The sequence below is a fragment of the Hyperoodon ampullatus genome (genome assembly GCF_949752795.1).
Source record: "Hyperoodon ampullatus genome assembly, chromosome: 18".
In the NCBI taxonomy this organism is placed as follows: domain Eukaryota; kingdom Metazoa; phylum Chordata; class Mammalia; order Artiodactyla; family Ziphiidae; genus Hyperoodon; species Hyperoodon ampullatus.
Genome location: NC_136931.1, coordinates 8,026,692 through 8,170,870, shown reverse-complemented (window position 1 = coordinate 8,170,870; position 144,179 = coordinate 8,026,692). Strand labels below are relative to the sequence as shown.

The window sequence follows — 144,179 nt, the reverse complement described above, 5'->3', positions numbered from 1 at the left end:
AAAGGCCCGAGATTCCACAAGGTAAGCTGCTTCTTGCTAGTCAAGGCTTACGGCAATTCCACTTGGCAATCTCATCACCATCTCCAGACTGATTCTAGGATCCGCAGACTACCCATCTCAATTCCTGAGTCAGCTGCAAGAGAAGTGGTCGACCAAAATATTTACAGGAGGGCTCTTTCTGAGATGTCTGGTGAGCTGTTAGGAAGCATCAGTCAACGGGGAGGGAGATGAGAACCCTCCCTCTTTCCAAGCAGATAACAAAGTCTTCTCTCTTGTATGCAGTTGGCATAACAGCATAAAAGGAAGACAAGGAAGCCAACTTTGTTTCTGGCTGGACCCCTTATTGTGTCCATGGAAGGACTATGATATTTTGGAACTAGGTAACCTGATGAGTATAAATCAGGCACTCAAATACAGACTCAGAGCCATCCTGGGAAGTTCCAGACCGCTATGAAATGAGATTTACCACTCTGGACCCTTATCTGTCAATAGGCTTCTTTGCCTCAGAGACTATCTCTGCAAGCTTGCCAAGCTCAAGGAGTCATTGTGAGGGCAACTGAGAAAAGGAATATCAAAGTGCTTGGAAAACTATGCCCAGCTAATGAAAAATGAGAGGTGAGAAATTATTAAGTGTTAATAGAAGGGCCACAGACTTCTCCATCACCCAGTACCCATTATCCTTAGTTTTTAAAGGTCTGGAGAGAATATTTCACTGCTTACATCCTCACACAGGTTTAATTAAAAAATAAAACTTACAGCAAAATTAGCCTAACATATCCTATATGACAATCAGTCGACTCTGAGAGTAAGAACAAGGTAGATATCATTTAGGGTGCAACAATGGGGAAACACCATATATAGTTGTGCTGTTTTGTTTCCATATTTATAATTGTCTAGATGGAAATATACATGCAGAGCATGATGAGGAAACATTTTTCAGTCAATTACCTTAGACAAAGCTCACAGTCTTTATTCATTCATTTAAAAAAACGTTTTTTAATTACTGGAAACTGTTAAAACACAGGATAAGAATTTCCCAAAATGGACAAAAGATATGGATAAATACAAGGAAAACCAAACAAAATCAAACCACAATGGATGGGTGAGATCCAGTTTCTCCACATCCTCACCAGCATTTGGTGTTGTCACTATTTTTTATTTCAGTCATTCCAATAGGTGTGTAATGCTATCTCATTGTGGCTTTAATTTGCACTTCCCTAATGGCTGATGATGTTGAATATCTTTTTATGTGCGTAGTTGCTATCTGTATATCCTTTTTAGTGGAATGTCTTTTGCCCTTTTTCTCACTGGATCATTTGGGGATTTTTACTGCTCAGTTTTGAGAGTTGTTTAATTATTTTAGATATTAGTCCTTCATCAGATACATGCTGGGCAAATATTTGCTCCCAGTCTGTAGCTTGTCTTTCATTCTCTTAACAGTGTCTTCAAAGAGCCAAGTTTTTCACTTGGATGAAATCTAATGTATCAATTTTTCCTTTTACGGATTGTCTCTCCCTAGAGTATAAAGGTATTCTATTATGTTTTTTTCTTAAAGTTTGTTAGTTTTACATTAAAGTCTGTGATCCATTTTGAGTGCATCTGTATATAAGTTGTGAGACTTAAGTCAAGGATTTTTTTGGTTTGGTTTGGTTTGGTTTGTTTCCTTTGTTTATAGATGTTCAATTTCTCCAGCACAGTTTATTAAAAAATCTATCCTTCCTCCACTGACTGCTTCTGCACCTTTGTCAAAAAGCAGTTGGAAGGGGGCTTCCCTGGTGGCGCAGTGGTTGAGAGTCCGCCTGCCGATGCAGGGGACACGGGTTTGTGCCCCGGTCTGGGAAGATCCCACATGCCGCGGAGCGGCTGGGCCCGTGAGCCATAGCCGTTGAGCCTGCGCGTCCGGAGCCTGTGCTCCGCAATGGGAGAGGCCACAACAGTGAGAGGCCCACATACCGCAAAAAAAAAAAAAAAAAAAAAAAAAAAAAAATCAGTTGGAGGTATTTGTGTGGGATTATTTCAAGGTTCTCTATTCTGTTGCATTGATCTGTGTTTATCCCTCCACCAACACCACACAATCTTGATTACTGTAGCTACCTAATGTATTTGAAATTGAGTATAGTGACTCCTCCAACTTTATTCTTTTTCAAAATTGCTTTAGCTATTATATTTTATTTGCTTTTCAATACAAATATTAGAATAATCTTCTGTATATCTACAAAAAAATCTTGCTGGGATTTTGGCAGGAATTGTGTTAATCCTATACATCAATTTGGAGAGAACTGACATCTCCCCATTTATTTTGATATTCATTTTCTTCAATTGGCAGTTTATGGTTTTCAGCATACAGGTCCTATGCAAGTTTTGCTAGATTGACACCTGAAAATTTCATTTCTAGAAGCTGTTTTCATAGATTCCTTGGCATTTTCTACACATTCAATCATGTTATCTCCAAATAGGGACAGTTTTATTTCTTCATTTCCAATCTGTTTGCCTTTTATTTCCTTTTCTTGCTTTATTGCCTGGCTAACAGGCCCAGCACTGTGTTAAAGAAGAGTAGTGAGAGAGGACATCCTTTCCTTACACCCAATTTTAGGAGAAAAGCATTCGTCTTTCAACATTAAGAACATTATCTGTAGCTTTTTTGTAGATGATCTTTATAACGTTATAGGAGTTCCCCTTTATTCCTAGTTTGCTGAGTGGTTTTTCTAAAAATCATGAATGGGTACTGAATTCTGTCAAATTCTTTTTTTGCATCAACTGATTAATCATGTGATTATTTTTTTCTTCTTTAGCCTGTTAATACAGTGGATTACACTGACGGATTTTTGAACCAACTTTGCATCCCTGGAATAAACTCCAGTTGGTAATGGTATATAATTCTTTTTAATTGCTAATTCTATTAGCTAATATCTTGTTAAGGGTTTTGCATATAAATTCATGAAAGATATTGGTCCATAGTTTTCTTTCCTTCTTTTTTTTTTTTTTTTTTTGCACTGCCTTTATTTGGCTTTGGTATCAGGGTAATGCTAACTTCATAAAATGAATTGGGAAGATTTCCCCTTCTATTTCCTGAAAGAGACTGTGTATAAACCATATTAATTAGTCTTCAAACATTTGGCAGATTTATTTGGTGAATCTCCAGTGGAGATTTCTTTTTGGGAATTTTCAAATTATAACTTCAATGTCTTAAATAGGTACGGGGTATTCAAATTATTTATTTCAAACTGGGTGAGATTTTTTGATGGGTGATTTTAAGGAAGTGGTCCATTTCATCTAAGTTGTCAACTGTATGTATGCAAAGTTGTTAATACTGTTCCCTAACTTTTTTATCTCTGCAAAGTATGTAGCTTCATTCTTGATACTGCTAATTTGTGTTTTCTCCCATTTTTATCTTTGTCCATCTTGCTAGATGTTTGTCAATTTTATTCATCTTTTCAAAGAACCAACTCTGATTTTTCTCTATTGTTTTCCTGTCCAAAAATTTTTTTTTCTGCTCTTATTTTTATGATTTACACTCTTCTGCCTCCTTTGGGTTTATTTTGTTCTTCTTTTTCTAGGTTCTTGATATGAGAGCTCACATTATTAATTTAAGATGCTTTGTCTTTTCTAATGTAATAATTTAGTGCTATAAATTTCCCTCTCATCACTGCTTCAGTTGTGTCCCAGTTTTGATACGTTGTATTTTCATTTTCATTCAGTTCACTGTATTTATTTACTTATCTTAAGATCCCCTCCGTGACTCGTGCATTATTTAGAAAAGTGTTGTTTATTTTCCAGGTGTTTGGAGATTTTACTATTATCTTTCTGTTACTGATTTCTAGATTGACTCCACTGCCATTGGAGAACATACTCTGCTTGATTTTAGTTCTTTTAAATTTGTTGAGGTTTGTCTTATGGCCCAGGATGTGCTCTATGTTGGTATATGCTCTATGGGCACATGAAAGGAATACATATTCTGCTGATGTTGGTTAGAGTGTTCTATAAATGTCAACTAGATTCTGTTGGTTGGTGAAGTCAAGTTCTTTATCCCTGGTGAGCTTTCTGTGATTCTTCTATCAATTGTTGAGAAAGGGGTGTTGAAGTCTTCAACTATCATTGAAGATATGTCTACTTACTCTTTTAATTCTGTCACTTTCTGCTTTACATAGTTTGCAGGTCTGTTGTTTGATGCATACCTTTTTAGATTTGCTATAACTTCTTTGTGGATTGACCATTTTATTGTTATATAATTTTCCTTTCTATATCTGGTAATTTTCTTTGCTGTGAAGTCTACTTAATCTGAGATTAATATAACCACTCTTGCTTTCTTTGAATTAATGTTTACATGATATATCTTTTTCCATCCTTTTATTTCCTACATACCTATGTTATACTTGAAGTCAGTTACACATAGCATATAGTTAGGTCATGATTTTAATCCACTCTCATCATCTCTGCCTTTTACTGGTTTCTTTTAACTGTTTATATTTAATGGAATTATTCATATGCTATCATGGGGTGGCAGTCCAGGGTCTCCACATGAACCTCACTGAAACTGCAGGGGGCAGTTATCCAGACGGATGAAAAGTACCAACTACCTACTCAGCCTTCTCTGACAATACCCTAGTGGTGACTGGGGGGATTACAGCAAGGTGAGAGTGGAAGTCTTCACTCTCCACTTGGCCTTTACTAGTGTTTGGCTGGAATAGAGTGGTTATTTTCTAAGTGTTTCTATCTTGTTGGCTGGCGCTTTCCTGGTCCTTTGGCTCCGGAGTAGGCTTGTCTCAGTGTTTTTAAAAATTTCTGTGCCTATTGGCATTTCTGGGTGACTGGCTTCTTCAGTTTCTAGTCTAGAACAGATGAGGCAAAAAAGAAACCCAGGTAACTTACAATTATGTCATTCCTTGGGTCACAAGGTCCCTAGGCAATCTGACTGATTTACTCCATCTGTCAAAGTCTTCTTGTGTTTGTACATATAATTTCCAGGATTTTCAGTTATATTCCATGGGAAGAAAAGGGAAACGTACATCTATTCCATCTTTCCAAAAGTAGAAATCACTGGTCATTTTTTTTTTTTTTTTTTTTATTTATTTATTTTTTTTTTTGCTGTACGCGGGCCTCTCACCGTTGTGGCCTCTCCCGTTGTGGAGCACAGGCTCCGATGCGCAGGCTCAGCGGCCATGGCTCACGGGCCCAGCCGCTCCGCGGCATGTGGGATCTTCCCAGACCGGGGCACGAACCCGTGTCCCCTGCATCGGCAGGCGGACTCTCAACCACTGCGCCACCAGGGAAGCCCCACTGGTCATTTTTTGAAGAATTCTGACAATCTCTCCATTAACTGGTATGTAATCATTGGTATATCAGAATTTAGTTCTACAATGATATCATTTGTTTTCTGGTTGTTCCATTTGTTTTCCATTCCACTGTTTGCTCTTTTTTCTTTTAGATTATTTGAACAATTTTTAGTAATTCATCTATTATGCTATTTTACTATATCTGTTTGTATACTTTTTTATTGGTTGCTCTAGGGATTACACACCTCACTTCAGAGTCTACTTAGAATCAATACTTGAACACTTCAAGTAGAATGTAAGAATACATCCCTTTAGCCTCCCCACTTTATGTTGTGGTTATTGTACACATTACATTTACGTACTTTGATCAATGTTTTGTTTTCAACCATTAAACATATTGTGAAGACTCAAGAGAGGAAAAACAGTCTATTACAGAGATCAGAAAGTTTTTTCAGTAAAGGTCCAGATAGTAAATATTTTAGGCTTTTCAGGCCATACAACGTGGGGGTAATGATTGGGAATGGCCATGTGGAAGCTTCTGGAAGTGTTCTATTTACTGGCCTGGTTGGGGGTTACACGGGAGTTCACTTTGTGGTAACTCACTGACTGTATGTTTTCTTTTATGCATCTGGCCTTTGTTAGCAACTCACCAACTAACTTTTGTTTTGTGCACCTAACTGTCTTGTGTGTTATACTCACCAATGAAAGTAATTCTGAAACTAAGTAGATCAGAGAGCTTGAAAAATATATACATGAATATATCAGAGACCTTGGGACTGAATTATCAGGAAAAAGAAGGACTGAATTATCAGGAATAAAGAGCATGGCTTCCTTATTGCTCCCTTCAGTCCTTTCTTCTTTGAACAAAATTAATAGACCAGGAAATAAAACAGTGCTCCCTCAACCCCAGGACACTGCGAATATCTACTGAGTGCAATGCACAGAGATGGGAACTGCTTGCTGGAGCTAGAAGTTTAAAAATGGGAATTGTGAAAGAATGAGATGAGAGGTAGATGGATTACATTAGACGAACATTCCAATTGAAGAACTGGAGAAGGGGAATAAGAAAACAAAGGGAAAGATGTTCTTCAGGGGGAAAGTCAATAATACAAATTCAGGATTTTTTCGTAGGGAGTGCATGAAGGAAAAGGAGGTTGAAGAGAAGGTAGTCAAGAAAGAAGAGAGGAAAGAAATGGGAAGGAAGGAAGGAGGAAAAGACTAGAAAAAGAGAAAGATGAGAAGGAGGGAGAGAAGGGAGAAAACGAACAGAGAGAATAAGGAAGGACCTACAATAGAAAGAAATGACACCAGAAAGAAATGTGGTTAAATGATCCATATTGGGCACCTGACACAAACCAAGCGTTTTCACACCTCACCTCAACTCTGTAAGGTAGATACTGTCTTTCCTATTTTATAAACGAGGAAAGAGAAGCCCTGAGAACTTATTTTACTCACACAGACACACCTAGAAACATCAACCCTACCTGCATGTAAATCCAAATTCTGTGCCCTAGGAAACCATTTAATTCCAACAATGATTCCCTTATGGGAAGTAAATGCTTACGTTACACTTCAGTCCTGGAAACATTACCCTAGAGGATGCCTTTGTCCTAATAAGAAGTAGAAAATGGTTGATCTTCTGAAACCCTAAATCTGCAGTTCTGTAACTCTATGGTACTGGGTCAGTTGTGAGTAAGACTGACATCACTGACATGTTGTGATCCTGCCTCAGTATTAAGAGACATGTTCAAAGAATCTAGTGTACCCTTTTTAAAGCAAAACCAGTAGAGCACCAGAAGTTCTGTTTAAGTTGACAAACGATGCCTTATCTTATGAGAAAATGGGCACAAAATATATTCCATGGCTCAGTATTAGTATTTTCCAACTAGCAGGAATGCCAGTTTCTATACGGAGTGGTACAGAAAACCCCAAGAGAAAACTCTAGCTCATGAAGTTACCTGGATTTCTTCAGACTAAGCAGAGAACAGAAACCAATTATCAAAGAGATGGACCCCAGAAGAAAATCATCTCACTTTGTGAAGAATAGTAGACTTTATCTTCACATGTACCACAAGTCTGGGGGTCACTTCAGAGTACTTGCAAAAAGTATTATTCATTAATTCTTTCTCTTTATTTCAAAGTTACTTAGCGGTTACTGTGGGTCAAAGGAAGTGGTGAGGGGATGGATGGGAGAAGAGAAAAGGGAAAGAAGGGTTCCCGTGTACCGAGGATGGGGCAGGGAGCAGGACAGACGCTGCTGCCAAGATACTTTATACGGCACAGCTCCGGATATTCATTATAGTCCCCCCAAAAGTATAAAAGCTAAACCAAGCTACCTCCAAGGAATAATTAGAAGTGAAAATTGATACAGAGAAAATGGCTCATATTCTCCTCATTGATTTCCTGTGCACAGCGAGTCAATCTTGACTGTTGGTTGAAAGTCAGTTTGGGTGCTTCTTATTACTTTTTCTGCAGTTGGATACTCCTGTCGGTGCCTTTCACGCTGGAGTCTTTCTTTGCTCTAATCACAGCTGTCAGCTATTGAATGAGTTTGACACCCTGACTCCAGGAACGAGGGGATTCACACCCCATGCATATGCAGTCAGTTCCTTCATTAGAGCTGACTGACATCAGAGATAACACCACCCCATGCATATGCAGTCAGTTCCTTCATTAGAGCTGACTGACATCAGAGATAACACGGTGCACTGCCGCTAATTTTTAGAAGCAAAACAAATGGCTGCACAATCAAGTAGGAATCTCCTGGATCTGATACACCCAGAGAGCCCAAGAATCTGTATTTATACAATTCAGCCAGTATTGCTGTAAAGGCCTACACTTCACTTCACCTGTCACTGAAAAGCGGTACAAGCAATCAGTGCAGAGCTAGATCACACACAGAATCTTAGTTGTCTATTCCTAATCATCTCGGTTGGAGTTCCAAGTGTTGAGTGACAACGGGCATGAGCTAGATATTGTGACTTGGCTTTTTGAGAAGCATAAGTTTCTGAAAGAAAAAAGGGGGGGAATGACAGTGACCAGGATCACCTCCTCCACCAAAAAAAAAAAAAAAGAAAGAAAATTGCAGCAGAACTAGAGCTTCTGAGAGTGTTTCTGCACGTAACATCATAAAATGATAAGACTCCAAGATGAAATGGACCATCTAGTCCCAAACCACCAAGTTTGAAATTCTTCTAGAGCAACCCTGACAAGGACCTATTCAGATTCTAGCTGACCTTCCTAGCAATAAGCATGCCTTGTTTGGTGTGAGGCCGCTTACTGGAAATAGAAGCACAAACTGAATCAGTATTATAGGCAGTCGCTATAGCATCGCCCCTAAGGAGATGCATCCCCCGCTCACCACTTGCATTTAGTACTTAGAGCTTAGTCATCAAAGCCCTCTTCAAACCCCAGGACTTCAGGACGACCCCAACCACAAAATTCTCCTACTGTCCCTCACACGCAGTTGGTTTCTTCTTCCCAGGCTACAAAGATATATCCAATGCCCTTCAACAGATCAAGGGACTTCTAACCATCCCTAATTCATCTTTAACTTGTCTCCTCCATCAGTTCCTTAAACGCCCGGTGGACCGCTCTTCTACGGCGATTTGTAGAACCTCCAGCACTACCGCCTGCAATTTTTCAGCAACTCAGAAGGGTGGGCAAATAACTTTATATAAAAAAAATAAATAAAGCTCCTGATGGATTAAACACAATCGCTAGGAAGCAGCAACCCTCCAACTGAGAGAAGAGCAGCTTGGGGGTGCTACAACACATGAGAACCTAAGACGTAAGATGGCGCTTCACCTACGGTTTGGGAGGTGGGGACATGTAAACTGATGGATATATATATGATTGTACTATTCCATACTGCGATATAGTTCTTCTTTAATTAAAAAAACAACTGCCCCTGGTGGGCGGGGGGAACAAGCCCCTGCACAAGGCAGCACCACAGAAAATACTCCGAGGGTCACTGGGCAGCTGAGGCTATACCCAATATCCCCCCGGAGTCACACGGACCCACCCCGGTTTATCTGCTCCACAGCACGTATCACACTTGGACAGTATTGCTTCGTTTGTCGCGTTTCGTCTGTCTCCCCCGCTAGAATGTACCACAGGCCCAGAGGACGGGACGTGGTAGGTGGTCAATAAATCGCTCTTGAACGTGGAAGTGGCGGTTACACGAACGCGTACCTCAAGGAATGAATGAGTGAAAGGACGAACGAATGACCCGGAGCCTGGCCTAAGCCCCTCAGCTCTCCTCATGCCCAGCGGCTCGCGCGCCGGGCGCGCCTCAGGTGAGCGCTCGGAGCCACGGTTCCCCCGCCTCCGCCTACGGCGGCCGGGAGGCGTCAAGCCAGTTCGGGGCGGGAGAGCCTGCCCGGAGGGGCCCGACCCGCGCGCACGCAGGCGCGGGCACCCTCGCTTCCGGGAGGTCACTTCCTCCCCCGTCTCGCAGCAACGGCTCGCAGCGTTGCTGACATCCCGGGCAGCGGTGGCACCGTACTGAGCTCAGAGTCTCGCCGCCCGCGCGATGGTAAATCTTGGGGCTCTGTCCGCGACCCGCCGCTCCAAGGGCGGCGACCGGCAGGGGACCTTCGCTGTCCCGCTCCTGGGGCCGGGCCTGGGGGCCCGGGGCCGGGGCGAAGGCTGGGGGCTCCAGAAACTTCTTGGAGGAGTGACACGGAGACCCTGGAGGGACCAGAGGGCGACCGTGGAGGGAGGGAAGATGTCTAGATAGGGGAAGCTATCTTGGGGCATAGATATCGGGGGGGGGGGGGGTGTGACTTCTGAGGGGTGATACTTGTGGAGGGAGGATATGGAGAAAGAGAAGAGAGATACGGAGGGGATGAAAGATCCTGAGGGGAATGAGAAATCTCCTTGACAGCGAGGCAAGTTTGAAAAGGGGAGCGGCGCGAGGGAGAGGAGAAAAATCACCCTGAGAGGGAAGAAAGAGGGGACAAGGAGCACAAGGAAATGGAGAGAGGGGAGAAGGAGTTATTGAGAGAGAAGAAAGGAAAATGAAGAGACCGCAGGAATGGGAGGGGGAGGAGAAGAAAAGGAAAATGGAGACAGGAAGGTCTGAAAAAGAACAAAGTGAAAGCAAAGAGTTTCTTTTTAAGACAGGAATGAAAAGCGAATTGGCGCTGGGAATTAAGAGACTGTATTAGGGGGACTCAAAAATCACCAAAGGAGAAAACACCTGGGAAAAGAGAGGGAAAGGCCGGGAAGATCAGCGAGAGGCGTTTGGGAGAGAAGTAAAACAGGAAAAGATAAAACGAGGGCAGCGGTTGTAAGGACCTGTGGACGTTGTCTTATAGATGGCAAAAAGCTGTAGTAAGTCATTGATCCCTGTACAGCTATTACGCTTTAAGATAAGTGTTTCCCAACGTGAGATGCAGACGTTAGTTGCTACTTTAAGATGGCTCAGAAAACCAAAAACCACAGAGTGAATCACATCAAAGAAAGTTATTCCTCTTTTTTTTTTTTTTTTTCAGCCTTTAGACTATATCCAGGAGAGAGTTTCTGGCACTGTTAGGTCGTTAATACCACTATCCTTTGGTAGTTTTGATTTTTCACCTGAAGGGCAGACCTCAGGCTCAGAGCTTTCATTGGGGTAAAATTTAATAATATGTTCTCTCTTTGTTTTGTTTGTTTTTATGGTTATTTCTGCCTATGACAAATGATACCAGATTTACATTTGTGGTAGTGATGTATAATTTCCTTTTAAAATGCATTTATTTAAGCTTTTAGCAGTGAAATAATTTTAAGAATGTGCTGGGTAAATAATATAGATGGTATTCATAATGGCAAAAATTATAAATCTAGTACATGAATGCCTGAAATTTAGAAAACACCTGCTATAGTGGTGGAAAGAGGAAATAAGTGCTCCCACCCACATTAGGGGCAAAAGAAAACTGTCTTTTGACTAAAGCAACATAACGTTCACCTGTACAATGCTGGAAAGAAAAATATATCATAAATCCTCATCAAGAGACTCTGCAGAATACTGTTTGAATTCAGAATATCCAGTGATTACTCAGTTGTGGAAAATATGCAGGCTGGAAAAAATTATTCTTGATTTTAGCATTTGTAGAAGGCAAGAAACTGGTACAATATATATAGTCTATGCATGTGATTCAGAGTCCTGGAATACACTGTTTTTACAGAATATTTTGAATTTAACCATCTGAACTCCCAATTAGGTGGCATTTAGGACTGAGAATATGATTTCTCATTAAGTGATGCTTTTAGACAGAAGGAGGCAGTGATATAGCTCTATAAATATTTTTTAAATCTATAATGTAGAAAAGGGATTTTTCACTTGAATACAGGAAGATCAATGAATGAAAGATGACCAGGAGCAGATTTCTGTTCAACAACATAGGATACTTTTCCAGTAAATAGAGACAGATAAAAATGGAGTGAGCTCTTGTGAGGCAAGAAGCTTTCTGTCTCAATAAGAGTTCAAGCCAAGATATTTGTCAGGGTTGTACGCAGAGGGTCTTACATAGGCTTGCATATGGGACCTGACAATTTCAAAGCTCTCTTCCAAAAATCTGGGACCTGACAATTTCAAAGCTCTCTTCCAAAAATCTGAGCTTCTAAATCTTAGTTTAAGGAGATTGGAGAATAGGGGTCTTTCAGAACATTACTCTAATTAGGACTGGGGTCACCACAGAGACTCTCTGGTTAATTTTCTTCCTGATCTCTTCCAGGCAGAGGTGGAGGAAACCCTCAAGAGGATCCAGAGCCATAAAGGGGTTATAGGAACGATGGTTGTAAATGCAGAAGGTAAACACCTCACAGGCTGCCTTCTTGACGGGCAGAAGCCGACCAAGAGCCTGTTTGTTGTGTGAAGCCTTAGGCAAACATCTTGGAATTTTAAATCAAAAGTATATCTTGTATATTTTAGCTAGAGCATTTACTCATCATACATCTGTTGAGTATCTATTAATTACATGCCAAGAACTCTGCTAAGAGGTAGGGAGATAAATATTAATAAGACATGCCTAAAAACGTCTGTATATTCCTAAGAAATGCTGCACATTGTCTAATTTTTAAAGCTTTGGTAACTCTCTTCTAACATTTCAGGAGTATCAATAAAACTATTATATTGAAGATAGAAAGAATACCATTGTTGGCAGTTTGCTTTCGTTTTAACATTCTAAAGCGTACAGAGTTTCAATCTTCATTTTTAAAAGAAATTGTTCCTTTACCGTAGTTAATGAAATCTTTGAGAATTAATTTTAATGTAATTTATAGTACAGTCTTTGTGGTTATAGTTTAAGAAGGGCCAATACGTTTCCACCTATGAAATCTGTAGACTTATACCAGAGACTTGCCTATTAACAATCCCCAAAGCCTTTTCTCTGGCACACTGTTCCATACTCAGCTATGGTGGCAGCCTCTTAAAGGCTTCTGCTGGCTTCATTGCTGATTCAGGCATTTGCAAGGGCAAGAGGTGCCACTAACCCCAGAGCACTAGTTGAAATAAGAGTAGCTACTTCACATAATCCATGGTACAACCATGGATTTGGTACATTGCCAACTCAGTGCTTGGCAACAGACTCTCATAGTTAATCATTATTCTGGAGCAAATCCATCAATAAATATTTAGTGAGCAACTACCCACTGAAAGTCTGTTTAAACTCTAAACTTCAATCCCTTATCATTAAAAATGCAAAATAACCTACTTTACTGGTGACTGTGACAATTAAGTGAAATAATAATTGCCAAGTGCCTGGCACAATACTTAGCAGAATTGTAATTAAATAGTTCTGTGAATGTGGGAAGTTTTAATTTATTTGTACAGATAAAACAGTTGATGTGTTTTACAAAATAATAAAACAAAATTTTAATAAACTCAGTGTCAAATGAATATAATAAATTCACCCAGCTTGAGTGATCAGGAGGGAGAGGATTTAACATCAGCCTACAGGAAAGTCAAGAGCTATGCCTCATATTTCCAGGAAGCGGTCCAGCCCAAGTCCATGGTTCTGGTTGAACTGATTTTAGTTTCAGGCATTTGCATAAACTCTGCCATACCCCCTGAGATGGGTTATTTGCGTGACTTCACAGAGATGCTTTATTTGTTTTCTTTGGCTGCCATAACAAAGCACCACACACTTAGTGGCTTAAAAAAGATTAGACATTTCTTTTCTCTTAGTTCTGGAAGGCTAGAAATTGAAATCAAAGTGTCAGTGGGTCCAGGCTCTCTTCAGAGGCTCCACAGGAGGATCCTTCCTTGCCTCTGCCCAGCTTCTGGTGATTTCCAGCGATCCTTGCTGTTGACTGGTCTGTAGGTGCATCACTCCAGTCTCTGCCTCCATCATCGTGTACGTTCTCCTCTCTGTGCTCTGTTTTCTCTTCTTATAAGGACCCGTCGTTGGATTAGGTCCCACACTGATCCAGTATGACCTCATTTTAACTAATTACATCTTCAAAGACTCTATTTCCAAATAATGTCACATTCTGAGGTTTAGGGTGGGCTTGAATTTTGGAGGGGACACTATTCAACCTAGTCCAGATGCATTCACCTGTGACACCCTGGACAATGTATCTAATGTGTTACTTTGGAAGACTTAGTCTAAAGTACATAATCCTGGCAATATGCATCCAATGTCTGAAAAATATCCATACCTTATGATCTGTAATTCCACTCCTAGAAATTTGTTTAAGAAGTGATGAAGAAAAGATTCAGGTGCCAAGGATATTACGGAGGCACCATATATAATAGCAGTAAATAAACAGACAAGTACATAAATCCCAAAAGTAGGCAAATTTTAAAATTTATTATATAATATTTACTCAGTGAACCATTACTCTATTTAAAATGTTGAAGAATACTTAGAGTCATGAAAAACTACTCACAATATTAGATGAAAAAAAGCAGGAGACGAAGCAGTAGCCAGCATCTTCTAATCCTAAACACGGCCAGGCAGACATACACACTGAAATACGGAAGGAAAGGCAGGGCTATGTTACGGTGATTATCTCTGAGTGGTAGAATTAAAAATGACTTTTATTTTCCTGAGGTCTCTCAATTAACACTTTTCTCATCCAAAGGCAACAAAATACTAGTTTTAATGCCCATAAACTTCTAATTAACCTCTACTAGGATAAGGTTGTGTTAGGCTTCAGGGCACTTTTCTGAAAGCCAAATTAACCTTCTTCCCAAAAATATAAATGAGGGGCTTATTTTTATGGTCAGATTACTAACAACCAGAGGATATGACAAGGATGTTTACTAACAGCATATGGTATAAGTTGTGTGACCAGAATGAAATGAAATACTCCATCTCAAAAGCCTACTCAATTTTAGATGAAAGTGCCATCTATTACAGTGCAGCTTTGCAGCTTTCAGAAGTCCCATGAAATTTAACACTGAAAATATTTAACTAAGCTAGTGTTCATGTGTTCTTGTTCTGTACCAATGGTTTTAGTCCACTAATTCTAGGCAAATCATTTAAAAAAATTTTAGGTTTTAATTGTGGCTAGGTAGGCCTTCTACCACGTTTATCCATTTAGATCTCATCCTCTGCCATGTTAAATAGTGTCCTTTGGTTTCACTATTATTGAAACATAGACTTCTTATTCATGACAATAAAGTGGACTTATCAATTTAGCCCAATGCTGAGGAGTATAGGTTTTTGTTAGATTCTTTGTTAACATTGGTTTCCCATTTACAAAATAATTCATTGTTTACAGTATTGCAGTACTGATCACAGAACTAGATACTGGTGAACATGTGTATTTGTTTCCCAGACAGTCATATCTGTCATATATTCTTATGTATATAAGCCTGATTTCTGCAGACTCTTAATTTTAAATATTCTTGACATTTCTAACAATCCGTCATTTGAGTTTCATCAGGTTTTATCAGCCATCCAGCCAATTCCTTTTATTTTTGAAATATAATCTATCAACCAAATGTACAGTTGAAGAATACCAGCTTACTGGGATCATGAAGAGTCACACTGTAAAGTAGTGTCATAAGTTCAGGAAGATAGAATATATACTCTTTGTTCTAGAAGTTACATTTTAGGCATTTATCCTACACATATATACAAATGTGAAATGGCATGCACACAGACATGTTCTGTAGCCTTGTTTATAAAAGTCAAAAATTGGGAACAGCCCAAATGCCTGTCAGGAAGATATATTAGTTACATGTATTACAAAGCATCCATTCAACAGTCACATTACACAGACATTAACATGAATGACCTAGCCTTATGCGGACTGAATGGAACAACTTCCCGAGTGTATTAAATGAAAAAAGTTAAGGTACAGAATAGAAAATGATACAGTTAAAGAATACAAACACAAACAAACTGGAATAGACTTAGAATATCTCTGCAAGGACACCCAAGAAACTGAGAACAGGGGTTACCTCTCAGAAGGGGAAGTGGGTGAATTTTATACCATGTGCTAAAATTACTTCCTAATAAATTATTTTTTAATTACCTCACATAGTCTCAAGCAAGAACTCAATAAATATTTGTTGATTGATTTTTTTCCAAGGGTCTACAGTGGATATGAAAAACTCCAAGAGTTTCCACGGTGTGCACTTATTATTCAGAAAGGCTAGCCCTTTTATTTATTGACTTGGATCATGAATAGACTGACTAAGTAGGCCTGAGTATCTGATTCATAATCCTGTCATCTACAGTTTAAATAATTTATTCTGGTTGTATTTCTTTTTTGACACTGAGCAATGCAGATTTGTAGGTAGTCGGTCTTCATGATGCAAAATAAAACTGTTTGGTCAAAAAGTGCCCTTGAAAGGTTGAGTGCTTGCTATACTTCAGTTTCCTGCTTGTTAAAGACACATGCCTTGTGATGGTTCATCAGTTGTGAAAGACAGAACTGACTTCTGGAGAAAAAGTGGCCAAGAAACAATAATACAGAAATTAACAAGTTTTCTGTAAAACCCTACTTAAATAGGTTTTCCTGTAAATATTGTCATTGCCTTCTTTGGCAAGACCCACTCTGGAGAGAATGGTTTTCTTAAAAAGAAATCAGTCTGTTCCAAAGTCAGAGTTGAGGCTCTCAAAGAGTTTCATGAAAAACAGGTAAAGTCCCAAGTTAGAAGCGCTCATCTTGTTTACCAGTTTCTGGAGCTACATTCTCTGAGGGAAAACCCAAGAGAGCCACGTCAGCCTTTTTTATTGATTGGCCTTAATTCAGGTTCCTGAGGAACTTGACAGTGATCCCAAATTCACCTTCATATGTCTCCCTAAACGCAAGGCACATCTGCAAATCAAATCCCTGGAATTCCCTGGTTGATCTGGTAGTTTTCAAAATAATATGAAGGTCGGTTCTGATTAGACATAGTATATGTAAAATACCTAGCACAGCACCTGTTCCATAATAAGCGCTGAGTGACCTGAATGGAGCTGGATTGATATGAACTGAATTGAATTATACTTGCATATTCGTCTGGCTAGATTTTTCCAGTTAAATTAATAGCTTCTGTTTTAAACTCATATAATGAAACAATAGAGCACACAAGTAGCCAAATTTAATCATGCTTAAACCAAGAGTGAGTGCAAACCAGGGAATGCCCAGCCGAACTGCAGAGTCTTTGTTGCTGTATTTTCTAGCATAAAAATTAAGGTTTGCAAAATACCGTATGAGGAAGTTACAAAGAAATTTTGAAAATCCCTTTTGATATACCCTCTAGCATGTGCAGTGATATCCCCTTTCTATTTCTGCCCTCTGGAGAAACTAGCACCATGTCACAGACCAAGCATTTCACAGTGGACTCACCGTAGACAGGATGCTTAGGGGAATGCATCATATAGTAATAGTAATATGTTAACTTAGTACTGAAATAATCAATTAACAACTTCCGGAAGATTTGTGTAAAAAATGTTCATCACCATTAGCTACAAAAACAAAAACACACTACCTAACAATCCAACAGTAGGGGGTTGATTATATTATGATATATCCAAAAAAATACAAAAGTCTGCAGCCATTAAAAATAATGTTGATGGCATCGTCAACAAGGACAGCTTGTATGCTATAATTTAAATGAAGAAAAAAGCAACAGTCCAATATGTAATTATAGTTTGATGCAACTAAATTTTAAAATCCACATAATGGCAAAACGACTGGAAGGAAATAAAATTGTTACCTTTGAGTGATACGAGCCATCACTTTTTCTTCCTTTTTACAATTACAGTATTTTCCAGTATTTCTACGATGCACATATTACTTTTATAATCAAAACAAAAAATGTTTAACCCCAAATTAAATCTCGTACCAGGCATTCCCATCCGAACGACCTTGGACAACTCGACAACAGTTCAATATGCGGGTCTCCTTCATCAGCTGACCCTGAAAGCCAAGAGCACAGTCCGTGACATTGATCCTCAGAACGACCTAACTTTTCTTAGGATCAGATCAAAGAAACATGAAATCATGGTAGCTCCAGGTAATGTGGCATTTCTTTTCATTATTTAAGGCATCTTTCTACTTCACTGGATAAAAGCTTTGTCTCAAATAACGGGGAGTGTGGATTTTAACATGCAATAGGACACATACTGCTCTTCAATTACAAAATGAAGAAGTTTGAATGTGAAAATTCCGTGAAATTAGTGAAGACGTTGGATTTTGCCCGTTTGTTTTTGTTGTTAGTAATCAAAACATTTAGGAGGTGTAGGTTTCTTGTTATGTGAACGTAGCACACAGACTTTCTGAAGAGTGGGAGAAATGTCTCCTGTCCAGGGGATAACGTAGAGGGCAGATCAAAGGTCTGTAGGGTCTTAAACCTTCCCTGGAGGAGAGCACATTCACTGGAGCTATCAAAAGGCAGCAGCCACAGAAATACTTCTTTCCTTGAAGGAGGTACATTCACAGTTTTAGTGGATGTCAGTGTAAAACAGGACTCATGTTCCTAAATCTAGTCTAGAACAAACTTCGCTGTAGTACAACTGTAAAATCAGAGTTACCCCCAAACTAAATAAAGCTTTCCCTACACCTGTGTTCTCACCCAAGCTGCACATTAGAATCACTTGGAAAGCTTTAAAAAAATTACTGACACCCGGGACTCCACCCCAGACCAATAAAGACAGAACCTCTGGGGCTTGGCCCCAGGTAATGGTATTTTCTGAAAGCTCAACAGGTGATTCTGATGTGCAGCCAGGCTGGGAGCCCACTGGTCTACACAAGGTCCAAGTGATGTGTTGAAGAGAAAAGCAGATTAGCTGAAGTATTCATTTATTAAATTTAATTTTTAGGGTGGATTAACTTTGTCCATATTATCTCCACAGATAAGGAATATCTTCTGATTGTCATTCAGAATCCATGTGAATAGACCTGCAATGGCCACGTTCTGTCCTGGGACTCCAGGCTGAAAACACTTCAGTCTTTAAAGATTCCTAAAATTATAATCCAATCTAAATGATCTTTTGGACATTCCTTTCTATTTTTACATTCAAACTGTTCTACATGTCTCATTTAGTCCATTTCGAATGTATTGTAAATTTGTGATTTAGCTACATAATAAATAAATTCTGGTAGGTATGCCTCATTTTTTTACGATACACAAAACCAAAGAATTCTAGTGAGAAGACAGCCTTCCTTGAGACAGTTCTTTTCGTCTAGAAGTCCTGGCCACCAAGAACTAGAATAGAAGTGTGATTCTGCCCATTTCACTGACATGCCAGGGAGTTTCAGTGGAGCAGAGTGGGGCTAGGAGGGAAGCAGGGCGTCCCAGCCCTCAGGGACCTACAGGTGCTTTCCCAGCTTAAACGAGGGTGGTAAGAAGTCAAGAGTGCAGTTCTCAGTTGGGTCAGCACTGCCCCCTGAGAAACTCCTCAGGCCTGTCCTTCCATCACACCAGTCTGAGGGGACCAGGAGCGGGTCCTGAGGAAGGATGCACATGTCAAAAGCTGCCTAGAGAACTCCGGAGGGTTTATTTATTTTACTAGATATTTCAAACATTCTGAAAATAATGAAAATGATAGAACAAATATAATGTATTTCCACGACCCATATAGAATAGATGTTAATCTTTTGCCATGTTTGCCTTATAACCTCTTTTTTTTTTCTAATTAAGCATTTTATTTTGAGATAACTGAGGATTCACGTGAAACTGTAAGAAATAACATAGATCCTGTGTACCCTCTACCCAGTTTCCCCCATGGCAACATCTTTCAAAACTATAGTACAGGGCTTCCCTGGTGGCGCAGTGGTTGAGAGTCCGCCTGCCGATGCAGGTTCGTGCCCCGGACTGGGAAGATCCCACATGCCGCGGAGCGGCTGGGCCCGTGAGCCATGGCCACTGAGCCTGTGCTCCGGAGCCTGTGCTCCGCAAGGGGAGAGGCCACAACAGTGAGAGGCCCGCCTACCGCAAAAAAAAAAAAAAAAAAAAAAACAAACAAACAAAAAAACTATAGTACAATATCACAACCAGGAGATGGACACTGATTCAGCCTAGACACAGAGCCTTTCCATGACCCCCCGAGCTCCTCGTGGGACCCTTTTGTAGCAACCCCCCAAGCCCTGGCACCCACTCATCTGTCCTCCACTTCTGTAATTTTGTCATATCAAAATGGTTGTTATATAAATGGGATCATACAGTACGTAGCCTTTTGAGATTGACTTTTTTTACTCAGCATAATGCTGTTGAGATTCATCCAAAAAATCAACCTTATGGATACAGCTGCAGCCCCTCTCCTCCTTTGTGCCTTGGTCCTTCTCCGGAGGATCCTTGTCAGGATGCACAAGTCACCCTGCATGGGGGCCCACAGACGCTTCCTCCTAAGTTCCCACAACTCCACAACAAGCCAAGAGTGAGGAAAGGTGCAGGACAAGTTTCGTTCTCCCACTGTCATGGCACCAGCTTGCATCCTGGGAGGCTACAATAGCGCAACCCAAGCAGATGGGGGTCCGAGCAGAAAAGAAGAGCCAAGGCAAATCCCTCAAGTAAAAGGGGTTTACTCTCCACGTGGTGATGGTAGAGGAGACGGGCCAAGGCTGAAAGAGACCATGGTGGCTGAAGCCAAACAGTCAAGCCTATCCACACAACAGACGTCTGCACCCCACTGCAAATCTCAGTGCCCCTGGAAAGTGGGACCCACATGAATATACTCTGAAAATGCTCTCCAGGTATTTGCAGTGCAGCCTCAGGCTGAGATCCACTGCGGTTACTCAACAGTGGGTCTTACTGGGGTGGTGAGGAGAGTAGCCCAAGACACACATAAATACAAGTTCCATCCGGGAACAGCCCTGGGGTTCCCCCATATCATCAAGCCAGCTGAGCCCTAGATTTACAAGGAGGATGCTGTCTCTATCTCCAGAGAGAACAGAACAAATGAGGAAATGAGCTTAAATTACAGCAGAAGTGAGTTCTTCTAAAAGAGTGAGATGAATAAACATCAAAGAGATTGCAGGATGGAGAACCTATACTATAGCACGTATTAGACTTTCGAGCATTTCCCCCACACTTTTTGTTTTAAAAAACTTCAAAGTTGCAGAAGAGGAGAGAATGAACACCCACATAAGCTTCACCCACATTCACCAACTCAATATTTTACAACATTTGCTTCATGTCTCTCCCTCCTTCCCTATATATATATATATATATTATATATATATATATAAATATATATATAAATATATATATATATATATATATATAAATATATATATATATAAAACACCCATAACCCCAATTTCCTACTTAGGGAATTTATTATTGATACAATAATATCATCTAATATAGTCATGTTCGAATTTCCTCAATGGTCCCAATAATGTCCTTTATAGCTTTTTTTTTTAACCCAGGAGTCTACCAAGGGTAACATATTGCATTTGGTTGTCACGTCTCGAGCTGTTCAGCTGTTTTTAGAACCCCTGTGTTCTATTCTCCCCCTCTAGGTGGTATCGAATTTGTATTTGTTCTCCCTGGAGTCCCCAGGGCCATCTGCTCCGCTGCCTCCTTGAGCCCCTCCTGATTGGACCCAGATGCAGCCTGTAATTATAGAGGAAATTCAGCCCAAGAGCAGGTCTTGGTCACAGGTGAGTGCTTCCCCTTCCTCTGTCATGACTCAGAGACCAGACGTACCACCATGGACCCAACCTCATCCTTCAGCCAGTGAGGTCTGGGTACCAGAATACCCACTCGCCCAGGCACAGCTTCTATGTGTGCTGACAATTTCCAACATAAACAACATCTTGTTAGAATCCAAGCAGCAAGGAAATGCACTACTGAGGGAGAGGATCACCGATATCATCTATCTGACTCCTTGGTTTTACAGGTGAGGATTTCACCTGAGCCTGGCGTCCAGTGTTTTTCGGGAATCAAGTATGTCAGTTTGTACTGAACTGGTCAAGCCTCTGGAATTGGTGCTCATGCTCTTGTGAGACCCGCCGCCCATACCCTCCAGAAAAAAACTGTTTTGAGGAGGTAGAGATTAGCTCATTGTTTTAAAAGGTACCAGAGGTAACATTTGATTCCAATCCCTAAATCTGTCTTCTCCCCATTGTTCCCCAGCCTACCCAGAGCTCATCAGCAGACACATGGCTGAGTGGTAAAGCCACTTCCTCCTGGCCCAGCCAGAAATTTCAAGCCCCATTTGAGATGTAGCAGTGGGAAACCTCTGGCAGGTGCAGATGCCACTGCCTTAAGTGCCAGGGCTCTGTGTGGGCTCTTTTGTGCAAGGAGACCCTTCCATCCCACTTGGCAGGGAACTCTGCTGGGGTCCTGCCTGCACTTTTGCATCCAGAGGAAACAGTAACCCTTTGCCCCTTTGCTAGAGGCCGAGACTGTGGTATAGAACTTGCCAAAGCCAATTACAATGGAGGAGGATAATCTTGGGGAATCTGTATCACCCCCTCTCTGCCCTCCAGCACAGAGGCATTCACATTCCCCTTGGATTCCTAACAGCACAGTAAATTAACTCTTATTAAAAAAAAAAAAAAACTAAGAGATGCCTGGATCTATAGACTAAAGATCCACAGTCATACAAAACCACTGATAAAGTTTTCATTTCCTATGAGAAGTACAAGCCTGGACTCACTGGTGCCTCCCCTTAGTCCAAATTGCTATAAATTTTACCTGAACAATAGGAGAGCTATTTGCAGACTCTCTGGAGGAACATTTCCCTACCATCAATATCAATGAGAATGAACCTGGAAAGACCAGCTTAATAAAATAACTGAAATGCATTTACACATCATTAGCATTACGAGCTCCCAAATCTTCATCACTGAACAGCAGGACCATCTGAGAAGGGGATGAGCAGCAGCCTGCCCAAAGCTCCAGCAGGTGCCTGCCTCTCAAAGCCACTTTCACTGGTTGCATTCTGGCTTTTGAGGTAGATCGCCTCTTCCAAAGCAAAAATCACCATAGACTAAGATTTGGATTCTCCCCCCACACCCTCTCTTGGTCTTTGAAAAATTACAATTATCCCCAATATGTCTTTGACATGGGGGAAATACCCTTACTCTTCTGAATTTAGAAAATACGTAATATATGCCCTTGAATAGGAAAAGAGAGCCAGAGATAGTCATTCAGTCAAGCAATATTTAGTCTTACGTTCCCCATTTGAAGAAAAAGTAGATCATGTTTGGGGCCATAACAGAGCTTTCAGAGTGGTGAAAACATCTCCAATGAGGAGTCTTAACAAAAAACAAAGTGGTATTTCAAATCCTAGGAAATCCTAGGTCTAGACTCCCCCCTTAATATGAAACCATCTCTAGTAATGGAAGCTCAGGCATCCCCAGGGAAGTTCAGGGTATTTTTAGGATCTGGAATATTTCAGGTCAGTAACACTTTTCTGTATAAATCATCAGAAATGATTTTCAAATTCTGTTTCTTTGGTCAACTTTACACCATGAGATGTAAAGACGGTGCAGTTGAAAGATCACGAGACCTACAGTCTGATTCTACTTATTTGTTAGCAGGATCCCCAACTTCTCTGAACCTCAGTTTACTCACCTACAAACGTGAAGAACGCCCGCCCACAGTGGCCTTGCCTCCTGAGCTATACTGTACAGCATAGGTGCCAATTATTATGATTAACTATAGCAATAGCGGCCAAATAAACCAAGTTTACCAGAATATAAGTCACTGAACACATCTCACTGTGGCCTCTTCTACTATTTAACCATACGTAAAAAATGGATTTAAAGAGTTATAATCCTGCTGGGTTCACACTTTTGTCTAATTCCTTTAGTTATCATTTAATAAGCATTGCCACGGGGCAGCAGGGAGGGATAAATTGGGAGACTGGGATTGACATATACACACGACTATATATAAAATAGATAACTAATAAGGACCTAATGTATATGGGGCTTCCCTGGTGGCGCAGTGGTTGAGAGTCTGCCTGCCGATGCAGGGGACACGGGTTCGTGCCCCGGTCCGGGAGGATCCCACATGCCACGGAGCAGCTGGGCCCGTGAGCCATGGCCGCTGAGCCTGCGCGTCCGGAGCCTATGCTCCACAACGGGAGAGGCCACAACAGTGAGAGGCCTGCGTACCGCAAAAAAAAAAAAAAAAAAAAAAAAAAAAAAAGGACCTACTGTATAGCACAGGGAACCCTTCTCAGTACTCTGTAATGACCTATATGGGAAAAGAATCTTAAAAAGAGTGGGTATATGTATAACTGATTCACTTTGCTGTACAGCAGAAATTAATGCAACATTGTAAATCAACTCGACTCTAGAATTGTTTTTTAAATAGAGTGAAGGAACAGAGACCCATTAAAAAAAAAGCATCGCCACGTTCCTATCAGGGTTTATACTGATTTTTCTCAATATCTGCACGCAACTCCATCAAGCTTGTCGGTGGTGACCTGACCAGACGAGGCCAATGAGAGATGCTTCCTTGGTATTTAGATTTGAAAGAGAGTCAGAGAGGAAGTTCCCATGTGGCTGGACCTGTGCACAAAGACAGGGGCGTTGGGGAGGCCATATTTTTCCCAGAGGGGTAGCAGAGAGAACCTCTTGGAAGGAAGGAACGTAGCAGTTGTGCATCATAACCAGAGTGAGAGTACAGTGTTCACGCCATGGGTTCCCGGCAACCTCCGAGGTCCTCAACTGTATTTTTACCCTTGGGTTTATGAAACGCCTCTAACGCCTTCAACACAGTGTTCCTCTTTGCGTACACTACCAGAGTGAGTTTTATCTGTTGCCTGAAACCAAAAAGTCCTTAGCTAACATTTTGGGGCTATATTTGGGTCGCCCCCGGCTGCTTTAATCAGACATGGTCAAAGAGCCCAGTAACCCCCCAAAAATGTGTATTAATCAGAGGCCCTGAACAGATGTTTTGTGGTCTCTCACTCCCCTGCTTCAAAACATGCCCCATGGCTTTAGCAATACAGGGGGAGAGGCCACTGCTGGACACTCCAGGAAGCAGAGCTCTGGGTGGGAGTGTGGCACTGAGATGCCCCTCTAACTGGGCAGCAGGCACTCTAGTTCATTCCCACCTGGAAAGTGGCCTCTGCCTCTGTCATTGGCTGGAAAGAGAACAGGCCACCTGGACTCTAGGCAGATACATTCCCAAAGCACCTCTCTGGGTGGCCTGGAGTATCTGAAGTGGCAGAGAGTCATAAGAGAGACAAAAGGAATAAAGAAGTAAGGTACAGATTCACCTGACAACCTACCATCCCCTTGCTCCCAGAAGGCAGTGTGGTGCTGAAAGAAGGATGCTGCTTTGTAGCCAGACTGTCTGGTAGCCAGCCCTGCCATCAGTAATTAATAATAATAGTAATAATACAACTATTATTTATGTTATCACTTTTAGAAGAAGAGAAAGAAAAAGAAGAGGAAGAAAAGAAATGAAAAGAACATCAGCAGCTGCTGACATTTGTCGATTATTTACCACGTGACAGGCACTTTGGATTTTCACAACAGCCGCAATTTACAGACAGGAACACCATGCCTTAGAGGATTTTCACAGCTTGCCTAAGTTCGAGCAAGTGTTAAGTGTCAGAGGAGGCACCAAAACCCCAGTACTTGACTCGGGCACACATGTTGCCTACGTTGCTGACTCGGCAGATACGTGACAAGGAAATTAACATCTCTGAACCTTAGAATCCTTAGCATAACTTCTACATGGCGGGTTGTTGGGAGACAAGAAGAAATTATATAAAGCCCCTGACACTTAGTAGATGTTCAACAAAGGGGAGTTGATACTACCATCGTCACCATCATCAGTACTACCTAGAGAACCAGTAAGTGCTGGGAGATGACCATCACAGCAATTATGTTATTGTTATAAATATGATCCGTGTCACAGTGTTGACATTTAACAATATTCCCTAGGGTTCATCAGAGCAACTGCTCCTAATTCTTTCACCAAACCCCTCAAATCCCCAACAATCAACCATCCATCTGGTCCATAGGATGTCAGACTACCATTCCATTCATGCAATGTCATCATATCAGGAATTGCTCATAGGACCAATCTCCCCATCAAGAATGCAACTACTGTTTTGTATGTTCCTCAAGTCTATGTTTTATCCCCCTCCCACTGTGTCTAAACAGAAACCTGGTTTGTAATATGCTTAATCCCCCTCCCATTCCGTCCACATTTGTAACCTGTCTGAACCATTCCTTCCTTCCCCCTCCCCACCCTGCCTACACATATAACCAGCTTTTCTATTTAGTCTGGATTGATGGATCAATTCAATCCATCAGACTGATTTTCTGGTCTGTAGTAACTGGCTGCATTGACTCAACAATCCAGTCAAGAGAAGTTATGCATTTGGCAGTCTGTTGGGCTTAAAGACACAAACTACCTTATTCTTACCCCTACCCAAGTGCCTGGCAGAAAATCTGGCACAGGGTGGGTACTCAGTCTGTGGGGTAGTCAACATCTCTATTCCCACTCAGGCCCTATTTTAGAAACACTGTTCCCTGGATCATGGGACTGGTTCCCTGGATCATGGGACTGGTCCAGCAAGTAAATGAGCGCCTTTTTTTTTTCTTTCTTTTTTTGCGCTACGCGGGCCTCCCACCGTTGTGGCCTCTCCCATTGCGGAGCACAGGCTCCGGAGGCACAGGCTCAGAGGCCATGGCTCACGGGCCCAGCCGCTCCATGGCATGTGGGATCCTCCTGGACCGGGGCACGAACCCGTGCCCCCTGCATCGGCAGGCGGACTCCCAACCACTGCACCACCAGGGAAGCCCCAATGAGCGCCTTTTAAGTGGACATAGTTAGCTACATCCTCCAAGAACACTCAAGACGGGATTCTGACCAATTAGAAGCTTTAAAACTTCTCAATTCAGATTGCAGGATGAATTAAAGCAGTTCATTGACTGTCATGGGCCTCCTTCTGCATCTGTTCCTGCACAACTTTCTGCTTCCTGAACAGCTCCAAGGAAATACCTGTCCCCGCCGACACCCGTCAATGCCAGGAGAGCAGAAGGCCCAGCTTCTGAGAATAGGTCCCAGTATTCGCAGCTGCACCCTTTGTGGAGCATGGATGGGAGGCCTGTGTCAGCAGGTCCCGGACCTTTGGGGACTGGGCTGGCGCTAGCCTCATCAGATTACAATGCCCCAAATGGTGCTGTCAGCCAGATCCTTTATCCAACGTGAACTTTAAGTTGTTCACAAACTCTGAACCTTTTGGTTGGGTATTTGATCATATCTCAGGGACGCAGGGGGAAAGTGAATGTCTAGTGTCTCCAAGAAAGAAAGAAAAAAAAAAAAAAAAGCACAACACCGTCAGCAACGTCAGGAGAGGAAAGAGGATGTTACCTGAACATCTTTACCTGCTGTTGCCAAGCCCAGCAATTGCTGGGAGATGCAAGCAGAGACGAATAACCATTTATGAAATTTCAAATTAATAAAAATACTGGCTCCATCTGAGAACTGAAAGAAGGTGTGCTTCTTAATCAGGGAACCATTAACCAGGTCGTGTTTGTTCTGCAAGCATGTAACCAGTAATGACTCCGCCCAGGAGCAGACATAGGTGACATCATCCCTGCCCCCAAGGAGCTCCTAGCGTAGAACGGAGACAGGTGTGCAAAGAGTACATTTTCAACACAGTGAGATAATGGCGACCAAAGAAGTATGGGTGAGGGCTGGTGCCAATGTCATGTAGGACTGATAAAGGCTTGGTGTTTAAGAAAAGCGGCCTTCAAGCAAACACACCTGAGCTGGATATTAAAGGCCGAATAGGGGGTTACAGAGTTAAGGGGAAGGAAAGAGCAATCTGGACGTAACGACGTGTAAAGTGAGGCCTAATCTAGGCCAGTGGTCTTTTTTTTTTTTTTTTTTTTTTCGATATGCGGGCCTCTCACTGCTGTGGCCTCTCCCGTTGCGGAGCACAGGCTCCGGACGCGCAGGCTCAGCGGCCGTGGCTCACGGGCCCAGCCGCTCCGCGGCATGTGGGATCCTCCCGGACCGGGGCACGAACCCGTGTCCCCTGCATCGGCAGGCGGACTCTCAACCACTGCGCCACCAGGGGGCCCCTAGGCTAGTGGTCTTTAAACCTTACTTTAGGAATAGACCTTTGTTCACGCGCAGCGGCAAGTAAAGCTGCTCGCTCTCCACGAGGCAGGGTGGGCCTTTCTTCCGCTGCTCGCGCTCCGCGAGGCAGGGTGGGCCCTTCCTCCGTTCTGTCCTCCCCTGCTCTTTGCCCCCGACATTTACACACAACGGTCATTCAGGGGCCCCACCCCAGATCTGCTGAACCAGCACCTGCATTTAGGAAGATTCCCAGGGACCCTCGTTCCCATTCAAGTTGGAGAAATGCTCCTCCAGGACGAGGAAGTCTACGTTTCCCCCAACAAGTGCCCCCCGGAGAGGGGTTAGGGCTAGGAGTTTAGGAACACTGTCGGTCTACCCTTTTTCTCTTCCTGAAATCTTCCTCCACGGCCAAGCCCAGGCCACCCAAAGCCACACTTCAGAGGAAGAGCTAGGGAGAGAAGTCAGAGGATGTCATACGGCCGTCAACTTAGGCCCCAGTCCCGACTAAAAACAAAACGAGGAAGGAGACAACCTGGAAAATCCAGCCAAAGCTGAATCTCCAGCCAGGTTTCACATCCCAAGCCTTGGGGCATCCCTGGGGGCACCTCAGCCACCAATGAGTCAGGCCAGCCAGTTTCCACGTGGCATCTCCATGACCTTCACCTGCGCTGGCTCCCAACCTCCTTGGCGCTCCTACCAGAGCTCTGGGCTCCAAACATCACAGATAACCTCCAGGTACCACCCCCTGACCCGCCACCACCGTCTCCTCCTGTGTCAGACACAACTGCCACCCGTGAGGAAGGAAACGCCTCACCCCCCTTTCTGCTTGGGCTCCTTGTGAAGCCCAGCTATCAGTTTTTACATACAGGGACTTTTCCTGAGTCCAGACCCCAATCTATAATCAGATGATTCTTCCATTCAGAGAAGTGAGGACTACAAAGCCCCCGTGCAAACAGGTTTCTGATGGTGCCAGCCTACAATTGGCCTGACATGCCTGGATCCCAGCGTGGGCTCCAGCAGGCTCCTGCGCTATTTTTTCAACACCACATACAGTCATGGAGCCCAGGCCGTGTCCAGGTTCTTTATGATGTTACCCCATTGACCTCAAAATAACCTCACCTGGTAGACTTTATTCATCCCCATTTTCCTGATAAGAAAAATGAGGTTCCCCATGAGGGCGGTATCTTGCCCAGAGTCACACTGCTTGACCCAAAGCCCCTTGAAGTCTGAAACTAAGCCTTATTTATCATTGCCCCCCAAACTCGTGCATTGTTGAGTCTGCATTTAGTCTACACTCTGTGTAGAAAGCTTGGATGCAGAATAAATGAATCGTGTGTGTGGTATAATCCACATCACCGGTTTGGCGGGGGGCAAATAGGGGCGCACACTTTAAAGAAATAAGGGCAGCTTTACCACTGGAGCCTCCACCTCCCAGGTCCATAGGACATCTGAGGTCTCTCTCAGACCTATTCCTTCCCAGAACTTCCCAGAATATTGGTTCCCGATTTGGGGTTGCCATTACTATTTCTACTGCCGTCAGCACTGAAAAACAGGCTGTTCTGCTCTCCAGATTAGGATCCTCAGCTCCAACACAGCCATAAACACTATATTTATGTGTTTGAAAACACACACATGTGGAAAGATTTTGAAAAACACACACCAGGATATTAACAACAGTGATTTCTGAGTGAGTGGGATTATGCCTGATTTTATTTTCTCCTTTTTACCCTTCTTTATTTTTATTTTTCACCTTTCTACAATTTAAACTTTTATTGAAGTGTGATACGCAAACAAAAAGCACATAAAACGTAAGTATGTAGCTCGATGAATCTTCACAAACTAAACACACCCGTGTAACCAGCATCCAAATCAAGAAACTAAACACGTCTGCCTCCCAAGAGGTATCCTTTGAGCGTCCCTCTGGTCTCTAATGCCCACCCCAAGGGTCACTAAGAGCCTGGTTTTTGTCACCAGAGATGATTACTTTTTTCTCTTTGTGTACTTTGGATAAGTGGAGTTTTTTGTGTCTAGCTTCTTTCAACTGTCAGTACACTGGGGACAGTCATCCATATTGTGAGTGGGGGGTAGGCGTCGCTCATTCTCATCTCCATTTCTCGCTTTCTTAAGCATAGAAAATGTGACATGCATTTTTTCCTTGGGGGCAGGAGGGAGTCTATATAGAAGGAAGTATGGAGCCAGGTCTCTCCTTGCAGAAAGCAGGTCCATGAAAACAGGGCTGATTTCATTCAGAGAGATGGCAGAAAGAAATGAGAAAGATTGATGCTGCCAGCCACTGGCTCCCAGACGCCCACAGGTCCCCCATCCTGGTGCAGTGGAAAGAACACACACCTTGAAAGCTTAGGTTCAAATCCTGATTTGGCCACTCACCTCTCCAGGGAATGATGTTTGACACTAAGCCTCAGTGAAATGGGGATCTCAGTAAAATTGTGTCCTGGAGCAGACATGCTGGGTTTCACCCACATCCCCTGCGTTCATTCTACCATTTCTGTGTGCTCTTCTGCCGGCCTCCGGTGGTGGGGTTTGCACCCACCTGCCCTTGGGTGGAGCCACTTTGTGAGCACATGGAGAGAAGCATCAGAGCCTGGCGTTTGCAAACCCTGACCCTCGGGGCCCTCAGCCAGTGCGTGCTGGGGGCAGGGTGTGGAATCCAGCTCCTCGGCACCCAGGAGAGGCACAAAGTACCGTCCAGAGGCCCCGGCAGGAGCCGACTGCAGCTCCCCTCCACAGGTCTTGGTCTGAAGTTGCACCTTTGCTGGGCTCCTTCCTCCCCCCTTCCCTAACGCCCCATGTCCCTTGCTGGTTTCCCCAGGGAGCTCTTCCTGAACTAGTCACATGCACAGGAATCCTCGGGCAGGGCCCACTTCTAAGGACCCCACCCTAAGACAAGGGTCGTGGATAATTGTGGTAAAATCTACCCAGCACCCGGCAGGTACTTGAACCTGTTAAATCTCTTTCCCATGTCCAAGACAGGACAGCCCTCCTGTGTGGCCACACGCCTCGAATCATAAAATCCCCAGGGTTAGAAGGAACCGTAAACGTCCGGGCCTCCTGGAGTCCTGAATCACCTCGAATCACTCCCATCTCTCCCTGAAGAGTATTACAGTAGCTTCTGAATGAAATAAGCAGGGACAGCAGAGCCATCCCGGCCATCTCTCCGGCTTTATTGCGCTACAATCAGCACGGCCATCTCGTGTGGAGACGAAGCTGTGGAGGGCGGATGTTAAAGCCACGGGCCGCGCTCAGCTTCCCCAGATCAGAGGCCAGATTCCCCACCAGCTGCTCCGAGACAAATCTGCACCCCTCGACCCCTGGCTGGCGGCGAGGAGGGCTCTGTCCTGGGGTGATGGGGTCCCCCCTGCGTGTTAGCACCCACCCTTCCTGAGAAGAGGGTCTTCCTGCAACATAAGCTAAAAGAGCAAAAAGCTATTAAAGAGATGGAGGTGGGGAGGAACATAGCATGCATGGAATTGTCCTCTCTTCTGAAAAGAAAATTCATTGTTTTCGAATAATCCGTGGCATTGATCTGTATTGTAAGAGCAGGCTTTGACCTCTTCCCCTCAGCAGAAAGGGATCATGGGGGCCTCATATCAACAAGGAGGACCTGGTTAAGATTAATAGTTGCCATTTATGTGCCAGGCACTACTTTCAATGTTTAGCAGTCTTTGAAGGAGGTCTGTCCATCTTTGATTTACAGGTGAGGAAATGAAGACTCCGAGAAGGTAAATGGCTGATCCCGACCCATGCGGCTGGTGGTGATGAGCTGAGACCCACGCCCAGCTCCCTCTGCCTCTAAGCGGGATTCTCAAGCAGAGCTATTGCCAGGGATTTGGGTTCAAAATGTGGTTTAGTTTCCTAGAGCTGCCGTAACAAAGTATCATAAACTGGGTGGCGAAGACAACAGAAAGTATTCTCTCCCAGCTCTGGAGGCTAAAATCCTTCCTGGCCTCTTCCCAGCTTCCGCTGGTGGCCGGCAATCTTTGGAGGACTTCAGTTTGCAGCTGCATCACTCCAGTCTCTGCCTCTGGCATCACGTGGCCTTCTTCCCTGTGTGTGTCTCTGTCCCTGTTTGTCTTCTCATTTCCTTAAAAGGGCACCAGTCATACTAGAGGAGAGGCCCACACTACGCCAGTATGACCTCGTCCTAACTAATTACATCTGCAATGACCCTATTAACCAGTAAGGTCCATTCTTAGGTACTGTGGAGAGTTAGTACTTCAGTGTATCTTTTGGGGGGGGCACAATTCAATCTATAACAGAGGACAAGCACCCAGAAACTCAGTTTCGAAACAAGATTCAGAGAGAATGAGGAGAGACCTGGCCTCCTCCCCAACAGAGGGACCCCCAGATGGACAATTAATGCCTTTGGTCTTGAGTCTCTCTCTCCATCTTTGTCCACCTGCTACGAAGGGGATGGGCCCAGAGGAAGAAGCCAGCTCACCACTGCACTGTAGTAGGAATAAGAAAGAACCTGGGGGGAGGGAGGGTCAATCTTTTAAATGTGGCACCCTCCAAACTGCAGTATTCTGGGGAAAAACCTCTACAAACCTGTTCTGGTTAAGACTTTACTCTTATAAAACACATCTCATTAAACTGAGACAGGGTTCTCAGTTGCAAGCATGGAAACAAACTCGAGATGATTTTAGCTGAAAGGGAATCTATTTTAAAGAGAGGGTCTGGCTCACACAGTAGTTGGGAAGAATGCAGGACCTGGCTGTAACAACAGCCAGAAACAAGAGAATCTGAGAGCCAGAACCACAGTCAGAGTCAGAACCAGCACAGTGAGGACGCTGGTACCACTGACCACTGACCATGGCCTCACTGCCATGGACCCATTGCCATAGCTGCCCAGAGGCCTTGGATATTACTGCTGAGGCCACCACAACTACCAGCAAAGATTCTCCACTGTCCCTGATTTTGGGGGCCACTAGCTCCAGATTTAAAATCATTGGTTGCCACAATGAGGTATCACCTCACACCAGTCAGAATGGCCATCATCAAAAAATCTACAAACAATAAATGCTGGAGAGGGTGTGGAGAAAAGGGAACCCTCCTACACTGTTGGTGGGAATGTAAATTGATACAGCCACTATGTAGAACAGTATGGAGGTTCCTTAAAAAACTAAAAATAGAACAACCATATGACTCAGCAATCCCACTACTGGATATATATCCTGAGAAAACCATAATTCAGAAAAATACATGTACTGCAACGTTCATTGCAGCACTATTTACAATAGCCAGGACAGCAACCAAAACGTCCGTTGATAGATGAAAGGATAAAGAAGATGTGGCACATATATCCAATGGAATATTACTCAGCCATAAAAAGGAATGAAATAGAGTTATCTGTAATGAAGTGGATGGACCTAGAGTCTGTCATACAGAGTGAAGTAAGTCAGAAAGAGAAAAGCAAATACCAAATGCTAACACACATATATGGAATCTAAAAAAACGGTACTGATGAACCTAGTGGCAGGGAAGGAATAAAGACGCAGACGTAGAGAACAGACTTGAGGACACAGGCGGGGAAGGGGAAGCTGGGACACAGTGAGAGAGTAGCACTGACACAGATGCACTACCAAATGTAAAATAGATAGCTAGTGGGAAGCAGCTGCATAACACAGGGAGATCAGCTCAATGCTTTGTGACCACCTAGAGGGGTGGGATAGGGAGGGTGGGAGGGAGATGCAACAGGGAGGGGATATGGGGATATATGTATGCATATAGCTGATTCACTTTGCTGTACAGCAGAAACTAACACAACACTGTAAAGCAATTATACTCCAATAAAGATGTTAAAAACAAATAAATAAAATAAAATCATTGGTTGAGCCTCACACATCAGGGATCTAGCTGCAAGGGAGTCTGGGAAATCATGTACTTAGCTTTTTTTAGCTTCAATAGAGAGAGGTGGCCTCCTACAATAAGCCATACACTAAGAAATTTCTCAAATGTGGGAAAGAGGTTCGAATGTTGGGCAAATAGTGAAAAATAGCTCTCAGGGAAGATTAAACCTGCTTATCCAAGAGCAAAGGTAAGATGGGGATGGCAGAAAGTAATTAGGGATTGCCACGGGTTACAGATGCGGGAGTAAGAAGAGGGCACACATGGGTGCAGGGTTTCTTTTCTGAAGTGAAGAAAATGCTCTGAAATTAGTGATGATAGTCGTACAACCAAACAGTATGCTTTAAGAGGGTGACTTTTACGTTATGTGAACTATATCTTAATGAAAAAAAGAAGTCTTAGAGAGGGATCCAGGCTCCTCATATTTGCAGGAGAAAGAGGACTCCGGGTCACAGCAATGTAATAGGCTGGACATGGGGGCACGTATATACAGGGCAGAGGAGCATCTCCTCAACTTTCCCATGAAGAGAACACAATTGATAGACGCGCGTTGGTCTGGGGGAATGGAGCAGAGTGAGCCAAACAGGTCAGTGGTCCCAAACATCCCATTTTCAATGGGAAAATATTCCACTTCGCTGCTAATTGGGTCACAATGAATATACACATTCCTGCTATTCCTGCTCAGAAAGTCCACTGGTGATGGTCTTCTACTTGAGATGAAAACTTTAAAAAAATAAACCCATTGGGGGGAAGGCGATAGAGAACGAGGATATGGATTATATCATACCTGCCCTAGACCCTGCACCAGGCACCGCCTACTGAATCCCATCCCCAGTTTTGTGAAGGGAAATTATTATCTCCCTTTTGCACATGAGAAAAATGAGCCACAGGGAAACCAGATGACTGGCCTCTAGGTTGTCTGACTTCAGAGCCCTGCTACCTTCACCACCACAGCTTCCTTGAGTGTATTTAGACAGGATGTAACATTCCATGAGAATAACTGAGGTTGGGGGGTGGGGAAAGCAAGAGGAGAAAGAACAGAGGAGTAGCTACAGGAGGTAATAAATGACGTTTAAGAACAGGGATGTTTAAATTTTTAACTTTTTGGGATGTGCCTCTGCAAAGCCTTAGCCAAGTCTGTGGTAGAAGCACAGGTCTTAACTAAATGAGGACTAAATGAGGAACTTTATTGGCAAGGGCTGGTTGATTAAAGAAAATGTTTCTCATTTGGATAAGATTTAGAGATGGAACTTTCTAACAGAAGCCAGAAGTCTGATCTAAAATTGAACTTGAGGTTGTAAAACCACCTTGGAATTCACAGGCATTGCAACTGATCATAACTCAATCTTAGGGGGCAGGGAGCCCCCCTTTATTGTGAGGATCCCACATTTCTTATGCCCAACATTAGACTTGGAGCCCCTTCTGGGCAAGATCAAGATCTGGCTCACTTTAGAACAAATAATCCTAAAATGTATATGGAACCATAAAAGACCCAGAATTGCCAAAGCAATCCTGAGAAAAAAGAACAAAGCAGGAGGCATAACTCTCCCAGACTTCAGACAATACTACAAAGCTACAGTAATCAAAACAGCATGGTATCGGCACAAAAACAGACATATGGATCAATGGAACAGAACAGAAAGCCCAGAAATAAACCCACACACCTATGGTCAATTAATCTTCCACAAAGGAGGCAAAAATATAAAATGAGAAAAAGACAGTCTCTTCAGCAAATGGTGTTGGGAAAGCTGGACAGCTGCATGTAAATCAGTGAAGTTAGAGCACACCCTCACACCATACACAAAAATAAACTCAAAATGGCTTAAAGACTTAAATATAAGACATGACACCATAAAACTCCTAGGAGAGAATATAGGCAAAACATCCTCTGACATCGATTGTACCAATGTTTTCTTAGGTCAATCTCCCTAGGTAATAGAAATAAAATAAAAAATAAACAAACAGGACCTAATGGAGCTAACAAGCTTTTGTACAGCAAAGGAAACCATAAACAAAATGAAATGAAAACCTACAGACTGCGAGAAAATATTTGCAAATTATGCAACCAACAAGGGCTTAATTTCCAAAATATACAAAAGGCTCATACAACAAAAAACCAAACAACCCAATCAAAAAATGGGTAGAAGACCTAAATAGATATTTCTCCAAAGAAGACATACAGATGGCCAACAGGCACTTGAAACAGTGCTGAACATCACTAATTATTAGAGAACTGCAAATCAAAACTACAACGAGGTACCACCTCACACCAGCCAGAATGGCTATTATTTTAAAATCTACAAATAACAAATACTGGAGAGGGTGTGGAGAAAAGGGAACCCTCCTACATTGTTGGTGGGAATGTAAATTGATGCAGCCACAATGGAAAACAATATGAAGGTTCCACAAAAAAACTAAAAATAGAGTTGCCATATATGATCCAGCAATCCCACTCCTGGGCATATATCCAGACAAAACTAGAATTCAAAAAGATACATGTACCCCTATGTTCATAGCAGTGCTATTTACAATAGCCAAGATATGAAAGCAACCTAAATGTCCATCAACAGAGGAATGGATAAAGAAGATGTGGTACATATATACAATGGAGTATTACTCAGCCATAAAAAAGAATGAAATAATGCCATTTGCAGCAACATGGATGGACCTAGAGATTATCATACTAAGTGAAGTTAAGGCAGAAAGAGAAAGATAAATACCATATGATATCAGTTATGTGTGGAATCTAAAATATGACACAGAAGAACTTATTTACAAAACAGAAACAGACTCACAGACATAGAGAACAGACTTGTGGTTGTCAAGGGGGAGGGGGAATGGGGGAGGGATGGATTGGGAGTTTGGGATTAGCAGATGCAAACTATTCTATAGAGAATGGATAAACAATAAGGTCTTACTGTATAGCACAGGGAACTATATTCAGTAACCTGCGATAAACTGTAATGGAAAAGAATATGAAACAGAATTTATATATATGTATGTATGTGTATATATATATATATATATATATATATATATATATATGGATAACTGAATCACTTTGCTGAACAGCAGAATTTAATACAACATTGTAAATCAACTACATTTTAATAAAATAATTTTTTTAACAAAAGACCTGGTTCACCTTTGTGGTACCATTGACTAGCAAATGGCAGGGACTCAGTAAATGTTCGCTCAATGAATAAATTCAGGAATAAGTCCTCATATCACTAGATCACTAAATAAGTCAGAAATTGTATTTGCCTAAATAAGTCAGAAATTCCTACAAGTAAGAACCTAATTGCAGTACTAAAATGGATAAGAAGTCTGAAGGTGAGCAGTTGAAGTCTATGTCACAATGTTACAAATGTGCTTCTACCGTTCTGTTCTTTCATCTTTATCACCCATCTTCATGGTGTCAGGATGGCTGCTGTACCTCCAGATATCATACCCACATCTAGAGGAAGAAGAGGGAAGAGACCAGTGGTTTTCTCTGAGCCAGGTTCTAGTTGAGAAGGGAAGCCTTTCCCAGGAACTTCTGCCTAGATTTCACTCATCAGAACTGTCTACAAGGGGTGCTGGGAATTTAAGTAGAGCAGAAGAGAGTTAAATAAATAGATGATTAAAGCAAGATACAGTAACTGAGGGAGGGAGGATCTCCCTCGTCATTCTTTGCAACCAAACTGGGGATCTATTTGGAATTCAAGCATTGCTCATATCATTCTGAGAGTGATGACTGCTGTCAGAGAGCATGGTAGAGGGAGGCCTGCCAATGAGAAAACCAAGGCTTGGGGAGATTAAGCTGTCGGAAGTTACACAGCTGGAGCTCAAAACCAACCCGAGGGGACTTCGAAGCTCAGGGTCCTTCTGTTCCCTCCCTGGGCCAGGCCGGTGGGATGCTCCAGGCCCAGGGAGAGGGTGGCCTGGAACGGAGGTGTGAGTGGCCCCTCATCCTCTTGTCCTCCAGGACTGGTCCTGGAGATGTGTGTGGGAGCTTTCTCAGAGGCCTCGCTGGCAAAGCACACCGTCTGCCGGCAAAGTCTTAACATCAAACAAATTAAAGGCCTCTCAGCTCCGCAGCCCTGTTCCTACCTCACAGCCAGGGATGGAGGGATGATGCTGGGGCCATGGGGACTCTGACTCACCACCGGGAGCTGACAGCACTGAATGCTGCAGCATATTAGATGGGGAAGGAGGGGTGAGGGTGGGGAGCAGCCCCGTGCTCTCGGGGAGCAGGGGTGTGGACTGGGCTGGACCCTGACTTGTGGGGGACCCACACGGCCTTCCCCTCACCCTGGGACATCCCTGCCATGGTGGCTCGGGTCATACACCAGGCCCGTCTACCAGCCTTGCCCAAAGTTCATGAAACCGCATTAGGAGAAACGACAAAGTGCTCAGAGGGTAGGGGATGGTCTCTCCTGTGACTAATTTACCGGGATCCAGACTCAGCAGGAGAGAGGGGGCAGACGGAGAACCCAAAAGCGTCCCGGAGCAGCGCTGTCCAACCTTGCCTTGGCCATGACCAGACACATCACACCCTGGTAGATCCAAATACAGAATGGAACAAATCTGCACAAAGCAATCCTTACCTTTACTACCTGCAATACCCTGTCTGTGCTGTACTTTATTCTATCCTGTTTTCTTTTCCTTTTTAGTTTTTTGCAAATGCTGGTTGTCACCCACAAAAATGACGTCACGAATCCATGAGGGAGAAGCCTGCAATTAGAATTTCGGTGACTTACTACGTGGGCACTGTGCAATTGAACTGGGTTTGAACTGGCTGGCCTCAGAATCCAGCCAAGTGACTTAGCGTCTGACCTCCGGCCACTTTTCTTAATCACTCATACCATGTTCCCAGTTGCTGGCCTCCATTCTGGACCAGGGCATGGCCTCCTGACTGGTCTCCCTAAAATGCACCCTGGAACCCCCTCCTTGCACATTCCGTGCACAGCCTGTGGTGTATTTGTAAGCATGAGCATGCCAGCCCTTGCTCAATGCCTTCACGCTTTCCCTTTGATCTCTGGACGAAGACAAAGCTTCTGCCTTGGCTGACAAGCCAGTGACGTCTGAGTAGTTTGACCCACCTGTCCCACCCCTCCCCACCTAGAGCACAGCCCGCACCTCAAACCCCCTCCCCCTCCAACCCCTTCTCGCAGCTCCAGACACACCCATTCTCCTGAGTGTCCTGTCAGCATCCTCACCATGCTCCCTCTCGCCACAGGGACTTTGCACGTCCTTTTTCCTCACCTCTTTACCTGCTTCACTCCTATCATCTGTCCTTCAGTTCTCAATTCAAAGTCACTTCCTCTGAGAAGCCTTCCCTGACTTCCTGAGCAAAGTCAAACCCCCCAGATGACCCCTCTGGACTGCACTCCTCACCTGTCACGGTTGCAGTTCTACATTATTTAGAGAGTTACTGAGTTGATCCATTAGACTCCCAGACCAGGACTTCTCAGTCCCCCTGGGCATTAGAATCAACTAGAGACATTTCTAAGACTGCAGAAGACTGACTCCCTGCAACTGGACTATCACCCCTACACCCCCACCCCTTCCAATTCAGTTACTGGGGGGGGGAGTGGCTTCCCAGCAGGGAGGAGAACCACTAGGCTGGTCTCTCAGCCTCATGATGGCAGGAGTGAGGTCAGCTTTCCACCCCACCATGTGCCCTAGTGCCTAGCTCTGCTTTAGAGTGTGTGGAAGGGAGGGAGGGAAGGGAGATGGAGAAAGAGGAGGGAAGAGGGGAAAGAAGGAAGGAGGAAGCGGGAGGTGAAGGAGGGAAGGAAGTAAGCGAAGGGAGGACAAGCAGCCTCCTTAAGGAGGATGCAACTTCCAACACAAAGAAGCTATGGCTTTGCTTGTCTCAGTTCCAGCCCCTGGAAGATGCTGAGGGCCTTGAGGAACCGAGCAGGCTGGCAGCGTGAGAACCTTCGCTCTCCTCGGGGTCCCAGCTTACTGGGGTGCGTCTGCTGGCCCTGCAGCCTCCCCCAAAGCAGAGGAGGTGCCCTCACAGCCGGGGTGGGGTAGGGAATAGTTCTGAACGGCTGTAGGACAGGACAGGATTTCACCTCCATTCCCGCTCCGACCTCACACAAAGGGGCACAGCTGCACTGACTCTCGTCCAAGCTCCTTCCTGTCTGTGTGACAGTACCCCAAGCCCGTGGGGCTGTAAGGGCAGGAGGACCTCCGGTTAGGGACAGAGCCTGTCCCTCAGCTAGGGGGTCCTGGGAATAGAGCACCCAACAAAAGGACAGCCCTTGGCCTCCCACAGCTTGCAGCACAGCAGGGAAGAAATATGTCGAATACGTAAATTGTAACAACCAATGAACTAAAGCATCACGGCTGTGCAAAATGCTGCCGGTGGGGGAGCGGGGAGGGTGGCGATGGGGAGGAATAAGGAGCAATGGCCTTGGAGCCACTCAGACCTGGGTCTGGGATGCACCTTCCACCTGTGGAATCTTGGGACAGGTGGCCCCACTTCTCAGCCTCAGTTTTCCTAACTGTAAAATGGAGACAATAAGATGCCCTCATCAGGCTGTTTGTGGGGGCAGAAATGCGAAAATCTGTCTAAAGTGCTTAGCACTCTGTCTGTCCTGGAGTGAGCACCCGTCAGAGATGGGTGTTATCTCTGTTCCCAAGCGCAGATGTCAAAATTAAGGCTCAGAGGACAGGAGAAGTCGGGCGCTGGGGAGACCTGGTCAGCTGTGTGTTTGAGGAACATTATTCTTTTGCTGGCTCCTCTCCACTCCAGCTTCGAAAGCTCATCACCTTCTGCTCTTCCTGACACTTTTTCCCCAGGTAGTCTTATCCTGTCCCATGATTAGAATTCTCCCTATAAGCTGATGACTCCCACATTTATATCACCACCCCTGGCCTCTGCCCTCAATGCTAGACTCATCCATCTTAGTCCACTACTTAGTCCACTCGACTGTCTAGTGGGCATCTCAAAATAAACACGGCCAAGGAAACCTCTTGATCGGCACCCTCACCCCCAAGTCTGCTCTCCTCCCATCTCAGAAAGAGGCCGCAATTCCTCCCTGACCCTCACAGCCCACAGCCCATCCATCAGCAAGTCCTATTGTTCCTGCCTCTAAAATAAATCCCCAATCCACTTACTTCTTTTCACTACCACCAGCATTATCAAGGGCTCCATGACGGCTCACTCCTGGGGTCAGCAGGATAATGGCCCCCAAAGATGCCCACGTCCTAGTCCCTGGGATCTGTGGATGTGTGACCTGACACAGCAAAAGGGACTCTGCAGATGTGATTAAGTTAAGGATCTTGGGATGGTGAGAGGATCTGGGGTCATTCAGGTGGGCCTGATGTAATCAGGAGGGTCAGAGGCAGAGAAGGAGATGTGACAGGAACAGAGGTCAGAGAGAGAGAGAGAGAGATTGCAAAGTGGCACGGTGCCAGTTTTCAAGGTGCAGAAGGAGCCACAAGCCAACAAAGGCAGGTGCCTCTAGAAGCTAGAAAAGAAAGGCAAGGACCAGATTCTCCCGTAAAGGCTCCAGAGGAGCCAGCCCTGCCCACACCTTGATTTAACCCAGGGAGACTCATTTCAGACTTCTGACCTACAGACAGTAGGACAATAAATTTGTGCTGTTTCAAGACACCAAGTTTGGGTTAAGTTTGTTACAGCAGCAAGAAGAACCTAATCCACCTCTGCACTGCCCTCACCTAACTGGTCCCTCTCTTCCTTCTGTTCCCTCCAGTCCATTCTTGCCTCGGCAGACAACATGGGCTTTTGAAAAACATATATCAGATCACAACATCTGGTACATAATACCTTCTGATGACTTCCATTGTATTATTTATATATATATATATATACACACATACATACATATTTATTTATTTACTTGTTTGTTTATTTAAAATTTTTGGCTGCATTGGGTCTTCGTTGCTGCGCGGCAAGCAGGGATTACTCTTAGTTGCGGTGCACGGGCTTCTCATTGTGGTGGTTCCTCTTGTTGCGGAGCATGGGCTCTAGGCGTGCAGGCTTCAGTAGTTGTGGCACACGGGCTCAGTAGTTGTGGTGTGCAGGCTCAGTAGTTGTGGCTCGTGGGCTTAGTTGCTCCGTGGCATGTGGGATCTTCCCGGACCAGGGATCACACCCGTGTCCCGTGCATTGGCAGGTGGATTCTTCACCACCGCGCCACCAGGGAAGTCTGCTTCCATTGTATTTAGAATAGAATTTCATCTCTTTATTGTGGCCGAAGAAGTCCTTCGATTCCTGGCCCCTGCCAGTCTCTCTGACCCCCTCCTCCCTCCCAGGACCCCCACAGCCCCCCACTTTTCCTCCAGGCTCTAGTCGCCCAGGACACCTTTCTGCTCCATGAGTGACTCTAGCTTGTTGCCACCTCAGGGCATGTGCTCTGCTGTTTCTCTTCCAAGGACACTTCCATCACTTGTTATCAAGAGTCTAGCCTGAGGTCTCCTCTGACGACACCCTCCTGTTGAAGAAGCCCTTCTTGCTTTAACAAACGTTGGCCATGTTCTCCCATTTTACTTCCTTCCTGGCATTTATCAGTAGCTAAAATGATCTTGTTCATTTATTTATTTTTTTGCCTACAACTGTGCGCTTGCAGGGGAGGAGGGTTTTTTGGTCTCTCCTCTACATCCCCCAAATTATCAGCTCCATGGGAGCTATTTGTTTGTCTAATTGTTTCTTGCTGCTCTGGCACTGTAATGATTCCTGGGGTTAGCAGTACTCAAAACTTGTCTGTTTTAATGTCTGAGTGAATGAGTGAATGAATGAATGAATGAATGGACAGTGCAGCAGCTGGTACAGAGTCAGTGCTCAATAAAGGTTGTTTATTTAATATTATCCTCATCGTGACGATCACCATGAGAAAGCTTGTTGTTAAGAACAGAGCCCTGCACACGTGCGGCATCCTCATTACTTCATTAGCTCCCCTCTAGGGGGATAACCAGCTGGGATGGCTTTGGGGCTCAGCAACCCCCCCCCCCCAAGAGTCAAACTGGAAGACACAGGGGCCCGTGATGGGTGCAGGAAGTCTGGGCTGGCAGAGACCCAGTCTGGTGGCCAGAAGGGAGGGCATAAACTTCCTTGGGGGAGATATTTGTGTTATTACAAGTGCTAAACTCAGAGAGGCAACAAATGCCCGCTCTCAGCGCACAGACACACACACACACCACCTCAGCCCCAACAGGGCCCTGCCAGGCAGATCCAGCAAACGAGGAAGCTCTGGAGAATGGATTTGCAGGCGCCTCCCTGGGCACCATCTGGAGCGGCCCTCACATCATTAATACCCCCTGCAGCTGAGCACATGCTTTTTATTGGGATGAGTATAAATAAACAGCAACAGGAGCCTTGAAAGAAATGACCCCCAAAGGAAACCTGATCCTCAGGCAATTAGAACACTTCTGTTCAGCTAATTGCCGGCTGAAACACTGATCTGGGTGCCAGTTCTCAAAAGGCGCCAGCACTGGCCACCCCAGGCTGATGGCAGTCTCCCATACGGCCTGGTGCTGGGAGATGGCGCTCCAGCAGGTGTCCCGGAGGGTGTGGAGAGGAAATTTTACCCCTCCAGGGACAGTTAGCAAAGCCTGGAGACATTTTTTGTTATTCCAACTGGCATTTAGTGGGTAGAGGCCAAGGATGCTGCTAAACATTCTGCAATGCACAGAACGGCCTCCACACCAGAGAACTGTCAGCTCAGAAGGTCAAGAGCGCTGAGGCTAAGAAACTCTCGTCCAGGGCGGGGAGAGGCCTACAAGGGCAGAAGCTTCTAATGAGTTCCAAACACCCACTGCAGGCCAAACACTTTGTCAAACACAGATTGCAGTCACTGAATCCTCAAAACATTATTGTGAGGTTTAATCGCCATCCTCATTTTACAGTTAGGGAAACTGAAACTTAAAGTGGTTTTTAAAAGGAGGCAGCTTGCCCAAGGTCACCACGCCGGTCAACACAGAGCCGGATCTCAAAGCTGAACTGATGCCACAAAGCCTGAGCTTTCCCCTCCAAGCTGGACCATCACTCACCGTTATAAAGCCCCACCCTATGCTGGTCACTCTGACATAAGCATCTTCTGGACCCTATGGGACATGTGAAACGGTGGGAAAAGTGGGGCCTTTGGCTTCCTGTGGACCTGAATTCAATGTTCTGCTCTGCCATTTTTACCTGCCACACAACAGGTTATAGGCATGCTAATGAAACTCTCTAGGCCTCAGCTTCCTCATCTGTAAAATGGGCTGATAATGTGACCCATCAGAGTGTTTTCATGATATTTCACTTTGAACAGTGCCCAGAGCATCGAGGACCTCAACAAACAGTAGCTATAAGTGTGATTATTACTAATGAGTTTGAAATTCAGAGCCACAGAGGTGCTGACTTTCATTAGGGAAGTGGGGCCATGTGGGGCGAGTAGGAGGAACTGCAGGTGGAGGGTGAGAAGGGGAGAAGGTTTGGGGGGTAGTGGGGAGTCGTTTCTACGGCTGCCAGAACGCTTGCCTCTAACTCCCCTCTGCACTCCTTCCTTTGGGGAAAGCCTTGTATTTTGTTTACTGGTGAAAGTAACAAAAAGTAATGATTCTCTGTCTCACCAAATACCCAAATCTATAAAGTTCCAAACAGGACAAACCCTGTCTAGAGAAGCAGGCTGATGTGAGGATGGGGGAACTTCCCTACAGCTTGCTAGGCCACCTGGCTTCGAACCTCTCCCACCCTGGCCTTCTCTCCAATGGAAGGGAAGAGAACTAACACTTTACAACCTGTTCTGTGCAAGTGCTTTTGACGCAGCTCTTCCAATTTTCCCAGAAGTGCCTATGAAGTCCTGGCATTCCCATTTCACAGTTGGGGAAACTGAGGCCCAGGGAGGTTTATTAATTTTCCCAAACTGCATAGCTGGGAAATGGAGATCTGAGCCCTGACTCTAATGCTGGTGTCTTTAAACACTTCACCTCAAGCCCTGGGCGCTTATGCAAGATGGCGGCAAGACTGATGAGTCCACTAGGACCTTCTCTCTAGCTCCTATCCCACTGGTATATGTTGGCCAGAGTGAGCATATTCCCCAAGCCCCAGACCAGGCCCCTGGTCTGAAGAGATTAGTGTACTCAAAGGGCAGAGGGGACTGAGAATCAAGACCCTCTAGAACAGCACCAAGAGAACTTTTTTGCAACGATGCAAATGTTCTATATCTATGTATCCAATATGGTCACCACAAGCCACAGGTGATGGTACATCTGAAATGTGGCTAGCGTAACTGCGGAACTCAATTTTTCATTTTATTTTATTTTAAATAATTGAATGTTAAAATTTAAATAGTCACAAATGGCCAGTGGCTCCCATATTGGACAGTGCAGAGAAAATGTAGGACTCTCAGTCTCTGAGCTTTGTGCCAACCATGTGCTTCTGAGAGCTCCCTTCCACAGGAGTTTTAGGTTTAAGATCCATTAGCCCTCAACTGCTCTGGGCACCTGGATGAGAAAGCCTCTTGGATGAGCTGACCTCATAAAGGATTGTCTCATTCATGTTTCCAGTCTACAGACACGTGCTGAGACCCTACTGTTTGTCAAGCCCGAACTGGGTATGGGTACCATCCCAACCCAGGAGGAGCTCTAGGGCTACTAGGAATAGTTAAAGAATAACAATAATCATGACATAATGATAATGATGATGATGAGGGTAGTGATGATGACGATGGTGATGATGATAATGGTGATGATTGTGATGGCGATGATTGTGATGGCGATGATTGTGATGATGGTGATGGTGAATGATGATGCTAGTGATGACAAAGGCAATATATATGTGGTAAGAATATAGACTTGGAGTCACTCTCTGGATTCAAATCCACATTCCACCATTTACTAGCTATGAGACCATGGGCAAGTTATTTGGTCTCTTTAACCCTCAGATCTCTTTTGAAAAATTAGGTTAATAAAAGCATGTCTCCCTAAGGTGGTTGAGAGCATTAAATAAAATATATAATGTGCATAGCATAGCCTGACACATAGGGAGGACCAATTAAATGTTAGCTATTATTATTATTATTATGTATTATTATTATTATACACTACCACTGATTCAGGGCACACTCTTTCCCAAATTGTTTTACACAATCTCAATTAGTCTTCACATTGACTCTACTCTCCTTCCCATTTGACAGATAAGAAAACTGAGGCTCAGATAAATTTAAAGGATTTGCCCAGGTTCTTAGAGCAAGTGGCAGTGCTGTGATTTGAGCCCCAGTCTACATACCTTCAAAACTTTTAAAGTTGCTTAATTGCCCAGGATGCTACAAATCAGAAACGTCAGGGGCTCTCAACATGGCACTTGCAGAAAGAGAGAAAGAGCTGTGTGACACGGATAAGTCCCTTCACTTCTCAGATCCTCAGGTGCCTTGGCCATGAAACACTGTACAGATGTTGCAGAATCACATGGGTGAGTAAATAAGACAGCCCGTGTAAAAAGCATTTCATGGAGCTTTCGCACATGGAACACTCATTACCAGCTCACTTTATCAACTAGCATTAAATCACTGAGCGTAAGCCTGGCACACAGGCTATGAATGCTGCCCCCTGACCTTTTCTCCATGCCCCCAGCCCCTTTAACGACACAGCACTAATCTCCAAACTGTTTTATCTCAGTGGGACAAAGGCAAGTGTTATTTCCCCACATGGCTTTTGACTGCCTGTCAAGGCACAGTGCGGAGGGAAGCAGCTCCAGGAAGCGGTTCTCTGCAGGGCTGCGCCTCTGCTGCAGACCCTCCCCGGGGCTGGGGGCGACCCGCCGCCCCTGATTATCACCCTGGGGAATCGAAGTGCAGAGGTTCTGTGAGAAACCCTGAAATTACTAACAATCAGCTGGGGTCAGAACCACCGGGGTAAGGGAGAGGGTATTTATAAGCCGGGCGTCAGTGACTGAGCCCTCGGGAACCCGAGAGGCACCCCGCAGGGAAACCAAAGAGGAAAAACACCAACACGCTCCGAGCTTGGGCCCCGGTCAAAAGCCACAGAGGGTGCATCCAAGTCCCCTTCTAAATTTAGAACATTCAGCCAAACCAGTTCTCCGGCTCACCCAGCATCTCTCCCCTTGGCTGGACCGGGACGTTCTTCCAAGAGCCAACCACACAGATGGGAGACCAGATCCCAACCCACTTTTGTCTCCGGTTTTGTTCCCATCGCACTGACAGCCAGGACCCCTGGGGCCTTTCTCACACCTGAGACAGCGAGTTCAGATGTTCTTGCTGGCTGCGGACGCCAACCAGCTGCAGATCCTCAGACAAGCATCTCAAGCTTCCTATGTCTCAGATGTTCATCTGTAGCATGAGTGAACCTAACCCAGTGGCATACAGTGGGCACCCAACCCGTGTGGCTGGACCGAGATGGAAACTGGAACCTGAAAGCCCCTGTTCTGAGTCTCTCTTTCCTTCTCTTTGACAAAGTTCAATACATTTACTTAAATATTACCTGTGTGTGTTCCAGGCTCTATTTTTAGGCCAGGGATAAAAACAGGGGTCATGGTAATTGTAATCAAAATATATTTCTCTATCCTTGACCCTCATCTACCATTGAGTGGCATCTAGCCCATCTTTAAAGGCCTCCTGTTATTCTAGTACCACTACCTCCACTGATAACTGCAATAATAATAATAATAACAACAATAACCATAGCAACTAGCAGCTACTGAGGACTTACTGTGTACAGACATTGGGTAATTTTATATAATTTAATTCAATTATTTATAGCACATATATCTATCTATCTCAGAAACAAGGTTCATTTGACCCAACAATTAAAATTATACAATAGCAATACCAGGGACTTCCCCAGCGGTCCAGTGGTTAGGACTCCACACTTTCACTGCCAAGGGCCCGGGTTCGATCCCCGGTCGGGGGACTAAGATCCCACAGCCATGAGACGTGGCAAAGAAAAATAAAAATAAATTTAAAAACCAGCAACATCAGTAACAATGCTCTTCTTATTCTCTCATGTAATCCTCACGTTGGCCCTATGACACGCGACCTCACCTCCCTGATTGAGTCCACAGGGGCGTCGTACATAAACTCAAGAACATGCTCCTCTTGGGTACCCCATGGAATCTGTCTGCCATGTATCCCTCCTGGCCAGCTCGGGCTCCACCTCTCTATGGGAGGGTCACTGTTGTCCCCAAAGCACCATCGCCCTGCACTATGCCCTCTAGCATGACGTCATGCCGTGCTCCAACAGCCACCCCCAACTGGGAAAGTACCTGTCCCCATTTGTGCTACATCCTGTTTCCCTGGTTACGAAACCCCGCAGCCGTGGGCGCTCAATGCCTCACCACATTTTGATGGGTAGCAGGTCTCTGATTTTGTGCTCAGGCTTTATGGTAGCTGCCTTGCCCTTGGGAGTTCAGCAGGGAATTGTGTCCCTCACACAGCCCTGTTCTTGGTCTGGAGTCCATCTTCCCTCAGAATGTTTCTTTCCAGAGGCCTTGGGCAAATAACCCCACGAGGCCACTCCGCCATCCTCTAGACTGGCCCGGATATCACCGCCTCCCAGGTGAACAAAAGAGTTTGTGCTGCCCAGCTGGAACTTCCACTCAGAAGATGGAGCTGCTGAACGGCCATGTCTTTCGGTTATCTTCTTAGTCCCGGGCTGGTTTCACAGTGACTCATCCGTGGTCTCCCTCTGCTGTTGTAAGAAACCCTGTGCATTGTTGAGACAACTGGTTAGCAGTACGAGTGCTTCTCTGCTCATGGTAAGTGCTCTGTGATGCAGGCTAAATCCCCTTCCTGCGTCCATGCACTCATCTCCTCAGGAAGGTAAAGGGTTCTTATGAGGTCAGACTCACGACTTCACCTCTTTAATTCCACATCCCCGCCCCATGGGCTAACAGTAAGGAAGATGGGGTTCTGAGTTGTCGACCAGAAATTCCAAAGCAAGATGTGCTTGAACTCTGAGCGTGTTTGGAATGAAGAAGCATCCCCCGATGTGGAATGACCATTGTCAACTGTAAGAACAGCCTGGCCCACACGGCACTGTCAAGATGGCAGCTGGCTTATGAAATGTTCTTGAAAGAAACAACTCCGGCCACTTGGCTCCCGGCTGCTGCTTGCTACTCACCACGAAATTGCACGTGTTCGAAAAGTTGATGACATCTGGAGTTTCGGTCTTAATCAGGCTGCTTTTGGCACTACCTTTCCCGGCATGGAGCTCATTCTGGGTATTTTTCAAACTTGTATTTAGAGAATTCCATAGAAAAACCCCTACACTGAATCTTGCTAAAGCCACAGCTTGAAATTCCTTGACTTGCACATTTGTCTCATGGTTTGATGTGTATCAACACTGAGAAAGTTAGACCAGAGACCGTAAAGGTACAGCACCAAGCTATAACTAGATAGATTTCCCTCCATCTCCAGCCTTCAGGCCCAGCTCTGCCATGTCCCAGGTGTGAAGCTGGCAAATCACTTCTCTGGGTTTCTCTAACTTTGCCTAAAAAAATGGGGGAAATGACGTATGTAAAGCACTCAGAAATTAATTACATATTTTTAAAACAGAAGAACACTTTTAAAAAGTATAACTATCATGTCATTATCCCACCAAAAAAATTACCAATAATTCCTCAGTATTATTCACACACACACACACACACAGAGTTTTTTTGTTCAAATCAGGATCTGACATAACCTTCACATGGCATTTGGTATGTATGTCTCTCCTAAATTCCCTCCTTCCATTGATATTTTCTCCTTTGAAATTCATCTGGTAAAGGAACCAAATGCTGAAACACTTTGTTCTGTACTTTTCCACATTCTGGATTTGATTAATTGCATTGATGGAGTTTTAATATATTTCTCTCCCATATATTACCTGGACATTGCAAGTTCTATTTAGAGGCAGGTGGTATTGTGTTTTGCCATGAGGAGGAAAATAATGTCCAGTTGTCTCCTTTTTGGTGAAATTAACAGGAATGGTGATCATTACCTAAATTTAATAACTCATGAGGGGTTGTGACTCAATCACTTTTTTTTTTTAATTTTATTTTTGGCTGCATTGGGTTTTCATTGCTGTGCACAGGCTTTCTCTAGTTGCGGGGAGCGGGGGCTACTCTTTGTTGCAGTGTGCGGGCTCCTCACTGCAGTGGCTTCTACTGTTGCACAGCATGGGCCCTAGAACATGTGGGCTTCAGTAGTTGTGGCACGTGGGCTCAGTAGTTGTGGCTCACGGGCTCTAGAGCGCAGGCTCAGTAGTTGTGGTGCATGGGCTTAGTTGCTCTGTGGCATGTGGGATCTTCCCGGACCAGGGCTCAAACCCGTGCCCCTGCATTGGCAGGCGGATTCTTAACCACTGTGCCACCAGGGAAGTCCCTCAATCACTTTTAAGAGCACAAAAGGGGCCTAAGACCAAGAAGAATGAGGACCATCAGTACAGAGTAAAGGTCACAGAGCTTAAAACAAGACCACCCCACATTCCAAACCCAGCAGCTGCCATTTACTAGCTTGGACTAGTTATGAACTTGGAAAAGTTACTTAACCTCTTTGAGACTCAATTTCATTATCTGTAAAAAGAAGATCATAATATTATCCAACCAACTGGCTTGCTGTAAGGATTAAACAATGGATATAAAAGGCAGTGTATGAGAGCTGGAGGAACCATACTCCCCTACTTCAGACTATACTACAAAGCTACAGTAATCAAAACAGTGTGGTACTGGCACAAAAACAGACACACGGATCAACAGAACAGGATAGAGAGCCCAGAAATAAACCCATGTACTTATGATCAATTAATCTATAACACAGGAGGCAAGAATATACAATGGAGAACAGACAGTCTCTTCAATAAGTGGTGCAGGGAAAACTAGACAGCTACATGTAAAAGAATGAAATCGGAATATTCTCTAATACCATATGCAAAAATAAACTCAAAATGGATTAAAAACCTAGATGTAAGACCACATACCATAAAGCTTCTGGAGAAAAACATAGGCAGAAGACTCTTTGACATAAATCATAGTGATTTTTTTTGCATCTATCCTAAAGTAAATAAAAGCAAAAATAAACAAATGGGACCTAATTAAACTTAAAAGCTTTTGCACAGCAAAGGAAACCATCAACAAAACAAAAAGACAACCTCCTGAATGGGAGAAACTATTTGCAAAAGATGTGACTCATAAGAGATTAATATCCAACATACATATAAACAGCTCAACATCAAAAAAACAAGCAACCCAATTAAAAATGGGCAGAAAGGGCTTCCCTGGTGGCACAGTGGTTGAGGGTCCACCTGCCGATGGAGGGGACGCGGGTTCGTGCCCCAGTCCGGGCAGATCCCACATGCCGCGGAGCGGCTGGGCCCGTGAGCCATGGCCGCTGAGCCTGCGCGTCCGGACCCTGTGCGTCCGGAGCCTGTGCTCCGCAACGGGAGAGGCCACAACACTGAGAGGCCCGCGTTCCGCAAAAAAAAAAAAAAAAAAAAAAAAAAAAAAAAAAAGGGCAGAAGAACTAAATAGGCATTTTTCCAAAGAGGAAATGCAGATGGCTCTTGTTGGTGGTGGCATGGATGGATATTATTGAAGATGTGGGGAAGCCTAATCTCTCTCGGTTTCTTAATTGGGAACACTAAAGTAGAAAGTGGGATATCAGGATGGATGGATTAATGGGAGTACAACTATCCAAGTTGAGCTCCCTGGTAAAACATGAGTAGAAAACACCACAGGACCGCCTACCTACCTCCTACCCCCAAGTGAATCTATTCTTTCTCCTCCCCACATTTGAGACAGAGAAGCCAACAAATGGCAGCCCTCTTCCCAAGGGGGAACACCCAACCCCAGGGGAGAGATGCATATTTTTGTCTCCAGGACTTAGTCTCTCACTGAAAAACAAGGTCCAGTAGATGTTGGGTTCTCACTGATCAGGGGAGCACCCTCCTCGCCCATAGCAATATCTGAACAAGGGGTGGAAGGAGGTGGGAGCTGTCACCCCAGCACCTTGGAGACACCGGTGGGATTTCCTATAGGACAAGCACAAGTGGGAATATGGGAAGGAAGAGAGGGCTTACCCCTGCAGTAATGAAAATGTGAAAGTGCCTTCTGTGGCTAAAATCTCCCCAAAATGATAATACCAGATGCTGACAAGTATATGGAGCCACAGGAACTCTCGCTCACTACTGGTGGGAATGCAAAATGGTACAGCCACTTTGGAAGACAGCTTGAGAGTTTCTTACAAAGCTAAACATAGTCTTTGCATACTATTCAGCAATTGCACTGCTACGTTTATTCAAGTAAGTTGAAAACTTATATTCAGACAAAAACCTGCACGTGAATATTTATAGCAGCTTTACTCATAACTGCCAAAACTTGGAAGCAACCAAGATGTCCTCCAATAGGTGAACGGATACACACACTATGGGACATCCAGACAGTAGAAATATAATCCAGCAATAAAAAGAAATCAGATGTCAAGTCACAAAGAAAACATGGAGGAAACTTAAGTGAAATAAGCCCATTTGAAAAAGCTACATACTGTATGAGTCCAACCATATGACAGTCAGGAAAAGGCCAAACGATTGCTGTGTAACAACATACCACAAACTTGGCAGCTTAGAACAACACAAATTTATCATCTCACAGTTTCCATGGGTCGGGAGTTGGGGCACAGTGTAGCTGAGTTCTTGGCTCAAGGTCTTGAGGCTGAAATCAAGGTGTCCCTTGGGGCTTGGCTCTCATCTGAGGCCCAGGTCCCCTTCCAATCTCACTCAGGGTTTTGGCAGAATTCACTGCCTTGTGTTTGTAGACTGAGGTCCCTGTATTCTTGCTACAAGCCACGGACTGGTGGCTGATCTCAGCTCCTAGAAACCTCCTGCCATTCCCTACCATGTGATTCTCTCCCTTTGGTCTCTCAAGTTTGAATCTCTAAATACTCCATCTCTGACTTCTAGTCTCATAAAGGTTCAACTGATTAGGGCAGGCCCACCTGCACTCAAGAACAGGGTATTATGTAGGGGTTGGCAATCTTGAAGCCATCTCAGCCTTCTGCCTACCATAGCCCCAAATCATTGAGCAGCTTTCTTAAACTAAACAGACTTGGTCTCCATCTGCAAAAGACACCAAGAAAGACCAAAGATAAGAAAATTATTTTATTTTTACACCCCCAGGATCAAAGCAGAAACACTTCTGTTTAGAAAAGAGAAAGAGCTGCAAAAAAGTTGTTTTCTTTTTTTAAAAAATAAAACAGCCATTTTCCCCCTTCCTCCTGTAAGTCAGGAAATATCCACCAGGAAGAGTTAAGTTTCTTTCACTCAAACTTAATTGAGTACCCAATGTTTGTAGGCACTATAGAAAGTAAAGGTAAATTTTCCTGCCCTCAAGGAGCAAACTGAACCGAGAATCCCATTCACTCATGTGTTCATTATTTTATTTCTTTATTTTCATTCAGCAAACATCATGTGGACTCTCCCTCTGTGCAAGGCACAAAGTGCTGGAGATTTAAAACTGGTTTTTGCCTGCAAGCATACTCACAGTGTAAAAGCAACATCTTGAGTTGCAATATCATTTAATATTATTTTCAACTGCTTTAACGACAGTATCAGTTCTGACAGTTTGAATACAGTATACAGAAAGCAGATTGTGGGTAGCATGGTGCAGCTGAAAGAAAAGAAGCCTTGGAATCTAAACCCAAATGACCAAGTTGACATCACCAGTGAGGGAACAAATGGGCATGATGGGATGCACTCTGAAAGATATAACATCGCTTCTGTGATTGTCCTGCCAAAAATGCAGAGCCTGAATTTAATAACGGGGAAAGATGAGACAAACCCCAATCGAGGGGCATCCTACAAAATCTAACTAGCCTGTTATATTCTCTTCCAGCTGTCAAGGTCTAGAAAATCTTAGTTCCAGATTAAAGGAGAGTAAATAAATGTGATGCGTGATCTTGGATTGGATTCTGGACCAGAAAAAGGACACTCATGAGACAATAGGTAAAGTCTAAATAATTAGATCATAATACTGTTATTAGTGTTAATTTCCTGATTTTTATAATTGTTCCATGTTTTTGCAAGATGTTATCATCTGGGGGATCTGGGTGAAGGGTATGTGCAATTTGGGGGGTACAATTTTTGCAACTTTTTTATAAGTCAAATTATTTCAGAATGAAAAGACAAACAATACCGTATGCTAACACATATATATGGAATTTAAGAAAAAAAATGTCATGAAGAACCTAGGGGTAAGACAGGAATAAAGACACAGACCTACTAGAGAATGGACTTGAGGATATGGGGAGGGGGAAGGGTAAGCTGTGACAAAGTGAGAGAGTGGCATGGACATATATACACTACCAAACGTAAAATAGATAGCTAGTGGGAAGCAGCCGCATAGCACAGGGAGATCAGCTCGGTGCTTTGTGACCACCTAGAGGGGTGGGATTGGGAGGGTGGGAGGGAGGAAGTCGCAAGAGGGAAGAGATATGGGGATATATGTATATGTATAACTGATTCACTTTGTTATAAAGCGGAAACTAACACGCCATTGTAAAGCAATTATACTCCAATAAAGATGTAAAAAAAATTTTTTTTTAAAAGACACATTGGAATTCCTACTCACTGCTTACTACTTTGTGTCCTTGAGCAAGTCACTTCACCTCTCTGAGCCCCAGTTTTCTCTCCTATTAGATCAAGGCATGCAAAGAGACTGGGCATAAAAACACTTTATAAGTAAGGAACTAATCTGAAATGAGTGTACATTATTTAGTTTTATGTCTGCATACGTTATTTCTCAATTCTTAAAACAAACAAACAAAACCTGGAAGAGGTATCTGAAGCCAAGAGGAGCCGAGTCATCACATTACGTCACACCATGATGGCGGAAGACTTTGAACCCAGCTCTATTTGATTCCACACTTCAGGCTCTTCCTACTCCCCCAGGGCTGTTGCTATGATGATAATACTACAAGCAACGCAAGACAACAGGAGGAGGAGAAGGGGGAGAAAAAGACTCCGCAATCAAACAGGAAATATGGCCCAGAGGAGACAGAATCTTAAAGACACAACCGCAAGACTTCTAAAAAAAATTGTCAACCACAGCTCTGTTCTGTCAGAAATTGGCCCACAACGTCTGAATTTTCTCCTCTTTGTCAGTAACTGCTTGTCACCATCCAAATGTCTGTGAGAGCAGCCCATAAGCCCCTCTTTAGAAGTGAAAGTGTAAGCAAGTGTGGCTGCACAGGTGGCATCTTGGGACACCAAGTGTGGCACGAAGCTAGAACCCATCGGGTCCCCTGTCACCTCGAGACAGCTCATTTGCCATCTGTCCTGGCAAAGCCCAGGGCTCTGTGTTTGACCACAGCTGGAAAATCACAAGGACAAACTTTCCCCACCCTCGCCCACCGGGCACATCCCCGAGTGCTCTATTAGCGTGTGCGAGTGTGTTCCGTACACGATGGCTACACCTGCGGACCCCAACCGTCCTACAGCCACAAATCATTTTTAAGGCCCCTAATCCAGGAGGTTATTAAGCTACTTCCCACCAGTCACCATCTGGCTGGGGGGTTTCCCATGTGGGTGGGGTCTCCTGGCACTTCTCGATTTCCACAGCTTGGATGTCAGTCCCTGATGACAGACTTGCAGAGACTCTCCCTGCCTCCCAGTTCACGTCTTCCCCTCCTCCTCTGCACTCCAGCCACGTTTCCACTGCTTTAAAGCGAAAGGGGAGGAGGTGGGTATCGGGCAATCAGCATGTATAGGACACCTACTACATGCCAGCCCCCCGCTATGGGAACTTTCTGCATTCGGTTCACATGAGCATCGTAATAACCGGTAATAGGAGTGATTGTGCCCATTGTACAGATTAGGAAATCAAGAGTGTGCGATTCATTAAAGTCAAATCAGAGATTTGAATGCAAGTTTGTCTGACCTTATAAACATCATATACGTCATCTCTTTCCACTAACATCCTTGCCTTTGATCTCTCCAGTTGCTTCTCGGCAAAGTCTCCCCACATTTCTTACAAACTGACAGTCCTTGAGGAGGAATTCTCATTGATCTATGCACACACTGGTGCTTACTGCCTGCCCGGTGCCCTGGACAGTCTATCAAGTGCACAGGTTTCCCCTCCCACCCTCCATCGTGAACCCCCATGGTGGCTCTTGCCCCTGTTGTCCATTCTGTCACTGGGCGCTGGTGCGCAGCCAGCCACTCCAGATTGGTGCCCTGATCAGGCTTGTTGGCTCCTGGATGCTGACTTCTCGACTTGGCTCAGTGCCCAAAGGGCTCTCGCCCTCACCCCAGCTTAGGAAGGTACCCGGCCCATCCCCGGTCCAACGCCACTGCATCTGCATTTCCAGGAAGGGGTTTGGAGGATGGAGAAGTACAGAACTCACCGGAAACCTCAGAAGCCAAGAGTTTCTGATGCGGCTGCGTTAGGGAATCCCCAAGGAAAAGGGCACCAGGCCTCACACACGCTCGCATTTAATCCTCATGACAATCTTGAGAGAGGCAGTGTGAGTCCCACATGCAGGAGGACACAGAGACCAGAGAGGAAAAGGGTGTGCCAGGGTGTCACAGCCCGGGGACTTCTCTGGGGAAAAGGCTCCATCTGGCCATCAGCAGAGACAGGGTCTCGGTTGTGAGAGCAGAGGGACATTACCTGCGCTGAGTCCCCGACTGTGGCCCCTGGCCTTCACCAGCGTAAGTACTGATACGGCTACTCTTGATTTCATAACAGTGCTGTGCCAACAACGGTCCCAAAGATGTATGTGTGTGTGTGTGTGTGTTTGTATATGTATGTAGGTAGGTATCCACCTACATACCTAATCTCATATTTTAAATAAATCTAATATATATACCTAATCTCATGCATATATATAAAGCTCATTTCATCACTAAAGAGTGACTATGCACATAGTGAAGACATGGAAACCTAAATGTCCATCGACAGAGGAATGGATAAAGAAGATGTGGCACAAATACACAATGGAACATTACTCAGCCATAAAAATGAATGAAATAATGCCATTTGCAGCAACATGGATGTAACTAGAGATTATCAAACTAAGTGAAGTAAGTCAGACAGAGAAAGGCAAATACCATATGATATCACTTATACGTGGAATCTAAAATATGACACAAATGAACCTATCTATGAAACAGAATCATGGACATAGAGAAGAGACGGGTGGTTGCCAAGGGGGAAGGGGTTGGGGGAGGGATAGAGTGGGAGGTTGGGGTGAGCAGATGTGAGCTTTTATATACAGAATGGATAAACAACAAGGTCCTACTGTACAGCACAGAGAACTATATTCAATATTCTAGGATAAACCATATGGAAAATAATATTTTAAAAAAAGAATGTATATACGTATATAACTGAATCACTTTGCTGTACAGCAGAAATTAACACAACATTGTAAATCAACTATACTTCAATTTAAAGAAAAGAGTGACGAGGTGCCAACAGCTGTTCTAAACATTTTGTATATAGATAAAATCTCATTTACATATGTACATAATCTCATTTATATATCTTTCCTGTATGTGTATAAATCTTATCTATATATATAAAACCTCACATACATATACACATATGTAAATAACATTAAACCATTAAATAGGAACTATCTGTCAACTGTTCCAAAATTATGTATAATGATACTTATATATAATCTCATTTGTGTAAGTCTTGTATATATAAAATCTTGATATATGAAAATCTCATTTAATCATTAAAAAGGCTGTGTGCCAACTCTTAAATATTATATATAATCTAATTTTATATATTACTTTTACACATTTAAGTAAATCTCATGTATATAAAATCTCATATATACATCAGTCATGTGTGTGTGTGTGTGTGTGTGTGCACGTACGTGTGTGTAAATCTCATTTAATCATTTAAAAACTCCATAGGAGGCAGGCACAGTTGTAATCCCCAAAGGCTGAGCGAGCTCAAACACCCCGTGCATATGATACCAGGACTCAGCTGAGCTCCTGGCACCTCCACTCAGACCTGCTCCCCCAAGCCCTGGAGCGGTCCCTGCCTCAATCTGGGGGCAACTCCAGCTTTCCAGCTGCTCAGGCCCCAAATCCCAGGATCACCCTGGACTCAGTTCTCTCTCTCTTAGTCTGCCTTCAAAATACACTCAGGACTTCACTCCTTCTCATTACCTCAACTGCTCCATCCCTGAGTCAAGCCTTCGATGAAGGTAGATGGACAATTACAAGAGTCTCCTCTGGGTCCCCTTACCCTCAGCCCCCTTTTGCCCATAGTCACAGAGTGAAATCTTAAAGCACAAGTCAGTCCCAGCCACGCCTTCCCACACCCTCCCACCTCCCTTTCATCTGAAGTCAAAGGAGAATGAGGCTTTAGTGATTTATATGTACCCCCTAAAACTTAGGAGACACAGTAGATTGGCATCTGACTCATGCCTGAGAAATTCAGCGAATAAGAGGCCAACTAGTTGACTAGTTACTACACCAGTGAGGTAGTAGCTCCTGTTTGGAAGTTAGCTTGCACGCCCTGATCTGTGTGGACAGAGGTTGCATGAATGCTCCCCTGAGCCACATGGGGACCAGGAGTGGCAAAGGGCTGACGTGGGGATCATCTTACCCTAAAGGGACAAACAGACCTCAGCTGACGAAGCTGGTAGTGGACCACTGGACTCCTAGGGACTGAAGAGGGAGTGATGGGCTGATGATATAGAGTTTACTTGGCAGTTATAAGAGGCTGGCCACCATCAACTGAAGAGGTCACCAAGAAACCCATACGAGTTCCCTGAGAGTCTATGAGGCCCAGAGAAGGAAAGCCCCCCTGTGACAACAGCACCATTTGGTCCTTATAAAATCTTTCCAGCTCGCCCTAATCCAACGAGAAAAAGAAATGAAAGTCAGCAAGAATGAGTAAAGTCTTGAATGAAGTTGGAAGCACTGATGCTTAAACGGAACATGGCCATCTTTGACTACTGAATTGCACTGTGTTTGTGACTTTATATTATTTATTGGAAAGGTCCTACAGCCCACCTGTGCTGTCATCTAGGGTGAGGTCAGGACTATTCCGTTAAGTCGACTTAAAGGGACAGTGAGAGACAAAATAAAGTTGCTTCTGGGATTATACTCCATTACTGCTTATTCAATATATTGGCGACTCATTTTTTTTTTTTTTTTTTTTTTTTTTTTTTTTTTGCGGTATGCGGGCCTCTCACTGTTGTGGCCTCTCCCGTTGCGGAGCACAGGCTCAGGATGCGCAGGCTCAGCGGCCATGGCTCACAGGCCCAGCCGCTCCACGGCATATGGGATCCTCCCGGACCGGGGCACGAACCCGTATCCCCTGCATTGGCAGGCGGACTCTCAACCACTGCGCCACCAGGGAGGCCCTTGGCGACTCATTTAATTGTTGATGTGTCTAACCAGATAGGAGCCTCAGCCCACTTCCTCTTATGATTGGACCAGGGCTTCTTTCAGTATCATATCACATCAGTGTTAGCCTGTGAGAGACAGTTAAAGGAAGAAGGGTTTGTCTTATAGATGCTACACTCTGAAACCTCTGAAAGGCCTCGTCCAGTCTCCTAGAAGGACCAGAAGCAGTCAGGAGCAAAGGACTTCCCAGGTTTGACCTTGACTACTTGGGATAGAGTCAGGACCTCAGAGAAAGGGTAAACAGGCACACAAGACGACAATGATGACACCAAGAACAAGAGAAAGGGAAAGGAAAGGGGACCAGCACAGGGAAGATCCTGGGCTCCAGCCAAGGCTGGCGGGCCCACACCGACAGAAAGGGGACCCGAGGCAAGATTAACAATTAACGGTGCACAGTCTTCTATACTCTGCAGGTGTTCACGATTGTGCAGTGTTCTCTCCGGTACTGCGCTGTCAACACTCTGAGAATCACGGCAGATTACATGCCTTTCTCACATTCTTGGACCCCAAGCTTCGGTACGACGGGGACTGTCTGAGTCATCTGTGCCTTTCGGCACCTGTGCAGCCCGAGGCAGAGCAGGGGGCTCAGTACTGCTGCTGGTTGGACGGACAGGTAGATGTGACCTTGTGCAAATCCCTTTCCCAGAATTCCTTGCTGCCACGAGCCCCCGAAAGACTCCTTCTTCCTATTTCCTGCAGCCTCCATGTCATCTCCGGAGCCAGGCATCCTCAGCAGTGTGTCTTTCCTAAGAGCCACATGGTGATGACCGAGGCAGCAAGAAAGGATTCTGCATAATTCTTCAGTGACAAATACGGTTGTTAGCCACCTGCGGCCACTGGGATTGTACAAAACCAAGCTCTGTGGAGGTTTATCTCGAGTGAGGAGGGGTCCCTATGCAAAGAAACATCCCAGGTATACCAGGGAAGGGGTGAATGATCCCATCAACCTTCTGACAAACAATACCTGTGCCTTCCCAATCAACCACCAGCCTGAATAACTCGAAGCCTCAAGGCTGATGTGGGTGAGGGAGTCTCTGCTCCCCAGAAACCCAGACACAACTTAGAAGCCTCAGATGTCTCAACCCCCTGGAGGCCCCAGAAACTTCTCTGTTCAGAAACCACAGAACCTGTTTGAGAAACTTATGTGCAGGCTAACAAAGGGAGAACACAAGCAAACGCAGACGAAGTTTCAACCTTTTTATTCAAAGCAGCTTCTCACAATGTATAAATACTGCATATTAGCACACATGAAAAATACAACTTCTAAGGCACCCAGAAATGTGTTCATACACGTTACAGGACCATTCACAAAGAGAGTGTACAATTTGCTCTAGACAGTCAGCATTTGATAAATCAGAAGATTATTATCCCTCTGTACTGCACCCAGTCTCAGGGAATATTTACAGCATGGTGAGAAAGGGGCAGCTGTACCTGCTTTATAAGTCTATGAATTACTCATACTTACAGATATTCAGAACTAGTTAAAGACTCTCCCACGATAACCTGGCGAAAGAAAATGAGTAGCCTAATTTGCAAAGGTCTCCTTGGATTTTGGTGTGTGTGCTAGATCCATGATCAAATCCGAACACTCCCAGGGTAGGCTGGATACGTTTTTGGTAGCCTGCTTCATTATCAGAGGTTTGGTAATAAGCCTTACCACTAGAATCCCACTTCTTCAGTATCAATCATTTCTCAATCGGTTAATGGATGAATGATTTCATCATGGATGAAGATGGAGCATCACCTAGTGTGAGAAGTGAAGAAAATTCTTCTTGGGCTAAACAGGAAGTGGAATGGGTTGATGGAGAACGAAAAGGAGGTGGAAATTGAGCAACCGCAGGATCTCTCTGCTCAGTGTAGACACATCTGAAGAACTCACGCTGGAGGCTTCTATTCAGATGGATCAGTCCACACTGCTCAGATAACCTGAAGAATGCCAGCCCTCCGCTCTTTATGGTACTGATATGGATAAAGGCTGGGACTACACAGCAGAAACACCAACCTGAGAGAGTGCATTTCAATCCGAAAAGCTCATCTTTCAGAGCCTTCTCAAGGTGACGACAAATCCTTCTGTAGGGCCAGCCAGGGGGAGCATGAGGTCGGTGGATGGGTGCAGTTTCTCTGTGCCATAAAGCATGTACGTCTCTGCCTAGATGTGCCCACAATCTATGAAACTCGTACTTTGCTGGAATAATGGAATTCTTTGGTCCTTGGTTTTATGAAAGGCAATTTTTTCACAATTCTGTCAGCATGGACATCAGCAAATGACTTCAAGCTGGGACGAACGGCACAGGGACACATTAAATACTAGATGGAAAACTCCACACCCTCCAAACTTCCCAGAGCCGCCTTAAGGAGCACCAACGTGAGGCCGGGTGTTGGGCCAATGAGGCGTGGTCAACCCACAGAGATGCCAGAGCCAAAGCTGAAAACTAGATGTCAGTTTCTCTGATTGACACACACACACTGCAAATATTTGAAGCAAATCTCCATCCTAATGGGAGATAAGTTGACTTTATGAACACTTATTTGAGATGAACCAAATAAGTTGACTTTAGCTATTCTATGGCCCTGGTCTCAAGATCATCTTTAAAGCCTTGGTAAGGAGACAGTAGGTAAGCAGGGCCAACTGAAAAGAATCATAATTAAAAAAAAAATTTAAGTTCCAAATTTTAGTTGGTTTTAGCAGATCCCAGACACAATGGACACACTGCCAGTGAGCTCCATGACTTACACGCCATTCAAACAGCCCCGGATAGACTGGCTCAGCTGATGTGTATGTTGTGCATCTAGTTTGCCTGTGCCCTGCTAAATTCAGGTTCAGTATGGCTTAACGCACCTAGTTCGCTGATAAGACACTCAGGACATGTGGGAATGCGGATTATGTACCTGAAAGTGACTTCAGATTGTCTACACAGTAAGACTCACATGTAAACTTTGTTAGCATCTCTCAAGGAGTGCTGACCACAGCCAGACTGGACGTTTCCAGGTCACCTGCAAGGAACCTGGAGTCAACCACCAAGGTCAGGAGCAGAAAATGCCATTGGTTCAAAACAAATGATGGACCAGCAGCCATCCCTGTGACCACATCTACACCATGTGAATAGTACGAAGGTGGCTCCAGAACACCTGTCCGTGGTCCCTTCGTATAGCCAAAGACAATCACCAAGGTGTCTATCCGGCCCCTGCCGCCATCAACTCAACCAAACTCTCCAGATTAGCCATGCCGTACAGACTGCACAGAGTCCATCCACATGGCTTACGCTACTTGGAAGAAACAACCCGTATTACCTTTTTTTTTTTTTTTTTGCAACAAGCTTAAGGCTCTGTTCACAAACTCCATCAACTGGCACACAGTGAGAATTTATGGGGAGATCTTCAACTACATATGTAGTTGCAAAGGTTGGAAAATTTACTGATCCTAATGGTAAGGCTTATTCACAAATTCAATACATTTTCAAATTATACTTCAAACTCAATTACTTTGAGAAAAAGAAAATTAACCGGCTCTCTAACAACTTAAGAGCACTAGATTCTAATGGAAAACAAAAAACAAAAAACCATTGGCACCAAACCAGAATGCTATTTTGTTGAAAAAACAAGTGATATTAATGGAAAAGATTGCCTAAAACGCATATCCTAACTTACCACAGAAATATAAAAGTTTATATTCTGAAAATATATATTGTATTAAAGTCTGTAAGCATTTCAACCAAAATTTGCAGAAATAACTAAGCAACACTTATCTACAACAAAAATATACATGCAAGACAACCCCCAAATGGTTTCCGTTAAATATCTACAAAGGCAAAGTGTAGATTTTTAAAGATTATACAAAACCATTTACAGAGAATAAAATAAAATACTTAAGAAATCTCATTTAGAGTCTTAAATACTGTGTATATTAGTGAGGATGTCTAAACTAATATATACAACAGATCTAAGTATCTGAATACAGAAACACAGAAGAGAAGCAATTCTGCATTTTAAATATTCACTTAGGAAGATCTGAAGATGTTTCTATCTGTTTCTCTTTGTTAAAAAAATTTCCACAGAAACTAGACTGGAAAATTGCATGAATGTGACTACATTTCAAATTAAAAAAAGTTTACAAAATTTTTTAAACCAACAATTGATAATGGGAAATGCAATTCAGCATCCAGTCAAGGCTATTTTTTAAATGTGGATATCTGGAGATACAGTTGCATTGATCAAAGTCTACTGTGATTATCATTTTTCCATCCTCATACTAAACTTCATATGGGAAAAACATATTTTCATGCTTCAGAGAGAACATTTCCTAGTTTACTTTATACCAAACAAGGATAACATTGAAAATCAATTCTCTACTACTTTCTCAGAGTTATCCAATTTCATTCCAAGAGGGTCACTTTTGATGGTTTTCACCCACAGACATTATTTCAAAGCAGGAAGGGACATATGGGTATATCTACCTTAGGCTGAGGCTTCCAAATGGTGAGGATCTCTGATCATCTTAGCAAAGTTCTCCAAAAAGTCCTCCTGGGACAAGGCTGTTAACGTGAATGTTCCACTGCAAGATGCTGGATGCTAATCACCAGGGGTTGGAGGAGAGGAGAGTTCTAACTCATGGCTAACAGGATGGCAAAGAATGGATTGTCCAGAAGGCTCCTTGACTAAAGAAGTACCCTCATCTTCCCACCACAGCTCTTCTTCCAACCCCAAAGGTAATTCTGGGATGGGGCTACCAAGACCAAGCATGATTCCTCCAAGAACCTGCCCAGGCTCTGGGATGTGACCGCCTGGGTGGGGAGGAGGCAAAGCAGAGTAGAGAGAGGGGAGAAAGGATCCTATGGGCGGAGAGAAGGTCCTGGGGTAGAAGACAAAAAGTGGGCCCTGTCTCAAGAAAGCTATGAGGTTAAACCCTGACACAACAACAGGTCTGGCAAATTCCAACCCAGGTCGATCAGCTGTAAGTTCCCTGGATCTCATCTATACATTATCAAAACAACTAACCAGAAAGTGAAAAATTCAGTGGTTTGGTCTACCCTGTAGCAAACAGATGTAACTGATTTTGCCCAATCTGTGGAACATCCTTGTAGAACTGACTGTATGGAAACAACCGAAACACAGACTGTCTTGTAAAACGCCTCCTGTTATACACGAAACCTACAGGTTAACACCAGGCATTCCACCTTAGCGATGGTTTCACATTCCTACCTCATCATCAGAGATCCTTGAGGTGTTTAGCAGTTTAGATTTGATGATCCAAAGCTATGTTTTAGTTCAAAGCTAAAACACTTCTGGTTTTTTCAGCAGGGAACAAAGATGGGCACTGAGCAAAAGGAATTTCCAAACTTCCTCTTCCATTCCAACGAGAATCCTAACACTGCTTCTAGAGACGTTGAACGTGGCTGCCCCTAGAAGGTAAAAAGAAAACGAAGTGCTCTTTCTTTAGATGACATAGGGATGGTTGAGAAGTTATCTGTCAAGGGTGAGGTTGTCTAGGGCCTTTGGTCTCAAAGGAAAAGACAAACCCAAATTGAGATGTGACAACAGGTATTTGGGCAAAAGCAGGTGTTTCCCTGTAGAAACTCCCCATCGTCTAGGTCTGCAGTTCCTACGGGAACCCCCGTGGAGCAAGGGGACGGTACACTGGACTTCAGCCCCATCTTCCTCTGGCTGGATTCAGCCAGGGTGGCTGTCCCCCGGCCGAAGTGAGAAGAAAGTGAGACACGTCCTCTTCCCTGACGCTCGAGAAGTCATGGGGAAACTCAGAAGGAGAGAAGCTTTCAACAGAGGGAACCAACACCATCTGGAGGATGGAGAATCCAGGTAAACTCAGGTTAACTGTTTAAAGGCCTACGTCTCTAGTTCTGCTACAGACGGTCCACCTGTTCTCCGAGACACAAAGCTCAGGGCCATGAGTCCTCTCCATCTTCCCAGTCCAGTGCATCCAGCTGCCTTCAGAGGAGGGAAGAGGACCAGAAAGGGAGAGAGAACTGTAACAATGACCCTCCCTCCCCTCAGCTGGCCTTCCCCTCCCCCAGCTGTGCCTAACTCTCACTGCTTACCTTTCTCTGCAGAAGGGTCAAGAGGGGCTGGTGACTAACAGAGGGTACTAGCAGGAGACGGGGGAGCAGAAGTCCTTGAGGACACCTGGCGGGGGATTGTGATGGAAATGGAAAAATCCTGCCACTCTGGGAACCTAACTTTCTCTGGTGCTTGACCCTCGTACAGAACATGGTCTTGTCACTTCTCTGCTTGAACTCTGATGTTTACCTTCTCCTCTCCAACCAAAACCAAAACCCACAACCAAAACCCCTCCTTCGCCACAGCTGATCCAGGGACTTTGGGCTGATGGTCTGAATACAAATGCTGGAGCCCCCCTGCAGCCCACACGCCCTGGGACAGGAGGCCTCGTCCCTGGTTACTGCTCTATTACTGGACCATTCAGGCGGGAGGCCCCTTTATCTCCTTAAAGGGAGCAGAGTGAAGAGAAAACTCTCCCATGATTTCTCCCAAGAGCAAGTATTCAATTGTCATAGAACTCTTTTACACGCAGGAAATCTGGGGCAGAGCTAGTCCTTTGATTCACAGAAATCCCGTTTTCATCTCTCTGAATTTCATTTCTACATGGTTCATTGCTAGAATGCACCAAACGGCATGAACCTTGTATGGGATTTGGTCCAGGGCAGTATGAAAATAATATCTGTGTGAACAACAGATATCATAATATATAAACAAAAATAAATAAATTAAATAAGTCGGGTTAAAGAAAAAAAAAATTTTTCTAGTAGTTGTGTGTTTGCAAAACTAGCTTTACATATAATACACATAAATTATCAGAATTTCCACTTACATTGTTTTAAAAATATATATTTAACAAAATGCTCCTAAATGTACAATATCCGGGTTTGTAAATCACTCAACTGGGTTTTAAGACCAAGCCCTAAAAGTCACGCAGATTTGCATCAGAGAGGAGACCGAGGCTGGATCTACACAATCGTTCTGCTCATGGGTCTAGAAATTCCCTAAGATTGGTCGTCCCCTGTCACTGGATCTGTACTGAACCAGACAGAGCCATGGCAGCCAAGTTTCCAAATCAGAGGCACTGTGTAGACACAGCCTGAGTCAGAAGGATGGGGAAACGGGTCTTCCCCTTCCTGGACCAGGATGGTGCATTTCAGCAAGTGGGGAGAGGACAAGGGCACCTGGCAGAGGACTGGGAAGATACAGCCCTCGACAGCTCTCCAGCCAGTTGGGGTGGGGACACGGGGGAGGCCAAGTATGCTGCGTTTCCCATCGTCACACAAAACCAAACCAATGAGGAGCAACCAAAGGACACGAGGAAATGGACATGACCCTAGGTATAGAGAGACACCTTGACAGACTCCTTGGCCGGGAATACACTGTGCTCTGATTTCTGAAACACAGGGCAGAGCTGGAAGTCAGCTGCCCTTGAGCACTGGGCCCTCAGACTTCATAAATTTTGTCCTGCAGGTAGCTGAACAGGGAATCCAGGCCTTTGGAGGAACCCCAGAGCTGTTTGAGCATGAGGCATTCTTTCTCGTTCACATCTTCAAGCACCGACTTCAGGAAGCTCCGGACGAGGCATTTCGACTCCTCCAGCACCTGGAGGGAAACACACAAGCCTCATTAGCCTGGCGCCAGGGACTCTGTTCCAGAAGGGTGTACCTAGCCTCCTAACGTCCAAAGCCACAGGAGGTTGCCTCTTCCGGTCCAGGGCTTCCCAGGCCTCTGCCCTTGGCAACCACCAGGAATGGATTGCAGGCATGCTGAGATGTCGAGCCCCTAGACCTTGGGATGGCTGAGTGGGACCCGCATTAACCTCAACTGCAGGAGTGACACTGACATATACTCTGAGTCACTTTCTGTGGATGTCATGAAAAAGTTTGGGAAATACTGCTTTCACCTCCCCATGCTACCTAACTCAAGAATGGCTGGGATCACAGAGTAAGATAATGAAATGAACTCATGGTTGTCAAAGTATCCATGGGACCCACCCTGACAGCAATGCCCCTTGTTCAGGCTTAGTAGTTAAGAGTAGTAGTAATAAAAGTAGTAATAAAAGTAGCAATCATTGTAATAGTAATAACAATGGCAGTAATTGTAGTAATGAGCAATAATAGTGATGACAAGAGTAATGCTAGAGTATTATAGCGATAACAGTAATGTTAGTGGTAGTAATCATGGTAACAACACCATAGTATTATAGCAACAGTAACAGTAATGCCAGTGGTGGTAATAATACGATAGTATTATAGTAGTGATAATGGCTGATATTAGTAATATAGTAGCAATCACGGTAACAATAGTAATAATAATCATAATCATGAGTGGTAGCAAGCATGGTGATAATAACAACAACGCCACTACAAGCGCTGTTAGCCGACCGGCTCTACGATAGGCACTTCTCCTGCATTCTTTTATTTCTTCCTCAAGTTAACTGCACAGCTAGGTAGTCATCTCCGCATTACAGATGAAAGATGTGAGCTCAGGAAGTGAAGGTGCCCCGAGCCGCCTGATGGACGTGCCCTGCCAACGCCTGGCTGATTCTGCAGGCTCCACGCTGCCTCAGTCTGGCAGAGGCATAGCCGGAAGCCGGGCGTCCGAGCATCCTTCCGCTGGCCTCCGCCATCCTCTGTGGACCTGGAGGCTTCGGTCCTCAGTCTCATAAAGCGCTTTCCAACAGAAAAAAGCAAGACAAGAGCTCCCTTGCTCAAGCAGGCTGGAAAGGGGCAGTGATCTTATCCCTCAGCTTGGGCTGGAGGCAAATGGGTGGTGAGAAAGGGCTGGCAGACCAAGGGTGCCTCTCTCCTTCCAAGAATTTCTCCCAAGAACACTATCTCCTGGGGCCGTGGGGTAGATTCCCATCTCAGGTGAATCACCCCAAAGCTCCTGAATTCACACCTGTGGGTAGGAGAGGTTTCCTTGCAGTATTTCCTCAAAAGCCGGTTTCATCTGAGCACCTCCACTGCCCAGAGACCAAACTCCTCAGTGGAGCCTTGGGGCCTTTCTCCTCCCTGCCTTTTCAGTCTTATCATCCCTCAACTAGCCCCTGCACCTGCTCACACCACCAGGAGCCGCTGCCTAGACTCCACGCAGGGTTTTGGACTTGTGTGGCCTCACTCACACCGTTTGCTCCGCTGAGAACTTCCACCCACCTCTCTGTGCAGCTGCCCCATGTCACCAATCATCCCCGTGTGCCCAGGCTCACGGGGTTTCCTGGGACTCGAGATTTTTGGTGCTAAAACCAGGAGAGTCTCAGGCAAAGTGGGACGAGTTGGTCACCAGAATCATCAGGAAGATTAAAAGAGAATTCACATAAAGGGATGAGCAAAGTGCTTGGCCCAACAAGGCTGCACCATCCCCCCCCGCCACTGTCACTGGGACCAGCAGGCTTCCGGGGGGCAGAGCTGACACACAGTATGTGCCCAGTAAAGGCGGATGAGGCATATCAGGAGGGGAGTGGCAGCCGGGTGCAGGCTCGGGGTAGACAGGGAGAAGGAAGGGGGTGGTCACGGGTCAGCCCCACAATCCAGCCCAGCATCCCTGTGATGCTGAAGCACAGAAAGCGTCCGGGCCTGCTGCTCCCAAAGCACCTTCCTCATTTCCCACTCGGCCCTTTCTCCACCTTCAACGGGATATTTCCATACAGCGCTCAGAGCGACTTGGATGAGATAAAATCGACGCAATTAAAACCCGGCGTCTCCGCGGAGGTGTTATTTGTTTTTCAAGGTGTCTTCAGAGTCGAGCTGTTTACATGTGCCGAGCACTGGACAGGCAGGAGAAATGAGGTACCAGGACAGCGGAAACTGCTTTTTCTCGTCTCTCAACTGGCTTCACACCCTCTGTCCTTATTCGCCGTTGCTTCTCATTTCTTTGAAAACCATAGATGATTTGTATTTTCGTGCACGTTTAGGACTTTCTTTAAAGGCAACCCTTCTACCCCAGGGTATAAATCTCTTCTGTGAGGTTTTCACACTGGAGCTGATGGGGAATATCTAACAGTGCTGACCACCTCCCTCTGGATTTAAGCTCTCGGCACCGAGGTGCCGCGTCTGTTAAATCACGTACTTCTTTCACGTACTCCCTGCGTGACCTTTGGCAAGTGAGTCACTCCCTTCCGGCCTCGTTGCCCTCACCTGTAAAATGGGTCTACTGCAAGCACAGGACACAGAGACTCGGGAACTCACCACCGCGCTGCAGGAGGCCATCTCCTTGACCCGCAGCATGACCTCCTGGCTGAATGTGGTTGGCCAGAAGACCTGTGACACCAGGCCTCTGCTGCACGCCTCCTGGGCGGTGAGCTTCCGCCCGCAGAAGAGCATCTCGTTGGCCTGAGAAAGCAAAGGCAGGAGAAGGCTGAGAGCCGGCACGCCTCCAAGCCTGCTCGCGAGCCTGCCTGCCGTGCGTGACTGTCCCGGCTCCCAGAGGCAGCATCCTTAACTGGGGGCCAAAGATGCTTTGGGGGCTGCTTGCACACGCCTGTGTCTACATGCGTCTTTCTGCACAGAGGGCCCCCAGCTTTCACTGAATTCCCCTAAGAAGCCATGTCCCTGCAGGGGCTCTGCCTGCAATACCCACTGCCGCCCCGCCCCCGTCTGGTGGCAGGGCTGCAGGAGGAGACGTGTGTCGGGCTGGGAACAGTTCACAGCTGATACCCCGTCCTCGGTGACTGATTTGGGGATGAGCAGGTGAGCCACCCGAGATGTTAAAGCTGTCTGTGAGGTCTCCAAGCTGGAGAGGGTGGGGAAGACTCTTCCTCCCTCTCTGGTGGCTTAAGTCACTGAGCCCAGGGCCACCTGCTGCTGTGGAGAGGGACGGGCTACCAAGACACTGGATGGAGAACAAGAGCCCTGCCGGAGCTGGGATTCCTGGGCGTGACACCCCCAAAGGAGGCTCTACTGCTGGACCTGCCAGTTACGGCAACCGTTAAATTCCTTTCTTCCCCTCTTTAAGCCAGTTCAAGTGTTTCCATCACCGGCAGCCAGAAAGGTGCCGAGTAAGACCATAATCTCAATGCAGAGAGGCGCACCCCTCCCAGTGACCCGGGGCTGTGCACAGGCAGTGCCCAGGTACAAAGGGCAGAAACACCTCCTGCGTCCTGCCGTGTCCTCTGCGCCCCGCCCCCCAGAGAACGTCCCCTGACTTTGAAGCGTGCAGCTGTTGTACACAGTCTGGGAAGAGCAACGTGGGAAAGGTCCCGGGCAAAGACAGAGCCCAGCGCAGTCACCCACTGACACCAACAGATGACTCTCCCGCTGGTAATCAGGGCAAGACGGTCATGGGCCCCACCTCCTTCACACAGCAGACAACCCAATCCCTTCCCTGCCTGCCGTCCACCTGCCTCCCCTGGCCCTCCCTCCCCGGCCCTGCAGGCTTAGCCGCTCTCAGATGGATGTTGAAATGTCAAGCTCTCCCAGCCTGCAGATCTGTGCACGTGCTTCCCCTTTGTTCTGGTTCTCACTGGAGGGCCATGATGACCCAAGGGACAATCTTTCACGCCCGAGAGCAAAATTTGTCAGGTCGGTAATAAGCCTGTGGATGCATCCGGTTGGACGTCTGAAGACAAATACACGTCACTGAACGTATTCAGAAACACCGTCTCAGGAAGGAGAAACGCGAGGAAGGAACCCCGTAGAAGGAGCCAACCAGGATGCAGTCGGGAAGAACACGTCTCAATCAGCAACACTCTTGGAGTTTCAGAAATGATTGAAATAAAAGAAAGCGATCAGGCTGTACGAGGTTAACATTTTTGTGACCGCGAAGGAACCGGGCAGAGCACAGGGGCCGAGATCTAAAGGGAAAGTGCCTGCTTCCGGGGCTGCCTGGCTACCCCATCGTCCTACCCGCTGCTGAGATGGTAAGCCGTGGAAAGCAGCCCCAGCTCCGGAGTCCGAATGGCCTTGCAATCCACCTGTTGGGCCTGCTGCATAGACACCGGCTGGCAGCAACTCTGGGAAGGCAGAGGAAGCTGACCCCAGATTCCGCAGGCCAGGAGCACCCCTGGGACTCTACCCACGTGAAGGGCTGTGTCCTAAACCCAGGACAGAGGAGGGGTGCTGTGGGACCCCAAACCCATGGGTCACAGGGAAGGACCCGCCGGAGAGAGGAGGAGGCTTACCAGTGCGACACCCAGGATCTGGGGGAAGGTATAGGAGGAACAGCCGGCGGGCGTGAGGCGGATGGTGGCGTAGGGGGTCTGAAACCAGGCTTTCTCGCTGGCCCACACGATGTCGCAGAGGGGCAGGATGGAGGCTCCTAGGCCCAGCGCGGGCCCATTGATCGCCACCACGATGGGCTTCTTAAACTGGATAAAGGCCTTCACAAAGTCCCTGGGGAAGAGAGAAGACCCTCTTTAGCAGGTTAGCAGGCCTGCCGAGACCCACGGACACCCTTGATTCTGTTGAGGCGGAAATAAGCTTCCCCAGGTGCTGGGAAGCACCCACAGATCATGAGGGAAGTGGGTGCTCAGCAGGGGTCTCATTCTCCCAGACACCGAGCCCCAGAGCTGCGGGCGCAGGCGTGGCACACTTAGTGGGTGGTGCCAGATTTTCAGAGGGAAACTCATGGGGTGATCACGGTTTGCCCAGAGGGCCCCAGGTCATGCCCGTTGTCCCAGCACTGCACCAGGCTACCCTGTCCTTCCACCCCCAAGATACTGACAAAGTGTAAATATCCTTAAGGAAGATCACTTGAATGTTAAGGTTCTGAACAGAACCAAAAGGAGGGTGTTACAAGGAGGGGTACGTGAACTCAAGGAGACAAGGAACATTCTAAGGGCACTGGCGAGGGTGGAATTGGTGGCTTTGAGAGGATGAACCTCTTATTATTCGAGGTGCTCCAAGTTTGGTCCCATGGTCACCCTGGGTGATGCTGTAGAGGGAAGTCAAGCTTCAGACGGTAGGCCCAGGTGGGGATGGATGACATTTAAGAGTTCTTTCAGTCCTAGGATTGTCTGATTCTGAGTTACCTAAAGACATGCCAGACTCACCCGGGGTGGTTCCAGAATGCTGACAAGGGTTTCTATATCTGGGTGGCTTTGACCAAAATTGGGGAAGGACGCTGGGCTCCCCTGGAGGTGTGAGGCATCTGGCACCATGACTACGAATTAGGCGATATGCTATCTCCCTGCCCTTCTGCGTTGATCAAGGTTACAGTGTGCATCTTTAATATTAAACAGAGACACCTACAATAAACCTCTACTTCCTTGCCTTAGAACATTTTTCACCTTTCCCTTAGTTGCTGTATTAAGGTCTATGAAATTTTAATATTCATGTGGACACGGAGGAAAGATCCAGGGTGTCTAGCAAAGCCTGCATCCCTCATTATTCTCAGGTGGAAGATCGGAAACTAACAAGAACTCATAAGAATAAAATCCAAACTCCTGACCATGACCTTGGTCTGCCTCTGCTTACCTCTCCAGACTTACCTCCCTGTCTCTCTCACCCCTGCTCACTGTGCAGGAGCTGCATGGGCCTTCTGAGAGTTCTTGGAAAACACCACTATCACAATTTGCAATTATCCTAATTATTTGCTTGCTTACTTGAGTTCTCCTCCCCCTTTAGTTCCTTAAGGGAACTCACAGGTCTGCCTTGGGCACTGCTTGGTCTCCATGCATACTTGAATTAACACTCAGTAAACAATCTCCCAGAATGAGAGCAAAGACTGCAGATGTGTGGCAGTGATGCACGAGCTATTCACCAGACCTGGTTTCCCTTCCCTCTTCTTCCTGAGGCTGCAGCTGGAACACAGTCCCCAGCCTCCCTTGCAGTTGGCTGCGGCCCAGTAACCAAGTGCTGGCCGATGGGATGTAAGTGGAAACCAAATACACACTTCCGGGCCTGATGCAGGGAAACCTCCCACCACACAGCCCCCCAAGCCCTCTCATCTTTTTTTTTTTTTTTTTAGTTTCTGCTTTATAACAAAGTGAATCAGTCATACATATACATCTGTTCCCATATCCCTTCCCTCTTGCGTCTCCCTCCCTCCCACCCTCCCTATCCCACCCCTCCATGTGGTCACAAAGCACCGAGCTGATCAAGCCCTCTCATCTTGACAAGCTTGGCAATCTTGGCAAGCTTGGAAGACCTTTGTTGAGCCGCAAGATGGAAGGAGTTTGAGTTCCTGAGTCACCACTTGGAGGATAGTCATGGGCTGATCAGTAACTTCTGTTCTAGGTTCACATATATGTGAAGTAAATTTCTATCACAGCTGAGCTGTTATATATATTTGGGGTTCATTTGTTACAGCAGCTAATACTTAACTAATACAAATGTCGAGCTGATTTATCCCTTCTCAGTTGATACTATTCCCCCTGAATTCTTATCAAAAGATGTGGGTATCATGGTGATATGCTGGGATCAGACTGAACTGTGAGAAGACTGCTTAATACTCCACTGGGGTAGGGGGTATCTTAGAACCTACATGTTGTCATAAAAGTACACGCCCAGGCCTGAGACGTCAGATTTCCTGACTTCCGTGTGATTCTGTGAGTAGATTCTCTGTGAGGTATCTCAGTCACTGCTGCCCGACTGTGGCTGATCCCAGAAGGATACTGCTACACAGAGGGAGACCTGGCACCATGGCCTTCTGAGCCCTGGTTTTCCAGTGGCCCATTTCCTGGCTTGACTTTCTAACTTCGTGGCCTCAGTCACTGGTTTTAACAAGTGCTTTTTACCAAATGCAGTTTGGAGTCTGCAGGAGATGCGGGGCTTCCTTGTAGGGTCCTTGGAACCACAGGGTTGGGGTGATTTTTAACAGATGTTCCACTCCTAAATCCCCTCATACGATTCCAGGATCTTGGATCTCAGAGTTGGGCAGGACTTTAAGAGGCATGGAGTCAAATCTTCCACTTGGTGCAGAATCCCCTCCACAGCCTCCCGAGGACGCATCATGGCCTCTGTTGAACATTCTCAATGAAGAGGGTCCATCCCTATCAAGGCGCCTCCCTGCCGAGGCCCTTATGTGGGCCCCTCCGATACTCCTATTCACTCTGCTTCGCCATCCACACGACAGTTCTTCCAGAATTCACCTGGGCCCTCATGACTTTCCAGAAGCTTCCCCTTCCAGACCCAGAGACTTTCACGCTATTATTTCCAACCTGAACTCTGTGCAGGGGCACCAAGGACCCCCGAGGAGGGCTAAGGGGCCCAGGTGTGCTCAGCTCCGACCCTCCACCCCCAAGCTCCCCTGTTTCAGTCCAGCAGCTTCGTGAATTCATTTCCTTGATATAAAAATGTGATGCGCAGACCGCTCTCCCCATCCTTTTCCTCTCACCTCAAGCAGTAGGTCTCTATCGCGAGGGCCTGCCGGATGTGGGAGCCAGACAACACACAGGATATTGCATTACAGACACTGCCGCTCAGATAGCTGATGCTGGTCTGGGTGGCGGGGCTGCACTGGGGAGGTGGCTGGCTGTCTTCCCCCCGTGTCAGAGTCCCTCGCTGCTCCCTCCCGGGCTGATGTGGCAGAAGGAGCAGGAACTTTGGGGTCTGAAAGACTTGGGGTCAAGTCTCAACACCACCCCTCACTAGTGGGGAGACCTCGGACAAGTTACCCAGTCTCTGGAGCCTCATTTTACTTCTTGGAAAATGGGAAAGCCAGTGGGGTGTCCACAAGAATGAAATGTGATGGTCCACCAAGGGCACCAGCACAGTGCCTGGCACACAGGCCACTGCTATCATGGTAGGCGCATCGGCCAGGGAGGGTGGACACAGCTTTCATTCCAATCTCAGTGGTCTGTAATCTGCTCACCTGGCCTGAAGGAGACTCAGCAAAATTCTGCACATGGGGATGTCTGGATTTCACCTGGAGCACTTGGCAACTGTGACCCCGTTATCCAGTCCCTTTAACCGGAGCCGTACAGTGCAGCCCTCCCACTGCCAAAGTTCAGAGCCAAGTCAGCCGGGACGGGACCTGTGAGCACTAGGTACACATGGTGACAAGCATCCTGGGCCGCCCCCAGAAGCCCACTCCATAGTCAGACCCAGGCTTAGCTAGAACTTGCGGCTGGAAGTAACAGGAGTAACAATGAAAATAATCCTTTACACTTATTCTAAGTACTCATTCTGGGCCAGGCATGGGTCAAGTATTGCACACAAGTTATCTGATTCCTCTTTGTCCCAGCAGCCCGCCAGCAGGCCACCACATCCTCTGTGAGGAGTTCAGGTGAGGGCAGCCTCTCATCCAGGATTGGGCGGACAGCTTTGCTTGGATCCTGGATAGAGGCGCCTTCGGAATGAGTCATCTGAGCTCTTCCCACATCTGCCAGTCCATTCAGCGAACATCTGCAGAGGGAACACAGCTTCCCGGGCCATGTGTGCTCATGTCTTCTTTATGAAACTCTGAGGATGGGAAGGGAGCACCGCTGGGGGTACTGTGGCTGCGTGACGAGAGCGTGCATGTGCCAGGAGAATTGCAAGGGATGCTCGCAGGTGATAAGGTCCTGTGGCCAAAATATATCTCAGCCGTGCCAGATTGTGAACGAAGTTCTTTCACAAGAGACTGCTCAGACAGTAAATACGTTAACGTGCCTGGAAAATCCGCAGGAGTGGGGATAGAACTCATTTATTGACAGAGCCCCTTGCTCACGATGCTGCTCTGGAAAGCTGCATAACAGTCTCTGGGGAAGGTTTCTCTGCACTGTGTTCCTGAAACTTCTGGCGTGCTCAGTCAAGGTGCAGAAGCCTCTTGGTTAGTACGGGGTGGGGGTGCTCAACCCTGTCTTCATATTAGAAGCACCAAGGGAACTTTAAAACCCCCACCTCACACACATTAACTCATAAGCTCCTGGAGGGACCGCCGAGCAGCTGGGTTTTGGAAAAGCTCACTGGGCTGAGGACTGGTGGCCCAGGGGACACCCCCACTCCATCTCCCTGGGTCCCTGCCAGACCACGAACTAGGAAACTCCGCTTCCTCTGCCGCCTTTCCCTTTGCTCTGCCTAAGAGAAACTCTCCTTCCTGATGAGATGGCAACTGTCTGAGCTCCACTGACTGTGTTTCTCCAGAGATGAGATCATGCATTCAGCATCTCCTCCAGTTTGGGACTCCAGCTAATGCCACCAGTGAAATCCGTAAACCAGGTGAAGACTACAGTCACGACTTTCCTCTGGCCACAGAGGTAGGTGCCCCATCTCTGACAGTCCCATAAATGAGGAGGGACGCTTATGGGGGACCCTGCTGGTCCCCTCACTATGTGACAAGGTGCCTGTGAAAGGACACAGCCGAGTGGAGCAAAGAACAAACCGCCGTGTACACGGCTGGGCTATCTGCACGTGGGCAGCCCGAGAGCAGCCTGAGACCACGACACCTTTTCTAATAACTGCCTTCAGGTAGTCCACGTCTCTTCCAGCAAGAATTCTGCCACAGGAAGTGCACAGGGGTTTTAGAGCAGAGATTCTAGGGGATGCTTCCCCCTAACAAGGGACTCGGAACCCCACATGTGCAGGCGTCCCTGTGTCACCTCTTGGAGGCTCTGCATCCCCTGGAAGCCTCCCTTGCCTGTGGGAATCAGCTTCCGGGAGACACTGCCAGAGCCCAGTGAGACTAGAGGCCACAGAAAATCCCTAACATGCGGCCCGAGGCTCCACAACTCCACGCAGAGTAAGTGCTCCTTTTCAAGGGACCAGGAGGCATCACTGAACTGTGGCTTGTCTGAGGACCACGTAAGATGCAGCAGTGAGCGTATGGGCCCTTCCCAGGATGGAGGACCCGTGACAGCCTTGCTGGAAATCACCATCACTTGCTTTTGACAAATGCATAAAGAATGGGGAAATAACTACCCTTTAGTGTCCCAGAGGAGACACTGATCTTTGGGGTTGGATGTCACCCCGAGGATCCCACTTTTTGCTCCAAAGGCAGTAAGACAGCAGGGGAAACATTCCCCACCCCATTGGCTCTGCATATACACAGCCCCCCACATCCGTCCTTCTCCCCAGGGCTGAGCCATGTCAGCTCCAGGAGGCAGGGACTCCCAGAAAAGCAAAGATTTCACCATCAGGCAGAGGGTGGGAGTAGTGTGTATAATACTTGGGCATTACCAGACACTGGGCTTAATACAAAGAAACAAAATCTCTTTTTGATCAAAAGAATAAAGTAGGATATAACCTAGAGTGTAAAAGCATCCCTAATTTTGGCAGGAAAACACTGGATGCCCAATTAAAATCTGAATTTCAGATAAACATCAAATAATTTTGTTAGTATATGTATATCCCACGTACTGCATGGGTTGGGATATACCTAGGCTTTAGAAAATGTTTCATTGTTTGAAATTCAAATTTAACTGAGCAGTCTGTATTTTTTTTTTTTTTACTATTAATTTTTTTTGGCTGCACCACACAGCATGTGGGATCTTAGTTCCCCAACTACGGATGGAACCCGGGCCCCCAGCCATGGAAGCATGGAGTCTTAACCACTGGACCGCCAGGGAAGTCCCTGAGCAGCCTGTATTTTTCAGTGGTAAATGTGGCAGCCCTAGGCAGGTCCCCAAGTGTCCGAACATGAGCAGGGCTCACCTGATGGCCTCTGCAATCCGGGTGCTCTCCTTCCTCCGGTCACTGGACAACCGGCCAATTAGGTAGGAGTAATCCAGGCCACTGCAGAACACGCTGCCCACGGCGCTAAGCAGCAGCAGTTTGCTGTCGTCCGTGGCCGCGTTGCAGAGCGCGCGCCGCACCTCCTTCATGATCTGTGGGCAGAGACGGATTTGCGGGGTGAGTGTCCATTTGTAAGCCAGGGGCCTTCAGACCTATGCCGACCCCTGGGCGCAGAGGCCAGTCAGTCTACTCGGCCTGCGCAGGGAGCCTCCCCTGAACACACGCCACGTCCAGACCAAGCAATGAAACGCCAAACCAGGCACCCTGCACCATCCCGGAAGCAGCACAGAGCGCTACGGAGGTGCCAGTGGGGTCACTGGCTGCAGACTCGGAAGCCTGGCGTGCAGCCATCTAATCCCTGGTAAATCTCTGCAGATCTTCCTCCAGCATTCGCTTGTTTAGCCCTTTCCGAGGCGTGGGGAAATAGTCCTGTGCACAGCCCAGGTGAGGTATGTTAGCCATCACTAGAAGGCCCGGTTTAATTACACTCTTCTTAACCCTCAACTCCACTAAGATGCTCACGTGGGTCATAGGTGGCACGTAGGAAGTGGGCTTTGGCAACAGACCCAGAACGTTTTCCAGGTGCTGAGGAAAATAACCATGAAACACGTATTCTGTATCCAGCTAAACCATCATTCAAAGGCAAGGGTAAAGAGTAGGCATCTTCAGTTAAAAGAATGTCTGGGGCTTCCCTGGTGGTGCAGTGGCTGAGAGTCCGCCTGCCGATGCAGGGGATGTGGGTTCGTGCCCCGGTCCGGGAAGATCCCACATGCCACGGAGCGGCTGGGCCCGTGAGCCATGGCCGCTGAGCCTGCACGTCCGGAGCCTGTGCTCCGCAATGGGAGAGGCCACAACAGTGAGAGGCCCGTGTACTGCAAAAAAAAAAAAAAAAAAAAAAAATGTCTGCCACCCTTAGGCCCTCACTGAAAGAAATAAAAAAGGATGCACTTCAAGAAGAAGAAAACCATGTTCAGAAAGAAAAACTGACATGTAAGGAACAGCAACCAGCACAGAAAGTGGAGAATGTGTTAGTAAATCAATATAAGAATTGACTGTAAAAATCATCATCCTGATAGTGGCTAATTGGAGGCTGGGGTTTTGCACAAGGTAGAACTATAGTCTTAGGCAATAATATTGGGTTAGATGACGAGAGTTAGGGCGTGCCGAGGTTATGTGTCTGGGAGTGGTGCAGAGGGTCGTGATCACGTTTAGGCTCCGCTACGTGTACACAGCTTAAGGGAAACTTCTTAAAAGTACGTGAATTACGACGAATGGCTGTAGGGGAGGGGCAAAATAAAGAAAGCTCAATCACTCAATGCAACAGAAGTTAGGGAAGCAGGAAAACTAAGTGCAGAAAGTGCACGGTAAGAAAAAACACGGCATTTACTTGCCTGAGTGGAGCTGACAGTCCAGCAGGAGAGACAGTAAAGGAACGGGCTTTTAAAGGATTGTTATTAATTATTCAAAGGGCAGAATCACAGGGTGTAGTGGGGATATTTTATGAGAGCGCTGTGTGTTTTAAATTGTACTTTAAATGACAACCCCCCGCCGCCCCGCTTAATTAAGCACTTAAGGGGGGTCAGGGATTGCATCTGTTAACTTCCACGCAACATTTTACTCCAAACAAAATTCCTGTAAGGTAGGGAATGGTATCCCAATCTTGCAGATGAAGCAAGGAAGACTCAGAGAAGCGAAGTAAGTGGTTCAAGGTCACCAGTAAGAGGCAGAACCAGGATGCAAATCTCACCCCTACGTCCCTTCTCTGTCCACGACTGCACACTGTAGGATGACTTAAATAAATGGATGAATCTTTGTGGGAAAAAAACCAGGCCTAGACGTCAATCTGAATCAAGACTCTCAGGGTCTGAGCTCTGTGAGAAGGACAGGAGAAGTACTTCCCACTCTTAACAGGGGATAATCCACAGATACTCACTTTGAACATCAGAAAAGCTAACAGGCCACTATCATGTGGGTCCTTTAATCCATCTGCCTCCAGAAATAGACACACTCTCACCTAGATATGAACTCTATTTCTCCGAGAGGCGAAGAAAACCCTGCTCTGAAGACATGAGCTGCACTTCTGCATGTGACTCCCCACGCGAGGGCACACGTACTTGTCAATTAGTAAAAACAAAATCAAACACGGCGCCTGCCTCCTTTACGAATTAAATGGAAAGTGGCTTTGTGTCTTGTTCATACAACAAAAGTACATGCTACATTTTAAATTTTAAAAATGTATATATCTAGTTAGTATGCCCTTCCTTTGCCTTTCTCGTGTTGATAATCCAATTTGGACTGATGGCTAAGGTGTCACCTTCTTGAAGGACCACGCCCCGTCCCACCACCAATTTTATAATGGAACTGGTGTGTTTAGAGTAAAAGGTTCTAAAATTATTAAACACTCCCTTGTCTTTTTTTTTTTTTTTTTTTGCGGTACGCGGGCCTCTCACTGTTGTGGCCTCTCCCGTTGCGGAGCACAGGCTCCGGACGCGCAGGCTCAGCGGCCATGGCTCATGGGCCCAGCTGCTCCGCGGCATGTGGGATCTTCCCGGACCGGGGCACGAACCGGTGTCCCCTGCATCAGCAGGCGGACGCTCAACCACTGCGCCACCAGGGAAGCCCTCCTTTGCCTTCTTAAACAGAACACATGGCACGCGTGTAACTACCTCTCCGTGGCAAGTGCTATCGCCTGTAAAGGAGCAGTTCCCTCAGAGGCTCCCAGGGCATGCTTCTGTTACAAAAGGTGCCAGACCGTGGAGCACTTGGAAGTCCCAGGTCCGTTCTGGAGATTCACTGCCCCTGCTCTGCGCTTGCCAGCCACTACCTGCTCCTGCGTGAGTGTCTGCTAGAGAAAGCATGCTCCTCCCTGCTACTTCTACCTTTCGATCTGCCACGGGTTGGAAGCAGATGACCAAATCCATTAAAAGTGGGTATAGGGCTTCCCTGGTGGTACAGTGGTTGAGAGTCCGCCTGCCGATGCAGGGGATGCAGGTTCGTGCCCTGGTCCAGGAAGATCCCACATGCCGTGGAGCGGCTGGGCCCGTGCGCCACAACAACTGAGCCTGCGCGTCCGGAGCCTGTGCTCCGCAACAGGAGAGGCCACAACAGTGAGAGGCCCGTGTACCGCAAGAAAAAAGAAAAAAAGTGGGTATAAAAAGGGAGCAGACCAGGGTCCCTCTCTCTCCTTCATCTTTATTTGCTGAACTCAGTCACCCAGGGCCCGTCTCAACTGCGATCACCCTCACGAAGGCCTTCCCAAATACCCCAGACAAAATGCCACCCCCTCCTTTCCCTGACACCCCAACTACTTTAAACCCCTGCTCTGACACTTCTACAAACTCCCTGGGAGAACGTGTGTCTCCTTACTTTTTCCTGGTTCCTTCCTGATTTAAACCCCTGTGACAGGCAGCCTCTAAGGCAGCAGGTATTCACACCTGTGTGCAATCCCCTCCCCTCGAGTATAGACAGGACCTAGTGACCCACTTCTAACTGAGAGAATATGGTAAAGTGATGGGATGCCCCTTTCAAGAGGAGACTAAGATACAAGCTGACTATAGCTTGTCTTGGCTGTCCTTTTTTTTTTTTTTCCTGGCTGCACTGCGAGGCTTGCGGGATCTTAGTTCCCCAACCAAGCATTGAACCCGAGCCCCAGCAGTGAAAGCACAAAGTCCTAACCACTGGACCACCTGGGAATTCCCTCAGCCATCCTCTTTTGCTAAACCTCTTTCTTGGAGCTCTCGGTCCAGGGGATGCAGGCTGCCATGCTGTGAGCAGCCCTATGGAGAGGCTATGCCATAGTCCATGGGGAGTAGCCAATGACAAGGAACTGATGTCTCTGGCCATTGAGAACCTGGGACCTGCCAGCAGCCAGCTGGAGGAGCCTGAAAGTGGAGCCTCCCCCACTGAGCCTTCAGGTGAGACTGCAGCTGCAGCCAACACCTCAACTGCAGCCTTGTGGGAGACTCTGAGGCAGAAGTACCCAGCTAAGCCAAGCCAGCACGCTTGACCCTCACAGGCTGTGCTTGTTGTTTTAAGATGCTAAGTTTAGGGCAATGTGTTATGTGGTAATATAACTAATACCATCCCTTAAGAGTTTAAATAAGGACTTCCCTGGTGGCTCAGTGGTTAAGAATCCACCTGCCAACTGAGGTGACACGGGTTCGATCCTTGGTCCGGGAAGATCCCACATGCCACGGAGCAACTAAGCCCGTGCGCCACAACTACTGAGCCTGTGCTCTAGAGCCTGCAAGCTACAACTACTGAGCCCACATGCCACAACTACTGAGCCCAGGTGCCACAACTACTAAACGTGCATGCCGCAACTATGGAGCCCACATGCTGCAACTACCGAAGCCCGTGCACCTAGAGCCCATGCTCCACAACAAGAGAAACCACCGCGATGAGAAGCCCATGCACAATGAAGAGTAGGTCCTGCTCACCACAGCTAGAGAAAGCCCGTGCACAGCAACGAAGACCCAACACAGCCAAAAAAAAAAAAAAAAGAGCTTCAATAAAATAGTATTCTACTCATCTTTTAGCCCTATAACACCAGGAAATTGTGCATGTAACAGAATTTAATAAATGTTTGTTGGATTGAGTGAATGGCAGAGTGTTTACCTCCTCAAGAAGTTTAGAGTCTAATGGAGGCAATCAGACATTTCACAAATTACCACACAGCTACACACATATACTGACAACTGGGATGTGTTCCAGAAGGGAGAGTGCAGAGGCCACGAGAGACAGACATAACCTGGTCCAGGAGGGGAGGGAAGACTTCCCTGTGGAAGCGGTGGTTGAGCTGACATCCTTAGGAACAGCAAGGTTCAGCTAAGCCAGGAGGGAAGGAAGGCTGCTTTAGTCAGAAAGACAGGCATGTACAAAGGCCCTGGGGGCAGGTGTGAGCATGAAGGAAAGCCAGGGTGACTAAAGTGCAGCGGGAGAGAAGAGTGGAAGTCCCAAATCCGTTCTTGAGATTCACTGCCCCTGCTCTGCACTTGCTAGCCATGCGATGTGAGATGAGGCTGGAGGGTCAGAAGCACCAGCCTCGCCAGCAACATTAGTTAAGGGTTTTGATTCTTATCAAGAATGAACAGGAGCCATTGATGTCTTTGGCGTGCGTGTGTTGGGGGGGTGGTGGTGACTTGATCATATTTGCAGTTCCAACAGATCACTCTGCCTTCTGAAGAACGGATGACAGGGCAGGAAACGTGACAGTGGGCAGACTTGTTAGTAGGTTATTACAATAGTTCAGACAAAATAGCTACTAGTGTGGACTCTCATGGTTGTGATGGAAACAGAAGGAAACATATGAGAGCTATTTAAGAATTAACTGGCTTGCAGACGGTGTGGATATAGCAGATATGATCAAGAGGGTGTGAGGTGTGCCCCTGTGGAGGGTGGTGATCTGTCTGCCGAGGCTGGGAGCCACCAAGAAAACCAGGAACAGAGTGAGGGCCTGAGGTCCTCTCTTAATGGGAAAGTGAATGAGCTTTTAATCACCAAGACTCTGGACAATCTATTTTGCTGGCTCTTTCCTTAAGGGGCATTTTCATTATTTTCCTGGCTCTTTGCTATATTCCAGACAGGAGAAATATTACAACACACCTGCTAGCCTCAGAATCTCGTTACTATACCCAGTAATGTATGAATTTCTGCCCATGAGGCTGACCCAGCCAATGTCACATATACAACTAGAAAAAGAATTCAGTTATGACCGTGAAGGAGGCCTCCCTCCAGTCCCTCCGTGAACGAGCAGGGCTGGGCCTGCTGGTGGCTGTTAAGTCACCTCCGTTTCATCTTAACAATGATAGGAACATTCACTGAATACCTCCTAGGTGCCAGGGACTCCAAGAGCTGCTTTTGCAGATATTATCTCTAATCCCACAGGGAAGATACTGTATAATTTCTGTAAATGAGAATGCTCAGAGAAGGAAAGTAATCCCAAGGTAACAGAAGAGGTAAATTAGTGGAAGGAGGATGCAAACCCGGTCTGCTAGGCTCCTGCGCTAACTCTCTACCCCTCCCTAACACCAACTCCTCATTTCAACAGGACCTTCATTTCGGGGCTACTTTACCCAGTTAGCCAATTTATCCATAGAGTCAATCCACTTTGGTTGCTGAAAGGGCTGAAAACACCCAATCAATGACCGTTTCTCTGTCTTCCTCCTGTTCTGTTACTGACAGACACCAATTAGGAGTAAACCCCCTAATTAACCAAGCCCGCGGCTCGGGAGATGAGAACCCGGGCACCTTAAATCACTTGAATGCCACACGTTTCTGTGATGAGAAGGCAACAGTTAGTACACAGAGCTGCCCCAAAGAGACAGAATGAACTGGGAGACTTCTCATTTACTCGGTTTATCAGAGGAAAATACTGTGCCTTTTTCAAGCACGCTCTCTATTTTTTTAAAATAAATTTACTTATTTATTTTTGGCTGCGTTGGGTCTTCGTTGCTTTGCGTGGGCTTTCTCTAGCTGCAGCGAGCGGGGGCTACTCTTTGTTGCGGTGTGCGGGCTTCTCATTGCAGTGGCATCTCTTGTTGCGGAGCACGGGCTCTAGGCGCACGGGCTCAGTAGTTGTGGCGCACGGGCTTAGTCGTTCCGCGGCATGTGGGGTCTTCCTGGACCAGGGCTCGAACCCGTGTGCCCTGCATTGGCAGGCAGATTCTTAACCACTGTGCCACCATGGAAGTCCCAAGCACCCTTTTTAAAAGCAGTGAAGTAGAAAAAAAATCTAAGAAGAATTGGTCTCATGTGAATGTTTCATGATGAGCTTAAAATAACAAGGCTTCCAGGTGTATAAACATGTGAAGGGCGGCCTTTGGGGTGAACCACAGACCCCAGACTCTGAGTCCTACTCAGAGGTCTACACAGCAGAGAACCCTGAGGTGGTTCTGCTGAAGGTGGAGGGGGTAGAGACCCCCAAAACACCATGCTTAGAAGAGGGGCAATGAGCAACCAGCAGCCCCCCAACTCCACAGGCTTTAGCCGCTCTCTTCCCTCACAGGTTGACAAGCATTCCTGACTGTCACCCCACAATCCCGATAAAGAGCCACAGTCTATGTAAATCATAGTGACAAGACACGTGATTGCAAGTTCAAGGACACAGCACCTCCCACTCCACCCACTTCAGGGGCCACCCTGAGTGCACTGGACATACTGGGCAGTGCCAGGCCACCTAGCCATCTCCATCTGGCTGGGCGGCCACTCCTTGACTGTGTCCCACCTAAAAGAAAACACACCCCTGTGGTTCACCCTCCAGGTCTGCATTGCTACGGTGGACACTGGAGTGCGGGATATTAAGGGACAGGAAAAGGGGGTTTGCACTGAACTGTCTTCAATGGGCCAGGCACTGGGCTGAGGGCCAGGACAAAAGGATGGGTGCAAGTGGTGAGGGCCCTGTCCTCCTGAAGCTCTGTGACCCCAGGCCTGTTCAGTTCTCTAGGCCTACCTTGTCTCCTCTGTAAGAGGTGGATCATAATAATCCTACATCAGAAGTGTACTGGTGGGATGAAATGGGATAAATAGCAAATATAAAGCCTGAAGAGCCACTACTAGCCACACCATAGTCGTTTTTGTCATTGATCACTCTACGCCCTGCCCAGGTCAGTCCAGTTGGAGAAGACTGCTTAGATGCATGTTTTCCTATATTTGCACCATTAACAATCTCTTCATTGCTCCCTACTAAGTATCCCATATTCTGAATGGTGTTGTCTACCTAACTGCATTAAGCATTCCCTGTTTCCCTGTTCTATTCATCTAAGACATAAGTAGGATTAGCATTTTTAAAAGTAATAGAGGAAAAAGATAAATTGGACTTCACCAACATTTTAAAAATTGTATATCAAAGACTGCTATCTAGAAAGGAAAAAGACAACCCATTGAATGGAAGTATCATAGCTCTGATAAGGGTCTAGTATCCAGAACATATAGAGAACGCTCAAAACTCAACAATAAAGGGGCTTCCCTGGTGGCACAGTGGTTGAGAGTCCGCCTGCTGATGCAGGGGACACGGGTTTGTGCCCCGGTCCAGGAAGATCCCACATGCCGCGGAGCGGCTGGGCCCGCGAGCCATGGCTGCTGAGCCTGAGCGTCCAGAACCTGTGCTCCACAACAGGAGAGGCCACAACAGTGGGAGGCCTGTGTACCTCAAAACAAACAAACAAAAAAACCCTCAACAATTAAAAAAAAAATCCCATTTTTAAAACTAGGCAAAGGATTTGAATAGACATCTCTCCAAAGAAGGTAGACAAATGGCCAACAAGCATCTGAGAAGATGTCCAACATCATCAGTCAGTAGGAAAATGCAAATCAAAACCACAATGAGACAGCACCTCACTCCCACTAAAATGGCTATAATAGAAAAGACAGACAATCATAAGTGCTGACAAAGATGTGGAGAAATTGGGACCTTCACATACCACTGGTGGGGATGTAAAATGGTCCAGCCACTGGGGAAAATAGTTTGGCAGTTCCTCAAAAAGTCAAATATGGACTTACTACATGACCCAGCAATTCCGTAGTCAGGAATATATCCAAGAAAACTGAAAACATATGTTCACACAAAAACATATATACAAGGGGCCTCCCTGGTGGCACAGTGGTTGAGAGTCCGCCTGCCGATGCAGGGGATACGGGTTCGTGCCCCGGTCCGGGAGGATCCCATATGCCGCGGAGCGGCTGGGCCCGTGAGCCATGGCCGCTGAGCCTGCGCATCCGGAGCCTGTGCTCCGCAACGGGAGAGGCCACAACAGTGAGAGGCCCGCGTAAAAACAAACAAACAAACAAACAAAAAAACATATATACAAATGTCCATAACATTATTTTTCATGATAGCCCAAAGTGGAGACAATCCAAATGTCCCTCAACTGGAGAATAGACAAAATGTGGCCTATCCACACATGGAAGAGGAATGAAGCACTGATCATGCTACCACATGTAGAAACCCCCAAAACACTGTGCTGAGTGAAAGAAGCCAGTCATGGCAGACCACGTACTGCAGGATTCCGTGTATACGAAATGTCCAGAATAGGCAAATCCATAGAGATAGAAAGGAGATTAGTGGTTGCCGGGGACTTGGGCGGGTGACTGTTAATGGGCACAGGGTTTCCTTTGGGGGTGACGGAAATGTTCTGGAATTAGTGCCGATGGTTGCACAACCTTGTGAATATACTAAACACCACTGAATGGTACATTTTAAAAGGGTAAAATTTATGGTATGTGAATTACATCTCAATTAAAAAAACTATAAGCGAGCTGTGTGAATATAATTCCATCTAAAGCAAAGAAATTTGACATGCTGATTATAATGCAGTTTCACTGGAAAAGCCCAAGATATGATGTTTGGTTTCGGGGGCTAATACTGACTAATTCTGTGACCACAATCAGTTTATTGAATCGCTCTGTTTACCGGGGTCTCCATCTTCAATATGGGATAATATGGTTACTGGTCATAAAGATCAGACGGATAACGTATGTAAGGTGATTAGTAAATTGGGTCCCGCGGTCAACTCTGCACGAGTGTCGGCTGTCTCCATCAGCTCCTGAGGTCACAGAGAGAGAGCCAGCGCCCTACTGTGACTGCCTCAGAGTGACACCCACCCCCCATCCTGCCCCCTCACCTCAGGGGTCAGCGCGTTGTTGTCTGAGGTCTGGCTGGACAGCAGGATGTGCGTGAAGCCCTCTTCCTTGCGCACGACAATGTCCCGAAAGCGACAGTTGCTTTCGTTCTGGCGGACGCTGTACCTGAGCCTCTTGTCAAAGACGTAGTCCTTCTCCGCTTCCAGCTTCCTCTTCACCGGGCTGTGCAGGTTTAGTCCCCCGTTGGTCAGAGAAGAGCCTTCCAAAATCAGGGGAACAAAGTGAGAAACTGACTGGGGAACAGTCACACAGGAGTGTGATCAGAGAACGTTCAGATTTTCATGGAAAGGGTCTGATGTGGCTGGGACCCGTGTGCAGCCCTGCTCTGGGTGGTGAAGGGCCTGGGACTTAACGGCTACATCTCCAAACCTGGAAGAGCACAGAGGGGGCTCTCTGTGAATGACCCCATGCAATCCTTAATTCCCTCTCCCATACATCCACCCGTGAGCACCCAGCTTCTGCTTGGATGCCTTCAGCAACGGGGAACCCGACAATGGCCACGAAACAAAACAAACAAACAAAACCAAAAAACTGCAGCTTTACTCATAATAACCAAAAATCAGAAGCAACCAATATGCCCTTTACTAGGTGAATGGATAAACAAACTCTGGTTCATTCACACAATAGAATATTTGGCATAAAAAGAAATTCATTATCAAGCCACAAAAATACATGAATGAATCTGAAATGCGTATTACTAAGAAGCCACTCTGAAAAGGCTACACATTACATGATTCCAATTATGTGACATTCTAGTAAACGCAAAAGTATAGAAACAGTAAAAAGATCAGTGGTTGTCAGGGGTTCAGGTGCAATAAGAGGAGGGTGGAATTGGTGAAGCACAGGGGATTTTTTTAGGGCAGTGAAACTACTCTATATGATACTAGGATGGTGAATATGAGACATAAAGCATTTCTCGAAACCTGAACTACTACAGCATAGACAGTGAACCTTGAAGTACGCAACATTTTTTTTAAAAAATTAAGAGATGGGGGGAATCCAAGGATGGAATGTAGAATGTGATAAAAGAATCTAACTGTATGACAAATATATGAAACCACATCCCTGAAGTGGCGGGGGGGAGGCGCTGACCTAAGTAACTTTAGGAATGAGTGGAGTCTGTAAAATTAAAGGCAAAATAACCTGCACAGAAGCAGTGTACTCCAGCTGATAAAGCTGATCACATGGAGGTAAGGACGAGTTAACTATTCTGACATTACACATGAAGGCTGGAGTTGAACGATTACATAAACGGATGGCAGATGGGAAGAAGGTTTTGCAGGGTTGGAGTGGCAGTTTACAGGTAAGCAAGGGGAGGGGCCTAGAATGAGCAACGTGGTAATGGATGAGCATTGAAGACCTCAGTATGAACTCAATACAGATACAGATGGTTACATTCAGAAATATTTACAGATAAGCGTGTACAAACAGGTTAGTATATACTTGTGTATTTCCTTGCTCTGTCAGCTGAGAGGGCCCAGAGTCTGACATCCCAATAGCAGTGAGCACACCTGGGGCCCAGAGCTTGGTTTCATTCTCAATAACAGGAATCAGGGCTCTCTGGAGAAATGGCTGATTGCAAGACTGGGGCAAGAAACATGCAAGATAAGCTTGCAGAGGCTGAAAGGAAGGAAGTACTAAACAAACAAACAAACAATAAATAATAATAACAACAACCTTCACAATGATGGGGGTATGTCAAAAGGACACAGGAGTCAACTGAAAGAGCTCCCCATGGCCAAAGACGGCACGACACAAAATCGTATGTATTGCATTATAATTGAAAGTACAAAATAAATATCCATGAGTCCATACCGATATAATTAAATGAGATTGAATAAATGAATAAATGGCAGACAAGAGCCAAATCTCCCACGGAGAAGAATTCCAAACAGTTTATGTAGACGCTCTGCTCTCGAGGGGGTAGAACATAACTTCTTTAAGGGTGGGCTGCACAAAGTGACTTCCTTCCAAACGGTGTGGAAAGTTGGGGGGCTCAGGGGGGAGAGTAACAGTGGAGAAACCTGACTGTGGCAGATGGAGAAGTCAAAGCCTTGCTGGCCACGTGATCAAGACCAGCACCAACAGGGATAAGTCCTGGCGTGGTGTGCATCCCTGATACGATGTGAGGAGAAGGGCGCTGGACCTCTGGGGTCTTCCTCTCAGAAACCTACAACCCCAGTCTAATCATGCAAAAAAGGTCAGACAGATCCCAACGGAGAAGAGTTCTACAAAATACCTGATCAGTATACTTCAAAACTGTGAAGGTCATTAAAAACCAGGAAAGTCTGAGAAACTGTCACAGTGCAGAGGATCCTAAGGAGACATGACGACTAAATGTGATGTGGGATCAGGATCTTGGAACAGACGTTAGGATAAGGTATGGACTTTAGTTGATAATGATGCATCAGTAGCAGTTCATCAGCTGTAACAAATGTACCATACTAGTGAAGAAGCTCATAATAATAGGAGAGACTGAGTACGGGGTACACACGAACTCTATTATCTTTCCAAATTTTCTGGAAATCCAAAAAAGTGAAGTTCATTTTAAAGAGTACATTTTAAAATTAAGTTGACTTTAAAAAACAAAACAAAACAAAAAAAACCCCAAGAAAACCACTTCCCAGGCAATTCTGACATACAGGCAGGTTTGAGACCCTGGACCAGTGGTTCTTACACTTTTTTTTTTTTTTTAAAGATCATGAACATCTTTGAAACACACCTATCTACCTATCTATCTGTCTATCTATCTATCTATCTATGTTGGCTGTGCCGGGTCTTAGTTGCAGCATGTGGGATCTTTTAGTTGCAGCATGCGGACTTCTTAGTTGCATCATGCAAACTCTTAGTTGCAGCATGCATGCGGACCTAGTTCCCTGACCAGGGATCAACCCCAGGCCCCATGCATTGGGAGTGTGGAGTCTTACCCACTGGACCACCAGGGAAGTCCCCAGTTGTTCTTACACTTGAGCAGGCATCCGGATCACCTGGAGGACTGTTAAACCAGCCTGCTGGGCCCACCCCATGCTGCTGCCCCTGCTGCAGTGACCAGGCTTTGAGAACCAGGGTCTGGATAATGTCAAGGTGGACTCAGATTCTTAGTTAGCATGGGGGGGGTCTTGGAATCTCAAGAACCAAGTCAAAGGCAGGGACCAGGAAATGCTTCCCTGAACCCTTTCCCTGCATACCCCGTCCCCACCCAGACGAGCGCCCAGCCCCAAAGGGGCACAGAAGCAGCAGTGCCTGTGTCACCTGACAGCCTCCAAGAAGCCTCCTCATTTTGTACTTTTCCATTACCCACAGCAACTGGGCTTTGTCAAACACCATGATGTGGGTAAATGATTCAATGAACTCCGGAAAGTAAACGCGAGCATTTAATTAAAAGCCTTGTGTAAAGGGAGCTGTTTCTTCAGGGTCAACCTCAAAACCTCCAGCTCCTCAGAAGCTTCCTAATTAGAGCTGGCAGATCCGTGCTGAGGACCTGCTGGCAGAGGTCAGCGCATCATGGGAGCTGCTCGCAGCGGCCACCAGCTCTTGCCCGTGAGAAGTCAGAAGCTCGGGGCTTGGGAAGATCAGTGCTTCCCGGGGCTGGGAGAGGTCTGATTAAACTCCTGCCCCACAACCAAGTCAAGGTGCTGCTTTACAATTATATTGAGGAGGAGGACCTGAGGGTTACCTTTTCTGAGCAGCTCTGTACGCTGCCTCTAAATTCCTCAACAGTCCTACAAAACTGCCATTCTTACTCCACTTTGCAGATAAGGAAAAGCGAGTAACTTGCTGGGAGCTGTGAAGGTTTTAAGTGGCAGAGCCAGGATTAGAGGCAGCTGCCTCTCCTCTTCTTCGTTCATTCAAAATCTAATTAGGGGCTTCCCTGGTGGGGGAGTGGTTAAGAATCCACCTGCCAATGCAAGGGACACAGGTTCGAGCCCTGGTCCAGGAAGATCCCACATGCTGCGCAGCAACTAAGCCCGTGTGCCACAGCTACTGAGCCTGTGCTCTAGAGTCCGCGAGCCACAACTACTGAGCCCACGAGCCACAACTACTGAGCCCGCGAGCCACAACTACTGAGCCCGCGAACCACAACTACTAAGCCCGCGTGCCACAACTACTGAGCCCGCGCTCCACAACAGGAGAAGCCACTGCAATGAGAAGCCTGCACACCGCAATGAGGAGTAGCCCCCGTTCACCACAACTAGAGAGAGCCCGCACACAGCAACCAAGACCCAACACAGCCAAAAATAAAAATAGACAAATTTTAACAAATCTAATTAGTTATCACCTCCTATGGGCCAGCTATAACACTAGATGTTGGAGATGAAACAAAAATCAGAGAAATAAGGTCCATGCCGTCCCAGAGCTTGCTTCAGGTGTGGGAGATGGAAAGTAAACAAGTAGACTAATAGTTAAAATAATGACAGATGGGAAAAGATACGGTGACATGATAAAAAATATTGGGTGGGGGGGTTCTCTGTGAAGGAGCCCATGGTCTTTCTGTTAAAGCATAAGGGGAAGCAGCCCTTAAGGAACCATCTGACCAAATAATCCATAAAACTATGTGAGGAAAACAGACCTGTTTATTCTCTATTAGGACACATGGCTCACATCTCCAATGGTGACTTGGAAGATGCACCATCTCTGGGCCAGGGAAGGGAGGAAGCCTCCGTGAGGGCCCGGATTCACTCACGTACAGCTGCGTTAAGTTACCTTTCTGGACCTAACTCTGACCTCACACGGAGGTGCTCTCAAGCCCTCCTCTTCTGGGGAACCATGCCTCTGGAGAGATGGGGGCAGGCTGGCAGGGAAGGCACCATGGGATATAGAACATGCCGGAAGCATAGAAGTTTGGGGCTTTGCAGCCAGACAGCATGGGAATCCCAGCCCTGTGTTTGCTCATCAGGAGAAGCCAGGAAGCCACACGAGCCCTAGAGTGTCGTCTCCTTTGTCATAAGATGGGGTTAGTGGTACCTGCTTTTCATGGTTGTTCGGAGCTAATTTAATTAAGGAACTGATATGGGATTAGCAAGTGCCTGGCTCATTCTAGGCACTGCAGAAATGTTAGCTGAAGGATGCCAAGTCATTCCAAAAATGAGGAATTAGCTGGTGAGTCCTTGTAGCCCCGCCTCTCGCACTCCCAGCCCCACACACTCCCTCCAAGCCCGGGGAACAGACCCAGGAGAGATGGGTGAACACCCTGGTGAGCCCGAAGGCCAGAGTGAAAAACCAGTGGCGGCTGGCGTTCAAAGCCCCGCACCCCGTCCTCTCAGGGCTGCGAGGCTGGAGGTCACTATCCCTCCTCTGTGCCCTCACTTCCTGCACGCGGATGACTGCGAAGTGAAGGGACACGTGCTGTGCTTCTGGGACGAAGGAACCCCCCCGCCCCCGAATCAGGCTAGTTTCCTTCCTTCCACTCCCTTCAAGCCTTCTCACATTCCTTCCTTCAGAGTACACAGGAGTATTTCCCATTAGGAAGCCTCCATAAAATCATGCTCTGACACAGCCCCACTGCTCCAGATGTGCAGAGGTGACAGAGACAACACTGGGCTCACAAACAAGCATCTCTGTGTGTGTGTGGCAGAGCATCAGCACAAAGCTCGACATAGGGGTGGGGGCCAGGAGTGCTGGGCGGGAAGGGGACCCAGGGGACAGCAGAAACCAAGCCTCTCACTCGAGATGGGAGGAGGGACCCAGGGGATGGAAGCCAGGCGATGGCGTGATGCCCTCCCACGAAGGCAGAACAACAGTGACAAAACCACGTGCTGTCCACGGCCAAGGCTTTATCGGGAGCTCTGGGCCAGGTGGAGGGAGAGAGAGGAAGCAAAGAAAGACAAAAACCAACTTCCCTCTTGAAATGAGCCTGTACACCAAAATTCTGAAATAGGAAGATACCTAATGCTCAGAATTCTAGCCAATAAAATCAATACTGGTGACAGGAACGAATCCAAATCAGATAAATTGAATATTATGAGACAATCTGACAAGGACTTTAGAATAGGAATGTTTAAAATGCTAAAAGTGATAGATGTGGGAAAAAGAGTCATTTAAAATAAATAAGAAATTCTCAGACAAAAGCAGACAGAAAGGAAAAGAGCACAGGGGTAAGGTAAAGAACTAATTAAAAAGCAAATGACAAACAGGAAAAAATTTGCATATCACAGATAAAAGATCCTCAAATTGTAAAGAAATTTTAAACAGTGAGGACAAAAAGACCAAAATTCTTTCAGGAAAAAAAATGAACAGAAGACATGGACAGACAATCCACAAATACTACATAAAAACAGCCCTTAAACGTCAAAAAAGATTTCATCTTCACTCAAAAGAATCATGCAAACTAAAACTCGTAATAAAAGAAATGAAAGTTAAAACTACCCGGAGGTACCATTTCTTACCCATTCACTTGGCAAAAGTTCAGTATCTTGACAGTATACTCTTCTAGAGAGGATGTGGGGAGCTGGGCATTCTCGTAATTGTGGGTAGAATGCAAAATGGTACAACTACTATGGAAGGGAATTTGGCAACATGTGAGAAAACTGTTCATGCATGTACTCTCAACGTAGCAATCCCGCTTCTGGAAACATAACATAAAAATATACCAAAATATATATATATATATTTATTATTATTATTACTATTATTATTATATATATATTATTCCTTACAGCATTATTCACAATCGCAAACTATTGGAACTACCTAAACTTCCAAGCATAGATTAGGGATGTAAACTATGGTGTATCCACACAAAGGAATACTATGCAGCTCTAAAAAGAATGAAAACTATTTCTATGAATTGATGAGTGATTTCCAAAACATATCTTCAAGTAAAGAGAGGCAAGGTATAAAAGTATTTTACCTTTACTATAAGAAAGAAAGGAAAACAGATAAATCTGTTTATTTTTGCAAAAAGAAACAGAGGAAGAATAAGTCAGAAAACAGTGAAACTGGATACCCACAGTGGTTGACAGAATAGAGCAGAAGGGATGGGGAAGGAGTATAGCTCTCTTCTACACTTCTCTGAGTACAGCTGACCCTTGAACAACGCAGGGGTTAAGGGCACCAACCCCATGCAGTAGAAAATCTGCATATAACTTTACAGTTGGTCCTCTGTGTCCACAGTTCTGCATCCATGGATGCAACCAACCATGGATCATGTAGTACTTATTTATTCAAGGGGGAGGATGATCAATACAAATAACTTTTGGACTCAATATAATGACTTATATACCCTCAAACAAATCTTGAATTCTTCTTAGTGGGTGTGCTTTTTGTAAGGGTAAGGGTGGAGCAATTCTACAATTATTTTATGAGAATTATAGGGTGGGCAAATGAGTAATTGTGTGATGTTATGGAGAAACAGCGTTCTCTCTGTGGGAGAAGGGACACACAAATATGGAATGTGGGAAGGCAAGGAAGAACTCAGTGGGATTAGAATGACATTGGAGGTATCAGTATGAACTCAGGGCTTTTAAAATTATATCTATTTCCTAGCTCCATTAGCTGAAAGGGCTTAGAAAAAATGAAGATCTCATAGCAATGAGCACACTTAGACCCCAGATGTTGGCTTCTAAATACCACCCCCACTAAAATAATCCAGGACTTCCCAGAGAAATGGCTGCTTCCAAGGCTGGGACAGGCAAGGTACAAAGTGGGATGGAAAGTCTTATTGTACCTGGAAGTAAGGAAGTGACCAAAAAAATAACCAGGCATGTCAAAAGGACATATGAGGCAGCTTGGAGGAGTTCCCATTGGCCAAATCTAGGACAATTTGAAAATAAAAGTAAATAAGGGGAAGAAATGGATTATAAACCATTGCATAAAATAATAATCTTCAAGTCTGAACTGATAATAGATAGAGATGATGATGACAGATTGATGGGAGGGAGTAAGGAAGGAAGGGAAGAAGGAAAGTAGGAAAGAGATGGATGGGTAAGACAGAGGAAATAACATCATATCAAGTATTTCAGTAGAGATGAATAACTTGAATCTAGTCTTAAGGAAACATCAGACAGACTCAAAATGAGGAACACTCTGTAAAATAACTGGATGGTATTCTTCAAAAATGCCAGTGTTACTGAAGACAATGGAAGACCAAGGAACTGCTCCAGATGAAAGGGAACTAAAGAGACATGACAACTAAAGTCATCATAGGATTCTGGCCTGGATTCTATATTGGAGGAAAAAATAATCTAAAGAACACTACTGGGATAATAGGAAAAAAATGGAATAAGAACCAAAGATTAGATAAAAGGATTCTATCAATGTTAAATTGCTTGAATTTCATAACTGTACTGTGTTGACTTGAGAATATCCTTTTTCTTAGAAATACCTATAGTAAATATCACTGGGGACGGAGGGAGGGATAAATTAGGAGTTTAGCACAGGGAACTATATTCAATATCTTGTAATAACCTATAATGGAAAAGAATCTGAAAAACAATATATATATGTGTGTGTGTGTGTGTGTGTGTGTATACACACACATATATATATGAAAAACTGAATCACTTTGCTGTATGCCTGAAACTAACACAACATTGTAAATCAACTATACTTCAGTAAAAACAAACAAACATAAAACACACCACAAAAAATATTACTGTGTAAAGAGGCATGATGTATACAATCTACACTCAAATGGTTCAGAAAAAGAATAATAATTTATATATAATCTGTATAATCATTTGTATATAAGTTCTAAGTGTGTACATATGTGTGAGTCTATGTATCTACATATACATGTACAGAAACACACATACACATACAGAGAAAGAGACAGCAAACATGGCAAAACGTTAAAAACTGGTAAATCCAAAAAGGATTACAATGTTTGATATAAGTTTGAAATTATTTTCAACTTATTATTTACAAGCAGTGACAGAGGCCTGAAAAAAATGAACTATCATCAAAATGCTGAGAGAAAATAACTATCAACCAAGAATTTTATACCCAGCTAAAACCACATTTAAAGGACCAAGAAATGGGTATTTTCAGATACCCCAAAACTAAAAGAGTTTATCTACCACAGACTCTAAAAGAATTATAAAGAGAAACTTCAGCAAATCAAAAAGCTAATTCATAGGAAGAAAAGAGATAAAAGAAACAGAGTTGATTATTTTTAATTTAGTAAATGTAACTCCTGGCTGCAAAAATAATAAAAATAGTTTTTGGTGTTTAACAACACTGAGTGGACAAAACAAACACAAGAGGCTCATTGAGAAGTTAAAACCAAGTAGGGTCCTCCTTGTTATATCAACAGAAGGATATCACATCTGTTAGAAAAAATTCATAGTTGAGTATGTATGCTAAAATTTAAGAATACAAATACTATCTATGGTTAGCTTCCAAGTCAGCTCAGGGAGACGGAATATATAAAATGTACCAATTCACTTTAAAAGTATGAGAAGGGTAGGGGCTGGGGATGGGAGAGCGAGCAGAGAAACAGAACGATAATATTAAAATGCAAAGTAGAATAGAAAAAGAATCCAAATATATTAATAATCACATTAATTTGTGAGAAGGTTAGACTCCTATATTAAAAGATAGAGATGATCAGATTGGAGAAAAGAATTAAAGATCCAGGGGTGTGGAAGATTCCCTAAGGAGAGACTCTTGCAGACTGAAAAAGGCATCTCAACTCAGCTAGCAAGAGAAGGAAACCTGCCCAATCAACTGAGAAATGGTGGAAATACTCAAAAAGTGTCAAGAAATGGTGCACAGTTGTCACTGTGCGGCAGGAAGAGGTGTGTCAGAAAATGCACTGCAGTTTGTAAGACACACAAAGAGAAACAGAAGCTGTCCCGGGACGAGGGGTGAGCTTTCTGGGAGGACAGAGGGTAAAGGTCTGGGGGAGGCCACAGAGGACTGGACAGACGAGGGACAGACCACAGGACACCGCTGCACACAGCATTAGCCACTCCAGGCAGGGCTCAGCGTCCGTGCCTACGTTCTCCACCAGGAACATGTCAAACCCCAGCACCGAAGAGCACCAAGCTTCCTCTGGACGTCGAGGAAGGAAGGAGAAGTTCAGACAGGACACCAAAGGATGCTATCCCCAGGGGAGGGTGCGTCATCTGTGCTGGTTTCACACTTAGTCTTATTTAGGATCTTGGGCAGCTCTTTGATTGTCGTGGGCAACTGGGCTCGGAGCCATCTACACCTGCCCAGAACAATCCGCAATGGCTACTTCCAAGGTCGGTACAGCATCATCCTCAAAGTCCTTTCTCTCGATTCCTCACCGTAATGGAACAATCCTATTTTGTTGAGTGCTTATTATGCGATTCACATAGCTTACGTCGCCCAATCCTAAGAAGAACCCTATAAGACATCGTTTCAGCCACATTTTAGAGGTGAGAAAAGCAAAACCGAAGGTCATGCCACTAGGAAGGGTCAGAATAGGGTTCAAACTCTAAGAATCTTGACTTCAAAAGTGATGCTTGACTCAAGCAACAAGACTCGGAAACCTAACACTGGTCTCGGGCCCTCCCGCTGGTGCTGGCTCTGAGGGATATTCTGCTTTTCTTCCCAAGAGCCCACTGAACAAAGAAGGAAGGAGAATCTGGGTGCTACACCTGGCTCCAGGGTCACATGCAACTGTTACCAAGCAGAGCTCGTTTTACTGCATCATCATCATCTCTGTACCTGCCTGATGTCTCCACCTAACGGCGGGCTCTTCGGGGACAAACCTGAGAGTCACTCACTCTGTGTCTGCAGGACTGAGCACAGTGCCTGGAAGGCAGCACTGCTCAGCGCAGCGTCCATCAGGCGAATAAATGAGCAGAAAACAAACAAAGGAAAGTAACTGGAGCAGCCTCCTCACACCACATGGCAACTTCGCATTTAACACTCCTGATTTCGAAACACGTTCCTTGCTCATTTCTCAGCCTCTTGGCCACACTTCCAAATTGTGGTATTAGTCACACACATAGGAACGTCTGTTTCCTGAAATCAGGTTGCTCTCACACCTAGATGACTAACTCGCACTTACATCACGCCTGGCCCTTCTGCTTCACAACAGCCAGGCAAGACCTCACCTCTCAAAGGTGCCCAGGGAGAGAACACGGTGTGAGCGCTATGAAGTTTCCTTCCCTTGCGAAGAACATAGTAACACTTTTTTGGGGTGTGAGCCATCAGGACACAGAAGGAAGACATCTCGAGACCAGAGTCACTCTCTCCCGGAATGCCTTTCCTCCCCTGCCCACCTGGTAATGGTCTCCTCATCATTCTCAACGCAGCTCTGCTGTGACCTGCTTAGGAATTCTTCCAGAGCAGCTCACCCCTCTTCTAGTGGCTGCTGGTACATCTTTTTTTTTTTTTTTTTTTTTTTTTTACAGCCTTTATTGCCCTTCCCTCCATCCATTCAGCATGCAGTTCATGAGTGTCTAGGACAAACCTGGCTCCTGGGATACACTGATGGGCAGAGAGATGGATCCTGCGCATAAGAACTTACAGTCTGATTCAGCGCTGTCCTAGAGAATCCCCTACAATGCTGGAACTGTTTGATATTTGCACTGCTCAACAGAGTAGCCAACAGCTACATATGGCTACTGAAACTTAAAAACTTCCGTCTAATTTTAATGCACTGAATTCTAACTTTAACCACATGTGGCCGGTAGCTGCCGTACTGGACAGTGCAGGTAATCACGCGGCAGGATAATTACCTTGCATACCTTGCAAATCCTGACACTGCTTTTCTGGCACACCTGGCTCCCTCTTCACCGGCACACAGATTCTTAAAGGTAAGAACCATGTTAGCCTTTCCTGCATCTTTAGACTCAGTGCAACCCAGCACACAGAAGTGGCTCAATCACTGCTGAATAAATGAATGGGTGGACAAAGGAGCAAGTGCTAAACACATAACAGAGGACCTAGAGAAGTCTCTATCTCCTAACCAAAACCGGGAGAGTGAGAGCGAGAGGCTGGAGAGTAGGATAAGGAAATTGTGATGGATCTGCTGCTGTCCCCATAAAAAGGTGCGAATGTTAGGCACTTCCCTTCTGGTCCTTTTCCCCCAGCATCCCAGTCACGATCACCATCTTGGGAAGCAGACAGATTCAGAGAGATAAGGGAGGGCTGGGAGCCCCCCCAGAGGGCACTTCACACTGGAGCACCTTCGGTTGCAAGCTGGGGAGAGGGCTGGGCAGAGGGGAGGCTTAAAATAAACAAGAGAGAAGACTCATCAGTTCCGCAGTTGAGGGAAACCACGCTTTGCTGACTGCGGGGTTAGGGTTTTCCAGCTGCACTTCTTAGAAGAGAAAGTGATAGTTTGTGCGCTTGAGAACCATTTCCTGGTCTGTGGTTGACTCACCGGAGATCCCTAAAGCGTGGACCGGTCTGAGGGTGCACTGGGAGGGGAAGTATGAGAGTGCAGAGTTACTGCACCGGGGCCTTCTTGTCTCTGCCCGTCAGAAGGAATGAGGTGCCACCAACAGATTCCGCAGGTGGGGACAGCAGCGCCTTTCCACAGAAGCGGGGCTGGGGGTCAGATCTCTAGAGGTGGGTGGGCCGGGGGCAGTGCTGAAGTTGAAAACACCCTCCCATCACTCCAACCACTCGTGTGATGAGAGTTCAAAGAGCCCAACATACACTCAGTACTTGCACCAGTCACTTCACAGCTGGTCACTGTCCCAGCCCCTAACTGTCACCATGGACAGAATCCCTGATCTCAGAGCTGAATTCAATAGCAAGGCTTGAATTTACAAGTACATTAAAAAAAAATCTTATTTAAGGCATTATGCTAAGTGAAATAAGTCAGAGAAAGACAAATACTGTATATCACTTATATGTGGGATCTGAAAAAATACAACAAACTAGTGAATATTACCAAAAATGCAGACTCAGACATAAAGAACAAACTAGTGGTTACCAGTGGTGGGGAAGGGGCAGTATAGGTGTTGGAAAGTGGGAGGCACGAACTATTGGGTATAATCAGGCTCAGAGATGTACTGTACACCATGGGGGATATAGCCAATATTTTGTAATAACTATAAATGGATTGTAACCTTTAAAACTGTATTAAAAAATAAATTAGCCAGGGCTTCCCTGGTGGTGCAGTGGTTGAGAGTCTGCCTGCCAATGCAGGGGACACGGGTTCGAGCCCTGGTCTGGGAAGGTCCCACATACCGCGGAACGACTAGCCCCATGAGCCACAACTGCTGAGCCTGCGCGTCTGGAGCCTGTGCTCTGCAACAAGAGAGGCCGCGATAGTGAGAGGCCCGCGCACCACGATGAAGAGTGGCCCCCACTTGCCGCAACTAGAGAAAGCCCTCGCACAGAAACGAAGACCCAACACAGCCATAAATAAATAAACAAACAAACAAATATTTTTAAAAGGCAAAATTTAAATAAATAAATTAGCCAAATTAAAAAAAAATCTTCCTTGGCCATGTTAGTCACCATCTGGCATGTTATAATCATGCCTTATAAAATGTATACACTAGGAATTTCAAGAAAGCCTAGGCTCCCAAATCACTTCCAACTGTCAGGAGCAATGATGGTCCTACATCTTACGATGTCTATTGTCAGTTGTCGAAATGTTTTAAACAGCAGAGCCTGAATTCAAAATGTAAAATAACCTGATTAAAAGGAAACTTTTCTACAGGTGAGATCACAGCTCCTGTGTTAAACCCCACCCAAGGCCACGCCGATCCTCAAAGCACTATTAGACCAGAATCCTGGCGCCCGGCAAAAGACTCCCTAGGGTCTCCAACGCAGAAAGCAACCCCACCGAAAAGCCATTTTCTCATCTGTTTTTGTCACTCCTCTGCTCACAAACTCTCCCTTCTGGCCTCACCCTATTTTCGAACTTCATCTCCCACGCCTACCCCTTAAACACCCTAATTTCCAGGATGATGTGAAGTTTCCTGCTTCTGGGCCATCTTCAGCTGCCCCTTGGCCCAGAATGCTGCTTCCGTCCACCTTCACACCTGGAATCCTCGGGGCCACCGGAAATGCTTCTCTTCCAGGCAGCTGACTCTTCTTCCCCAGGAATAGCCACCCCCGGGGGCCCCGATGGTGGTCTGTCTGGGGTCTTCCTGAGCGCTCAGCGCACTCGGATTTGCAGCTGGCCATCTGGGAGCATCTGATCCCTTAATTAGCTTAATAAGTTCTTTGGAAGATGAGGCTTGTCATCTCTAATCCCCAGTTCCCAACACACAGTGGGTACAAAGTAAATGCCTCTTTTTCCCTACTGAATTGCAGGAAAAAATAATGATCTCAGAAGGCTAATGATCTCGGAAGAGCCAACTCTGACTACTGCTGAGGACACAAGTGACAGGGTCAGGGTCATCCCACCACTCAGAAGTGGGGCCTCTTGCATTTGCCTTGCTGGTTGACATGAACGGAATGACAGTGAACATCCTAGTGTTGATGAGAAGGCAACAGGGCACATGGCAGTAGGGAGGAAAGCATGCCTTTGAGTAAAGGGAGAGGCCCCATCAGCAGCGAGCCTGCCACCTAAGAAAGGAGAGAAGAGAAATTAACATCCGCCAGCACTGCCTGTGTGCAGGGACTCACCATTTAATCCTTCGTGGTGGGTACTGTTATCCCCCTAGGACAGAGGTGAAAACCAAGGCTTCAAAGCTGGAAACACTTGCCTAGAGTCCCTGGCTCAACAAGAGACGGTCTGTACTTGAACTCACAGACCCTCTGTCTCCAAAGCCCACCCTCAGTCTTTCCAGGCTCTTCCTCACCACGATGCCTCCAAAACCCACAACAACCTTACAGGAGAAATCCCAAAGCCCTTTATGTAAGCAGTCCTTCTCTTAAGAAATCTGCTGCATTTTCTCTTCCGCAGCGAAGGACTACACAAAATACAGAACATGTGACCCGAATGAAACACACTCTGCTGAAAAGGACATGCAGTGCCCTTGATGCAGGACAGGCAGGGTCTGAGCCCAGGGGCTTCATTAGGAGCCGGTGAGACTGCGTGCATATTAAGGGTGGAGAAAGAAGCGCAGCCAGCAGGGCCATGGGCAGGTGGTGAGAACAACTGTCAGACAAAACTCTGGAGAGGGCATCCTTCAGGTGCTATCAAGAGCCCTGACGAAACATCGGCTCTCCGTGCCACCCTACCAGGAGCAGGTGTGCAATGTGAGAACGTGGGACAGTCTGCCTGGGGTGGGAGGTGCCATGGGTGGGCTTGACAGACATGCGATGATTCACAGGGGCTCAGGACCCCCACGTCTCCAAGCAGGAGAGGCTCCTTGCTTCTCTCTCTGGTTCATCCATTCATTCACCCCCTCATTCGGTAGGTGTTTCTGAAGCACCTCCTATGTGCCCGGCAGGGTTAGGTGTTAGAGCTACAAGTGGAAGCAAAACTAGAGACCATCCCTGCCCTCATGAGCTGAAAATCCAGATAGGGAGGCAGCGGCTACTCGAGAAATCAGGCTGCGACCATTACAAACCGAGGTACGTGCTGTCAGCGAGGAAACACGGTTCTAGGTGTGGAGAAAACAGGAAGCTGACCTACCCTGGGAGTCAGGGGAGTTTCCATGGGGGGTACTGCTGCTTAGTGAGCCATGAAGGATGAGCAGAGGTTAAGTGCCCGCCTGAGGGCGGGCAGGGAGAGGCGTACACATGCCCAATACGGGGAGATGGCGTGGAGAAGGATGCGAGCGAGGCCAGACCAGAGAGGCTTCGCAGGGCTGGGGCGTGCGAGCTGCACAAGGGACTCTCTCAGCTTCTTCCATAAAGAGTCCCCAACACCCTCCTACTGCAGGCTCTATCCATCCAGTTCTTAAGCCAACACTGCAGCTTCAGCCTCCCCTGCAGGGTGGTCCAGAATTGGCTGGGCTGCCGTGTTCTTTGCGATGTGGTTATCATGCACCCACACGCTGATCCAAGGATCGGTGGGTGCTGTCATCTTCTCCCACAGGTCCTGCCTTTCTCCTTGCTCATTCTGGCTCATTCTATCAGACTCAGCTTGCATGTCACCTCCTTCAGGAAGCCCTCTCCTAACTCCCCTCCCAAGCTGGCTTAGGCACTCCTGCTTGTAACTCCCTCAATATCTTCCGTGTCTCTCCATCGTGTTATGTGGGATTGCAACTATGTCTCAACAGTTCCTGGTATACAGTAGTCACTCAATGAGTACAGTTGAGTTAAAAAATATAACAAGGGATTAATATATACAATATATAAAATGCTCTGAAAAACAAATAGGAAAATACCAAGACCCAGCTAGAGAAATGAGCATAGGATTCAAATAATATAGCTAGTATTTATCAAATGTCTACCATATGCCACGTAATAGTCTAAGGGATTTCTATGAATGAATTCACTTATTCTTTACCAAACCCCATGAGGCATGATTATATCTACATTTTTATGAATGAAGAATACGGCCCAGAGAAGCCAAGCAATTTGCCTGAAGCCACATGGCCAAATGCCTTGGTCCACGCACCATACTGAGTGTCACCTCCTGCTCTACTTGGCATGACGATACTTGGGCCCCTCCCAGGGAAGGAAACACAAGTGGGGGAACATGAGAAGATGCTCACCCTCATTTGTAAACTGAAATCAAAACAACAGAGCTTGGAGAAGCATGATGAAGACTGGCAGCAGCCAGAGCTGGCAAGAGTGTGTGCCTTTGGAGGCATCTTGAACGCCCAACAGAGAGAGGACAGCTAAGTCCCTGCATACCATGAAACCCCAGGCAGCCAGAAAGGGGAAGCACATCCACATGCCTGACACAGATGGATTTTTAAATTTAAAATAAGATGTTCTCACCACCTCCAGTCTTTACCCAGATGCCACCTTCTCAGTGAGGGCTTGGCGTCTCACATGTGTGTGCTCGTGCGCCTGTGTGTATATACATCCACCACACCCAGAGACGTGGGATTATTCTTGTTCATCATTCCTTCAACAGATATTTGAGCAAACAGAACATTTTTACACATATAATACATAATGTGTAATAAATATATATATATATATATATAATTTGCATAAGCTTAGAGAGTGGTCCAGAAAGATCTATAGGTAAATATTAACATCAGTCACCTCTAAATAGGATTTGGGAAAAAAGAAGGGGGGAACTTGAATTTTTTAAAAGCTTATACTTTCCATAGTGTTTTAATGTTTTAAACTGAAATAAGTTACTTTTTAACTTTAAAAAGGAAGGAAAGAAGGAAGGAAGGAGGGAAGGAAGGGGGGAGGGGGGAGGGGGGAGGAAGGGAGGGAAGGCGAGAAGGGAGGGAGGGAGGGAGGGAGGGAGGGAGGGAGAGAAGGAAGGGAGGGGGGGAGAGAAGGAAGGGAGGGGGGGAGAGAAGGAAGGGAGGGAGGGAGGGAGAGAAGGAAGGGAGGGAGGGAGAGAAGGAAGGAAGGGAGGGAGGGAGGGAGAGAAGGGAGGGAGGGAGGGAGGGAGAGAAGGAAGGGAGGGAGGGAGAGAAGGAAGGGAGGGAGGGAGGGAGGGAAGGAAGGAAGGGAGGGAGGGAGGGAAGGAAGGAAGGGAGGGAGGGAGAGAAGGGAGGGAGGGAGGGAGGGAGAGAAGGAAGGGAGGGAGGGAGAGAAGGAAGGGAGGGAGGGAGGGAAGGAAGGAAGGGAGGGAGGGAGGGAAGGAAGGGAGGGAGGGAGGGAGGGAGAGAAGGAAGGGAGGGAGGGAGAGAAGGAAGGGAGGGAGGGAGGGAGGGAAGGAAGGAAGGGAGGGAGGGAGGGAAGGAAGGGAGGGAGGGAGGGAGGGAAGAAAGGGAGGGAGGGAGGGAGGGAAGGAAGGGAGGGAGGGAGGGAGGGAGGGAAGGAAGGAAGGGAGGGAGAGGAGGGAGGGAGGGAGGGAGAGAAGGGAGGGAGGGAGGGAGAGAAGGAAGGGAGGGAGGGAGGGAGGGAAGGAAGGAAGGGAGGGAGGGAGGGAAGGAAGGGAGGGAGGGAGGGAGAGAAGGAAGGGAGGGAGAGAAGGAAGGGAGGGAGGGAGGGAGAGAAGGAAGGAAGGGAGGGAGGGAGGGAAGGAAGGGAGGGAGGGAGGGAGGGAGAGAAGGAAGGGAGGGAGAGAAGGAAGGGAGGGAGGGAGGGAGAGAAGGAAGGAAGGGAGGGAGGGAGGGAAGGAAGAGAGGGAGGGAGGGAGGGAGAGAAGGAAGGGAGGGAGGGAGGGAGGGAGAGAAGGAAGGGAGGGAGGGAGGGAGGGAGAGAAGGAAGGGAGGGCGAGAAGGAAGGGAGGGAGGGAGGGAGAGAAGGAAGGAAGGGAGGGAGGGAGGGAGAGAAGGAAGGAAGGGAGGGAGGGAGAGAAGGAAGGAAGGGAGGGAGGGAGAGAAGGAAGGAAGGGAGGGAGGGAGGGAGAGAAGGAAGGGAGGGAGGGAGAGAGAGAAGGAAGGAAGGGAGGGAGGGAGGGAGAGAAGGAAGGAAGGGAGGGAGGGAGAGAAGGAAGGGAGGGAGAGAAGGAAGGGAGGGAGGGAGGGAGGGAAGGAAGGAAGGGAGGGAGGGAGGGAAGGAAGGGAGGGAGGGAGGGAGGGAGAGAAGGAAGGGAGGGAGAGAAGGAAGGGAGGGAGGGAGGGAGAGAAGGAAGGAAGGGAGGGAGGGAGGGAAGGAAGGGAGGGAGGGAGGGAGAGAAGGAAGGGAGGGAGGGAGAGAAGGAAGGAAGGGAGGGAGGGAGGGAGAGAAGGAAGGAAGGGAGGGAGGGAGGGAGAGAAGGAAGGGAGGGAGGGAGGGAGGGAGGGAGGGAAAGAAGTCGGGGGGAGAAAAGGGAAGGGGCATTTTGGGGACCTGCAGTTAGATAGGCCACCATCCCAACCCATTTCTCTCTCATGAAACCACCCTGAAATAGCAGTGAAGGAATAAATTTTTAGAAAGATATAAATACTCACAAGAAAAAGAGCAAGAAGGGACAAGAGTGGACAATGCATTTCACCATGGGGACAGGAAATAGGAAGAGGGAGGGCCAAGGTGACCGACCTGAAGTTTCCTCCAAGTGCCCAGGGAGGGGACGGGATGAGGCGGGGGCAGCTCCCCCAGAGCCTCTACAGCTCAGGACTTTGAGACACCAAGGACCGGGGAGCGTGGCCGTGCCCAGCCGTGGACTCCAGGGGTCGGGGTGGGGGGCTCCAGAACTGAGTCAGAACTGCAGGAAGCCCCGGAGGGGACAGGGATCTGGGCCAAGGGCACCAGAGAGGGTGCTGGGCTGGGCAGCCGGAAGTGGACAGGTGGCAGCAGTGGAGGGCAGTCACAATTCCCTTCTCCACCTTCACCACTGACGTACAGGCCAGGAGGAGAGTTTGCTATTTCTGTCTTTTCCAACAGTTCATCCATAATTTAGGATCAGGAAGTCATCAGGAAACCCTAAATCAAAAATGTAGGATCATTCCTTCCATTGATTCCACTGATGACCTGCACAGCAGCTGGTCCTGTAAGTACAACTAGGGTCAGGTCCTCAGGCATCCAGGCATCGCCCACCCTGGCCCCGCCAGCCTTCTAGAAGTCTCCCTGAGTCTTTCCCTACATGCACCAGCCCCCTGGCCAAGCCCACCTCCTCCCCAGCTGGCAGGCACACCTTGCCCTCGCCTCCATCCTCCTTTGTCAAGGCTGGCAGCACACCCCCCAAGGTCAGAGATGGGAGCGGCCGAGCCACAAAGAGCCGATGAGCATGTGGAGAGAAGACCCAGCCTCAGTGATAAGTGAAGAAACGTGAATCGGAGAGAGACCCCCCCACAAACAATGCTGGCAAGACAATGGCAAAACTACAAATCAGACCACGCTGGGTACTGTTAGATATTTGTACAGTCTTCTTTTTTTGCCAGGGAAAGGGGTAATATCACCAGTACGAGCCTGCCTCTGGGGATTTATTCTAAGAAAATAATTGAGAAATAAAACAAGATAAAACCAAACGTAAGGTAGATAGATAGTGGGAAGCAGCCACGTAGCACAGGGAGATCAGCTCGGTGCTTTGTGACCGCCTGGAGGGGTGGGATGGGGAGGGTGGGAGGGAGGGAGATGCATGAGGGAAGGGATGTGGGAACAGATGTATATGTATGACTGATTCACTTTGTTATAAAGCAGAAACCAATAAAAAAATAAAATTAAAAAAAATAAAGAAAGAAAAAAAAAGATATATAAAATGCTATAAATGTAACATTCCAATAAATTATAAGGAAATTAAAACATGAGGGGAAGTTCACCTGACTGTGACTTTAATTCACATATAAATAATAAATGAATTTCCATTTATACTAAAAAAAACAAAAAAAACCAAAAAAAACCCAAAACCAAACTAGTTTAGACCCAACCTAAATGTCCAATGACAAGAGACTAAGAAAAATATTGTATGTTCTCTTGAAAAAATATAATGGCATGACTAAATGACAAACATGAAGGCCTGCCCAATGTGGAAACAGGCATATGCTATACTGAGTAGAAAAATGAAAATGCAAATGTTGTCATACAAAGTGTTTTCCACACACGCAGACACAAACACACACACATGTGCATGCACACACGTGAGCAGAACAGGCTTTTTCCCACTGTGTGATTGGGGTCTGGTAAGAAAGTCAGATATCACACATTTAAGGCAGTGTAAGAAAGTTTTTAAAAGCCCTGGATCTCAAAAAAAAATGCTGGGTCAGAATTCTGACTCTACCACATTACCCTATGGAGGTCCTAACTTGTGAAAGGCTCAGTTTCCTCACCTGTAAACTGGGGATGAAAAGATGACCTAGTTCATAGAGCTGTCAGGACTGACTGAGGTACTGCATGTAAAATGCTGAGCCCCGCACCCGACCCACAGCAAGGATGTAATAAATATATGTTATTGATGCCGTCACCGCTTTTGTCATTATTAGAGAGGCTCCAGCGTTCGGAGGGCTTGAGCCAGCTTGTCTAAAATAAATGCTGACGTGGGATGCGTCACACGGAGATGCCTTGTGGAACTCAGAAAGTGCTTCCTGTCTTGTGGGAGCTGCTGTTCACCTCCCATCTCTTAAGATCAACAAGCAAACTTAAGCCAACTGGGCTTCCCTGGTGGCACAGTGGTTGGGAGTCCGCCTGCCGATGCAGGGGACACGGGTTCGTGCCCCGGTCCGGGAGGATCCCACATGCTGTGGAGCGACTGGGCCCGTGAGTCATGGCCGCTGAGCCTGCACGTCCAGAGCCTGTGCTCCGCAACGGGAGAGGCCACAACAGTGAGAGGCCCGCGTACCGCAAAAAAAAAACAAAACAAAACTTACACCAACTTCAGGGCCCGTCAGTCATTTACCAGTCCACACCAAGCAGATTATTCCATTTACATGCACTGTCTGATCCAGAGGACAAAATTCATGTTTCCTTGTTACCAACTGGTTTCTGCCCATACAAGAATATAAACCCACGTGCCTCAACTTTCTTCCCTCCACATTCTCCTACGTGCCAGTGGTCTGCTGAATCACGCACCCCCAAACATGTCCTCATGCTAATCCCCGGAACCTGGGAATATGTGACCTGATGTGGCAAAAGGAACTTTGTAAATGTGATTGAGGCTCTTGAGATGAGGAGATTACCCTAGATTACACTTTGAGTGGGCCCAGTCTCATCACAAGGGTCCTTATAAGAGAGAGGCAGGAGGGGCGGAGTCAGAGAAGGGGATGTGACAATGGAAGCAGAGGTCAGAGAGAGAGATGCAGGGCCACAAACCGAGGAATGCGGGCAACCTCTAGAAACTGAAAAAGACAATTAACCCAATCCTCCCCTAGAGCCTCTAGAAGGAGCACAACCCTGCCAACCCATTTTAGACTTCTGATGTCCAAAACTATAAGAGTATAAATGTGTGCTGCCTTAAGCCACCCGGTGTGTTACAGCAGCTGCAGGAAACTCATATGTGCTGTTGGCCCACTAAGGGCACTTGGATTTCATAGGTGGGATCTGGCGTTCAGGAGTCGCACTGTGGCTCGATTCCAGCTCCACCTCCTGTGGCACTTGGACACATCTGAGAGGTGTGGGAAATGGGGGCATCTCTGCGGACAGCGCTCAGGAGGGTCCCTAACACGTGGCAAGCACTAGCCACTTTTTTCATTCGACTTGTTGTTTCTTTTCCTTTTTGTTTGAAACAGCTTTGTTGAGATATAATTTACATACTATAAAATCCACCCATTCAAAGTATATGATTTAGTGATTAGCAAGTGTATTTGCAGAGTTGTGCAACCATCAGTCACTCCCCATTCCTTTCGTTCTCCCAGCCTCTGGCAACCACTAATCTACTTTCTGCCTCCATAGATCTGCCTGCTCTGGACCTTTCAAACAAACTGTCATACAGTAAGTGGTCTTCTGTGACTGGCTTCTTCCACTTCGCGTTGTGTTCTCAAGGGTCATCCTGGTTGTACCCTGTGTCAGTGCTTCATTCCTTTTTACGACTGAGCAACATTCCATTGTATGGATATAACAAATTTTGTTTACCCTTTCATCAGCTGATGGAGGCTGTTGACTTTTCTTTTTTGCTATTTCTTCTAGCACTGAAATAAACTTTGATAATTAAGGGAGTTCCCTTGAAGTGTTGTGAGGGTGCGGGGGGGTGTGTCTTTGAATCTAGAGCCTAGAGGTAAAAAAAATTGATATAAATGAACTTATTTACAAAACAGAAACAGACTCACAGATTTCAAAAACAAACTTATGGTTACCAAAGGGGAAAAGTGGAGGGGAGGAATAAATTAGGAGTTTGGGATTAACAGACACACACTACTATGTATAAAATAGACCTACCAACCAACAAGGACCTAATGTACAGCACAGGGAACTCTGCTCAGTATTCTGTGATAACCTACATGGGAAAAGAATCTGAAAAAGAATGAATATATGTATACATATAACTGAATCACTTTGCTGTACACCTGAAACTGACACAACACTGTAAATCAACTATACTCCAATAAAATTTTTAAAAAATAGAAAATAAAGCCTAGAGGAAAATCATCAGATGGACTGGCAATTCCATCTCCCTAGAATGCCAAGCCAGCATCTTTGGAACCACTGAAGATATCTCATAGGAAGACTCAGGGATGCTGGCCAGAATGCTGCCCTAGGACCCTGGGGAGAGCTGTGCTGGTTTGAACTAAAATTCCTGAAGTGTCTTTTTATAAAACGGGTCACAGACCTCTGAGAGCGTCAGCATTGCCAGACCTGGCACCACCTAGCTCCTCCCTTTGGCACTCCATGTCCCCACCCCTCTGAGCCTCAGTTTCCCCATCTCTAAGCAAGGCTAATCATAGCTAACCTTGTTGTGTTGCTATGTTGTCAAGTTGCTAGGTCAGAGAGCCAGTGAGGGGATGAAATGATATGCACTGGTTAAACACAAACAGTGAGGTTTCCGCTACAGTGGGAGCCCAGCACCACATTAGCAGCACCATTAATGGAGACTGGCTCTTTGCAGGGCCAGTGCAGGTGGAGCCAGAGCCCTGGTCCTGGGGGTCCACCCTGGTAGGAAGGACTAGCTTTTCACCTACATCTGCAAACTGAATTTTACCATTGTTTTGAGACACTCTGCAGACAATGTACCCCTCTCACAGCTTGTGACTGGGGAGGGGGGCGACTTCTACTCCCCACTCCCCATCTTTTGTTCACCACTGACGAATGGGACTTGGAAACAGTTCCTAAGATTTTTTTTGAGAGAGGAAAACAGGATCGGAGCTGGCAGGGAAAGTAATCTGTCAATTTCCGAGTCTTGACAGTAGTCAAGATTCCATCAGCCTCCTCTGGATGCCAAAATCAAATCCGGAATTGGGGAACCCACAGGGAGAGTCGAATTCCCCCTTGGATTTGCCTTGCGTCAAGCTGACAGTCAGATTTTCCATCACAGCCAGGCACTTTCCACTCAGATGCAGCCGCCACGTTGGACAGGTCTGCACGTCACCCGTAAAAGGGTTTTAAGTTCATTCATTCACACAAGTTGCTCACTTGCCATGCTTTGAAAGACAAAACCTAAGAACCCTTTAGGCTTTGGTGGTTGTTATGTGTCTGGAAAATGACCCACTTCTGAAAAAACAAAAAGGTTGGTTAAAGTCTGCTGCCTGGGAGTGGGTGTTTCAAGTTTGTTAAAAGAACTGCTGTGCCCAGGGAAACGGATACCTGCCTTCACAAGAGGCCCCGCGTGGACACCCTCTTCAGACTTTCTGTGAGTCACCAGATGGCTTGGGGCCACTGCCCGCGCCACTGGGGACAAGCTGGGCACCTCCAGAAGCAGTGGTGATTCTAAAGGTCATGAACCAGGGTCAAGTTCAGGGCATGGAACAAGATGTTTCTGAAACAATCACAATTTTGAGGAAGTATCAGGGAAATATAACAAGCCCAGGAGGGTTTTTCAGGACTTTTACGACTATACTCTTAAGTGAATCTAGCCTAAATTTTCCTTGTTCCTCCCTTCCTTGTCTGGTTTGGAAATCCAAGTTACACTGGTCTTTTCACAAGAGTTGGAATGTTTTCTCTTTTTCTGTTCCCTGCAATCATTTGCATATGAGAGGGAAAGTTTCTGTTCTAGAATATTAGGTAGGCTTGGCTGTAAAATCATCTGAGCCTTGTGTGCCTTCTTCCCGCTTTATATGAGAGATGTGTAAAGACTGATTTAATAATTTAAGAGTTATTGCCTGAGGGAGACCTTCAAGATGGCGGAGGAGTAAGACATGGAGATCACCTTCCTCCCCACAAATACATCAGAAATACATCTACACGTGGAACAACTCCTACAGAACACCTACTGAATGCTGGCAGAAGACCTCAGACCTCCCAAAAGGCAAGAAACTCCCCACATACCTGGCCGTGTGGCTGACAGGGTCTTGGTGCTCCAGCTGGGTGTCAGGGCTGTGCCTCTGAGGTGGGAGAGCCAAGTTCAGGACACTGGTCCACCAGAGACCTCCCAGCTCCACATGATATCAAATGGCGAAAATCTCCCAGAGATCTCCATGTCAACATTAAGACCCAGCTCCACTCAACAACCAGCAAGCTACGGTGCTGGACACCCTATGCCAAACAACTAGCAAGACAGGAACACAACCCCACCCATTAGCAGAGAGGCAGCCTAAAATCATAATAAGGTCACAGACACACCAAAACACACCACCAGACATGGTCCTGCCCACCAGAAACACGAGATCCAGCCTCATCCACCAGAACATAGGCACTAGTCCCCTCCACCAGGAAGCCTGCACAACCCACTGAACCAACCTTAGCCACTGGGGGCAGACACCAAAAACAACAGGAACTACGAACCTGCAGCCTGCGAAAAGGAGACCCCAAACACAGTAACTTAAGCAAAATGAGAAGGCAGAGAAACACACAGCAGATGAAGGAGCAACGTAAAAACCAACCAAACCAAACAAATGAAGAGGAAATAGGCAGTCTACCTGAAAAAGAATCCAGAGTAATGATAGTAAACATGATCCAAAATCTTGGAAATAGAATGGAGAAAATACAAGAAATGTTTAACAAGGACCTAGAAGAACTAAAGAGAAAACAAACAATGATGAACAACACAATAAATGAAATTAAAAATTCTCTAGAAGAAATCAATAGCAGAGTAACTGAGGCAGAAGAACGGATAAGTGACCTGGAAGATAAAATAGTGGAAATAACTACTGCAGAGCAGAAGTAAGAAAACAGAATAAAAAGAAATGAGGACAGTCTTAGAGACCTCTGGGACAACATTAAACACACCAACATTTGAATTATAGGGGTCCCAGAAGAAGAAGACAAAAACAAAGGGACTGAAAAAATATTTGAAGAGATTATAGGTGAAAACTTCCTTAATATGAGAAGGGAAATAGTCAATCAAGTCCAGGAAGCTCAGAGAGTCCCATACAGGATAAATCTGAGGAGAAACATGCCAAGACACATATTAAGCAAACTATCAAAAATTAAATACAAGGAAAAAATATTAGAAGCAGCAAGGGAAAAACAACACATAACATACAAGGGAATCCCCATAAGGTTAACAGCTGATCTTTCAGCAGAAACTCTGCAAGCCAGAAGGGAGTGGCAGGACATATTTAAAGTGATAAAAGGGAAAAACCTACAACCAAGATTACTCTACCCAGCAAGAATCTCATTCAGATTCGACAGAGAAATTAAAACCTTTAAAGACAAGAAAAAGCTAAGAGAATTCAGCACCACCAAACCAGCTTTACAAGAAATGCTAAAGGAACTTCTTTAGGCAGGAAACACAATAGAAGGAAAAGACCTACAATAACAAACCCAAAACAATTAAGAAAATGGTAATAGGAACATACATATCGAAAATTACCTTAAATATAAATGGATTAAATATTCCTGCCAAAAGACACAGACTGGCTGAATGGATACAAAAACAGAACCCGTATATATGCTGTCTACAAGAGACCCACTTCAGACCTAGGGACACATACAGACTCAAAGTGAGGGGATGGAAAAAGATACTCCATGCGAATGGAAATCTAAAGAAAGCTGGAGTAGCAATACTCATATCAGACAAAATAGACTTTAAAATAAAGACTATTATAAGAGACAAAGAAGGACACTACATAATGATCAAGGGATCCATTCAAGAAGAAGATATAACAATTATAAATATTTATGCACTCAACATAGGAGCACCTCAATACATAAGGCAAATGCTAACAGCCATAAAAGGGGAAATTGACAGTAACACAATCATAGTAAGGGACTTTAACACCCCACTTTCACCAATGGACAGATCATCCAAAATGAAAATAAATAAGGAAACACAAGCTTTAAATGATACATTAAACAAGATGGACTTAATTGATATTTATGGGACATTCTATCCAAAAACAACAGAATACACTTTCTTCTCAGTGCTCATGGAACATTCTCCAGGATAGATCATATCTTGGGTCACAAATCAAGCCTTGGTAAATTTAAGAAAATTGAAATCGTATCAAGTATCTTTTCCAACCACAATGCTATGAGACTAGATATCAATTACAGGAAAAACTCTGTAAAAAATACAAACACATGGAGGCTGAACAATATACTACTTAATAACTAAGAGATCACTGAAGAAATCAAAGAGGAAATCAAAAAATACCTAGAAACAAATGACAATGAAAACACAACGACCCAAAACCTATGGGATGCAGCAAAAGCAATTTTAAGAGGGAAGTTTATAGCAGTACAATCCTATCGCTAGAAACAAGAAGTATCTCCAGTAAACAACCTAACCTTACACCTAAAGCAATTAGAGAAAGAAAAACAAAAAAACTCCAAAGTTAGCAGAAGAAAAGAAATCATAAATATCAGACCAGAAATAATTGAAAAAGAAATGAAGGAAACAATAGCAAAGATCAATAAAACTAAAAGCTGGTTCTTTGAGAAGATAAACAAAATTGATAAACCATTAGCCAGAATCATCAAGAAAAACAGGGAGAAGACACAAATCAATAGAATTAGAAAGGAAAAAGGAGAGGTAACAACTGACACTGCAGAAATACAAAAGATCATGAGAGATTACTACAAGCAACTCTATGCCAATAAAATGGAAAACCTGGAAGAAATGGACAAATTCTTAGAAATGCACAATCTGCCAAGACTGAACCAGGAAGAAATAGAAAATACAAACAGACCAATCACAAGCACTGACATTGAGACTGTGATTAAAAATCTTCCAACAAACAAAAGCCCAGGACCAGATGACTTCACAGGTGAATTCTATCAAACATTTAGAGAAGAGCTAACATCTATCCTTCTCAAACTCTTCCAAAATATAGCAGAGGGAGGAACACTCCCAAACTCATTCTATGAGGCCACCATCACCCTGATACCCAAACCAGACAAAGATGTCACAAAGAAAGAAAACTACAGGCCAATATCACTGATGAACATAGATGCAAAAATCCTCAATAAAATACCAGCAAACAAATCCAACAGCACATTGAAAGGATCATACACCATGATCAAGTGGGGTTTATCCCAGGAAGGCAAGGATTCTTCAATATACGCAAATCAATCAATGTGATAAACCATATCAACCAGCTGAAGGAGAAAAACAGTATGATCATCTCAAAATATGCAGAAAAAGCTTTTGACAAAATTCAACACCCAGTTACGATAAAAACCCTCCAGAAAGTAAGCATACAGGGAACTTACCTCAACATAATAAAGGCCATATACGACAAACCCACAGCCAACATTGTTCTCAATGGTGAAAAACTGAAGCCATTTCCTCTAAGATCAGGAACAAGACAAGGTTGTCCACTCTCACCACTATTATTCAACATAATTTTGGAAGTTCTTGCCACAACAATCAGAGAAGAAAAAGAAATAAAAGGAATCCAAATCGGAAAAGAAGAAGTAAAGCTGTCACTGTTGGCAGATGACATGATACTATACATAGAGAATCCTAAAGATGCTACCAGAAAACTACTAGAGCTAATCAATGAATTTGGTAAAGTAGTAGGATACAAAATTAATGCACAGAAATCTCTTGAATTCCTATACAATAATGATGAAAAATCTGAAAGAGATATTAAGAAAACACTCCCATTTACCACTGCAACAAAAAGAATAAAATACCTAGGAATAAACCTACCTAGGGAGACAAAAGCCCTGTATGCAGAAAACCATAAGACACTGATGAAAGAAATTAAAGATGATACAAACAGATAGAGAGATATACCATGTTCTTGGATTGGAAGAATCAACACTGTGAAAATGACTATACTACCCAAAGCAATCTACAGATTCAATGCAATCCTTATCAAACTACCAATGGCATTTTTCACAGAACTAGAACAAAAAATTTCACAATTTGTATGGAAACACAAAAGACCCCGAAGAGCCAAAGCAATCTTGAGAAAGAAAAACGGAGCTGGAGGAATCAGGCTCCCTGACTTCAGACTATACTACAAAGCTACAGTAATCAAGACAGTATGATACTGGCACAAAAACAGAAATATAGATCAATGGAACAGGATAGAAAGCCCAGAGATAAACCCATGCACATATGGTCGCCTTATTTTTGATAAAGGAGGCAAGAATATACAATGGAGAAAAGACAGCCTCTTCAATAAATGGTGCTGGGAAAACTGGACAGCTACATGTAAAAGAATGAAATTAGAATACTCCCTAACACCATACACAAAAATAAACTGAAAATGGATGAAAGACCTAAATGTAAGGCCAGACACTATAAAACTCTTACAGGAAAACATAGGCAGAACACTCTATGACATAAATCACAGCAAGATCCTTTTTGACTCACCTCCTAGAGAAAAGGAAATTAAAACAAAAATAAACTAATGGGACCTAATGAAACTTAAAAGCTTTTGCACAGCAAAGGAAAGAATAAACAAGACGAAAAGACAACCCTCAGAATGGGAGAAAATATTTGCAAATGAAGCAACTGACAAAGCATTAATCTCCAAAATATACAAGCAGCTCATGCAGCTCAATATCAAAAAAACAAACAACCCAATCCAAAAATGGGCAGAAGACCTAAAGAGACATTTCTCCAAAGAACATATATAGATTGCCAACAGACACATGAAAGGATGCTCAACATCACTAATCATTAGAGAAATGCAAATCAAAACTACAATGAGGTATCACCTCATACCGGTCAGAATGGCCATCATCAAAAAATCTACAAACAATAAATGCTGGAGAGGGTGTGGAGAAAAGGGAACCCTCTTGTAGTATTGGTGGGAATGTAAATTGATACAGACACTATGGAGAACAGTATGGAGGTTCCTTAAAAAACTAAAAATGGAACTACCATATGACCCAGCAATCCCACTACTGGGCATATACCCTGAGAAAACCATAATTCAAAAAGAGTCATGTACCACAATGTTCACTGCAGCTCTATTTACAATAGCCAGGACATGGAAGCAACCTAAGTGTCCATCGACAGATGAATGGATAAAGAAGATGTGGCACATATATACAATGGAATATTACTCCGCCATAAAAAGAAACGAAATTGAGTTATTTGTAGTGAGGTGGATGGACCTAGAGACTGTCATACAGAGTGAAGTAAGTCAGAAAGAGAAAAATAAATACTGTATGCTAACACATACATATGGAATCTAAAAAAAAAAAAAGAAAAAAACCAAAGTGGTTCTGAAGAATCTAGGGGCAGGACAGGAATAAAGACACAGATGTAGAGAATGGACTTGAAGTCATGGGGAGGGGGGAGGGTAAGCTGTGACAAAGTGAGAGAGTGGCGTGGACATATATACACTACCAAATGTAAAACAGATAGCTAGTGGGAAGCAGCTGCATAGCACAGGGAGATCAGCTCGGCGCTTTGTGACTACCTAGAAGGGTGGGATAGGGAGGGTGGGAGGGAGATGCAAGAGGGAGGAGATATGAGGATATATGTATATGTATAGCTGATTCACTTTGTTGTAAAGCAGAAACACACCACTATAAAGCAATTGTACTCCAAAAAAGATGCTAAAAAAAAAAAAAGAGTTATTGCCCTATTCAGGTTTTCTAGTTGTCAGTGAGTCTGTTTTGTTAAGTTGTATTTTTTTAATAAAATTGACCATTTACTCCTGGCTTTCAAATTGAATGGCACAGAGCTAATCTCAATTTCTCAGGCTTAGAAGGATTGTCTCTGTCCATCAATAAGAAATGAGGGTGAGTCCAAGTGGCTTCTGCCCCACCAGCACTCTGGGGGTCCCCCAATCAGGGTATATATTTTTTCAATTTTATTTTACATTGGAGTATAGCTGATGAACAATGTTGTGATAGTTTCAGGTGCACAGCAAAGAGACTCAGCCATACATATGCATGTATCCATTCTCCTCCACACTCCCCCACCATCCAGGCTGCCACATAACATTGAGCAGAGTTCAGTCAGGGCATATTTTTATCAGGGATCAGGAACTGTCTTGTACTGCCTGGGAGCCAGCTGAGCAGTGATCTAGGGACCATCTCTGGAGTCGAACTGCCTGGGTTTCTCTCCTAGTCCCAACCTGGACACTTGTAACTTCAGCCTCCACCTCCGAAAAATGGGTAGTCTCCTAACAGCTGCCGGTTAGGACTAAGAGGGTTACCAAAGGACTTTGTAAACTCCAAGGCCTAACAGGGAAGTTCCCATGCAATAAGACTTCCACTTAACATCTTCATTTCACAAACTTTCAACTTACGAATTCTCAGGAATGCAAACTCAAGGACCAGAGCAAACGGGCTTCAACTCTCCCCAGTACCACCAACTGGTGTTCCCAAGCACTGTCTGTCATTTTTGTCCCAACCACCTTGGTGCTTATTCGCCTAAAGCAGTGAGCAGTTCTGAAAGCAGGGTCCCTGGACCAGCGGCAGCATCTGGGAACTTGCTAGCAATGCAGATTTTCAGGCTCTCCTCCATACCTACTAAATCAGAAACTCTGGGGGTTGGCACAGTAACCTGTGCTTTAACATACCCGCCAGTGGATTCTGATGCCGGCTCCATGCCTGAGAGCCCGAGGTTCTCGAAAGTCATAGGGCATCTCCCATGTTCACGCTTCGTTCTGAAGTGCTTTAAAAACGTGGTTACTCCATTACGATCAATAAAAGGAAAACGATCATGGTGTTGATAGAGTGAGTCGGAAGAGATAAACAAACATGAGAGAAGCGAAAGCTGAGATAATTTTAAAAGATCAATGGAGAGACGATGGCAAGTGTTGCACGTTTGTGTTGGGATGACTCACTCAGTGATAGGAACGATTCTGAAAACACTGAATCAGGCGGCGTCTGAGATGCAGCGCCTGGGCCACAGACAACACTCATCGGGAAACAAGGGCAATGATTCTCCAAATTCAATGAAATGTGAACACGGGGTCACCGGGTCAGCATCAAAGTGGAAACTCACTGGCTTCATGGAAATCCGGAAAACGCTGGGCGTCTGTGTGTTGTGCTGGGGCTCAGAGTTGGCTCCTAGGCAGGGGTGTGTCCACAGGTTAAACGCTCATCTGAATCTGCCAAAGATTGATGCTTTGGCCTATTCTGATGAAACAGAACTAATCAGCTCTAGACCAGACCATAGGAGGAGTGCACTAACCCAACCGTTTTTCTATATGGATGAAACAGGTCTGTTTTAGGAAAAAAAAAAAGAGAGAGAGAAAGAGAGAGAGAGGGATGCCTGGTAGAGAGTGCATTAGCAAGAAGGAGAAATTATATCAGGTTATAAACGTTTAAAGGACTAAATCACACTCCCACTTACAAGCTAAAAACTGAAGGAGTAACTCGATCTACCAACAAAGGGTGGGATCTATGAACCACCCATCACTTACAACCAAACGCTTATGCAGGAACTACCGTATATACCATGGCAGTTAAAATTCAGCATTTAAAAGACACAATCCACACCCTGCCCCCTGAGATTCATTGGATTGGAGTTGAGCCCACTTTTAACAAGCTCCCGAAGGGATACTGAGGCAGATGGTACCCGGACCACAGAGCCGTTTGTCATTATGGGAGAAGAAGAATCAGAAGCAAAAGCGGCACTGAGTCGCTGCATGCGCTTCACAAACATTGCTGGGGAAAATGCTGTCTGAAACCAAAGCACCACCCGCTGGAGCCCCAATTTAGCACCTGTTCCCACAGCTCAGATCGGGGAAGTCAGCAGTAAATGAGTAACGTGTTACATAAGTTGCTTTTCTGTATGCAGAACCTTAATTCACCAAAGAGAAGTTGAAATCATATAAAAAGCAACAGCCCACCCCCAAAACAAATGCTGGGAAAGCGTAGCCAGGATCTCCCCGTCCCCCTTCTGCAAGGCAAAGATGAGGCCCCCTCCATGCTGAAAACCCTGCTACCTCACCCTTGTGCCACTGGGATCCGGATCCTTGGTGGCAGTGGTCAGAGAAGGTGGGGCCGGGGAGGGGGGTAGGAAAACATTCAGGGTCTGCATGGGCATGGACACCAGCTGCACCAAGGCTTCCCTCGGGCTGAAAACATAAGTGGAGTCATGTTGTGCTTGACTATGCCTCTGACCCCTGGCTGGCAAGTTCTGGAATGACACAACCCCCTCTGTCTTGGGTCTTCTCCAAGAACCCCAAACCTTTCTCTCCTCTCTCTCTCTCTCTCTCTCTCTCTGGCAAGGATTCTCAATCTTTTCCTCTTCCCAGCTACTCCAAGACCTGGATATTATGCTATTTCTAACTACAGTGTTAAAAGCTGACCAGGGCTGGGGCATTTATCACCCCAGTGACCACAGAAGATGTCATGCAGATATGGAAAGGCATACCATCTACGTAACATATGTGTTACTCCTTTCAGTGAGTCAGCCTCAGGAGTCTTCTCAACAACGACCCAGAGACACCCACTCTCAACCTAGCGGAGAGCAGACTGTAAGTTTCAGAGGGTTTAGTCCTTATCTATCTTTTTATTACTTTACTCCAAGCACCTAGCATGGTGATTAACTCTCAGGAAGAACAAAAGAAGTATTGAATCGATTTAAGTTGACACCTGATGTGAAACGTAATTATCACCCCATTTTGCCACAGAGCAGGTCCCCAAATGCATGAGAGCCACCTAGGGCGCTTGTTAAAAACCCATCTTCTGGGCTCCACCCCAGACTTAGTAAATCAGATTCTACAGGATTTGCGTTTTAACAAAGTGCCAGGGAATCTTACACACATGAATTTGAGAACCACTGCCTTAGGCTTATGAGAACCTCAAGGACACCAATATTGTGGGATGCGATTAAACAAGAGGGCCCTTAGGGAACACCCAAAACCAAACAAACGAGAGGCAGGTGGCTTCCTCCCCTCTGTCCAGGCATGGGCCCGAGTGGAGTAGAGAACATTCAACATCGGGAAAAAATGAGGCCAAGAAGAGATCAAAGACAAGAAAGACCTAGGGAAGCACTCGAGGTTAACAAGGCCACCACTGAGGCCGGCGGGCTCATTCTCATCTGTTTCCCCGGGTCATGGGGAACCATGCTCCATCACCAGATCACGAACCGGCCGGTATCGATGAGGCCCAAGGACAGATTTGCAGACAGCTAGCAGCCCTGCCCCGCTCTGGAAAAGGGCATGGAAGGAGAAGTATGGCTTCATCGAAACTTCTCTACAGGTCTGACTTCCCTCTCGGCCCTGCAGTGTGGCAGCTCGAGTCAGCACACCTCCCTGCCCACGTTCCCATCCCCCCACCCTCAGGGCAGCCACATCTTGAGCAGGGTAGAGGGCTGCTACCGGCCGGGGTGCCAGCAATCACACCCAAGTTCCTTGAGTCTGCACCCAAGGAGCCTCACAAGCCCCCCTTCCAGGGAGACAGGGAATCCCTCTGCTGCTGTCACAGGAACATCAAACACCGATGTTTGTGCCAGGCCTCATTTACACAAGCCCACTCCTCCCCAAGAGATGGATTTTTAAAACAAACAGCTTTTCCATATGTTAGCAGGCAGAGTCATGTCAGCATCAGGGATCCCCAGACAGAAACATGAGTCAATCTGGGGCAGAGACTGCTAAATAAATCCTGTTTGGGTGAAAATTCCTCTCTCTGGAGAAAGAGGAACCTCAAAGCGGATCGCTCAGATTCCCCGGCAAGAATGCCTCAAGACGCCACGTTCTCCCCAGCCGGGCGCGCCCTGAGCACTCTGAACTCTGAAATCATCATCCCTCTAGCGTGCATCTGCCTCTGTCACCCCATCCTTCCGGAAACTCTCCCAACCCGTCCCACCTGCGTCCCGGCACCCCTATTCCCACACGCACTCTGGTTCCATCCAGGGCATTGGGTGGCCCTACTCTGTTGGGCATGGGTTGTCCACACTCGAGCAGGATTTCCTGACATCCCAAGGCTTAGAGTTCTGGCAGCTAAAGAGAAAAATGCACCACGTGGACACACGGGTACCTGAGAAATGAAGGAACCCCGGTAACAGGTGCAGACGGCTCACCTGGGAGACTCAGCCACTGAGCACTACTGAGGAGATGGCAGATTTGGGAGCTTGAATTACCTGGGTCATCACCTCCTCTTTCCTTAATTTTGCTTGTGGGGACTTGGTTAGAGGCGGGGATTCCTGAATCTTTGCTGTGTTGCTTGCGGGAGGTGGCAAGAAGGTACAAAGCAAAAGAACTGGCCTAGGAGGGGGTCGGGGCAGCACTTAGGACCTAACACAGACATGGGGCCAGATCATGCATGTTAGCGAGAGGTGAGGGGCAGGAGGCTCCAGCTTAAGGACCAGCTGGGAGAATTCCAAGTCCAAACTGAGAAGCAGCAGAGCCTGGCCCAGACCTCGCCTCTCCAGGCTACAGAGCTGAGGGCACGAGCCTGGAAGCAAGGGCTCTGGGAGGTGCATGCAGCCTCCGAAAGGCACTGGTCCTGTGGGGACATGAGTCTCCGGTCCTGATGGGTGAAGACTCTGAGCCGCCCTCAGAGCAGGGGCTCCGGAGCGGTTACCATGGCTTCGGGTGCCTTTAAGCGCAGCCAGGGATTTCCAACGCGGGACAAGCCTTGGCTGGAGCATCCGTGGCTGGGCGCTCCACCCCCCGCCCCCAGGCGTAGGTGTCTGTAACCAGTGCAGGCACGTGAGCGAGCCCACAGCGCCCTAGGTGAAAGAGACAAAGGGCCAATTACTGCCTGGCTGAGGGTCAGGGCCAGGGTGGGGCAGTGTGTTTCCCTAGGCTGCCCGCAAAGCCCCTTCCGAGAGGAAGACCAGCCACGTACCGAGTCCATTCTCCGCCAGCGCCGCGGGGCTCACGTGGCAGTCGCCCAGGTCCTGCTCACCCACGTCATTCAAATCCAAGCCGGGCTGGTGGGACCCGTTTCCAAAATGCCTCTCTTCCTTCTCGGAGCCGGCGTCCCCGTTTTCCATCCCGTTCTGCGCCTTTTTCAGGGGCATTATTTGCAAGCCACTGGGGGTAGTCCTGTAAGACACCGTCTTGGTGGCCCTGTCCCCGCCTGCAGGGGGCTTGGCCGGGTACCCTTTTTTCGGCTTGGACAGGGAAGGGTTGATCCGCTTCCGTTTATGGGAAGTCCCTTTGCTCTTGCCGGATTCCGAGGGTCTGTGGGATAGTTTCTCCACCGAGGGGCCTCGGCCGTCCCGCAGAAGCTTGGAGGCGCCGGGCTGCTTCCCCGACTTGAGCCTCTTGTCCTTGGCCAGGTGCAGCCCGTTGAACTCATCAATGAACTCCTCGCAATGCAGCAGGTGGTGCTCGGGCTCCCACGTGTCCTCCGTGCTCCCGTAGCCTTTCCACCGGATCAGATACTCCCATTTTCCCTTCTTGTTCTTCCTCTTGTCTACAATCCTTTCAACCTGGGATGCAAGAGGAGAATCAGGAAAGAGAGAGAGAAAGAAAGAAAGACAGAAGGGAAAAAAAATTAGTCCCAGGTCACAAGAACAATGCAGAGCCCTCGGGATAGAGGCATCCGCCCTGGCCATGGGGCGAGCTGCTCCCGAGGCAGGAAGCTGACCCTCCCAGGAGGCTTCAAGAAGGCTGGTTTATTTTATTTTTTATTTTTTGCGATACGCGGGCCTCTCACTGTTGTGGCCTCTCCCGTTGCACAGCACAGGCTCCGGACACGCAGGCTCAGCGGCCATGGCTCACGGGCCCAGCCGCTCCACGGCATGTGGGATCTTCCCGGACCGGGGCACGAACCCATGTCCCCTGCATCGGCAGGCGGACTCTCAACCACTGTGCCACCAGGGAAGCTCAAGGCTGGTTTATTTTAGGACATCGCTGAAGGGAACCAGCAGTGAACAGCAACCATCATCGTTGTTTCCCATGACAACTGCATGATGCCACACCTGCCTGGCTGCATCGACCTGTCCATCCAAGGCTTACTCTTACTCGAAATCACATTGCAAGCATTCACTGAAGATCTTTATTCTTTTCATTGCACCAAAGTAGAATCAGACTTTTAAAAACCAATTTGGTGTGTGTTTTTCACCGTTACTTATAATAATAAGTAACACTGAGTGTTTACGTTAGAGGCACTCTGCTAATGTATCCTCACTTACAACGATACTAATGATTAGTAATATTCGCTGGGCATGGGTGAGGCAGACGCTACTAAATGCTGGGCAGGGATGGTCCCATTTCCTTTTCTCCAGACAACAACCCGATGCAGTAGGTGTTCTTCCAATCCCCCCACTTTACAGAGAGAGAAGTGGGGCTGAGAGACTGTCTCTCAACCAAGCTCCAAGCTGGTAAGAGCAGAACTTGGATTTGAACCACTCTCACCCCCAGTTTTTTTTCTTAATCATTAGGCCATACCAACTCTCTCTCAACTATAAAAATCTTCCATATTGGCCCCAAATGACTCGAATCAATGAAACCCAATATCCCCCTATTCGGCTCCCCCAGCTGCAACATAGGGGGTACAGCTGTGAGGTAAGGTGATTGATGGGTGACATTTTTTGAGCGCCTATTGTGTACCTTGCATAACCCCACAGGGCGTACATTATTAATGCTCCGATTTGATAGATGAGGGGTTAAGTATGAGGCAACCTGCCTACAATGCAGGGCTAAGAGGTGGTAGAGGTACATCTGAACATATATCTGGTTTTCGAGCCATGTAACTCCTGTCTATGTGCCTTCAAAAGTAAGTAAATCTCTCTTGTCTTCAACAAGACATGGGAAAACACACTTAGAAAATGCCAGTCCGAAGGCTAATAACTGGTGATTCGGGGTGAAGGGTGTGTGAGGCTTCACGTATTATTCTCTCAATGTTGCTATACATGTGAAATGTTTAATTAAAAAAATTGACAGAAAATTTCCAGTGCTCTACCCAAAAAAGAGCTAAATTTAAATGAAAAAGTAAACAATTATATTCAAAAGTTTACTATATTTTAACGTCAAGATAATATACTTTTCTAGGATGGAATTCGACCCAGTGAAATGAAGTAATAAGGGAGGAATATGCCCTCGAAACTCATGGAAGAAAAACTAATATGAGAGGGGAGAAGCAGTTACAGTTATACTTGATAATTGTTAAAGATGGGTAATAGGTAAATGTGGGTTCATTATATAACTCTTTATGCCTGCATGTTGGAATTTTTATGTGTCTAAATTTTTCCATAATAAAAAATAAAAAATTTTGAAAAGTGAGATTATCTCCCAATGATCTATATACAACAGAAGCTATGCAAAATAATTAAACGACTTTCATTGCTTTGCACTTAATAAATATCTAAACAGCTAGGCCATATTGCCTCTTTATAATACTGCTTTTCACAGACAATTTAAATTGTTTCCTTAATTGATCCATCTGAAATCAAATTGGCCTATTTCTATGAAAATTTCTTTCCTTATAAAATGCTCCGTAAACATCTGTTTTAGATTTATTACATAATTTTTAGTTGTATCACACAAACTCTATAATAGCTTGAAAAAGTAAAATCACGCCAAACGAATCCAACTTCCAATCTCTGAATCAAGGAATGGGACTAGCTGGGTATTCATTTGTGATAATGCTGCAGAAAGTCAAGAGTGTCTCTGGAGGAGCCTGCAGCTTTGCCCATTTTAGGACTTTGAAGGGGGAAACCCTCTGCAAGTTAACGGAGGGAGGAAAGTGAACAAGCAACATGGCACTGCTGGAAATAGCAGCATCCCTGAGAAGGCCAACCTAGGAGTGTCAGGAGGAAGCCCAGAAACATCTAAGGGCTATGAGCTAAGGGATGTGTGTTGGCGTGGAGGTCTCCAGCTTCAGAAAGCATGTGCTTGGCTCCCAGAATGGAGAAACTTCTTCCCCAGAATAAAGCAGAAAACCATGTTAGACAAAGAGCCAACACAGTGATAGGTGGATAGATGGATGGATGGGTAGATGGATGGATGGATGGAAAAATGGATGGTTGAATGGATGAATGAACAGATGGCTGGATAGTGGAAAACCAGCTCCTCCCCCAGTGTGGCCCCAAGTAGCCATGTAGACACTCCACCCTTGCTGGATGGATGAACAGATAGGTAAATAGTGGAATGGGTAGGTGGGTGGATAGACAGATGGATAAACAGATGGGAGGATAGTGAGATGGGTAGGTGATGGAAAGGTCTATAAATGGACAGATGACTAGATGGATGGGTGACAGGTGAAAGGGTGGGTAGAGAGGTGAGTTTAGGAATGGACGGGTGGACGGATAGAGGGCGCACACTCATCAAAATGAAGTTAGTATAGTATTTAAGAACACATGCTATGGAGCAAGACTATCTGGTTGAAATCTCCTGCTTAGGAGTCGTGTGTTCTTGAGCAAGTTACTAAACCTCAGATGACTCACCTAACAAGGGGGAAATAACAGCAGCTACCTCATAGGGTGATAGTGGAGAATATACAAATAAGGAGATTAACATTCCAGAGTAAAGGTCACTTCATCTTGCATACCCTCCTGTGAATACAAACCTGGGTGGTATCTAAAGATAATGTTTCTCCACCCTGCAGAACATGACCCCCTAAGGACACTCAACTCCTCCCCAGGAAGAAGACAGAGTCGAGTCCACCTACTTAGATAAGTCCTTCCTGCTTGACTGCTTGGGCAGTCAGCAAGGGTGGAGTGTCTACATGGCTACTTGGGGCCAGACTGGGGGAGGAGCTAGTTCTCTTCCCTCCTAGTTACTGGAGGATTGAGTCACAAGTGGCTTTATGAGGGACAGAAAGGCCACTGCTTCCACCTCTGGTCCCATCCAGAAAGCCACTGGGTGGCTTGACAGTCATTTCTACTTAAATTAACGCAATACCAACGATGAACAGTATTAACAGGATTATTAATGGCCTGACATGCACGGGGGAAACTATTGGCTCCTCCACTTTCTATTCACATGACCCTGGGCAAGTTGCCCAGCCTCTCTGGGGCTCAATGTCCCCATCTGTCAAACAGAAATAGTAATAATAATAATAATAATAGCAGCTTCCTGCAAGGTTGTTGGAATAAGGAATAAGGTGTGATTGAGAAAGTAGAGTGCCTTGAACACCACAAAGCACTAACGAGGACATGAGTGGAACTGCTCTGAGAAATATAAAACTTCAGGTGACAAAAGTGATTTTATATACATGATTTCTTCTACCGTTTAAACCTTTTGTAAAAAACGGGTTTTTTTCAGGTTCAGAAAAACAACTGCTTTTTCTGAAAGATGAAAATGCCCACAAGGAGCTCAGAGGAGAGCTGGCTCCCAAACACCCCACCAGACTTTGAATGCGCCACCCCCTGGGACCTAATCTCCTTCTTTACATCCCTGTACAGGTTTTCTGACCCCCTTTTCCTCTTCTTCTCAGGAGATGCTCAAATAGAACCAGAACTCTAATCTGTTCTGTTGATAACAAAAGCCTACATTATTTAGGACCTGAATGTTAAATGACTGCAACGTTCTCTGTCTGGACATCCTGTCTTTCCCTTAAGCTCCCCCCAACCTCCGCCACTGTCCTCAACTCCTCACACCTGTTGAAAACAGAGACCTGGGCCCCCAGGTGCTAGCAGCTCTGCTCTTGATGCCCCGCGCCCACGCTACCTGCACAGGCCTCGTGCGCTACCTGAGGCTCAGGCCCTCCAAATGGACACAATGGTCAATTCCCTTCTCCTGTAGTTACCTAGGAATGCGTGAATGATATTAAAAAAGCATGTGCTCACACACCTGCCACCTTCTCTATTCAAAGGTAAGCAATCTGAGGCCCTGAAGGATTCCTTTGAGTTCAACCACATCATTAATTAACATGTTCTCTCTGTGATGTCCGCTAACACAAGATGCTACTCTACTGAAGGTGGGGGCAGGGAAATTCTGAGGCAATTATTACCAGTGTCACCATGACAAGCGGATGGCTGTCTCGTTAGGAATGAGGATGATGACAATCACCTTTAGTGGTACATGCTAAGTTCCAGGAACTGTGTTAAGAACTTATAAGCTTTCCACTGGGCAGTATTCTCACCACTGACAGGTGAGGAAGTTGCGGCTCAGAGAAGTTAGGTAAGTTTCCCGCCATCACACAGTCAGTAGGTGGTTAGCCAAGATTGGAGCCCTAGTTCATCTGACTCCTCGGCCCAAATTCTTGGCCACCTGGCTACACCTCACCAGTGGGAAGCCACCAGAACCAGGCATGCAAGGGGCCAAGCATGTGACCCACAAGCACTGAAGAAGGAGACAGCTTCATGAAGTCCTTCATCCAACACTGTAATGTGTGTCCATACACAAGGCGCCGCAGGCCATGGTGAACCCACAGACCACCAGCATGGCACCCACAGGCTGATGGGGACACAGCGCTTCAATGAGGGAGCACAAAGTCACAGGTGATAACAACTATGAAAAGTGCTCTGACGGTGAAGAGAAAGGGGCTGTGAGAAAGAATGGCTACTTCAAATTGGATGGACAGGGAGGTTTCTCTGAGAAGGAATGGGGCCTTCGGAGATGGAGAAAATTTGGACCAGTGGAGGCCTTTCCAGGCAGCAGGACAGTCTCCTCAGCTGTTCACTGGCAGGTGACCCAGTAACACCACCACCACCTAACATTCACTCAGCATTTACCAAATGCCAGCCACTGTCCTATGTGATCCCTACACAGTAATGTAACATTATACATATTAACTCATTTAATCTTCAAAATACCTGAACGAGGTAGGTAACTTTATTCTCTTTTTGATAAAGGACAAAACTGAGGCGCCCAGGGATTAAGGACCTTGGCCAAGATCCCACCTCTGACAAGCAGCAGAGAGATAAGACTTGGTTTGATGCATCTTGGCTCCAGACCCCATGCTTTCAATGCTGACACCATATCCACTCCCCACTCTTGCTCAGTGAGCCCAACCTGACTGAGGCTGATGGCATACGTGCAACTTCTGATGCTCCTTCCAACTCCTGCCAGGTCACAGAAAACCTACAGCATCTTTACATGGCTTGAAAGTGGCCTCTCAAAGAAAACTCTAATTCAAAAAGATACATGCACCCAAATATTCATAGCTGTACTATTTACAATAGCCAAGACATGGAAACAAATGTCCATCAACAGATGAATGGATAAAAAAGATGTGGTATATATATATGTTGGTATATAATATATACAATGGAATATTACTCAGCCATAAAAAATGAAATAATGCCATTTGCAGCAACATGGATGGACTTCACCTATCATACTATGTGAAGTAAGTCACACAGAGAAAGACAAATATCATATGGTATCACCTATATGTGGAATCGAAAAACAAGAATACAAATGAACTTATTTAGAAAATGGAAACAGACTCAGACATAAAAAAACAAACTTATGGTTACCAGAGGGGACAGGGGAGGGGGGGATAAATCAGGAGTCTGGCATTAGCAGATACACACCACTAGTTATAAAACAGATAAACAGTAAGGTCCGACGATATAGCACAAGGAAGTACATTCAACATCTTGTAATAACCTATAATGGAAAAGAATCTGAAAAAGAATAGATATATGTATGTATAACTGAATCACTTTGTTGTACACCTGAAACTAACACAACACTGTAAATCAACTATACTTCAATTAAAAAAAAAAGTCGCCTGATGAGCTTGACTCTCCTGGGGTCCCCCAGCATGCCATGTGGGCCTCCCTCCCTTCCTGCTCCAATTCTCCATCGGTTCAAAGGAAAAAAGACGAATCATCAGTCATATTCCCTATCCCAGCTTCCCATCCAACCAAAAGAGTATATAAAATGACAATAGCTCGGGAATCCAGGATCACCAACGAAGATTTTCCAGACTCTGGAAGGAAGGCCCCTCACACCAGATGGCCTTGGATGAGAAACTTTGGGTTACTAGTACATGTCTTAACCTCTGAATGCGAAGAACAGGCTGAAAAGGAATAAAGGATGATGAGGTCCACAACTGCTGTCTGCCCACACACACACCAGAGCAGCCATCCTTGGACATTCCCCAGATTCTGGACCTCAAACCCCACACCCACAAGGACCTCTCACTCTGTATCCTTTCAACATCCTGGGACAGCTTCCTTGGAGATAGAGAGGCACGGGCTCCCATCTTTATGACTTGGGGTATGAAGTCTTCAGGAAGAGTAAAGATGGGACAAGTTCTGGGAACAACCAGGTATGGACTGTTTCAGGTCTAGAAGATGGTGGTTGCTTCAGATTATCTAGTCAGAGAAGAAGGCAGTAAGAAGATGTGGCATGTCCCGCTCAGTCCAGCCAAACTACAGTATACTAAGGAAATAGCTGCAGACCAAGAAATTCAGCTCAGAGCCATGCAATTCAAGCTAGCTTCGGATGAGGGTCTGAATGGGGAACACAGCAGCATCCAAGTGAGGAGGGGGGACCAAGAGGAACTCCCATACCCACTCTGTTGGAAAACACTAAACCAGAGAGACCTCTGTTTGATCAAGAGAAAACAGACAAAAACTGGTAACGTATTTATAAAAACTTCTAAAACAGAGCAGAAGCAAGAACTACAATCCTGCAGCCATTGGAACAAAAACCACATTCACAGAAAGACAGACAAGATGAAAAGGCAGAGGGCTATGTACCAAATGAAGGAAGAAGATAAAACCCCAGAAAAACAACTAAATTAAGTGGACATAGGCAACCTTCTAGAAAAAGAATTCAGAATAATAATAGTGAAGATGATACAGGATCTCAGAAAAAGAATGGAGGCAAAGGTCGAGAAGATGCAAGAAAAGTTTAACAAAGACCTAGAAGAATTAAAGAACAAACACCTACAAGAATTAAAGAAAAAACAGAGATGAACAATACAATAACTGAAATGAAAAATACACTAGAAGGAAGCAATAGCAGAATAACTGAGGCAGAAGAACGGATAAGTGACCTGGGAGAAAGAATAGTGGAATTCACTGCCATGGAACAGAATAAAGAAAAAAGAATGAAAGGAAATGAAGACAGCCTAAGAGACCTCTGGGACAACATTAAACACAACAACATTCGCATTATAGGGGTCCCAGAAGGAGAAGAGAGAGAGAAAGGACCCGAGAAAATATTTGAAGAGATTATAGTTGAAAACTTCCCTAACACGGGGGAGGAAATAGCCACCCAAGTCCAGGAAGCACAGAGAGTCCCAGGCAGGATAAACCCAAGGAGAAACACGCCGAGACACATAGTAATCAAATTGACAAAAATTAAAGACAAAGAAAAATTATTGAAATCAGCAAGGGAAAAATGACAAATAACATACAAGGGAACTCCCATAAGGTTAACAGCTGATTTCTCAGCAGAACTCTACAAGCCAGAAGGGAGTGGCATGATATATTTAAAGTGATTAAAAGGAAAAACCTACAACCAATATTACTCTACCCGGCAAGGATCTCATTCAGATTCGATGGAGAAATCAAAACCTTTACAGACAAACAAAAGCTAAAAGAATTCTGCATCACCAAACCAGCTCTATAACAAGTGCTAAAGGAACTTCTCTAAGTGGGAAAAACAAGAGAAGAAAAGGACCTACAAAAACAAACCCATAACAATTAAGAAAATGGTAATAGTAACATACATTTTGATAATTACCTTAAACATGAATGGATTAAATGCTCCAAGCAAAAGACACAGGCTCACTGAATGGATACAAAAACAAGACCCATATATATGCTGTCTACAAGAGACCCACTTCAGACCTAGGGACACATACAGACTGAAAGTGAGGGGATGGAAAAAGATACTCCATGCTAATGGAAATCAAAAGAAAGCTGGAGTAGCAATACTCATATCAGATAAAATAGACTTTAAAATAAAGAAGGTTACAACAGACAAGGAAGGACACTACATAATGATCAAGGGATCAATCCAAGAAGAAGATATAACAATTATAAATGCTTATGCACCCAACATAGGAGCACCTCAATACATAAGGCAACTGCTAACAGCTATAAAAGAGGAAATCAACAGTAACACAATAATAGTGGGGGACTTTTAACACCTCCCTTACACCAATGGACAGATCATCCAAACAGAAAATTAATAAGGAAACACAAGCTTTAAATGACACAGTAGACCAGATAGATTTAATTGATATTTATAGGACATTCCATCCCCAAACAACAGATTACACTTTCCTCTCGAGTGCACACGGAATATTCTCCAGGATAAATCACATCTTGGGTCACAAATCAAGCCTCAGTAAATTTTAAAAAATTGAAATCATATCAAGCATCTTTTCTGACCACAAGGATATGAGATTAGAAATCAATTACAGGGGAAAAAAAACCTAAAAAACACAAACACATGGCGACTAAACAATACGTTACTAAATAACCAAGAGATCACTGAAGAAATCAAAGAGGAAATCAAAAAATACCTAGAGACAAATGACAACAAAAACACGATGATACAAAGCCTATGGGATGCAGCAAAAGCAGTTCTAAGAGGGAAGTTTATAGCAATACAAGCCTACCTCAAGAAACAAGAAAAATAAACAATCTAACCTTACACCTAAAGGAACTAGAGAAAGAAGAACAAACAAAACCCAAAGTTAGTAGAAGGAAAGAAATCATAATGATCAGAGGAGAAATAAATGAAATAGAAACAAAGAAAACAACAGCAAAGATCAATAAAACTAAAAGCTGGTTCTTTGAGAAGATAAACAAAATTGATAAACCATTAGCCAGACTCATCAAGAAGAAGAGGGAGAGGACACAAATCAATAAAATTAGAAATGGAAAAAAAAAAACCTTCTGAAACACATCAGAACAAGATCATAACTAAAAATTCTCAGTAATATCCTACTAAGAAAAGTACTACTATACATTTTTGGATAGCATTTGTGTCATGTTTTCAAAGACTACAGAAAATATGGCCTCTGTTTTTAAAAGATAGAGAGAGGAAAAAAGATAAATGATGAAATGAAATAAATAGGTTGAGTAGGGAACTGAATTGAAAGAAGACCCATTTACATAAGAAAGGATGTAAGGAAACCAAAGGGTGGGGGGGAACCACAGGCAAAGAAATAAAATTCCCATTGGAACCAGGAAATGACAGAGCCAACATGCAGAAAATGAAATCAGTGATGTATACGACATACTTGAAGAGCTCTCCAAGAACCAAGAATGCAGAAGAAAAAGACACAGAGGTTTTTAAAGAAAACATTAAGGAAAATGAGTGTAGGCATCCAGGAGGGTTAACAGAGACCCAAGCAATGTAAGTCTGACAAAGGGAAAAAAATCAAAATGGGACAAGAACATTAATAAGGCATAACAGAGGAGATCTCTGTATCTTGAGTCTGTAGGTCAAAAAAAGATCTCTGATGGCAGAAGCAAAGGTTGAGAATAAATCAACTTTATTTCTATTCTTGCAAAACTTAATTTCCAAAAATTAAACTCCCCACCTCACACCCCAACCTTCCCCCATCCAAAATGGTACAGAAGTTGAAAACATAAGTATTGTAAACTTAAGAATTCTAAAACCAGTCAAGTTGGACCTTCAGTTGAGAAGGAAGGAGGAAGACATTTCGTTTGTTAAAGGACAAAACATAAACTAACCCATTAAAAAAATGAGCCTGGAGGATCTCATAATGCCAGAAAATAAGAAATGTTCAATCAATCATCAATCAATCAACCCCAAATGATGGCAGTGGAATGCCAAAGGAGCCAACTGAAAGAGGTCCCACTGGCCAAAGCTGGAATAATTTGAATAAGAAAATAAATAGTGATAGTACTACATGTATAACCTAAAGAATAAAATAAATACCCATGAATTCACCTGATATAAATAAATGAATTAATTATCAGAAGTGGGCCTGCAGGCCAAATCTGGCCCAGTGTCTGTTTTTAAGAATAAAGATTCATTGGAACACACCACGCCCATTCGTTTATGTATCATCTATGGTGCTTCACACTATCAGAGTTAGTTGTGTAACAGAGACTGTATGGTCCACAAAGACTAAAATATTTGCTATATGGTCCATTACAGGAAAAGCTTGCTGACTCTGGAATAAATAAACAAATGGGAGAAGGGACAAATATTCCTTATAGCCAAATGTAAAAAAAATAAGGGAAATAGAAAAATCACCATTAGAGCACCACAGTAATAACTGCTACAGACAAGAGCCACAGATGGATGCTAAAACTAGTTGGTAAAACTTTAAAGAGAAATAGGATATTTGCATAGCCTGAAAATATCTCCCCCGACATATTTATGAACTATCATGGCAGTTTTAACAGATGCCCACCAATTGATCCTCTTCCCTTTAGGAGGTGCAGCTTAATTGCTCTCCCCTTAAGTGACTGGACTTAATGACCCCTTTCTAACAAACAGAGTACGCAAAGGAAAAAAAGAGTACCTGTACGGTGCAGAAACCTGGCCCACACCAGTGATCAAGGTTACATCACCTGCATAAATCGTGTTGCTGTCACGTATACTCTGATCTGATTCACTGAGAACCACACTTCCCCTCTGTGGTATAATCCCCCAAACTCATAACCTATTGATTACACATCAGACAAACCCAAACTGAAGGACAGTCTACAAAATACTTGAGCAGTACACTGGAAAAGTATCACGTCACAAAATACAAGGAGACCAAGATATGGCCTTAGATTGGAGGTGACTGAGGAAAAGCAGTAACTAAATGCAATGTGGTATCCTGGACTGGATCCTGAAACAGAAAAGGATGTTCATGGAAACACTGGTGAAATCCTAATAAAGTCTGTAGGTTAGTTTACAGTGTAGCACCAATGTTAATTTCTTAGTTTTTATAAATGTACATGGTGTAAGATGTAAATAATCATGAAAACTGGTTAAGGGGTATATGGAAACTTTGTACTATATAACTCTTCTGAAAATCCATAATTATTTCAAGTTTTATTTAACGTACAATTGCAGGTTACGTGAAAACTTTAAAAAAAGCATATGAATAATGAGAACAATCATAAAGCCTAACAATTCCAAATACTCATTATATACTTATTCACTTAGTAATAAAAAATAAAAGAAAGAACAAAAATATATCAGGCAGGATCAAATTCTGTAAAGAATGTCAAAGTAAAATTTGAGGAGCAAAAATGCATTAAATAGGAAAGGAAGTTTTTTTACTTAAAAAATACTCACTAAATACACAATAGTTATGAACTTTTCTGTATCAAATAACAAACCCAAAAGTAACTTTTAAAAGTTCAACAGAAAATTGGTAGAAACAATTTGAACTGAAGACTTAAACTCAATACTTTCAGACGGAGACAGATCAAGCAGATGAAAAATATGGATATAAAGAATCTGACATATAAATATGATGGCTGATCAAGTAAATATTACATATATTTGTATGAACACAAATTTTAACTGCATAATTTATAAAGAAAATAAACTCTACAAAATTTCAAGAAAATCATCCATGGAACACTTATAAAAATTGATTAAATACAAAAATGTAAGAGGAAAATAATCCCTAATGAATGCCAAAAAAGAAGACTGTGATCTCTAAATACATACAATGCTATAATACTAGATAACACAATTTAAAAATAAATCCCAACCACTTATAAATGAACAAACAACCCTAAGTAACCATCAAATAAAGAGCTAAGAAAAAACGACAATAACATTTTTTTCAAAAATCAAAAAATGAGTACACACGTAGTCGAATAGTTGGGAGGCAGAAATAAAGAAGGAAGGAAGAAGTTAAAACATCTACCCTCAGCGAGCAGTAAAAGAAAACAAATACTCTTGGGCAGAAAGAGGAAAGAATAAATATCAAAGCAGAAATTAACAAACTAGAAAATGTAAAAAAGCTGAACTCATTGACATTCAAAAACTGATTTTTGAAATAAAGAGCAAAAATGGCAGAGTAGGCAGCTCCGAGGGTTTGTTTCTCCACAGAAACAGTGAAAAATCAAGCAAAAACATCAGAATCAACTGTTTTAGAATTCTGGAAAACAAGGTTTGCAGCAACCAAACTGAAGGCTGAATCAAGAAAAACAGCTCAAAAACAGTAGGAAAGCTTTTTGTCATTTTTACTTAGTCTTGCCCCACCCACTCCCCAGCTCAGTAGCAGTCTTGAAGAAAGCAGCCCACATCCCCAGTATGGAACCACAGTCCTTGGTTCTGGAGGAAAAGAAGCAATCCTTATCCTCAAAGAACTGTATTTGTTCTAACTTGTTTAGGGGCTACCTGAGGAATGACATAAGCACTTGTTTTTGTTTTCCTCAAAACTTACTTAGGTTGGAAAATAGCTACGCAGAGTCATTCTTTCAAAACAATGTATGCAAATGCACAATCTGCTGCCAAATGGGACACAAGAGTACAAGTGAGAAAAACAATAGATGCACCAAAAGCCTGGGAGGAAAAGATGAAGAGTTTCCTTGGGAAATTCGGGGATTCAAAAAAGCTACATACATGCCCAAGGCAGGAAACATGCCCAGAAAAGATGGCCCTAAAACTTTCCCCTCTGGCTGATCTCTAAACTTAGTGCATGCAGGAAGTGAAGACTAAGGCAGACTTGTAAATGCCCTGGCTAAGCACTGAAGGAATGTCCCAACACAGAGCCAATCTGAAAAGCCAGAGGAAGGCTTGCTTCCTTCCTTCCTTCCTTCCTTCCTCCCTCCCTCTCTTCCTTCCTTTATTTCTATTCTTTACTTCCTTATTTATTTCTCCTGGCATGCAAGGAAATCTGTCACAACCAGCTTAACACAAGATAAAGGAACAGAGAGTTCATAGACCACACATGACAAAGAGTACAGACTTTAAAAAAACAGTTTAGAAAAACCTCTAAACAAATAGCAACATTCCACAACAAGAAACAAGACCAAACCCTGACAAGGGGGGAAAGTCTAATTTCCAGAGTTACCACGTAATAATATTCAAACTGTCCAGTCTTCAATAAGAAATTATGAAACATTCAAAGAAACAAGAAATATGGCCCATTCACAGAAGAAATTAACAGAAATTTCTCCTAAGGAAGGAAAGACATTGGACTTACTAGACAAAGACTTTGAATTAACTGTCTTAAGTATTCTCAAAGGGCTAGAGGAAACCATGGACAAAGAGTTAAAGTAAGCCAGGACAACAATGTCTCAAAAAATAGAAAACATCAATAAAGCAATGAAAATTATGAAAAGGAACAAAAGAAATCTGGGAGACAAAAAGCACAATAACATACATGAAAAATTCACAAGAGAGTTTCAATAAAAGATGTGAAAAGGCAGAAGAAAGAATCAGCAAATTTGAAGATAGTTCAATTAAAATTATCCAGTCTGAGAAGCAGAAAGAAAAAAATAAAGGGAAATAAACAGAGCCCAAGAGACCTGTGGGACACTGTCAGGAGTAACAACATACACACATAATAGGAGTTCTGGAAGAAAAGGAAAAAGAGAAAGGGGCAGAAAGAATATTTAAAGAAATAATGGCCAAAACTGTCCAAATTTGATAAAAGATATAAGTGTACACATTCGAGAAGCTCAACAAACTCAAAAAAGGATAAGCTCAAAGAGGTCAACACTGAGATACATTACAATCAAACAACTGAAAGACAAACTCAAAGAGAGGATCTTAAAAGCAGCAAGCAAAATGATTCATCACATACAAGCGATCCTCAATAGGATTAACAGTCAATTTCCAATCAGAAACCATGGAGGCCAGAAGGCAGTGGAATCACACATTTAAAGTGCTAAAAGAAAAAACTGTCAACCAAAAATTTACATCTGAGGGCTTCCCTGGTGGCGCAGTGGTTGAGAGTCCACCTGCCAGTGCAGGGGACATGGGTTTGTGCCCTGGTCTGGAAAGATCCCACATGCCGTGGAGCGGCTGGGCCCGTGAGCCATGGCCACTGAGCCTGTGCTCCGCAATGGGAGAGGCCACAACAGTGAGAGGCCCACATACCACAAGAAAAAAAAAACCTACCACAAATTAAAAAAATTTGTTTTAAGATTACAATAGATATTTTGTTAAATAAATTATGTATAAATTGATAAACCTCTAGCCAGACATAACAACAAAGAAAGTGAAAACCCAAATTACCTATAACATGAATGAAAGAGTGGACATCCACAGAGACCCTCACGTATACATTTAGGTCCATAATCCATGTTTGCCAGGGGGGTGGGGAGAGAGGGATGAACAGGCGGAGCACAGAGGATTTTTAGGGGGGTGAAACTATTCTCTGTATTATAATGATGGATATATGTCATTACACATGTCTCCAAACCCACAGAACGTACAACCCCAAAAGTGAACCCTAAGGTAAACTATGGACTTTGAGCGACAATGATGTGTCAATGTACGTTCATCAATTAAAAAAAAAAAAAAAAAAGGACAGGCACTTCCCTGGTGGTGCAGTGGTTAAGAATCCACCTGCCAATGCAGGGGACACGGGTTCGAGCCCTGGGCTGGGAAGATCCCACCTGCCACGGACCAACTAAGCCCGTGCACCACAACTCCTGAGCCTGTGCTCTAGAGCCCACAAGTCACAACTACTGAGCCTGCGTGCCACAACTACTGAAACCTGCATGCCTAGAGCCCGTGCTCCACAACAAGAGAAGCCACTGCAGTGACAAGCCCGCACACCACAACGAAGAGTAGCTCCCGCTCGCCGCAACTAGAGAAAGCCCGCGCGCAGCAACGAAGACTCAACGCAGCCAAAAATTAAATTTTTAAAAAAGACAAATGACAGACTGACAAGATACTGACATGTATAACAAAGGGTTAATGTCCAGACCATATTTTTTAAAACTGTGAAATCAACAACAAAAAATTTAAAACAATAAAAACGGGCAAAGAACCAGAACAAAAAATTCAAAGAAATAAAAATGGATATAACATGGAAAAGCACGGTCAATCTCATCACTTATCAGCAAAAGCAGCAATGAAACAATGAAGAAGATTGGCAAAAATAAGGTTGATAATATGCATTGGCAAGGGTGTGGGGAAATGTACAGCCACATATGCCTTTGGTCAGAGTGTAGACTGGTATACCCTTTAGGGTAATTTAATAGATATCTATAAAAATTTTTAATGCACAGATAATAGATATCTTAAAATTTTTTAAATGCACACACACAGTATTTATATGTAGGGTCACAGCACACTAGTTCAGGCCAATGGACCATGAGCAAAAGAACTGTGTGTCCCCTCTGGAGAAAAACCATTTCATTTCTGGCTCTGTCTCCTCATGCTCATAACACCAAGGAAGCCATAAACTGTTTTTGGTGCAGCTGCAGGAAAGTTAAGCCTCCATCATCAGCCTGGGCCCCTGAGGGGCTGGGTGGAGCTGACCCCCACCACCACCAACCCGCCCTCCTCATGTAGCATGAGTGAAAAATAAAACTCTGTTGCATCAAACCACTGGGAATAAAAACTGAACAAATCCCTGACCCAGCAATTTGTCTTCTGGCTTATCTATCCTGACTGTACAACTGTTTCTAAAGGGAAAAAGAAATCAAGGCAGACCGTAGGTAATCATCTATCAAAGGAGAATGATTAAAGAAATTAAAACAGAGCTATATGCTTTGATGTAATAGTATGACTCCATTTCTGTTAAAATACACATATGCAAATGGATACAGGGCTAGAATAATTCACTGTTAATTGTCTATAACTGTTGCCTAATTCTTAACGACGCTCGGCTCTCAGGCTGGGAGTGGGATCAGGGAAGAGGCACTAAGGGCATCCTTCATTTTTATTCAATAGTCTTCTGCACTGTTTAACTTTTCTCGGTGCAAGCTATTTATATAGTATCCATGCCACTGTTAAATCAATAAAAATATTTTTAAATAAATGCATTTCCTATACAACCTAAACGACCAGCTAGAAGATATAATGGGAAAACTGAGCCCATTCCAAAAAGCAACCAGAAAGATTAAATAGCAGAGGTTAACTTTTACAAGAAATATTGAGAAACTGTAAGAGGAAAAGCCACAAAATTCTGCTGAGATATTTTAAAGGGCTCAAATGAATGGAGCTATATGTACAATGATTCTGGGTGGGAAATCTTAATATATTAAAGATGTCAGATTGCAACCAACTGATCGATAAAAATCATGCAGTTACAATCAAAATCCCAATGGGTCCATTTTCAGAACTGTTCAAAATGATTCTCAAGTACCTCTGGAAGAATTAAACAAATAGTCAAGAGATTTTGAAAAAGAAGAAAAATGAGGAGGCATTTCCACAATTATATAATAAAGCACGATATAAAGCCACAATCATTGTGAGTATAGTATTTGGGCAGGAAAAAAAATCAAATGAATAAGAGAGGAAGCCCAGAAACAGCCTTCAGTATATTAGGAAATAGAATCTGAAAGGGAAAAAAAGTGGCATCAAAAATTAGTGCCAAAAGGAAGAATTCTTGGATAAGTGGGACGATTAAATAGGAATGGGGTGAGAAGCAGATCCTCACCTCACAACAGAGGAATCAGAGTTTAGTGTTTGTTTAAATCTAATTCCAGATGGTTCTGAGAGTCAGAAAGCTGAAGGACACACACACCACCACCACCACCGCTGCATACAAAACTGAAAACCTAGAATAAAATGGAGGTGGAGAGCCATCTGATTTTTAGTTGAAAGATACCCTATATTTTAAAAGAATAATTTTTCACTCTGAAAATTTTTGCATATAAAAATAGAAACAAAATCAAAAGGCACACAGTAAAATGGAAAAAAAATCAAGAGACATTTCAGACAAAAGCTTAAGTAATTACCACATGAAAATCTCAGGAACATCGTTAAGAAAGGTACATAAATGAGCAAAGGGCATGAAGAAACTCTTCACAGATGGTATATACAAATGGCTATTAAATATGTAAAAACACTTTAATTAATGAGTGAAAAATGTAAACAAAAACAAGAACGAGGTGCTGGTTTTTATCCATCAAATTAAAGGTTTTTTTTTTGAAAATCAATAGTGCTTAATGCTGACAAGGGGATGGACCCCTTGATGTACCACTGTGAAGCGCCACAACTTTCAGAAGAGAATTTTACAATATGTATTAAGAGCCTTAATACTCTTTTACCCAGTAATGCCTCTTCAAGGACTCCAAAAACTTGGCAAAGCATCATACATGTCTACTGCAGCATACATGGAAGCAGACTAAAACGTAAATCTCTAACAAACAGGTTAAAATGAAACATGTATGCTCTAAAAATTGTATCTACAAATAGGCTTTAATGATGTGGAAAAGTGATGAAATATTAAATGGAAAACAATGATTTTCATAGCTTCAGGGAATCCTAAATTGTTCCAGTTATGGCCCTTAACAACTAACATCTTTCTGTGTGCGCTCCCTTTGCAGTGGGACTTCACCTCTCTTCTTAACAAATGGTGGAGTGTATTTTCCAACCCTTGAATCTGGAGTAGGCTTATGACTTGCTTCAACCACCACAATGTGGTAGAAGTGACGTCATTCAACTCCAAACTCTAAATAAGCCTTAAGAGACACTGTAGCTTCTAATTTCACCTCCTTGGTCCACTGCCCTGAGACTACCAGGGCAGACCACCTACAGAGGATGAGAGGACCAGAGGTGCCCAGCCAGCTGCCAGTACCTGGTGCCAGAAAAGTGAGTGAAGCCTCCTTGGACCATCCATCCCAGCTGCATGAGTAAGCCCAAGACACCAACAGAGACCATCCAGCTCACCCACTGAATCATGAGAATGATAAACTGTTATTTTTCAGCCACTAAGTCTGTAGCTGATACACCATGATATAAAATTGTATTAGAGAACTAGTTCAATCATGTAACATATGACACACGTAACCTTAGACAAAAAGACAAGAAGGAAATATTAACAAGAATAGAAAACCTTATTTATAGAATTATCTCAAACATGCAGAATACATACACCTGGGGAAAGAGAGGAAAGGCTGTGAATTCTATATCCAGGGAGTAGGATTCGAGTTGAGTATCTTCATTATATTCTTTTATATTTATGAATTTCCTTTTATTCACAGAAAAACACATGTATATAGCATTATGCTTTAAAAATTCATTTATTTCCCCAACTAGATTGTGAACTCCTTGCTGCTAAGTAAAGACTATGTCTTTCGACTGTAGACCTGAAGGCTTGTCACGTAGCAGGTGAACAATAAATGTTTGATAAATGAAAACATGGAGTACCTGGGCATCACAGATTCCAGATTTTTGGGCTGTGGCTGCCAAACTCCTCTTGCCCCCCGGGCTTTCCCCTAATGTCCAATGGACCAGACTTGGTGCCCAGGGGTCAATGACCACCCATCCAAGTTGCCCTATGTCAGGTCTCCTGGCCGCCCTGTGCTGGCTCAGGCCAAAGGGCCTTCCTGTGGGGTCCTCTAGGGACTGTTCTGGTTACCCTGTATCATCATATCATTTCTAGATTAACCATATAAAATTACTATTATCATTTCAATGTAACACTCCAAGCATCCACAGCTGTTCTCTCAGAGCTAATACAAAATATGGAACTCGTTTATTCATTCAACAAACACTTTATTGAGTGCTTATCACGTGCCAGGAGCTATGGTAGACACCAGAGGTACAATGGTGAGTAGAAGCAAATCTCATGGGCATACAGTCTAGTGGGGGAGGCAGATACTGACCAATAACATCACCAATAAACATATAGTGACAAACACTAAACGTTTGGAAAGAATTCACTGCTTGACCCCGGCCACCAAGAAACAATTAGTTATACTGAATTATCAACCTGGAAGCATGGGACAGCCCCAGAGGAAACCATTCCCCTTCCTACACAAAAGTAATTAGCAGAGGTGACAAGAGTGCTCTAGGTTATAGAAAATATGGACAAGAATGAAGTTGAGAAGGTCTGTGGTGTGGACAGGGACCACCTGGAAGAAGGAAAAGGAGGAAACAAAGGCTGGGGGTGCAGGCTTCCTGGCCTACTGCCCAGACCGGGCAATCAAACATCTTCATCAGAGTGAGGCAGACAGAGGCCCGTGTCTCATTCAAGGGGAGCAGAGGTGGGTGTAGGAAGGGCTGGCTCTTTGACCGCCTGGCTAAGGGACTGGATGAATCACACCTACAGACTCATTTCCTGGCAGATAAAGTGAAGGTCTGAGCTGCAGCAGTCAGAGACTTCCGCCTCTGTTCTGGCAAGTCCTACAAATGGACGGAGGTGTCATGTCACAACAAGTCACCTCGGGGCAGTGTGGCCAGTGAATATCCCCCCTTCTAAGTCCATCCACCCAGAGCCAGCCACTCTGCTTGCGGAGAGATCAGAGATCTGCCTGGTACCGCATTTGGAGCTAAAAGAACATTTCCAGACAATAAAAAATAAATGTGAAAAACCTTGAACAAGATGATCCTTGTTTAAGGAGACTTCTGGAAATTCCCTTCTGGTTCTATGATTTTAAATGCTCTAGTAGAGAAGTAGCCTCAAAGAGGCCAGAACACAAAGCTTCCCCAGGTTGCCTTCACCAAACTCCTGACGCTTGTGGTGTCATTCTGATGTCTAAGCCCACACTGAAGTCATAATCCTTTCCTCATTTTTAACAGATTGCATGTTTGTACAAAATGGGTTATTCTGTTTGTAACAGAATGGCCACATCTAGCCCTCCAGAAAGACAGACCCATTAAGTTAGGGGAATGAAGCTCATCTGAACCCTGGCAGAGGTCAGGGCTGGTACTTCAAGGGGGCTGTAATACAAGGCACAATTGTTTCATTGCCATTAACGGGGAAAATTCCAGTAAGAGACCATTGATGTCTCTTACACCACAAGTGTCTTCTCTTCCAATATGGCGTCAGGGTACTGAGGGAGTCTAGATCACCTTACAATTATCCAGAAAGCATGGCAAATGGTTCCTCTTCCAACAGAAGGGCTCAGAGGGCCAAACTCCTCATTGGTGGGGCAAAGATGGCACCCTTCCCTCCCCTGTGTGCCATGAGAAGGTTGTAGAGGATGTTAGGTCAACGGAAAAACCAGCATGGGGGCTTCCCTGGTGGCGCAGTGGTTGAAAGTCCGCCTGCCGATGCAGAGAACGCGGGTTCGTGCCCCAGTCCGGGAAGATCCCACATGCCGCGGAACGGCTGGGCCCGTGAGCCATGGCCGCTGAGCCTGCGCGTCCAGAGCCTGTGCTCTGCAACGGGAGAGGCCACAACAATGAGAGGCCCACGTACCACAAAAAAAGAAAAAGAAAAAGAAAAAGAAAAACCAGCATGGGAAGGAAGGATAGGAGGAAACTCTCATTCACCCAATAAGAAATAGAGAAGTCACAGCCATTATCTTGGTACAGTCTCATCACTCCCTTAGAAGGAGCCAATACTATCCCATGTTGAGGATGAGGCTCAGAGAAGATTTCCATCAAGGAGAAAACTCAACCTGTC

General features: G+C 45.2%; 2 protein-coding genes across 2 annotated transcripts; one reads left to right on the top strand and one right to left on the bottom strand.

Annotated features, from left to right (window-relative positions):
* Positions 1-9,807: 9,807 nt before the first annotated feature.
* On the top strand, positions 9,808-18,776 carry DYNLRB2 (dynein light chain roadblock-type 2; the record flags this gene model as incomplete). The annotated part of the gene is made up of 4 exons (XM_079724024.1): positions 9,808-9,987; positions 11,993-12,068; positions 17,551-17,718; positions 18,557-18,776. 4 exons carry the CDS (start codon positions 9,808-9,810, stop codon positions 18,598-18,600), a joined length of 468 nt encoding a protein of 155 aa, XP_079580150.1. The 3' UTR covers positions 18,601-18,776.
* Positions 18,777-66,393: 47,617 nt separating this feature from the next.
* Positions 66,394-128,702, bottom strand: CDYL2 (chromodomain Y like 2; the record flags this gene model as incomplete). The annotated part of the gene is given in 10 exon segments (XM_079724023.1): positions 66,394-66,552; positions 69,138-69,281; positions 71,069-71,279; positions 77,460-77,632; positions 87,161-87,378; positions 122,430-122,508; positions 122,510-122,577; positions 122,697-123,285; positions 128,079-128,214; positions 128,644-128,702. Coding segments are annotated over 10 exon segments (1,836 nt in total).
* Between the last annotated feature and the right edge of the window lie 15,477 nt (positions 128,703-144,179).